Source organism: Aedes albopictus, chromosome 1 (assembly GCF_035046485.1).
Source record: "Aedes albopictus strain Foshan chromosome 1, AalbF5, whole genome shotgun sequence".
In the NCBI taxonomy this organism is placed as follows: Eukaryota; Metazoa; Arthropoda; class Insecta; order Diptera; family Culicidae; genus Aedes; species Aedes albopictus.
This window is the reverse complement of record NC_085136.1, coordinates 102,905,545-103,049,723: the sequence shown is the minus strand read 5'-3', so window position 1 is coordinate 103,049,723 and position 144,179 is coordinate 102,905,545. Positions and strand designations below refer to the sequence as shown.

The 144,179-nt window shown below is 42.1% G+C and overlaps 2 protein-coding genes and 3 long non-coding RNA genes across 9 annotated transcripts in view; 3 read left to right on the top strand and 2 right to left on the bottom strand.

Moving 5' to 3' along the window:
* Window positions 1-754, top strand: part of LOC109432684 (protein xmas) — a 4,842-nt gene extending 4,088 nt beyond the window's left edge. The window contains exon 3 of the mRNA XM_019709060.3: window positions 1-754. This exon is cut by the window's left edge and continues 3,480 nt beyond it. Within this exon, the coding sequence (XP_019564605.3) occupies window positions 1-668 (668 nt within the window). The 3' untranslated portion in view covers window positions 669-754.
* Window positions 755-30,186: 29,432 nt separating this feature from the next.
* Window positions 30,187-141,355, bottom strand: LOC109409444 (protein phosphatase Slingshot). Of its 5 annotated transcripts, XM_029855479.2 has the most exons (8): window positions 113,296-114,158; window positions 112,672-113,174; window positions 87,829-87,875; window positions 67,302-68,549; window positions 51,094-51,159; window positions 33,193-33,393; window positions 32,854-33,123; window positions 30,187-32,787 (listed from the first exon to the last, which is right to left on the bottom strand). In XM_029855479.2, the coding sequence occupies exons 2-8, from the start codon at window positions 112,672-112,674 to the stop codon at window positions 30,285-30,287; spliced, it is 4,338 nt and encodes a 1,445-aa protein (XP_029711339.2). In that variant the 5' UTR covers window positions 112,675-113,174; window positions 113,296-114,158; the 3' UTR covers window positions 30,187-30,284. The 5 variants fall into 5 exon arrangements, 4 of the variants coding, with proteins under 4 accessions (XP_029711339.2, XP_029711336.2, XP_029711338.2 ...); XM_029855476.2 differs by lacking the exons at window positions 112,672-113,174; window positions 113,296-114,158 and adding an exon at window positions 140,588-141,355; XM_029855478.2 differs by having other exon boundaries at window positions 112,672-114,158.
* LOC134285089 (uncharacterized) lies at window positions 38,245-49,130 on the top strand. Its single transcript, XR_009996135.1, has 2 exons — window positions 38,245-41,878; window positions 41,929-49,130. It is a non-coding gene; the product is annotated as an uncharacterized LOC134285089 (long non-coding RNA).
* Window positions 68,586-78,370, top strand: LOC134285090 (uncharacterized). Its single transcript, XR_009996136.1, has 2 exons — window positions 68,586-72,411; window positions 72,511-78,370. It is a non-coding gene; the product is annotated as an uncharacterized LOC134285090 (long non-coding RNA).
* Window positions 89,433-91,774, bottom strand: LOC134285088 (uncharacterized). Its single transcript, XR_009996134.1, has 2 exons — window positions 91,580-91,774; window positions 89,433-91,508 (listed from the first exon to the last, which is right to left on the bottom strand). It is a non-coding gene; the product is annotated as an uncharacterized LOC134285088 (long non-coding RNA).
* Window positions 141,356-144,179: the final 2,824 nt, after the last annotated feature.

Genomic DNA, 144,179 nt, shown 5'->3' with positions numbered 1-144,179 from the left:
CCTTCGAACCCACCAGTTCCAAATCCCTCCAAGACTTACAATCCCAGCTTCTACTCTTCATCCAGGCGTCGCTCCCGAAATCGAACGACAAATCCGCCCGTCGGCTGCTCGCACTTACCACCCAGGAAATCCTCCGCTCGCTACCCATCGGAACTCCTTTCGCACAAGCCATTCCAACCCTAAACTGGCTCCAACCCATTTCCATCCTATCCAACGAACTGCTCCGACTCCGCTGGAGCGAAGCCCTGACCCAACTGCCCTGCGAGATCATCTACCACAAGCAGGAATACGAGAGCTACACCCGCTCCCTCTGGTGGTTACCTCAGCTGAAAACCCTGAAACGACGACCTACCTCCAGCAACGATCTGACCCTCAACGACGACGCGGAACCGGACCACGCCGACATCGACTCGCTGGATGGTGGCGCCATCGCTGCCACCATTACCCCCAAAAAGATGCGCCTGAACTTCACCCTGGCCAAGGACGATCTGGACGAAATACTGGCCCGGGGACGGCGCTGTCTGGAACGGGCAGACGAGAAGCTGACCCTGTGCCGGGAGCGCACGCAGCAGAGCCGCGATTTGGCCAACAAATTGGACGGCAGGTTGTACGAGCAGGAGAAGACCTTCCGGGAGAACCGCTGGACGTGGGAGGCGAACTTCCGATAACGGTTCGCCGCGCTGTTCGATTAGTTCTTTAAGTTAGTTTTCGACGTTTGTAGGTTCAAATAAAGACGGTTTTTTGTCTCGATCAATGTTCTTCTGGGTGAATGCTTTTTTTGTTCCGAAATTCTAGTTTTCAGTTTTTCCCTGGGCTTGGATTATATCTTCCAGGAAGCTTTGATTTCAGGCATGTGGTCGATGTGCTTTGCAGTAATGATTGGAATAGCTGAATGTATAATCAATGGCAAACAATTCCGTAAAAATCAGATCATCAAATCATCTGATATAGTTATACTGATCATGATGCTGCATAGTATATCGAACATTTGTCGAAGTCATTTATGTGCCGGGAAAATATAATTCCAAGTTGGTGAGAATATTACAAACTGAGGGAGGGTAATAGGCCCAGTCAGACCCCTGAATGGGCAATGTGGGTTAGTGTATGGGAATGCCATTGAAGGTTTGTAATATTCTCCGAGGCTTTCGAAATCCAACAGGGCGCGTCCCCGGGTTGCGGATAGGGGGAAAAGGGAGATTTTTCGCATTTGTACTGTAATCAGCCAATGTGATATTATCTCCTATGGTGTTGTAGTACGAATGAATGATCTCATTCTATGGGAATTCGAACCTTGTTATGTATTGTTTATTAACTTCGATTTTCTAAGCTTGACAAGGTTTTGAAGACATGTGATGAGAGTATTGCCTAATAGGAAAGTCACATCAGCAAAGCTTTTACATATGCAAATGCTATCCATGGGGTCATGTCTAGCATTTAATATGTATGGCAATGACTGGTTCTCACCTAGCAGGGGTACTACAAGACCACGCGGACAATTCAATTAAAGGCCTGATTTAATTACATTCTGATTTAATTACATTAGTTCTTTTTCTGACGAAGAATTCTATGTCTCCCAACACGCCATGCGATGACCCTCCAAGCTACGAGGTGGCGCTCAACGGACCGGATTGCGGACAGTCGATCGCGACTATGCGTGAAGAAATCAGAGCTCTGAAGAAGAGTGAAACGTGGAAGCTAACCAGTCTTCCAAGCGAGCGGAAGGCAATCCGGAACAAATAGGTCTTTAGAACAAAACGATGACCTACACCATGTATTACACCATGCGTTACTTCCTGGCGCTGGCAGTAAAGCACGATCTCGATATAGAGCAGATGAAGGCTGTTGCTGCTTTTCTTCAAGGCGAGCTGGGGGACGAGGTCATCTACATGGAGTTTCCGCGAGGATTTGCTGGCATCTCCAAACAAGTCTGTCGTTTGCGGAAGGCAATGTACGGGATCAAACAGGCGAGCCGCGTGTGGAACAGTCAACTGGACAAGGCGTGAAGGAGTTCGGTCTGGAGCAACCCAAAGTTAAGGACAAACGTCTTGAAATCCCGCTTAAACAGTGCATCAGAACTTCAGATGCACAAATCTCAAGAAGCAAGCTTCAAACAACAGTGAAATTTGACACTTTTGGGCACTCTGACGTACAGGCCATCCACGTGTGTGCCGGATGCGATCACGTTCTCGTTTGGTTCCCATAGTTCTCGCCATTGATGTAAATAGGGAGGGTTTAGACCCCCCTAGAATCCGAATAGCCCCCCCCCCCCCCCCTAGGCATTTCACCTAGTGACGCCAATGGTTCTCGCGGACTTCGCATCGCTCCGCGTCGAAAAACAACGTCAGTCCCTTCTGGCTAATTTTGCATTGGGCGGTGATGTTTTGGTGTTTTGGTGACGATGTTTTCCAATGAAATTTGTTCTAAGAGTTACGTCTGTTTCTCTGTGGTACCATTCTTCACCACTTAACTCACACTCAGAAAAAAATCTATACTAAATAGTATACCGCATTTAGTTCACCACTGGACTGCGCACTGAGTATTCATAAGTGCGAAAACGTAAATAAAACTGCGCGATTGCATCAAATCAAATTGATGTCTTCAGCGCACTATTTCTTCGAAGTATGCTGAATAAGTGCTCTGAAGACACCTAACCGATTGGATGTAATCGCCCACTTTTATTTGCATTTTCGCACTCGTGAAAACTAGTGCGATAGTCCAGTTGTGAACTAAATGCGCTATATAAATCCTAAACTATTTTCATTTCGCCTGGTTGACCCTAGGCTGAGTTTATATGCAGGCTATACTGGCCAAGTATAACTTTGATAAATACAAATTCCAGTTTAAGTTGCATATATTAAAGATAGTTTAACCAGGATATATCAAGAATTTGTTTCAGTTGTTTTGTTTTTTTTTTTCATTAAAATAATACAAAAACATTAAGACTGAATTAAGAAGGCGCAATTTAATTCGGTTTGATTTATGAACAAACAATGAAATCTTCTTGGCAATCTTCCACCGGTGTCTCGCGCAAGGTTGATGTTTCGAGTGATTGCACATCTCCGACACAATATTCTGGCCACTCTCGTTAAGCTACTTGGCACCGACACCCGCGGCATTTGTTTCCATCGATGTTCGTTACCGTCCTGACCGTGACTGAATCGGTTCACGGTATCCCATGTGAGGATCCATCATCGCTACCACCGCAGTTGGACAATCCAACGCCGGAACGATATCCTCCATCGCGAATTCCTCCGTATCCACCACGGCGGTGAACTTGGCGATCACGATCGTACCCGAAGCTGCACCCAAACTGCTGCAGATCAAGTCTCACATTTTGAAGCTCCTGGTCAATGATTTGGATTCAGCAACCATGTCCTTCGTTGTGTATCCGGTGATCCTTAGGAATCTTCCTGGTGCTGCCCTACTGAACAAAGTGTACTCGAAAGCACCTCCTAGAAAACATTGAATTCCAGGTTGAATTCGGTAATAATTATGCGTTTCAACACTTACCTTTGCATCCGTGGGCTGCTTTTATATTTGAGGAATTATATTTATTTTGTGGTAGTATCGTGGCGCGAAAAATAGTTGTGCAGCGGAAATATGATTTTGGTGGGCCAACTGCAATGAAGTTTCCTGACATGGCTGAATTAAACGCTTAGAAAAATAATCTCAACTAAATCTGGCTAAGTATAAATTAATAATTTTCGCCAGTATATCTTTTAGACTGAAGTGTGTTTAAATGCAGTTTATGACAAAAAAGATTAACTTTTAAACAGTGAAAGATTGCAAAGAAGTGCACCCATCGCGAAAACTCTGCACAACGCTTTGCCACTGTTGTGAACGAGCATTCGTGTACCCCATGATCGGCTCGGCTCGTGTCTATCACAACGATGGATAGACGACGACGACGACGATGACGAACATACAGAACAGCAGAACGCCATCATCTGCAGCAGCAGCCAGATGCTGCCCGCGCGCGCTCTCCGCGGTGTTACTTTTAATATGTTGTAATTAATTGTAATGTTGTGTAAATTGTGTACATAGTCTGTAAATAAATGTGCATGTTTTTATTATCGTAATGTCCGGGTGTGAAGTGTTTTATTCGGCCACATAGTTACATTTCCCCGAACATGAAAGCCACACGTCCTGTGTAGGGTTTGCTTCTGTGGGTACGTAACTGCAAAATGCCCCCTCTTCGTGTAGTTGTGGCACGTGTCGTCCTTCTTCGTTGCCAGCCATGAGTCGTTCACTTTGAAGCCGATTCCAGCAAGATTGTGTGCCGTGAACATCAGCTCGTCGACGTACGATTCCACGCTGCCGTATTCGTTCAAACGAATTGAGGTTAACTTTCGTAGCAAGCCGATTTTCCTCTTCAGACCGTTGTCTTGGAAAGCATTCCGCAGATGTTCCCAAGCAAAGTCCTAGCACAGACCGTCCTAGGCTTCCTGGGCGTCCTGCACCAGGCTGTAACTCGTCGTCGCCAGGCTCAAGCAAATCGTGGCCGACGCTCGCAAACTAACCTCAGAGCGTCATTTTCACCACGAACGCCCTTTTTTAACATTCCTCCTGGCTATGGCCAGCCTCGGGCCCAAAACCTTTTGCAGAGTAAAAGAAAACGATCGGTTTGGTTCGTTGAATAGAGACTAATGAAACAATCTTTATTTGAATTCAACCGCCTACTATGACAGGCGCTGCTAGGATATGCAATGGTATCTTATACACTCAGAAAGAATAGAAATCTTTCACTTAATACGTACGTAATATACGTAATACACTTTAATACACACTTTAATACGTGCAACACGAAAAACCAAAACAAAAATATATTTTTAGCACCGTTTCGTTATCGACGGTACTAATGCCCCCCACATGAATGTTTTAACCATTTTTTTTGTTGCCGGGTCGGGAGTCGAACCAGAAGTGTTGAAGACCGCTAGATGAGTTCCATACGTGCTGGTGCCGTAGACCGTTTCTGCTACAGTGGTAACAAGAGATATTTCATTAACTAAAAGGAAACTGTTCTTCTGCAGAAAAGAGAAAAGGTCATCTCTAAAATGGTTTTGCTGAAGAAAGTCGTCGATCGGTGGTTCAAACGAGGATTAAGTTGGTCGGGAGTGGAACCAGAAGTGTTGAAGACCGCTATAGTTGACCGTGAAGTTGTTAGCTCTTCTTGATTTCATTTGTTTACCATTAGAGTCAAGCTTTTATAATTGTATTGTTAGAGCAACCTTTGCTAGTTTGTACATTGCATTTATACAGTTTCGACGGTGTTGAATTATTGAATTATCGTATATCACCTTTTAATGCACCCTAATGTAAAGAAAAAATGTAATGCATTAAAACATTGATAATGCCAATCTAAAGGATTATTGCATGATAAGTGTGGAATTACTGCATTTCGCATTGCAAAGGATGATATGCAGTCTAATTCGTGCAGAGATATAAGGCTTGTGGTTACTTGGGTACCCTCGATAGTACCTACGTACATTTTGCCTCGATAGTACGTACACCAAAATTTAGTTAACTTTTAATCTACAAAAATGAGTTCGAATCATTAGTAGACGTATAGCAGAGACTCCGATACTATGCATTTGTGTTATGCAGACTCCTATAACACGGATTTTCATTAATCAGTTTTAAAATAATGCGAAATGAAAGGCATGAACGAATACGTTTAATGTAATGATTGCAGTATTCTTTGCTTTACATAGATGTTTTCTGCCAGTCATAATATCTGGCATCATCATTCTGGCGTTACATCCCAACTGGGGAGGACTGCTTCTCAGCGTAATAAAATAAAAAAACACATGATGGTTCTATTTTGCGTGATAATAAAAAAACTAAATTTAACGGCGAAGAATGCTCTCCAAAACATAAATCAAACCCATCAAGTTACTTATCTAAACCATTGATTTCAGTTCACTTACTTGCTATTTTTTTTTCGTTTTCCAACAAATAACGTTTTTTTTTTTTTGCGATACGTATGAAATATTTGACAGTTTTCCATGAGTTTGGAAATTTAAACAACTTTGAGTACCGTAGGGCACTGCAAGCCGCGGTTGCTAAGGAAAATGTTCTTAGTTTTGGATGTTTCGTGGCTTTGTTGTTTATGATTCGGACTTAAAAAAAATCGTCAGCTTATCATGAGTGGTTGGATTGATTTCTAAAAGGGGGGTATGCGTGCGTGTGCTGTTTTATAACTTGATGGTGGCATGGTGGCTCACCTCATGAAGTTCCTTCTGGGATTCCACAAGAATACCATAAGGGACTCCCCTCGTGATTTGTCCACAAATTTGCTCCAGAGCTTTCTTCTGGGATTCCGTAAACTCTGAGATTCTTCCAGAAGTTTATTTAGGATTCCATCAGAAGTTCCCTCTGGGGTTTTCCAGGATTTTTTTCTGAGATTCCTTAAGAGGATCCGTCTGGAGTTCCGTCAAAAACTCTTTCCAGGATTGTTCCAGGAAGTTCCACGAGATTCTTCCAGAGATTCCTGGATTTCTGTAGAAATCAGTTCTGATTCCATCAGCATTACTCCTTCTAGGATTACCTTAGTAATTTTTCCTGTATCTCTTCCAGGTATTCTTTCCGTGGTTTCTCCACAAACTTTTTCTAGAATCCCTCTAGGATTTATGTGATTCTTCAGGGAGCTATAACTAAGTTGCTTTTTCCTGTGTTTATTCAAGGAAATCCTACAGGAACTACATGAGGAATTCCATAAACAAAATACTCCAAAAAGTTCATAATAAACTCCAGGAGGATTTCCATTACAAACAATTCCTGACGGAGCTCTTGGTAGAAACCAAAAAAAAGTCCCTAGATGATTTCTGCAAAGAGTTCTCGAAGATATCCCTGAATCAGTGTCTGAAAAAAATCCTAGAAGAAGCTCTAAGAGGAATCCCGGAAGAAGTTCTTGAAAAGTAATTCCCCAGAAGAAATTACCTGAGGAATCCCGGAAGGAATTTTCGAAAGAATCCTGGAAAAATCCCAGAAAGATTACCTGGTGAAATTATTGTAGGAATCTCAGAAAGAATACTTGAATCAGAAGAAGCTCCAGAAAAAAAAGGAAGAAGTTCCTGGAGGGATCTTGGAGAAGCATTTAGAGGAACACTGAATGAAGTTCTTGTCAGGGATCCTTGTAGGATTTCTGAAAGGGTTTCAGAAGGAATTCCTAAAGAATTCCCAGAAGATACTCCGAGAAGAATCTCGTATGAAATTCCAGGAATAAATCTTTACTGATTGTTGCAAGGATTTTTTGAAAAAATCTCGGTAAGAATTTCTGATACCATTTCCGAAAGAACTCCTAGAGAAATTCTGGGTGAAGTTGCTAGAATTTCCAGGAATACCATGTGGAAGCCCAAAAAGAAATCCAGAGACATCATTAAATAAACTATTCGGGAATCCCGAATGAAATTCCTGGAGGATTCCAGGAACTCCTTGAGAAATTCTGGAAGAAATCTCTTGAAGTCCGAAACGTGAACAAAAATGTCACAAAACGTCAAAAACTTTGAACAAATTCTTTAGCAACCGCGGTTTGCATTGCCATATAGGCTGTACCAATTCAATTGTTTCGCTTTCTCGCTCCCTAAAGATTTCTTCAAATTTCTTTCAGTTCCGAAATTCCTCTAGGTGTTGGTTCCGAGATTTCTCCAGGAATTCTTTCTGGGAATCCTTAGGGATTTTTTCAGGAGTTTCTCCTGCGATTCCTAATGAGATTCCAGGGTCTCTTTTTGAGATTTCTTAAGAGATTCCTTCCGAAACTTCACCAAGAATTTCTTCTGTAACTCTTTCGGGACTTTCAGGATTTTTTTTAGGAATTTCTTCCAGAATACTTCCAGGAATTTCGTTCCAAGATTTCTCCATGAATTCATTCCAAGATTCCTCCAGAAATTCATTCCGACATTCCTACAGGAATTCTTTCTAAGATTCATCAAGTAGTTTTTCCTTGAATATCTCCAAGAGTTCCGGGATACCTCTTGAAATCCCTTCTCGTAAAAAAATTAAACTCTTGGAGGAGTCCTAGAAGGAGCAACGTTCAGAAGATTTTGAAAATATCACGGCAATAAATGCTGCAGAAGAAAATACATCTAGAATGTTTTTTTTTAACAAGATATAACTGATCTAGATCGATTCAATTATATCTAGACCAGTTTGGATGGTTCTAAAAGATAACTCAAATAAAATCAATCTAAGTTCCCAGAGACGAGATGCCTCTACGAAGCATCCCCAGAGCACAAGAAGATTTTTCCAATAAAGATAGCATCCTAAACAAGCAAAATTACGTAATTAATAAACGGACCCTTAGGCCACATGTAATTTTTTGGCAATCCTGACGTTCTAGAAATAATATTCTTTGATTTAAAAATGAAATTTGAAATAAAAAATTGTGATTCGATAGTACGTACGTTTCGATAGTACGTACACTAAACGAAGCGATGGTGTACGTACTATCGAGGTATGCCTGTACTAGTATATATATACATAACATACACTTAATGCACGTACGTTAGCGTGGCTCAAAATACCACATGTCAAAAAGTTCGATGGGCCCCCTTCTCATTTCGTTCTATATGACGCCACGAGGCTCTGGTCAAATTTTCAGCTAAATCCGTTAACATTAGGGCGGTGCTAAACTCGTTGCAAAGGTTGTATGAGAGTTTATATGGGAAAACATCGTTTTTTGCATTTTTCTCATGAGGGGCACTATTTTCACTTAAAACACATAACCGATCATATAGAATTATAGGCTTGCATCTGCCGAAAAACTTTGTCGAAGAACGCAAAGTCATTAGAAGCTTGTAAGAAAAGATATTACCTGCAGACCATCTGGTGGTGCTTAACATTTAACACGTAAAGGAATAACAATAGCAATAAAATCTCATTGAATAGGCCCGTACTGTCTAGGCTATATCTTTTTTCGCAAGCGTCTGATCACGTTGTGGTCTTCGACAAAGTTTTTCGGCATATCCCAGGCTATATTTCAATAGGATCGATTACGTGTTTTAAGGAAAATTAGAACCCCTCAGCAGAAAACTGCAAAAAACGATGTTTTCCCATATATACTCCCATATAAACTTCAAACGAGTTTAGCACCGCCCTAATGTTAACGGATTTAGCTGAAAATTTGACCAGAGTATCGTGGCGTCATATAGAACGAAATGAGAAGGGGGCCCATCGAACTTTTTGACATGTGATTTTGCCATACAAGCTTGAGCCACCCTAACGTACGTACTATCGAGGGTACGTACTATCGAGGTACGCCTGTACCAGACACCATTCCAACTTGCAGATTTTCATCCTAGTCTTAGTCATTTCACGGTGCCCCCACAGACCGTTATTATAAAATAAAAATGTCCATCAAAACTAAGTTAAGGGATCGAATCCTGGTGCCATTCTGCACCTCTGGGCAAATTTTTAAAATAATCCCTAGGAGGAATCTCGAGAAATCTCGATTTGATGTTTTATACTAAGAGATTTCGAAGAAATTCAGATTGGACAATATCGCTTAAACACCTACACAAACTTTCCCTAAAGTGCTCAAAGTTGTTTCAAACCCGCATTTATTTAATGACGTTACTTCAATTATACATATTTACTACTCATCTAAATCAATTAACTGATTAAACTGACTTACCAAACATTTGACAGTGTACAAAAATCTGAAAAAAAAAGATGCAAAAAACGTTGCTTGTCATGTGTGCTTTTGATTACACTAGTTTCCAGCATTTTTGAACTCGGTAAGCTGATGATCGTTTTTGGTGTAGAATCATGCCCTGTGTTCGAAAACGCGTAGGAAAAAAAATACAGTAGAGCGGTATTTTTTTCGACTTTCTATACAAGGTTGATGATTTGAAATCGATTTTTGTTCTATTTTTAAGCAATGTCGCTCACTTCACACATCTCGTTCTCCGTAATCAGTGCTCCGATTGAGCTGAATTTTTTACTGTAACTCGCCTGCATATGATATGTCAAATAAACGTTGAGAAAGAATTTTTAAATTGTTTTTTTCTTATTGAAAAAAATACATTTCTTCATATATTTTTGGAAATTTTGCTAAAATTTAAGGAGATCGCCCCCAACACTCACCAATATCTTGAATTTCATTAATCTGACGCAAAATCTGCATTCAGATGATCGAATGGTATTATATTCAGCTTTTAATTTATGGAAAAAGATTTAAAATTGGTTGAACAAAACGCAAGATATTTGAATTTTATTAAATTTCATATTTTAAAAAGTTTTGACAACTCGATGTTGAGCTAACACTTAAAAACTGTTCTACTTTAAAGTTTTTGAACCATGGTTTCGAAATCAGCGCTAAATTATGCATCAAAAATCTTGGTCGTTGACAGAAGTTCACGACTTTCGTTTTATTTTGTAAACTAGTGTTACCTACGTTAGGGTTAGAAAAACTGGAGTAGTTCTTTGAAGGCAGTTTTCTTAAAATAATTAACGTTTTCAGTCACAATAGTCGAAAACAAATTTATACTTTTCTTCGATATTGCTTAGCATTTTGAACAGGGGCGTTCAGTGTTTAGCAATTGTATTGTTCCTTGCTGTAAATGTATCGCTCCTATATGCGGCAAGTATAACACATAATCGATCCGATGACCGTAAGGACGTGGCCAGCGCCGTTATTGACTTTCAAATGTCGAACTCTCAAATTATGCACATTGAGAATGGTTAGCTAATCCCAAGCCTTGCTTTCATTGGTTCTCTCTGCAACTCTGGTCAATCACGGAGTAGCAACTACGGTGTGTACGATTATCTTCGATTTGCTTTGCCTAGAATTTTGAACATTTTTTTGAATGAAAAGTGCTACATATTCTTGCACATGAACACTAGAAAATTACTGAGAAATATGTGTTAAATAAAGATCTAATAGTACACCAATTTTGGAAGAACAGGAAACTACGGCGTATATGTAATAACATGGGACACGGTTTATATGGGAAAATATAAAAAATGCAAAAACTCTAGTTCTTGTATACTTTTTGAGTTCCATTTTGGTCCCATATCAACTGTGCAAAATATCAGGTCGATCGGGAAAACTATTTTTTGCGCCCGTTATTCTTAGTTTTTCAGACGATTTTATGAGAAAATTTACTTCTTCAATGAAAAATCGCTTGGGGTCACCACTTGGTCCCCAAAAATAATTCGATGAATGATTTCTGTAGCAAACTTCACGATGAATTAGACCTCCGAAGACCGCAAAGCGATGCGAAGTTCATGGAAAAAAGTTATGAAGCCTTACGCGATCGATAAAATGACGAGATTTGATTATTTATTGTTATTCCTTACATGTTAAACAGCGTTTCCATGCTATTCGGTTTTCAGTCAATAACTTTTTCCACATATCTTAAATCCTTTTGTGGTCTTCGGAGGGTTGGTTCCTCGTAATATAGTAAACATGTTGTAGAATAAGGGAAAATTTTAATGTATTACACTGGGATGTGTAATATGTTCATAAAACAATAGGGAAAAATTGCTTTTTAATGCTTATGTTAAAACCGATGCTTGGCTTGGAAAAACATACTTATGTCAGTTTAATCAGTTAATTGATTTAGATGAGTAGTAAATATGTATAATTAAAGTAACGTTATTAAATAAATACGGGTTTGAAACAACTTTGAACACTTTAGGGAAAGTTTGTGTAGGTATTTAAGCGATATTGTCCAATCTGAACATGGATTTCTTCAAATTTTCTTAGTATAAAACATCAAATCGAGATTTCTCGAGATTCCTCCTAGGGATTATTTTAAAAATTTGCCCAGAGGTGCAGAATGGCACTAGGGTTCGATCCCTGAACTTAGTTTTGATGGACATTTTTATTGTATAATAACGGTCTGTGGGGGCACCGTGCATTTGGTTCTTGGGGTTTGTGCTCTCGAGGTTCGGGGCGTTGTTTCGTTGTATCTTCGCTTTAATACTAATATTCCTTGTTTGAATTAACTGACTGTTTTTTACAGGCGTTTAACTCATTCTATTTCATAGATTGCCAAATTTAAGAGTAATGGTTCAATAGGGTGTTAGCAATCAGAGTGGATTAGAACGAGTTGGCGTCTACAATACACCAACACTAACACACACACACACACCAATACTTACACGCACACATGCACCTACAACTAGCTGTAAAAGACCAGTGGGCGTGACAATGGTGCCTACCCAACAGTTGTAGGTGGGGTGTTTGGCTTAGCTACATGACTTGGTCCGGCAAGCCCATAAACATCAATTGGTAGACGTATTGCCCTGTATTGCCTAGTGAAAAGACAACGCAGATGGGCGAAAGCCAGGGGATGCGTTGATAATAGCAGAATAGAATAGCAGAATATCAAAATGATAGGGACTACTAGAACGTTTTATTCATGTCTCTGAACGATTTGAACAACATCATTGAAAAACAAAAACAGCATGATTTGCAGGATGTATCACCTTCTAAATGATATAGAAAATGTGCCGTGCGTTTGATTGTGTATTATGCTCGTATAAACCATTGTCAGTACATCACCGTTAAAAATGCGATGGCCTACTGAGGCATCTCAAAATGGTACCTAATGATAAAGTTTCTCGCTAGTAGGTACCTTTCTACACATATCAAAGAAAATGGATTTGTCAACGGAAACAAAAATTCAATAAATGACGCCACCATAATTCCTAAACACAATCAAGACAAAAACTTGTTGAGCATACGTGATTTTTTACTTTGTATGTGCTTTTGGGCAGTTCTTTTGATTTTTTTTTTATAAAATACCTAAAAATTCAAATTTCACCAAATAGTAAATTGTGAATAACTCTTAAACCGATAGAATAAACGCAACGCTGTCTTCGGCAAAGATTTTCCTCATAAAATTTCCTATCTTTTTATGGAAATTGTTTTAAATTAGCATTAGGTTCAGATACTTTTTATGATGGATAAAATGCTGTTACGTTTGTAAATAGTTGTGAACATTTTGTCAGTTAATTTTCTGTTCATTTGCCCCAAAATTTTAATGTGCATTCGTAGCGCTCCAAACATTTCAGGAGCGAACCAGCACAAAACACGCAAGCCGTCCCCTAACACGGACATCAAATTGTAGACGGTCTTGTGTTGTTGCCCAAATCAGGATGCCCCTTAGGATTAGAAATTCCTAGACCAAAACAAGCTATGAATGAAGCAAACAAAACACAATTCTAGGATGACTGATGGACTAAGAACAATAGGAAGCAATCAGTGAAGTACTAGATTGAAAGTAGTGAGCTGGATTTTTGTATGGTGAGATGATCAGTTCTCCGTTTCTGCAATGAAATGGTGCAAACAGCGTGGGTTATTTGATTCCTTGCCTAATTTGATGTTGTTTGAGCAAAATTTTGGGTAATTGTGTTGTTGAAGTTGCAAGAAATAAATAATACAACAACACAGTTACCCAAACTTTTGCTCAAACAGCATCAAATTAGGCAAGAAATAATATAACCCAAGCTGTTTGCACCATTTTATTGCAGAAACGGAGAACTGATCATCTCACCATACAAAAATCCAGCTCACTACTTTCAATCTAGTACTTCACTGATTGCTTCCTATTATGAAACCTCGTCATCCTGGGATGGGACTTGGTTATCTATTTAGATAACTGGGCACAATTTATGTTATGTGTTGCATGTTTATGGTTAGTGCATTTATAATGTTTCATTTTATTTTTCGTATCTAAGTTCCCAATGTGGGGCCTGATACGGAAAATAAAATTAACATTTGTAAGGCTCCAATGTATCCGTTACATTGGCGCCCAACTAAAAAACCCACGTTCATGTTATAGTTTATTGTTTCTTTGTTGATCCATCTGGTTTCGGTTAGGTAAACTTAGAGTAGGGGTAGGCGGGGCATAATGAGCAGCTTAAGCATTCTGCCATCAAATCCAGTAAATTAAGCGCAATCAATGTGTATTTTTTACGTATAATCCACATTTGAACCTTAACTGACAAAAACTAATCGTTGAAATTTTAAATAAAGCTATAAATGTTGCAAAATTTAATGTTTTAAAAAACGTATAAAATCGTGGATTGCGTTTTGGGGGTGGGGCATAATGAGCACCCTAGGTGGGGCAGGATGATCAATCCCTGTTTTGTACACAATCATTTGCTGATTGACAGCTCTTGTCAATGATAAAGCATACCGGCAACAACCAATGAGATTTTGAGGGGATTATGGGGTTTAATTTGTAGGGAACTGCGGGGTTCCATGGAATTTACTATTAAGGCATTTTTAAACGGTTAAAATATACAGATACTGATTTTTCAAGCTCATAAATTGAAAATTCATGACAAAACCTTACTACATGCATCGTAACGGAGAAAACCAAAAGTGAAATTCGTTTGTTTAAGATGTTAATCATTTTCATCATTTTTCCACCAGTTGCTCATTTTGCCCCACCCTATTATCAACTTTTTAAAGTATATTTTTTTAACAAAATAATTAAACGACTATTTTGAAAATGTTACAAATACATTTCATTGACCCAGGAAATATCAAGAAACTTGATAGATACCCACTAAATTCTTATTTTGATTCCAAAACCTTATTTTAGGTAAGCTGATTCTTATAACATTTCCCCAGTACATGACCACTTCACGCATTTTGACTATTTTTTCAAAGCAAACGTTCTTTTTTGACAAATGTTTCGTCATCAATTCATTGGATTTGAGATAATTAAGCTACAATCAAGCAATTTGTTTTGAGAATTTGGAAATTTGCAGTGAAAATACAGGGTGTTCATTACCTGCTCATTATGCCCCGCCTACCCCTAGATCAGATATGAGCGTCCGCAACAGTAAAGATAGATGAAGATTAAATGCTTGGTTGATGGCAGTTCTTTGACCGTTGGTTAATGGCGTTAGATCATACCCTTTGCCAGGATTCGCTGGCGTTATTAGTTTTAAGTTAGCCTGGTGGCAATTAGTTTTAAGTTAGCCTGGTGGCAATTAGTGTTAGCCTGGTGGCAATTAGTTTAAGATTAGCCTGGTGGCAATTTAACTCGCGGGGTTATCTGGTAAGCGTTTGGCTTACGTATTTTAGTTAGTATGGTGACACCAAATGAAATGATCATCGCTGCCATCAACCGACCACTTGAAAGAATGGTAAATAGGAAAGTTTAAGAATTTTTCAAGAATCGCGATTTCGATTCTTGAAAAATTCTTCCGCTGTTGCTGGTGTTGTGTTACGTTTGTAAATTAGTTGTGACGTATGTAAAGTAGTTTTAAGAATTTTCCATGAATTGGAGAATGCAATTCATAGAAAATTCTTCGATTGTTGCATGGAGTGTGTTACGTTTGTAAATAGTTGTGACCATTTTGTCAATTAATTTTCTGTTTTGTACTGTGATTTGTTCATTTGCCCCAAATTTGAATGTGCATTCGTAGCGCTCCAAACATTTCAGGAGCGAACCAGCACAAAACACGCAAGCCGTCCCCTAACACGGACATCAAATTGTAGACGGTCTTGTGTTGTTGCCCAAATCAGGATGCCCCTTAGGATTAGAAATTCCTAGACCAAAACAAGCTATGAATGCAGCAACAAATGCTGCGAACTAAAAGGCAAACTGCCAACTAAAATACAATTCCAGGATGACTGATGGACCCCAAACCAATAAATGAAACCTTGTCATCCTGCGATTGAACTACGTTATCTATTTAGATAACTGGGCACAATTAATGTTATGTGTTGCATGTTTGTGTTTTGTGCATTTGTAATGTTCCATTTTGCTTTTCGTATCCCACTAGTTTCAAAATGTGGGGCTCGATGCGGAAAATAAAAGGCGCATTTGTAGGGTTTTATTAGCACTTGTCTACATTGTGGTACCCATCGGGAGCACAATGCATTTGTAGTGTTCCGCAAAATATTTTTTTTGTTACATTGGCGCCCAACGTGGGGCGTTGTGCATTTATAACAATGCACAGTACATCAAAAAATGACAAATTTTTGTAAATTCAAAAAATCAGTATCAAAAAGTTACCTGCAAAACATGTCGTTAATTATTTTTCCCAAGAAGTTTGGATCCATATCAAGCTGTAAAAAATACAAAAATAGTAGGTATTGCCAATTTTTGTACGGTAAAAAATATTTGTATGAAATTTATTACGAAAAATGACCATTTTTCAAAAATCTCGCCGGGGCGACCTCTAAACGTCATTTCTGAAAGTTGCCGTCATACAAAAGTTTGTTTCTAACATCCTTAGCTATCATTTGCAGGGTGAGCCCCCAAGCTTTTCCACCATGTGCAATTTTGGGACAACCTAATGGTGAGATGATCAATTCTCCATTTCTGCAATGAAATGGTGCAAACAGCGTGGGTTATATGATTTCTTGCAGTGAATCAAAATTCATTCATCGCGCAACAATAACGACAATGTCGCAACCTGAATTTGTTGCGACATTCCACCCAATGCGACATAGGTTTGTCCCAATTTGAATAGAATAGGACAAAGATCGAGCACCACGAGTTAAGAGATTTTTAAGGCTTGTATTGTGATTTTCGAGCGACAACTTCCAGTCGGGAAACACAATAGAGGTAATAAACTATAGAGGGAGAATGTCGCTGGCGTCACCGCCGCAACATCTCTTGCTGGCGAAGATAGGGAGGGATATAAGTGTCAAAGCGAAAAAGTATGCAGTTTGACAGATAGATACCCGGGATGTTTGCGAACGAGAACAAAGGGAACAGCAGCGACATTCGTCCTCTATAGTTTATTAACTCTATTGTAAACACTGCTACGCTACTACCATCAAAAAGTTTCGATTTTAGGTTGGTAATAATTGATTATTCACGAGTTGAAAAGTACGCAACAAATTCAGGTTCCATTTTGTCTGCAACAAAAAAATTTGAGATCATGTCATTATCTGTTACCAGTTGGGATAAAGAGTAACCGCCGCGTCTTCTTTGTGGCTTGTTTTGTGCCTCTTTTGTCTGACAATAGGACAGATCGGTGTAGTACTAGATTTGTAGTAATGAGCTGAATTTTTGTATGGTGAGAAGTTCAATTCTCCGTTTCTGCAATGAAATGGTGCAAAAAGCGTAGGTATTATGATTCCTTGCCTAATTTGATACTGTTTGAGCAAAACTTTGGGCAACAGTGTTGTTGTTTTCTCCATTTCTTGCAACATAAACAACATAGTTATCCAAAGTTTTGTTCAAACAGCATCAAATAAGGCAAGGAATCATAATACCCACGCTTTTTGCACCACTTCATTGCAAAAACGGAGAATTGACCTTCTCACCATACTAAAATTCAGCTCATTACTACAAATCTAGTACTACACCGAACTTGCCCCATTCTCTTTACTGATTTCTTGCCTTATTTGATGCTGTTTGAGCAAAAGTTTGGGTTACTGTGTTGTTAAAGTAGCAAGAAATAAATAATACAACAACACAGTTATCCAAACTTTTGCTCAACCAGCATCAAATAAGGCAAGAAATCATATAACCCACGCTGTTTGCACCAATAGGAAGCAATCAGTGAAGTACTAGATTGAAAGTAGTGAGCTGGATTTTTGTATGGTGAGATGATCAGTTCTCCATTTCTGCAATGAAATGATGCAAACAACGTGGGTTATATGGTTTCTTGCCTAATTTGATGCTGTTTGAGCAAATGTTTGGGTAACTATGTTGTTGTATTATTTATTTCTTGCAACTTCAACAACACAGTTACTCAAACTTTTGCTCAAACATCAAAAATCCAGCTCACTACTTTCAATCTAGTACTTCACTGATTGCTTCCCATTCATTGCAGAAATGGAGAATTGATCATCTCACCATACAAAAATTCAGCTTACTACTTTCAATCTAGTACTTCACTGATTGCCTCCTATTGTCGCTCGTGCCTTCTGGTCTCCATGGTCCCACATTCGAACTCTTGCCCAACAGCTGCTCCAGGTCCAGCACCCAGTTCTGGTCGGTTCTCGGTCACGAACTGCCACAATTCTTTACGAGCTAGCAAAAACTCTACGTTTTGCTTCCATTCAGCCCCGGTGATGTCAGAAGCGCAATCGAGCTGCGACGTTGCTGGCGAACCGTTAATTTCAACGGACTACCGGTTATACGTGAGGTCAAGTTGCTTAACCAAGATACGCCTGGACTTGAAGACGTCTTTGTGCAAGACAGAGCCCTTCCTTAGATCGACTTAGGCCTGGGACACACTGGTGGTGTTCATACCATGGTACAAATTGCCAAGAAAATTATTCCAAGGCTATCTTGAATGAAGACAATTATCAGTATGAAACTCATTTCAAGATAATTGTACCATGGTACGAATACCACCAGTCTGTCCAAGGCCTTAGGGTCTGTTCCAATGGGGCACGTTCGGTGTAGTACTAGATTTGTAGTAATGAGCTGAATTTTAGTATGGTGAGAAGGTCAGTTCTCTGTTTCTGCAATGAAATGGTACAAAAAGCGTGGGTATTATGATTTCTTACCTAATTTGATGCTGTTTGAGCAAAACTTTGGATAACTATGTTGTTTATGTTGCAAGAAATGGAGAAAACAACAACATTGTTGCCCAAACGTTTGCTCAAACAGCATCAAATTAGGCAAGGAATCATAATACCCACGCTTTTTGCACAATTTAATTGCAGAAACAGAGAATTGACTTTCTCACCATACTAAAATTCAGCTCATTACTACAAATCTAGTACTTCACCGACCTGTCCTATAGGAAGCAATCAGTGAAGTACTAGATTGAAAGTAGTGAGCTGGATTTTTGTATGGTGAGATGATCAATTCTCCGTTTCTGCAATGAAATGGTGTAAACAGCGTAGGTTATATGATTTCTTGCCTAATTTAATGCTGTTTGAGCAAAACTTTGGGTAACTGTGTAGTTGAAGTTGCATGAAATAAATAATACAACAACACAGCTACCCAAAGTTTTACTCAAACAGCATCAAATTAAGCAAGAAATTATATAACCCACGCTGTTTACACCATTTCATTGCAGAAACGGAGAATTGATCATCTCACCATACAAAAATCCAGCTCACTACTTTCAATCTAGTACTTCACTGATTGCTTCCTATTGGCGAATTAAAATTAATTTTTACTTAAATTTGATAGTTCGACACTTAAACTTGACAGTACTCCTAAAGAAATAATTAACGAACTGTCAAGTTTAAGTGAAAATTAATTTTAATTCGCCAATGGGGCACGTTCGGTGTAGTACTAGATTTGTAGTAATGAGCTGAATTTTAGTATGGTGAGAAGGTCAGTTCTCCGTTTCTGCAGTGAAATGGTACAAAAAGCGTGGGTATTATGATTCCTTGCCTAATTTGATGCTGTTTGAGCAAAACTTTGGATAACTATGTTGTTTATGTTGCAAGAAATAAAGAAAACAACAACACTGTTGCCCAAAGTTTTGCTTAAACAGCATAAAATTAGGCAATGAATCATAATACCCACGCTTTTTGCACCATTTCATTGCAGAAACGGAGAATTAACCTTCTCACCATACTAAAATTCAGCTCATTACTACAAATCTAGTACTTCACCGATCTGTCCTATTGGAACAGACCCTTAGAACTGCGAGACGTTTCCAATCGCCGAAAGACCTTGTGTCCGCAAAACCAGTGCTAAACCGCTCTTCATAGAGGTAATGTTGACTTCTGTGGGATCTCTACGGGAGTTCTACGAGCTTCACAATTTTAGCAATGGTCCACTGCACGAATTTATGCTGGCCTGCTTACTCTCACACGAAATTTGACGTTTGAGCGGTGCCGACACCTCTCAAACGTCAAATTTTCTGTGCGAGTAAGCAGGCCAGAATAAATTCGTGCAGTGGATCATAGTTGATCGATTCCCCTGCTTCTGCTGTGTTAACTCGGATTGTCATGCTGATCCAGTTCCGACCCATGTTCAAAAACGAAAACGACATAAAATTACAATGCTTGAATGACATAAGTCAAGGGTTACTACTCAACAGCGACAGACATAGCAAAGGACCATCAGAGAAGTGAGAAATTTGCCACTCATACTTACCCACTCTTGATAGACCCATAGGATACTGCAAGATGACGTCACGAAGCCGTGTACTGAAAGTTCAGCGAACTTGTTTACATGGACTTAGTCTCTGGCGGAGATCCGGAAAAACTGTTTTTCAATCTTGTTTTCAATACAATTTCAGTAGAACGGTAATTAGACGATTGGTTTTGTACTAGTAGAGTTGAATATAATCGATATTTCCGTAATGGTTTCGGGACGGAAAACGTAAATTTAATTTTCGCCGCTCGTTAAAAATTCTAACACCTTCTAAACAAGCTCGCTGAACTGTCAGACAAAGTGAGGTTAGATCAGGTGCTTGCAGTACCCTATAGAGCTTGCTGACGTTTATTCACCTTTCTCTTTCAAGCATGCAGGTGGGATAGGATTTGTTTTCATCGGGAAGGATAGGTTTGTTTTCATAGGGAAACGTTTCCCTATGAAAACATTAAACAAAAAAATGCTATCTTCTGCTGCTGCTTGAGAGAGAAGGGTGATGAACGCCAGGTTGCCTTATAATGTGCAAGGATTTTCGAAGAAACGTCAAACCATAATAAACGGTTGCTTCGTACTGTTGTTGTATCACGATTGTAGCTCTTTTTATAGTCTTTAAATACAAATTCTTGCTTTATTTTGTTTCCTATAACTTGTGTGTATTACTCCTTCTCACAGTTGATGCCATGTTTCTCTCTTTTGCTTTGTTTATTTGTTTACACTAAAGCGCTCGCAATGTTATGATCCAGTACGCTTTTTTCTCGTATGTTTTCTGTCTGAGTCCTTTCTCAGTTTAAAAGCTTATAAAACCACATAAAATATTCGAACAATTATTTGAATATTGTGTTTACTGCTACTATGCATTTTTTTTGTTGTGTATGACTGCTATGCGCGATTACACATTTTCTTTCGTTAGCTTAGCCTTCGCAGAGTTTTGCAGCTGATCTGGGATTGCGCAGATTTTTGAGCTCTTATTTTACGCGTGGTGAGACGTGAAGCAGCGACAGCTTGATCTCGTTCAGTGAGAAAACTTGGTTCAAATGGACTCAATCTCGCCTACGAAGTGAGAACTTTTGATGCTAATGAAGTATTTCTCCAGTTAGCCTAGTGGTTAAGGCTAAGGATCGCCAATCCGGAGACGGCGGGTTCGATTCCCTCCGGTCGGGAAAATTTTCTCGACTCCCTGGGCATAGTGTATTATTGTACTCGCCTCACAATATACAAATTCATACAATGGCAGGCAAAGGAAGCCCTTCAATTATTGCAGACTACATCCCAAATTGGACTATCACACTTTTTATGGTACGCCTAAAAAGTGTGATAAAAGTGCACATTCGCCTCGGATCGTCTCGACGTCTTCGGGGCACTTATTCCTCCATTTACAAGGAATAAGTGCACCGAAGACCTCAATTCGATCCGACGTATCCCTGCGCTGTAATCACACTTTGAAGATGTGTGCACACTATTGTGTCAGTCCAATTTGGGGTGCAGTCAGCAATAATAACTGTGGAAATGCTCAAAGAACACTAAGTTGAAGCGAGGCAGGCCAAGTCCCAGTGGGGACGTAGAGCCAGAAAGAAGAAGAAGTAATTCTCCAACTCACTTCCGCGAGTGAGTCAATATATCTATCTCATTTCGCTGTGGTGCAAAGCCGAATTGTCTCATCTACCTTGAATTTAAATCACATAGTGAGGTGAGATAACTCGTCTCTTAGACCTTATATCATACCCAAGAGACTTATCTCACTGGAATTCGTTTCTCTCACTTGTTATGCCAAGTCAACCGGCTTCAGCTCACACCACTCGTAGAATAGGTGAACCCAGGTTTTAAAAGTTCTGCATTTTTCTGTTTTTTTTGTTTTCTCAATTTTAACGTAAAGCTGATAGCAGTTTTGCGCGCGCCCGGACAGACCAAATCAGACAAACAGAAACAAAAACCTATATGACTTATTCGCTACTACTAATAGGGAAAGCTGAAAATCACAAAAATGGCTTCATCATCGATCGAGGCGCTGGCTGCTTCTCACTACCTATGACCTTCTTCTTCTTCTTCTTAATGTTTCTTTTTTTGTTTGTACGTAAAAGCTAGGCGTAATCGATGAATATACGGGGTTTAGGAGGCAGGAGGCGGAGCGTCACGTCACGACAAACACAGCAGAGGTTGTTTTTCTAAGAGGAGACTTCATCCTCTTTATCACTTAAATTAGACAACACAAACAATGAAATGGAGGGGATTGAACTGGAGGTTAGCGGGGCTAAGAGTCTTCATCGTCGTGGGAATCGTTGGGTGGGTGGGTCGGATAGGGGACATAAATGGGGCTCTTAAAATCTATACACTGTATGTAATTGTTTATGTACACGAGGGGAAAACAAACTCAATGTAGGCAAGAGCACGTTGTTTGTGGGTTTTTCTACGTATTGAGCGAGATGCGACGGTTCGGACAAGTGACAAGTGAGTGCAATGGTATCGAAGTGTGCGATTGAAGTTTCCCATATTGCTTCACCGGACGGAGTTATCTCATTTGACTCATCTCGCAGAATAAACCCTTTGCTTCACAGCAAAGCTTACTCAACGAGTGAGATGCAGTGAGATAGCTACGTCCCGTTGAGTAAAGTGAGACAAACAGTGTTGGTAAACTCACACTCAAAGCACACTCATGAGCCGCTCCTGCGTAAGCAAACACGCGCGCGATTCTGAATCGTTTTCTCACGCGCGAGTTTTTCATGCAAAATCTCGCTCTCACGAGTCAAGCGCCAAAATCTCATTTGCTTGTGAAACGAATTCAAATCAATTTGAACGACATTCAATGTTGTTGTACGCTAGATATGCTTTTGTTCTATCATGCAATCCTAAAAACTTCGATGTAAATAATAACAACACCAAGAAATAAAGCAATGAGTGAAATCACGAGTTAACTCATGCATGATTTTTTCGGCGATGAGATTGGCGAGTCAAGAATCGCGCGTGAAACAACTCAACCATGATATTTGAGAATTTGAGTTTTTACCAACACTGGAGACAAATCAACCTCACTACGAGATTGTTGTGTTCCTTCTATGAGTGGAGTGACATGACCCAGCCCTACTCGCACATCGAGATGAGAAATCTCGACTCGAATGAAGTGACTGACCGGGTATGTCAAATGGAAGTTACTTCATTCGAATCGAGCTGGGTCATGTCACTCCGCTCGTAGAATGAGCTCCACATGTATCATATCATTTCATTCCACTCATAGAACAGTTTCTAGGGCTTGGCTCACGTACACATACACAGGAGCGCACACATCCTTAACAAGAATAGAGCGTGATTGCAGTTACACACAGGCAGACACACACGCACACGCGCAGGAAAAGAAGTAGTGCTGTTTGCAAAGCGTATTTTGTTTATTAGGGGATCCTTGTTTCTGTTTTATTTTGCTGTATTGGCTTTACCAATTAAGCTAGCGGAACATCTCACCTCCCGAGCCCCGACGTCCCGAATAGTTGAGGGTCACCAAATGGAGGAGATGTTGTAACATGAGAGTCTTTGAGTATGCATAAAATCAAAATGGACTTAATCAGTGAGCAAGTGAGCTGACAAAACACAGTGAGGAAACTCTAACAGGAATGAGATGAATCCCCGATGAGTTTTCTCACTTCGTACGAGATGGTTCTTCTCACTCCACACGTAGTGTTTGAATGTCGGCAGGTTTCGTGAACGCGGTCAATCTTCACCAGAGTTAGCAAAGCTCGTTTTACTTAGAGGGTGAAGTGAGGTAAGATACGTTACTCCAATGATCCCATTTGATTCTCATTCGAATAAAGCCCAGATTCAGAACATTTTCACGTCTTTACAAGTGAAACGAGATGAATCAGCTTCACACGTATTTTGGAGTGAGAAAGTAGTGAGGCGTTTAAACCAAATGAAGAATCTCCTCCTTCGAGTCGAGAATGTTCACTGAGAAAGTACACTCTATGTGAGACGATTGACGATACTCGATTATCACGGAAAGTGAGAGTTCTACACTTTAAGGTAAAATGAGCACAAAGGTATGCAATAAAAAATGCACTAATTATATGAGCAAGTGAGGTGACGAAACTCGCTCGTGTAGTATAACATCAGATTTGAATGAAGTGAGTTTCCGATTGATTAACCACTTATTTTATAAAAGATGAGATTTCTCACTTTGTGAGATGATCCATATCACTGGGCGCATAATGCTTAAATGTCTGCAGGTTTAATTAGAATTTCTGAATTGCAGTAGAATGAGAGAATCTCACTTACTGTGAGGTCGCTATTCACCGCTCATTTCATACGATTTGAATATAAATCATATGAAACGAGCAGTAAATGGAGCATGAGCAGTGAATGGCGACCTCACGGTACTTCACTCTCGGCAAAATGAGCCGAAAGACTCAATCGGATCTCATTCTAATAAAGAAATGAAACAAGATGAGACTGCAGAAAAAAAAAAAACGAATGGAGTGAGATGCAACAGTCAGACTTGTATATTGAAATGAGATAGCAAGGCGAAATTTAGCTTAACAGTGAGCTAGCAATACGCGGGTCATGAGTGAGAAAGTGCACTCCAGGTAAAATGAATGTCTGCATAAAGTTCTTCTATTAACACCCTCCGAGGTGATTGCTCACTTTTGAGTTTAGTCGACAACTAGTGTGACATGACGCAGCATAACTTGTTCTCAAGATTATTGCTCATGAACACTTGAACCGATGCTTGTCATTAATCTACTGGTAGTCAGTTGAGACATCTCGGTTAGGTGTGAAGTGAGAAAAGTGAATTTCTTTGATCCAAGACTTATTTCAGGAAGCGATTCACCTTAATCACGTCACGATTCTCACTTTGCTTCATGAGAACTCGATTGTCTCATTACATGCCACCGGGGGACTACTACGAAAGGCCGAATCACAAAAGGCCGAAAGCACGAAAGGCCGAAGGTAACAAAAGGCCGAAGCACGAAAGGCCGAAGGTAACGAAAGGTCGAATTACAAAAGTAGCCATTTTATTACTTAACCCTTTCCTTTCCATTACTTTTACCATATATATCTAAAACAAAAAATAAATAAAAGCAAATACATATTGTTCAATATAAATTCATTTTACTCAAATCTTTTTGGAAGTTTGAAATGTTGTCTACAAATGTGACATGTATAGTGATAATTATACATAACATGGCATAATAAGCTTATAACAGCAGCACATACCATACGCATTATTCCAAGCATACTATTGGAATTGTTGTTTTCCTTGGATTCGACTCGATGCAATTACGGTGCATCGAATATCGGATACTTCGGGGCGGCCTTCTGCCGCCTCAGTTCCTCAATCCTCCATTCGGATACGCCGCATGGTTCACATTCATGTGCATTTTACGTTGGCGTTGGGCTTTTTTTAACTATTCAATTTGAGGTTATAAAATATTAAAAAAAAACCCTTACACAGATAGAAAAAATCACCGTCTTCGGTAATGTTTTACCGAAATTTCAACCGTTAAGTTTGTTTTATAGGAAAAATCGGTAAAGATAGCAACTTTTACCGAAATTCGTTAGAGTTTGACAGATAAACGATAACATTTTACCGAAATTTGGTAATTTTTTACAGAATTTCGTTAAAAACCCATTACCGAACGCTCAGTGGTTGAGATTTCGGTAAAAATTACCGAACGCGATTAGCTGTGTACATTATTTTAATTAATAGAGTATTTCACTAAACGGAAACCGAGTTAATATGCGTCTTCCGTAATTCGGCCTTTTGCTACATTCGGCCTTTCGTTACCTTCGGCCTTTCGTGATTCGACCTTTTGTGCTTTCGACCTTTTGTGATAGTTATACTGGTTTCGGCCTTTTGTGATTCGGCCTTTCGTGGTTCGGCCTTTCGTGGTTCGGCCTTTCATGGCTCGGCCTTTTGTGTTTATCCCGCAACCGATTCGAATGATCGAGATCATCCTAAAAATTGGTTAAAAAGAGACGCGAGACGAGTGGATGAGACAAAATGAGAGATATTCTCACTGAAAGAAGCGTTACCATTTAAATCATACCGTGCCATGCCCTAATACCGTGTGCCTCCTAATACCGTGTATTTGACAAAAAACTCAAATATTTTACTAAGTGTATTATTTTTTTAACTGAGTAACTAGTTCAATCATTAGCATATTAAACCTTCTTAAGTTAGGCGTAATAAATTTGGCACATATTTACAAAAACAAGCAATTAAAAATATTTACAAAAGGTGAGTGCAAAGTACCAATACACGGTATTAGGGCATGGTTCTTTTTGCGTTCCAAATACCGTGTTTCGGCTAAAACTGCAAACTGAAAATATTATTGATACTTTTTACTTTATGGATCAATTGTACAAACCTCTTGGCAACGTTTAACGCACAGGTTCTTTGAAGTTTGAACTTAGTATGATTGATATAGTGATGATTCAAAGCACCACCGATGTATGCGGGTCACATACACGGTATTAGGCACAATGCTATGTTTTACCATTTTGATTTGAACAATGGCTTAAACATTTGGAATTCCATTAATTATATTTATTTTCCATAATACACACAATAGGCAATAAAATAGCGTTTAAAAAATCTAGAAACACGGATAATTATTTTTTACAGGGCTCTTTGAAGTGAAGAGCATCCTTAAGGTCACGGTATTAGGGCATGGCACGGTACCACGAGGACTCGACTCTCCTCATTGAGGTCGATTTTTCCGTGAGAAATTCATAACTGTGAATATTCGAGATAAATGTTCTGGAAATAGAATCGTAAATTGGTCATTTTTGTGACGGTCAGGCTTGGATTTTAAGATGTTTGAAGCAGAAGAGTGAGTCGAGGCATCTCGAAGTGAGAAACTTTAGCTCCAATGAACACTTCTGATTTCATGTATGAGACCGCAATTCTCTCATCTTACGTCACTGTTTGGGCGATAGAGCTCATTCTACGAGATGAGTAAATCATACGGGGACTTGACTCACCACATCGGGTCACATTATATCACATGCTATGTGCGAACGAGAGGTTTTAACTCACTCTCTTCATTTCAATCGCGTTGAGTTTTTTGCTCGATAAGTGTAAGGTGAGAAAGCTTAACTCAGATGAGGTGATTCTTCATTTGATTCAGGATTCAACGAATCTCACTTTGTTTTACGAGAACACAATTGCCTCATCGCACGAAATGAGAAATGCTGAATAGAATAGGATGAGTTGCCATGTGAACTACATGGGGACTCAACTCACTACATAGGGGTCACATTCTCTCACATGTTATGTGCGACAAACATAATTTCACCAGTGGCGATTCCCTAACCTCAAACCTACCTGTTCAACGAATGTAAATTCTTGAATTTTCATAACGAATTGGCTTGTTAATTTGTAGAAAATGACAAGAATAGTCGTTTCAGTCCATTTTAAATTTGATCTTGATTCTGTACTCTCCGCAAATGCAAATTTTAGGGTCGTTGAACAAAAAGTGAGGTTACGAGACGCCACTGAACTTCACTCAATCTGTTTCACAAATAAGCATAAATTTCAATCGAGATGAGTTTTTCGATAGAGTCACCGAGTTATCTCATCTCACTCAATAGGACAGATCGGTGAAGTACTAGATTTGAAGTAATGAGCTGAATTTTAGTATGGTGAGAAGGTCAGTTCTCTGTTTCTGCAATAAAATGGTACAAAAAGCGTGGGTATTATGATTCCTAGCCTAATTTGATGCTGTTTGAGCAAAACTTTGGGCAACAGTGTTGTTGTTTTCTCCATTTCTTGCAACATAAACAAAATAGTTATCCAAAGTTTTGCTCAAACAGCATCTAATTAGGCAAGGAATCATAATACCCACGCTTTTTGTACCATTTTATTGCAGAAACAGAGAACTGACCTTCTCACCATACTAAAATGGGGCACGTTCAGTGTAGTACTAGATTTGTAGTAATGAGCTGAATTTTAGTATGGTGAGAAGGTCAATTCTGCGTTTCTGCAATGAAATGGTCCAAAAAGCGTGGGCATTATGATTCCTTGCCTAATTTGGTGCTGTTTGAGCAAAACTTTGAATAACTATGTTGTTTATGTTGCAAGAAATGGAGAAAACAACAACACTGTTGTCCAAAGTTTTGCTCAAATAGCATCAAATTAGGCAAGGAAACATAATACCCACGCTTTTTGGACCATTTCATTGGAGAAACGCAGAATTGACCTTCTCACCATACTAAAATTCAGCTCATTACTACAAATCTAGTACTTCACCTATCTGTCCTATTCAGCTCATTACTACAAATCTAGTACTACAACGAACGTGCCCCATAGGACAGATCGGTGAAGTACTAGATTTGAAGTAATGAGCTGAATTTTAGTATGGTGAGAAGGTCAATTCTCCGTTTCTGCGATGAAATGGTGCAAAAAGCGTGGGGATTATGAATCCATGCCTAATTTGATGCTGTTTGAGCAAAACTTTAGGCAACAGTGTTGTTGTTTTCTCATTTTCTTGCAACATAAACAAAATAGTTATCCAAAGTTTTGCTCAAACAGCATCAAATTAGGCAAGGAATCATAATACCCACACTTTTTGTACCATTTCATAGCAGAAACAGAGAACTGACCTTCTCACCATACTAAAATTCAGCTCATTACTACAAATCTAGTACTACATCGAACGTGCCCCATTCATAAAGCAAACCTAAAGTTGTTCTCCGAAAACATAAAATCATGTTCTTGGAAACATGAACAGATGTCTGTCCTCAATGTAGATCGTAGAGAGTTGAGTCATCTCCGTTAGGTGTAAAATGAGAACACTTAACTCCGATGAGGTGAGCCCTCATTTGATTCAAGTAGCGCATTGCAATCGAGCCAACGATTCTCACTTCGTTTTACGAGAACACGATTGTCTCATAGAACGTCATCATAGAACTCATCGAGCTCATCGAGTTGATGAAGGTGAAACGTGAGACGTGAAACGAAATGAGAAATGCTGGGTAGAACAGAATGAGTTGTCATGTAAACCACACGGGGACTCGACTCACCAAATCGGAGCCACATTCTCTAAAGTGTTACGTGCAAACGACAAGTTTCAACTCACTTCGTTTCTCAAATATTTTTTTTTCACAATCGAGTTTTTTTCGACCGATAAATAACCGAGTTACCTCATCTCACTCAATTCGTGAAACAAACCTAAAGCTGTTCTTCGATAACATGAAATCGTGCTCTTGAAACATTGAACACAGATGTCTGTCACCAATCTACTAATAGTGAGTTGAGACATCCAGACTAGGTGTGAAGTGAGAAAACTTAAGCGCCGATGAGGTGATTCCTCACCTCACCTCATTCACTCACATCAATCGTTTTACGAGAAGTCGATTGTCTTATCCCACACAAATGATTTGAGTGATCGAGCTCATCCTACGTGTTGATCAAGGTGAGACGTGAGATGAGTGAATGACAAAATGACAAAATTTTAGCATTTAATGCTGAATTAAATAGGATGATTCTTAATGCAACTCAAACGAGGACCCAACTCACCTAATTGAGGTCATGGTTTCTCACATGTTATGTTCGACCGAGATATTCTTACTCACCTGTCACCAAGGATGGGAACACTCACTTGGAAAGAGTTACACTCACTTGCAGTTTTCCCAACACAGAAGCGTGCAATCAAGAAACGATGTATGGACGACTTTTACCTTGTGATTTCGTCTAAAACTTTGCCAAAAAGAGTAGGGGTCGCACATGAATCCCAAAGTCGTGACAGAGCTGTGAAAGCGACTCTCCACGAGGTGAGTGTAATTTACATTCACCTCGTGGAGAGTTGCCTTCGCAGCTCCCTCACGACTTTGCTATGCGTGTGCGGCCCCTACTCTATTCGGCAAAGTTTTAGACGAAATCACAAGGTAAAAGTCGTCCATACATCGTTTCTTCATTGCACGCTTCTGAGCTGAGAAAATAGCAAGTGAATGTAACTCGTTGCAAGTGAGTGTTCCCATCCCTGCCTGTCACCGAGCTACATATCTCATCTCATCTCACTCCACTCAACAACCCTAAACCCTGGTTCTCGTTTCGCTCATCCAAAAATGCAATTTCTCCCCGCAAATTCAGCTCATGCGATTAATACTGTGGTTTTGTGGCAAAGGATAGGGGACCGGGACCGTTGTTAAACCGTGGGGAGGAACGGGACGTGGGAATCTCACTTCCAAAAAGTCCACAAATTTGTCGTCATTCTCCTAATAGTGTTAGATATTAACGTCCGCTGTTTGGTGGTTACACAATCTAAAAACAAAAACAAAAAACCGATAGCCCTTGCTCGGACCGTTCGATTACATCGTGTTGTACGCCGTAGCTGCCGTCGTCGCGGAGGTCGCGTTGATCCGATGCTTGGTCAGGTTGATCTTGGCCAGCGGATGCGTCTTGCCGTGGTGTTGGATTACCTTCTTGTTGCCGCCGGTTCCACCCGATCCGGGACCCGCCATCGAACCGGTTCCGGATCCCACATTGCTACCACTTGGAGGAACGATGATGCCCCGAACGAAGGGTATGCCACCGCCGCCGAAGGGCGGCGGCCGACTAAAGTCCTCCTGCGCCGACCGGATCAGGTTGATCGAGTTGGTGATCGTCATCGGTCGGTTCGGGAGCTGTTTGTGCTTGAGCGGTTCAAAGACGGATCGGGGTCGCTGGCGGAGCACTACCTGCTCGGAACCGGTCATGGTGGAACTGCCGCTGTTGTGCCGATGGTGCGTATTGAACGAGGCCCGTAACCGGGGAGCTTCGTACCGATCGACCAGATCCCGGACGGTTATGTCCTCCTGCTGTTGCTGCTGGCTTTGGTTCAGCTTCCCGGGACCTTGGGACCCGTACTTGCTCAGTTCTGTGTGTATGGCAACCGGAGACGATGGCAGAGAGCGAACCTTTTTCGATTCCCGTTTGCTTCGATCGCCCACCTTGGCCTCGAAGCTCATCTTGAGGTTCTTTACGATCCCGCTGACGGCACTGATGGCAGCGTTCTCGTCATTCGGGGCAGTCTTTTTCTCATCCGGAACATTCTTCCGGAAGCTAAACCTCCGATGGTGTCCCTTTCCCGCGGGTTGTTCCTCTTCGGACTTTTTCCTTCCGAAGGAACACAAACAGTAGGAATCGGGGGCCGACGCGGACAGCCGAGTGTACGTCGTATTCGAAATCATGGCCGCAGTGGATCGATTCGAGGGTAGGACCTCCTCGCTGTTCGATCGCTGCTGGGATCCTCCTCTACTGCCGTCGTCCCCCTTCGGATGTTTGTGTCCGAACTTCTCGCTGCAAATGCGTTTTATCGACGAAGTTGACCGTTCTTCGATCTTCTGTTTCGTCCGTTTGACTGTTCCCGGGTGCCACGGGATTTCGTCCTTGTCGTACGGAAAGATTCCACTTTGACTGGTGTCCTCTTCCGCCGAACTGTTAGGAGTCGTCACCACAGGAACTTCAACCACCGTTTGTATGCTGCTGGTTGTGCTCGTATCGTACGAACCCCAACTGCTGTTTCGGGAAGGTGGCGCCGGCGCCATCCGAACTCCCGGTTGGATTGGTTGTTGACTGTCTCCGGTAGAACACCAGCTGGATTTGCGCGAAGTTGACGACAGCGTCCCACGGATCATGTCCGCTACTACGGCGGAATCCACACTGGACCAGGAACTCTGACGAGACACGTGCTGCACTGGTTGCTGTTGCTCCTGCTGCTGCGGCGGTGGTAAAACCGGACCAACCTGCTGGATGATTTGACTTTGACTGGTCCAGCAGACCACTGGTTCAGCCGGAACTACGGAACTAGTATCACAAATTTGAGCAATAGTCGTTACTGTCGTCAGCGTTGCCGTCAGTGAGCTCTTTTCCCCTGGATCCCATTGATGATCTCGTACGTCGTCATCCGTTCCGATGGACGACGGTGCCAGGCTTAATCCAGTAGCTGAGGCCACCGATGAGGACGAACCTTTCCTCTTGTGATTGCTACTAGTTTCTTTGGCTTTGGTCGACGATTCCAGCTCGCTGATGATGGATCGCACCGAGGAAGCTGATAACGCTGCTGATGGCACTTCTACTGCTGTCTTATCCGAATCCTCCACTGGTTGTTGGTCCGATTCCTGATCATCCTGCAGGTGCACGATCTGGTTCTGCGACACGCTATAATTCTGCCCGTTCCGACATGGTATTCGGATGGTTTTCGCTTCGTTAGACGGTGCCATGAGGTGTTCCAGGGAGTGACTCTGTTGCCGACTGGTTTCCAACAGCAAAGCAGCTTTCTCCGAATCTGGGGACCAACTTTTCGGTCGCTTCCCCAACCGTCTCAAAAACCTACCGCTCTTGCTCAGCGTGTTTGTGGCACTTCCTCTATTGAGTGCCTGGATGAGCGGAGTTGGTTCGCTACCCGGCAGCGTTCGCCCCTCCTTCCCACCGGTCTTCAGATTCGTTTCACTCTTGCTCCGCTGTAGTTTCTCCCGGTTCTTCATCGCATCCAGCATCCCTTGGTACGTCTCCAATTGCATGATAAAGTTTTTGTTCGGCTTGATGCAGTTCCGTTTTTCCTTCACGTGCCTGAGCGCTTTGTTGAAGTCCCAGTTGTTGGCCTTCATGGCGTACGCAATGACCACCGAAGCCGACCGGGAGATTCCCATCTTACAGTGTACCAGCACTTTCGAGCCCTCCATTTTGGCACGCGAGATGTACTTGAACGTGTTGTCCCAGTGCTTGAGTAGATCCGTCTTCTCATCGTCGTACACCCGCACGTTCAGGTAGTCGAACACTCCCGGGAAGAAGTTGTCGATCTCGCGCGTTACGTTCAGAATGTGCCGGACGCTGAGGAAGAAAGAAACGATTTGTTTTATTGTTATGATCGTGGATTTTGAACAATACTCAACTCACCCATTCCGTTGCAGTTCCTCCAGATTGCTGGCGTTCCACTCCGAGCCCAGGTACACGTGGTCGAAGATCTCCGTCGGGGCATCCATCTGGCCCAGGATGACCAGCATCTCCTCGTCAATGAACGATTTGTACTCGCCGAGGTCCATGTCCAGCTGCTCCTCGAGCCGGCCGCGGATGAACTTGGACGTCACCACGTCCAGATCGACCGTCATCATGATTCCTTTCAGCTTTGTGCGTATGACACGTTCCGTTTCTTCTCGTTCCGTTGGTCTGTGGAAGGACGGATGCGATCGGTAAGTTGTTACCTGCACACCTTGAACGAACTAGGTAGGTACTTACTTGTTTCTGATGGAATCCGGCGACGGTGGACGGCGGCTCTCGATCGAGTCCATCGCGTGCCACTCGTTCAGGCAGGACCGGTCCGAGTCGATGTGGCTTTCGTAGTAGGACACCCATTCGTGCGATGAGCCTCCCGCGACCGCGAAGAAGTTGTGCTCCCGTGCCTTGGATGACACTTTGTGCAGGGTTTGCAGAGCGGACCTGAAAGGACATTGTAGTGTTAGTCAGTGTAGGAACATGTATTAAGAGACTTATTGATTGAGTAAATCTTGCTGGTTTTACTCCGATTCGAGTACAGTCAACTTTCGTTCCACTATGGGCGATTTCCATACAAGCAGGCGGACGAAAATATTTTTATTTTTTTTTTCGTTTTCTGTTATCTATACTATCAAAATATTTCGTTAATTTGCTTTTTCATTATTTCGAGCTTAACTTTTTAAAAGGGCGTAGATATATATATATACACTGAGAAAAATTCTATAGTATCAGTAACCATCAGCACATGCTTAACTATATTATATATACTATGCCACAAAACAGTTATAATTTTCATTTTCATTTTCATTTTGCAGCATTTGGTGGGGCAATGAGAGCGCAAGTCAGTCCAAAGCCGATGATAAGGAGGGGTAATGGCTGAATAGTCTTTGCTGACCACATAAACGCCATGGGATAGGAAAAGGGTATTTTGGTGTGGGATTAGGGTGTTGGTACAGACTTGACAATATCAATGCTATTCAGATGCAAAATAAATTTTAAGGCTCAATAGTGAATCGCATACCTTCCAAAACCAAAAAACAATAATCCACAAAATACCAAGCAAGTCAAAGAAAGAAAATACGTCCGATTGTTTATTTTGTCAATTATAACAAACGGAAACTTCTACCCTCTCCGACTCGCCAGTCACCCCGGAAAAAAATGTCCCTTCAGTTCTGGAAAATATATTATCCCCAATTAAGCCTTTAATCGAATTGTCCGTGTGGTCTTGTAGTACCCCTGCTAGGTAAGAACCAGTCATTGCCATACATATTAAATGCTAGACATGACCCCATGGATAGCATTTGCATATGTAAAAGCTTTGCTGATGTGACTTTCCTATTAGGCAATTCTCTCATCACATGTTTGTCTTCAAAACCTTGTCAAGCTTAGAAAATTGGAGTTAATAAACAATACATTACAAGGTTCGAATTCCCATAGAATGAGATCATTCATTCGCACTACCACACCATAGGAGATAATACCACATTGGCTGACTACAGTACAAATGCGAAAAATCTCCCTTTTCCCCCTATCCGCAACCCGGGGACGCGCCCTGTTGGATTTCGAAAGCCTCGGAGAATATTACAAACCTTCAATGGCATTCCCATACACTAACCCACATTGCCCATTCAGGGGTCTGACTGGGCCTATTACCCTCCCTCAGTTTGTAATATTCTCACCAACTTGGAATTATATTTTCCCGGCACATAAATGACTTCGACAAATGTTCGATATACTATGCAGCATTATGATCAGTATAACAATATCAGATGACTTGAAGGTCTGATTTTTACAGAATTGTTTGCCATTGATTATACATTCAGCTATTCCAATCATTACTGCAAAGCACATCGACTACATGCCTGAAATCAAAGCTTCCTGGAAGATATAATCCAAGCCCAGGGACTATGCCACAAAACAGTTATAATAAGCACAAATTGTGCAGTGTTTATCAAATTTTAGTTGATATTATAGATTATTGCATTGCTAACTGGACTGCGACGGAGTGCGGAATCTCAAATAAAAGTGTGATATTGTATCAAATCGTTTCGGTGTGTTCACCGCACTTATTCATCATGAGCTAATGAATAAGGGTTGTGCTACTTTTCCCCGAATGCCGGTTCCCCGAATGTCGTTTCCCCGAACGCCGATTCCCCGAATGCCGTTTCCCCGAATGGCACTTTTCCCCGAATGACCCATTTCCCCGAATCACACCCTTCTTTATTTTACAGGCGATTCTTTCAAGTGATATTGCTTCTCAGACCTGCTGAAACACTTCTGAATGAAGAATGGTAATATGCCTCCTTATTTCCATTACTGCTCGTTCTTTTTAGAACGAAATTGACCCTAACGACATGTCAAATTGTGATCGGTTAACTTTTTGAGCAACCTAGTCAACAGGATCACGAACATTTTGTGGCAAGAGATCATTTCGAACATGAATGTTATTATATTTTTTTTCGGGGAAACGGGTCATTCGGGGAACTGGCTTTCGGGGAAACGTACCATTCGGGGAACTAGCATTCGGGGAAACGACATTCGGGGAACCGACATTCGGGGAAAAGTAGCACAATCTGCAGCGACATGACTTCGCGTCACCTTGCGCCCGCGGCCACTCTATTCAGATCAACAAGGTCGAATTGGTGGAAGTCTCCAAGACCCATCGTGCTCACATCAATCAGTTTCACGACTCGTAAGATCATTTTCCCACCGGTGTGCAGGAGCAGACAAGCGCTACCAGAAGCTGTTCTCGTTCCACCGACCGGACACCTACTAACAGTAAAGAGCCGTCGCCGATCACAGTGAATCTACATGACTGACTGACACAACCATCAGACAGGTTCTTGGATTGGTGCCACAGCTGAAGCTACTAGATTGGCAGATCTCCCAACCCTAGAATAAGAATATTCTGCACCTGCAACATGATCCTGCAGGGCAGGGATTGCAATGTAACATCCGGCAGCTCCCTCACATCCAGCCGAAAGGAACCAAATGACTTCATTCATCTACGGAGCGAAACCACACTCCCGGGAATCGGCCGTCGGCAATGTTGGTCACCACAACTCAGCGGAACATTCAAATGGTAAGTGCGACCGGTGCGACCGCATAGAGGTAATCACGTTCAAATGTATGCGTGCCTTTTTTGTAGATGTAGTTGTGAAACTGCGAGGAAAATATTTGCACTCTTGCGCCGGACGTTAGTTTTATCATTATTTACCCGTTTTACCCAATTCGATTGGGTAATATTTGCATATGCAATCTGGATAGCCTTTCAATCGGCGTGCACTTTTGTGTGAGGAAAAATATGCGCTAGTGTTCGTGTGTTGAAATATCACTTATATCTATAGGGCACTGCACTGTTTTGAATTTGTATGGGATTTTGACGTTTCTTGGCCTTGTTGTTTACAAAATTTCTGTTAGAGTGAAAGAATTAGGAGAGAAATTCATGCAGTGCCCTATAGTCAAAACCAAGGAGAATACATTTTACTAAGGTGGCGCAGATAAACATTGCAAACCACTGGTTGTCTCTTCCATTCTTCTGGTGTTCTTATGGAACTGAAATAGTGACGTCACTATTTTAGTTGCATAAGAACACCAGAAGAGTGGAAGAGACAACCAGTGGTTTGCAATGTTTATCTGCGCCACCTTAGTAAAATGTATTCTCCTTGAGTCAAAACCTGTCAAATTTTGACAGTCAAAACAATCACACATACACACATAGTAGGATTTGGCAGTCATGGCGTAAATTTATTTTCTTTATAAAGATAAGTGACATTTCAACCAGGGATGTGCAGTTTCAGGAGGGTCAATGTCGAATGACACTCGCTCTAACCATCACTTCTTACGACAAACGCAGTCCATCAAAACATAATCGATTCACGCAAAAGCCACTCAAGCCAACCCTCGTTCAATGCAGAGTCAACCACATCCAACAGCAGCGATCATCTCTTGTTTTCGAACCACACGATTAAACACCGAAGCGAGTTTTTGTTCTACGCTTTTCATTCTATTCATAGGGCGTGCTATGGTTGTGTTTGCTGCGCCATGCAATACTACTTAACAAATTGACCCTCATCCTGGCATTTTCAGACGAGAGTCACCCAGCAGTGAGTGACATAGCTCTGCGTCGGAACGACGGTTAAGAAGCGTTCGGCTACTCAAGAGATTTGCAGAGAAAGAGCGTGGCGGCGGCAGCCACCGTATCAATGCGTTCGTCTCGAATGTGTTCGATAGCAACATAGAGACGGTCGGCTGTAGCGTTGATGGAGGAAGAAGGGCAATGTTGATGTTGCGGCTTTTTTGTGTTATGATGGTGATAATGCACAAGACTGATTTCAACACACGAACACTAGCGCATATTTTTCCTCACACAAAAGTGCACGCCGATTGAAAGGCTATTCAGATTGCATATGCAAATATTACCCAATCGAATTGGGTAAAACGGGTAAATAATGATAAAACTAACGTCCGGCGCAAGAGTGCAAATATTTTCCTCGCAGTTTCACAACTACATCTACAAAAAAGGCACGCGTACATTTGAACGTGATTACCTCTATACCTAAAATACAATTCAATCTAATTTTTTTTATCAGGACCAGTAGATTAGCAGAAAACTCATCGGGAAACCTACTCGGCCGATAATATAAATCGAACCACCCCCTTGCTATGTGACGCCCAGACGGAGAACTCACCACAAAACGAGCAGATCGAACCAAAACGACGGCAACTGCCGCGGATCTAGTTAACCAAACAGATGTCCATGAAGGAATGGGAACGACGCACTGACCAACATGCACATAAGCAATAAGAACGAAGTTCCGGCCGCTTCTAAAGGAAATCCTGCAGGCAATGATGACGAGGCGATTAACATAAACAACGATGAAGGCGCGGATTACAGTGCAGACGAAGGTGACTCGCACCGATAAACCGAAGTCCGTGAAAAAAGCGGCCAATTCCAGCAACGGCGGCTCAAATGGCTCGAACCCACTTTTGCCCCAGCCGACGTCCCGACCACCTCCAATCAATCGAGACGCTTCTTCTGGACCGAATTCAGAGCTCCAACGGCTGTTCCACATTGGAAGCTCAAGAAGGAGGTCTGTAAGGTACACCGGGGCAAGTTGAAACGGGTGGGGCAAGATGAAACACGAAGTTTTGAAATAGATTTCAATACATTTTGGAAATTTTTCGTTCGTCAAAAGATTGTTTGAATCAAAAATATTGTGTTATGGCATTCAAGCTGTTTACCATCATTGGATAACATAATGTTAACCCGCTGTTTCATCTTGCCCCACCCGTTTCAACTTGCCCCGGTGTACCTTACTCGATTTGTGGAAATTGCATTCGAAGATATTGGCGGCATGGACAACATTTTGCGCGAGTTGTGCGAGCTGTTGCACCATGGCAAGCATCCTTTCACATGGTCCTCCCGGTTCTGGACAGACGTAGCTTGCTCATACCATCGCTGAGAAACTGATAACCGTTCTGGTAGAAATCCCTGCTACATACACTCAGGCAAATAAACCTAAGATTATCATAAGGTCTAACTTATGAAATGGCCTTTAAACAATTCATAACGGCTAGAACGATTTTCATAAGGTCGGTCTATAACGCAGAATCGACTCACAGTTTGGCTTTTATACACATTTAGCAACACGATATTCTCAAGCGTCGATAGCCGCGTGGGTTGGGCACGAGCTCAGTGATCTCGACGTTCATGTATCGATTCCAGTCTGCATCAGTTTGTGATTTTTCTGCCCTTTTCATACGTTTATCTTATGTAATTAGGTCATAATATGCATGTTCAATATTCATAAGGTATTCTTATGGTATCCATACTTTACAGTTATGGCTAAATTTCACAAGGTATTTTGAAGAATTTCGGTAGTTTACTTCGCTGAGTGTAGCTGGTAGCAAAAGTTTCCGGTGAATCTAAGAGAAGTATCCACGAGGTTTTCGAACAGGCAGAGGACCTTTCACCACAGACAAACAGACGTAACACTTGCGAAATTTCCATCGACCACGCTTTTAACGTTGAACTTTTCGTCATTGAAATCATCGTCATCATCAAACATTTGAAAGCAGTTTTTTCGTTCAAAACAAAAGTTTATGCTATGAAAATATATTCACTGTACTCCACATGAGGAATATAATGCAGTGAATATATTTTCATGATCCTTGTTTTGATGTGCAGCGAGAAAACTGCTTTTTATTTTCCGAAAAATGATGACGGATGCTTGAGCCTTAACGATCATTTTAAATTTTTATACTTTTCGCTTTCACAACCAGAGGCGCGCGCATTGTTTTTCTATGCGTTTGACGTTTCACACTAGCGCCTTCTGTTGACGATATTGCACAACGCAGTGATTCGTGCAACTTTTCCACCAGGGGATGGTAGTGTGAACTGGGCGATGGATTTCCATGAAAATCGTTCTAGGTGTTACGTCTGTTTGTCTGTGCTTTCACCATGCTAGAGTAATTGTTGATTGACGAAATCGATGCCATCTCGGTCAACCAAGTCAACAATGCTCAACAGGACATGGAACGGGACTACTACGAAAGGCCGAATCACAAAAGGCCGAAGGCACGAAAGGCCGAAGGTAACAAAAGGCCGAATTACGAAAGGCCGAAGGGAACGAAAGGCCGAAGGTAACAAAAGGCCGAAGGTAACGAAAAGCCGAATGTAACGAAAGGCCGAATGAAACGAAAGGCCGAATTACAAAAGTAGTCATTTTATTACTTAACCCTCTCCTTTTCATTGCTTTTCACAATTAAATCTATAACAAAAAAAAAACATTAAAGCAAATAAATGTCGTTCAACATCAATTAATTTTACTTAAATCTTTTTGGAAGTTGGAACTATTGTCTACAAATGAGACATGTATAGTGATATTACAGAACATGGCATAATATGCTTATAACGGCAGCACATAGTGATAGAAAGGGCAAATAGCTGGCCGAAAAACTACGTTTGCTATATATCGGGGAAACGCTTGCTGTCCGCACTCGCTAACGCTCGTCGGACCTAAAAAAAGATAACAACTTATGTTCGCATTATACGCAGCATACTATTGGAACTACTGTTTTGCTGGAATTCGAATCGATGCAATTACGGTGCATCAGTTATCGGATACTTCGGCGGCCTTCTGCCGCCTCAGTTCCTCAATCCTCCATACGGCTACGCCGCATGATTCACATTGATGTGCATTTTACGTTGGAATGGAACTACTAAAAATTTACAACTATTCAATTTGAGGTTATAAACTACTTAAACAACCCTTATATACATTCTTTCAATTGATAGAGCAATTAACTAAACGGAAACCGAGTTAATAGTTAATAGTCTTTCGTATTTCGGCCTTTCGTTACTTTCGGCCTTTTGTTACATTCGGCCTTTCGTTACCTTCGGCCTTTCTTTATATTCGGCCTTTCGTAATTCGGCCTTTTATGCTTTCGGCCTTTTGTGGTAGTTACACTGGTTTCGCCCTTTGGTGATTCGGCCTTTCGTGGTTCGGCCTTTCGAGTTTCGGCCTTTTGTGTTAATCCCCATGGAACGTCGCATTATGTATCAGTTGCTGACCAGAGCGGAACAATTTGCACAAGCTGAAGGGCAGCGACAGTGTGATAGTTATTGGAGACACAAACTGCCCGATCAGAAAGGCATAACAAAAATGTAACAAATTTATATCAACGGTTGATAAATATATTCAACGTCTGTTAGGTATATTTAGATATATTTGACAAAAAAGTATTTAAAAACCTGATTTAATTATATCAGAATTATAACAAGGTCAGTTATAATACAAATAAATTCATTTTGATCATCTTTATATGAGCATTATAACAAACTCAGCTATAATTTTGAAAATGCAGTTTATGTCAAATGAACATTTTACAGGTGATGTATGGTACACAATTACGCCGCTGTGTGGTGCTACTGTGCTTGTAAAATACAGTAGTTTTGACAAGTTTGAATATTGATACAGACCTTTAAGAAAATACTGAACTTTCTTAACCTTCACGTACTTGACCCCCGATTAAATTTATTTATTGGCATACTTGTAGATTGAGGGTTATCCCTTATTGAAAGTTCACAATCAATTTCTTGATTATCTCACGGTGTGTCTGGTGGAAGAAATTTATTACAAAAAAATAGGCATCGCTAATTTTAACGCTACGCGAAAGTTGACGCTACCAGCTTTCATTCAAGCCTAACATCGAAATATTCCATCGGGGGAACTTTTTCATACAAAAATTGGGTATGTTTGTTAAGTAGAAATAGGGATAAATTTGGAACCGTTCATTTTGTATGGGAAAAAACAGTATTCTGAAAAAGTTGTTCGGGATCCCTCGGTGGATTTTTTTGAGGGACCCTGCAAATGAAAGCTGAAAGCCTCTATTTTTGAATAGCAAAAAAATTGACGATGCCTATTTTTTTGTTATAAACTTTTCCCATACACACGCCGTGATCTAGGTTCAAATTCACTAACACAAATTGAAATTCAAACCTTAAATAAACTAATGCAGTATTGACATGTTTGAATCATCCATGATCCAAACCTTTAAGAAAGCTCAGATAGTCACACTTGTCTTGGATTCTCAGCCAGCTGCGTTCGAAACGCGCAGCATCAGATCGCGCCAGACCGCGCACGTATGGTTTGTACACGGTGTGCACCTTGGCTAAAACTGTTTTTGTAGCCGCCGGGTAGAAGCTGTCACGTATAATCAGACACCTTGTACAAATCAAACGGGCGCAAACGCGGCTGGTTAACCCCTTATAAGGCCAAGAAAACTAGAAGAGTTGTCAACGTATACTATTATGGAAATGATTATATACATGATTATGTGTACAAAACAATTTTTGTTTGAAAGAAACTCTCAAAAATCTAGGTGGCAATATAGTTGCCACTGCCCGTTCAACCCAAAAACACTGGTGGCAATATAGTTGCCACTGCCCGTTAACCCCAAAAACGAGCTTTTGAGGTGGCAATATAGTTGCCACTGCCCGTTTAGGCCACCAGCGCTGGTGGCAATATTCTTGCCACTGCCCGTTAAGGGTACTTTTCTTCTTTTGACTTCGACAAAAAACCGGGAAAGAGATTTTAGAGTGGATTAGGGTTTAACCCACAATATAAACTGCGTAGTTCAGCTCATGTCATCCCATAATTTGATTATTTCTTAAAATATTTACCAAATCTATAATTTTACAATAAGTTTGAGCTAATTTTCTTCACGCGGTGAAATTAAGCCATTTTTGAGACTACAAATGGCTCCCAAATTGTTGTAAAAGCTATGTTTAGTACCAAAAAATACCAGGCGTTGTTAATAGTCCCAATTTTGCGTAAACCAAAAAAAAGTTCTAAATAAATTGTTATACGCAGCACGCGAGCACGATTCGCGTCCTTGATCAAACGTTAGCTTTGATACGGAATGCCCGAGAGCGACCCTGGCCATCGCCTGGTACTCTCGGGACGTTTGGAAAACCTCGGCCTTCTTTTTGATCGGATGTGCTACTGCGTAGTGGGTCTGGGTACAGTCAACCGAGAACCATGGCACAAATGTCCCAAGTGGAGGATAACGTGCCTCTGGCGCCGGCCTTCTGATACACATCGGAGTGCACTCACTCTAAAGGCCTTCCAGCATGGACTCTTGTACCCGCGAATGGTTCTCGGCACTGCTTTCTGAGAACACAAACGTCACAAAAATGTAATTTGTCTAGCTTCTATTGAATACCTGATCTGATACCATTATGTGCTTAACGAGTGCTTGTATGTTATTTTTCTCAAATGGTCAAGTCGACGATACCACAGGCTACCGTTCGCTGCTCCACACATGTTGGCCGCCATGATACTGATTGAAAAAATAAAGCTAGTAGAAGTTACCCGGCATTGGACATTTTCCGGTTAGCTCACTGCTGAACTTCATCATAGTTTTCTTCTTCATGACGTCATGACGTTTTCGTTCGCTTTTGCCATACTTTTATCTGTGAAAGGAGATTTGCTGGCAGTAGAGGCACCAAAAACCACATCCTGCAGGGTAATGCTCGTACCTTCCTTGTTGGCGCCCTTTATCGTACGGCGATGCTACGAAGTTAACCCTTTAACGCTTATGGTGTCTGTAGAGCACCATCACTTTTTGGCGAATCCGACCTAAACCAGTTCACTTCAATATGTTATAAAAGCGTTTGGGAAGAGGTTATAAGCTTATTAGAGCACTTGTACACTCTAATTATTGGTTCAATCGTGAAACTATTGATAAACAATCAATAACTATTAATAAACAATTAAAAACTTTTTTTACGATTTCGATAAATTTAAGTGATCCCTAACAACTTTTGTTCGAGCACTTTTTGTTCATAGTATTTTTTAGCATTCAAAAGTTTGAAAGAAGTCGTGGGCGACAAGGGGTTAAGGATTGACCATCCTTAGCTGCGTTCACACCAAATTTTTTGAAACGCTTCCAGCACAAAAAAAAAATCAGCAAAAAAATTGCTGAATTTCAGCAAAATTTTCGCTGAATTTCAGCACAACGTTGCTGATCAACTGTCTAAATTGCTGAAAGATTCAGCAAGCTGAAAAATAATTGCTGATATTCAGTAAATTCGTATTGCTGAATGAAATCAGCACAAAAAAGTCAGCAAAGTTTGCTGCATACCAGCAAACAAAATTTGCAGTGTTGATGATTCAGCTTCGTGAAATCAACGTAACGCAGTTCTTTATATTGACAAGATGGTCCGTGGCACCAGAATCTTGCTTGAAAGGCATCGATCCCTCATCCTGCTCGACACCTTCCTATCTTGAATACCACTACTTTACCTCCAAATGCAGCATTTGCTTCAGATCGTCTTTCCGGCTTCAATGTCACGTGACAGTTCTTGGCGTTGTGCCTTTTCTTCTAAAAATGGTTGCGCTTACCAGTAAGTTTCGACTTCTGCTTCGAACCTTGAAATGTTCGGATCGGACAGCCGGTTGGTTTTCTAAAGTTCTTCAGCAAAGGCACTCTCAAACAACATCCATCTTCAGGTTTTCTTCTCCAAAGAAAAATAAGTTTAACGATACAACAATTCTAAGCTTATTTGATGTTGCTTCCATAAGAGCTTGATAACGAATGAACTCGCTGCTACGGAGCTACTGCTTTTATACCTTCCTTCACAAGAACCTTGACAAGAACTTGATGAAATCGGTGATTCCATGAACGTGCTGCTTGTTTTAGGACATACATACTTTTCTTCAAACGGCACGGCACACCTTATCCTCTTGTCCGCGAACCCTGGAGGCTGCATCATAAAAATCTCATCCTTAAGGTTGCCGTTGAGTATCATTCCCCGATTTGCTGCTACTGACATTAGGGTCCTGAACGTTGTCTGTCGAACTTCGAGGGCGAAAACTTCATCATAATCAGTTCCGTAGCGCTGATTGAATCCTTCGGCCACCGTGCTTTGTAGAACCATTTGCAACCGATTCGACTTTCCTGCGGGTAAATCAACTAGATCCGAAGTATTGTTTTCTTTCATCGCGTCTAGCTCTTCCATCGTCGCGTTCTGCCACTTGATTTTATTTGTGGAATCCAACGACTTTTTGAGATTCCTTGGTTCTCATTCTTCCAATTCGGCTGTTACACGCATACCATTTTGGGAGCTGTCCACGATTGGTCCTCATTGATCGACGCAAAGCATTTTCATTCTCGACATCATTCGGATCATTTTCGTGATTGCTTTCAGTTCCGCTCGGAATACTTCCGGCGTCATCCCAAATTTCAGCTTCATCAGAGTCATCATCATCATTCGTACAAACGACACCAGACTTGTCCGCACGATCGCTCATTAAAGGAACAACTACTTCACCATTTGTTTGCTGCGCTTCAAAATGGGTTCCACTTGCTGTTAATGATATGTGGCAATATGTTACATGCACTGTCTTCATTATAGGCATATGGAAAGCATCAAAACCATTATTTGGGGTATTGTTCGAGAGAAACAAAATCTTTTCGAAATTAGACCTCCTGAGATACCTGAGATATAAGAAAGCATTTAGACGTCAACGAATGTTTTTTTTTGCAATACGGTAAATCCAAAAGACTAAATATTGATTTGTTTTGAATCACAAGTATTTCTATGATGAAATGCACTCGTTCTCAACTATAATGACGCACACATCCAGGAAAGTATTTCTCCGGTCTCGTACGATTTCAACCAGGCGAACCACCCAGGCATAGCTGACTTTCTTGGTTCAATAGACTGGCTTGACGTTCTGGATTTGAACGGTGTGGAAAATGCTGCTCTAACACTTTCGCATATCATGGGACATGCAATTGAAAGATATGTACCAAAAATAAATCATTCCTCCTGTGGCCCACCTTGGCAAACTCAAGAGCTCCGCAGAATGAAGACTTCAAAACGTGCAGCCCTTAGACTGTATTCCAAACGCCGAACGCTGCTTCTCCGTGACCATTCCTTTAGGGTGAACAACGAACATAAGAATACTAGCTGTTCGCTCACGAAGCGAAGTTTCCAGTTTCTGCCGGTGATATGTTTTCCTCATATCGACGCCGACAACAGCGAGACCAAATTCCAGCATCATGCGAGCGAAGCGAGACGAGGACGCGAAGAACACGCTGCGACATGTTCGCATCTCAGCGTCTATCAGGGCACCGACCAATGCGAGCGAGGCTCGCGCTGATTGGTGGATGGTGTGTTTTGGGAATGCTGGGGTGGGATATATAAGTGATCGCATTTGCTCGAAGAGCAATCAGTCTTTGTAAAGTAGTGATCAAATAAACATCGTTAAAGTGAAACGACTCTTTTCCTTGGACAGCCGAACAATCAGCCTTTTACAAGGCTAACCACTTGAGAGTTATTCGAAATCGTCGAGCTATCGTCTGCAGCTTTGTTCCTGCGGCCCTCTTCAGTGGGAAGAGCCGGCCATCCCTCCGTCCAGTGTCCGTGATCGGACATTTTGGTCCAGTCGACCCGGATCCACGAGCGATCCGTTTTGGTGTTGCACCCGCAACGTACGCGTGTCGTCAATCTGACGATTGAGGCACCACCCCGCATACAGTCCGCTACCCAGTCGCCAATCTGACGATTGCGACAAACCCGTTCTGCTGAGACGATAGCTGGCGCAGTTATTCAGAGTTGGTTTTCCTCTGGCTGTCCAAGTGTTTACAGTGAGTACTCCGTGTACTAGTGAAACGAAGTAAATCGCGCGCGGGTGGAAGTTCAGTCCGATTCGTAAAAGCGAAAGTGAGTCGCGCGCGAGTGGTCGAAGTTTCGGCGTGAACGCCGACAGTGAGAGTGTGTTTCGCTGACGTGTCCGAACACGTTCAATTCCTGCGTGGTGCGAGAGGCGCATCACAGTTCCGGTTCAGGTGAACCAGTCATCGCGCGCGAGAGTTCCCAGATGCCAAGAGAGTGAAAGCACCTGAACGTGTCTGAACACGTTTCGTTCCGATGTGGAGAGGAGTGTAACATTGAATCTGTTGAGAGATCCGTATCCAGTGAATCAAAATCACAGTGCGAGATAGAGAATCCGAACCTGTCGTGGAACTGATGATTCCAACAAGAACATTTGCTGTGATCAGTTAAGTGAAATGCATTGTCAGTGCGGAAGTGAATTTTAGACATGGCCGAACAAGTTGAACTTTTGTTACAAATTAGTGAGATTGAAGTGAAGCTGACGTGCATCGAAGAGGCCCTCAGCAACATCTGTTTTGATTCAGAGAAAACTGAGGTGTTTATGCAATTCCTCAAGCATCAAGTGGAAGAATGTGGACATGAATATGAAGAAGTTGATTCCCTACTGATGCTTCACAGAGCAGAGCCAGAATATGCTGAGCTTTTCGTGGAGTGTGAGTTGTTGAAAGTCCAACATTCTGATGTAAGTATACTGATGGAGAAGTTGAGCGTGTCTGCTGCTGCATCTGGTAAGCCTGTATGTGAACAACTGCCAGCTGATGTGGAAACCCGATCTTTGACATCGTCGGTGAAGCAGCCCATTCCAGCTTCAGCAACGAAACTAAATTCATCGACATCGATTCTTGTACCGTTGGGTGATCAGCCGTTTAATCAACCATTAAAACCAGTGGAAGTGGTAATTTCTCCTGATGAAGCTGCAGTCTTTTTGGAAAAGTATTCCGCAATCGAGGAGCAATGTCAGCCTTACGAGAGGACCCTTATCGTAACCGGGAACAAAGATCCACACAAACTCGAACAAGTCATCCTACAGAAAGTGAAGATGCTCGATATAACTGCTTCTGCATTGATGATGATCCTGCTGAACGAATCGGATCAACCGCCGAAGCCTCCCGACCCTAATGTAAGGATATCTCATCTGACTGTGAAGCCGAGGAAGCCACCTGACGAGCTATCACTAAGCACTTTTATCGTTGAACGTCAACCGCAACATAAAGAACTTTATTCTTTGCCGGGGAGTATGTTCGCTCACGAAGCGAAGTTTCCAGTTTCTGCCGGTGATATGTTTTCCTCACATCGACGCCGACAACAGTGAGACCAAATTCCAGCATCATGCGAGCGAAGCGAGACGAGGACGCGAAGAACACGCTGCGACATGTTCGCATCTCAGCGTCTATCAGGGCACCGACCAATGCGAGCGAGGCTCGCGCTGATTGGTGGATGGTGTGTTTTGGGAATGCTGGGGTGGGATATATAAGTGATCGCATTTGCTCGAAGAGCAATCAGTCTTTGTAAAGTAGTGATCAAATAAACATCGTTAAAGTGAAACGACTCTTTTCCTTGGACAGCCGAACAATCAGCCTTTTACAAGGCTAACCACTTGAGAGTTATTCGAAGTCGTCGAGCTATCGTCTGCAGCTTTGTTCCTGCGGCCCTCTTCAGTGGGAAGAGCCGGCCATCCCTCCGTCCAGTGTCCGTGATCGGACACTAGCAGGCAACTGTTTTAGAAGATATCAGCTACACATCCAACGAAAACTGAAGTCGAAACCCAAAGCGTTCTGGCGATATGTGAATCAACAACGAAAGGAGTCCGGGTTGCCTTCCACAATGATGCTTGAAGGTCGAGTGGCCTCTAATAGAAACGATGTGTGTCGTCTTTTCGCCAGTAAATTTGCTAGTGTGTTCAGCGAGGAGGTTTTACCCGAAGAGCATGTAGCGCTGGCCGCTAGTAATGTTCCACTGAACGGTGATGTACTAATCACGATTGGTGTTGATGATATAACGATTGTGAGAGCAGCCAGACAATTGAAATCATCGACCAATCCAGGGCCCGACGGTGTTCCATCATCTTTCCTAAAAACGCATATTGACGAATTAGTCGACCCTATCCCGTTGGTGTTTTCTTTGTCCCTAACTAGCGGAATTTTACCGTCAATCTGGAAGAAGGCAATCGTGTTTCCCGTTCACAAAAAAGGCGATCGAAAGGATGTCAATAATTGCCGAGGAATATCATGTCTCTGCGCCATCTCGAAACTATTCGAGCTTATTGTTATGGACCCGCTGATGTCTCATTGCAAGCCGTACATCAGTGAAAATCAACATGGTTACATCTCGGGTAGATCCACTACCACCAATCTCTTGAACCTTACATCTCACATTACGGACAGCATGGCTGAACAAGCCCAAACAGATGTGGTCTATTCGGATTTGAGCGCTGCATTTGGCAAGATTAACCATGATGTGACGATCGCTAAACTCGAAAGACTTGGGATCGGCGGCCAGACACTACGCTGGCTCTACTCCTACCTGACAGAATGCGCTTACTGACGGTTGGACTTGATGGGCATATCTCGGAAACTTTCAAGGCTACTTCTGTAATACCGCAAGGAAGTCATCTGGGTCCCCTAATTTCCCTGCTGTATTTCGACGATGTCAACTACGTTATCAAAGGCCCACGATTAGCTTCGCAGACGATTTGAAAATGTTCCTGCGCATCCGTTCTATCTGTGATGTTGATTTGAATGCCTTCGCGAACTGGTGCAGTTTGAATCGTATGGTAGTTAACCCTGAAAAATGCACCGTTATTTCGTTCTCTCGGAGAAAACAGCCAATCCTGTTTAACTATCAGTTACACGGGACAGAACTTCAACGAGCTGACCATGTGAAAGACTTAGGTGTAATTCTGGACGTTCAGCTGACTTTCAAACACCATTTGTCGTATGTTATCGCGAAGGCTTCTAGGACTCTAGGATTCATCTTCCGTATTGCCAAGGACTTTACCGACGTCTACTGCCTTAAGTCACTCTATTGCTCGCTCGTTCGTTCGACTCTAGAATATTGTTCCGCTGTCCGGCTTCCATACTATCAGAACGGCATAGAAAAGATTGAATCGGTTCAGCGTCGCTTCATCCATTTTGCACTTCGCAGGCTTCCCTGGCGTGACCCTCACCGATTGCCGAGCTATCATAGTAGATTTCGATTGATACACCTCGAAACGCTACAAACACGCAGAGATGTTCATAGAGCGATGATAATCGCGGATTTGCTGCAAGGGAGAATAGATTGTCCTGCTATTCTTGCACTGATCGACATTAGTGCTCGCAGCAGAAGACTACGAGCTAATGCCATGTTACGATTGCCGCTCCGACGAACTCTTTTTGGACAAAACAGCGCAATAATTGACCTGCAACGTTGTTTTAACAGGGTAGCGTCAGGTTTTGACTTCCATCTTCCCAGGCAAACTATCCGTCGTAATTTTATCTAAGAACTCACCTCCAGGATAGTGAAATTAATTGTATTGTTGTTGTTTTGTTTTACGTATTATTTTTACTGTTATATGACCGAGCTTTGTTGTTATTTTTAAGTGAGAACCATCATTGGGACAATAAGTCTGTTGATGTAATAATAATAAATAAAATTCTGCTCTGAATACTAGACATATTTCTTCAGAGGTATGGCTGAAGTTTTCAGTGTTCCTAATAGACGAGAAGAACCAGCCGAGAGCTGAACATCTCGATAAAAAAATAAATAATAATAATAATCATGTCTTCAATAGTAAGAAATCAAAGGTTGTTTTTCTCAGAGATGGCGCCACCACATTAAAAGTAAAATCATTTTTCTTGTATGGACAAATCGCTGGCTTGCACTTGTTCCGCATCGCAGCGATTTGTACCCTGGGGCAAAAAGTTGCAAATTAGAAACAAAATCATTATGCCTACGCGTTTCTTCCGGATTCATTAGGCGCCGTCCACATATTACGTAACGCTCTAGGGGAAGGGGGGGAGTATGGCCAAGCGTTACGGTCCATACAAAAATTTTAGGATTTTCATACAAAAAAGCGTTACGGAGGGGGGAGGGGGGGGGGGGTCAAAAATCGTCGATTTTAGCGTTACGTAATAAATGGATGCTGCCTTACAGTAATAGAGAATTTATTACGCCACCATACAAATTGCAAGCTGTTTACTTCTTTTTTTCTGACTGGCATTTTCCACCCGTGCTGCGCATGATGTTTCCGAGTGGATAGGTGCAGGCGGCGCCGCTGTATATGTGAAAAACACGTGGAACACGAGCGCCATCTATGATTCCGTAGCGCAAACTTTTCTGCTTGTTTACACTGTTATCACGTTTACCACATTTATCAGAAAAGCGCCTCTACCGGCACTATAGCAAAAACGCAGCTGATTACTTCCTATTAAAGTTTGAGAATTTATTCAAAATTCGCTTCGAATTCGAAGTTCAACAGTTAGGTACTGATGAAAATTTTGAAACTTTCTAACGAATAATATACAACTACAAACGATTAATCTCCAAGTGGAATCTATTACATATGCAGTAATAATAACGCTACACGTGAAGAAAATCCATTTCCACTACGCAATCCGAGAGAGCATATTTATCCCGTTATTTTACAAGATTGGTGTGTTTGTTTTCCTTTCGTTTCAATAGCAAAGCCAAACAAACTCGGCCCTTTAACCAAAATAGATCCATGACCTTGCCTATATTTATAACATCCGCACTTGGCAAGTTTCGCTTTCACTACTTCGCGGGTTTACAAAACTACGCCGCACACCGCAGAGATCGAGGCACACCTAGCCGGCCGGACTGGACTGGAAGAGTGTTCTTTCGCGAAGCAAGTCCAGCAAGGAGAAAGTAAAACGCAGCGCGTGAAAGGAAATAAGAATATCACCAACCAACCCCCCCCCCCCCCCCAACCAAAGCGAGATACCTATGATACTCACCACATCGCTTGCACGGAGACTGGTTTGAAGATGTGCTGCTGGCCACACGAGCTGACACTGAATCCACTGTAGAAAAAGAAAGATACAAAAACAAAAAACCCCTCGTTAAACTTGCCATCACGACGAACGACTTGGAACGGAACGTTCCGCGCACAAGCGCGTGTGGGTAGACACACACACATACACACATACACGCAGTGCTTTGTTCACACCGTTATTTATCGAAATAATATTCCATCAAAACTTCAGATGCTGTCAGATTATTTGTATTGCTATTCTAAACTTACCTATTAGCATTATCATAAGCTAATAAAGCAAGTCGCACATGTTCATAGATCTTACAGTCCGGAAACATTGGATATATATGGGCACGGTTCTGTTAGTCCTACACTAAGGATACTGCACGTATGTTCAAGTGTAGAGTTAGCTATGAGTTAAAATACACAATTGGGTTTTTAAATTAAGAAAAATGTATAGATTTTTTGATTTTATACGAAAGAGCACCTATTTCTAAACCACTATGATTTTTTTCAGATTTTTAGAATATTATTTTGGTACCTAAAATCAATTTCGAAGAGATGTTTCGAAATCACCTTTCAACAGCTGGGCAACTGCTTGACAGCTCCGCCCAGTACAAAATGCGACGAGGGGTGATTCGACAAATCGTTCCCATACAAACTTCAAACTGATTTTTAAATAGGTTCCCGGGCACCAAAATTCATGAAAATTTGGATTTCGGCTCAGTTTTGCATGCAGATTCAGAATATGAAATTATCTCAACAACGCTAAAGAAGCCAATTATACAAATAAGCAAAGAACAAATAGGTCTTCAGTTCTTCGTTTTGAGAAGGAAGAAATCAGAAGCACCCTGCTGAACAGATGGGACGGTCTCCCTAAACCTTTTGGGGCCGGAGCGGTCATATCTAGCGTAACATTTGAAAAGGGCCTATCTGCAAAATGTAAACAAACCCGATTTTTCACTATTCCTATCAATATCTACTTAAGCTACCCCATAATACCTTAATCAATGCGAAAATAGCGATTTTACTCGTATTTTAAATAAATTTTAAAAGGGCCTATCTGAAATTGAATAATCTTTTAGGGCCTAACTGCATTCAAAAGGGCCTAACTTAGAATTAATTTCCAAATCAGATAGGCCCTTTTGTAAATTTGGGTTATCTATATCTATCTATATATATATAAAAATGCAGTGGCATACGTGGGACCGCGCATAACTTGCGAACGGATGGTCCAATTCGGGTCGTCTGAGTTTTGTTCTGTTAGTTTTCACCCAAGGAAGGTTTATGAGGCAAAAAACATGGAATAATTGAGAGTTTTTGGGGTTTTCATACATTGTAAACGGGGACTCGGACCTGGCTAGGGACTTGAAACGTCAAAAAACTCAGTATGCAAGACAAAGTTTGCCGGGTACAGCTAGTTTTACATATTTTCCAATAATTTCAGTACAGTGGTTTTTCGGTTTTATCACGATCAAAAAAAATTTTACCGTGATATAAACGAAACCGTGAATTTAATGAAACGAGAAAAAAATGTTAATTTTTAATTCAAAATCGTTCAGCTGCACAATATATGAGTCGTAGTTCACATTTTTTAACAGTTTTGGTGGACTGGGCAATGCTGTATTGGTTTTATATTGGTTTTGGAATGTTTTAGAACAAGTGTGATAAAAACGAAACGAAAATCGTGATAAAATCGAATAGAAAACCGTGAATTCGGGCGAGTAGTGATTAAAACGACTAGTGATAAAACCGAAACGCCACTGTAGTTCTTTAACTTTCCTTGCATTATCGATAAGAATAAACCCAAAATATTTCAAATTAGCTAAAATTAGGAAAAAAATAAAAGGGCCTAACTGAAAAATATTCCTAAAATCAGATAGGCCCTTTTGTAAATTTAGGTTATTTTTCATATTTTCCAACATTTTTTAGTAGTTCTTCAACTCTCCTTGTATTATCGATAAGAATAATTCCAAAATAATTCAAATTAGCTAAAATTGAGGAAAAAAATAAAAGGGCCTAACTGAAATTGCCGCTTATAAAAGGGCCTAACTGCTAGGGCCTAACTGAATTTTAGATTGTAAAAGGGCCTATCTGCCGTTTATGTTAAAAATCCATTATTTATGGGATTTTCGCTATAGTATCATGCAACTAATGCACAGAATCATGAAGCAGGCTTACATGCGTGTCAATGGATGGAATAAAACATCTAGAAAAGTCTTTCGTTTTAAAATAGGAGTAAACAATCTGAAGGGTAACCTTCTCATGCGATTTTCTCAATGTTTACGTTTTGCAGATAGGCCCTTTTCAAATGTTACGCTAGATATATCAATTTGTCCACCGTGTGCACTGTGTGCAACAGCATCTTCCCGCCGGCTGCAGCGCCTGTTTCCGACGCCCACAGACTTATTCTTCGGGAATCCTCCGTGTTTCCCGTCCACCGGATGGTCAATCGCTCTTGTATTCCGACCGCGCCAAGACGGTCGGTGAGCTTTTTCTCCACCAGCGTGACAGAAGCTCCTTCGTCCAGGAATGCCAACACCAAAACTGTTTTGCCTCCGCAGTGCAGCTGTACCGGAACGATCCGGAACAATACCGTGCAGTTTGTCCTTATGGGTGCACTCAGCCCGACCGTGTTTCCGACCGGGTGCATGAGCGAGATGTGGAACTCTATGCAGTCGCCGATGTTGCAGCGGATTTTGAACTTGCACTTCCCGCCGTGCTCGTTGAGGCAGACATGGCACAACTTCTCGCGGGTCACCTGCTTCAAGCGTTCAGCGTACCGTAACTCCTTGAAATCCGCGCAGTGCCGCAGACGATGGTCCATGAATTGACACATCTTGCACGGTTTCAGCATTCTCTTTTCGCTTGCTTTTTCGGTCGAACTGCTGGCTTCGCAGTGGCAGTATAGTCCAGCTTCATTCGAACTCTCCTCTTCGGATTGGGAATCTGATTCCGACGACGGCGGTGGATTAAACTCCACGTCAACGTTAGCTTCGCAGGCGTCTGCCACGATGTCCATCAGGAAATCCGTCAGCGTCCTCAAGGTTGTTTCCCCTCGACCTCGCCGGTAATGGACCCACTCACGCTTTTCCCGATCCGGCAGCTTGGCAACCAGCGACTTTATCAGCAGCAGGTTGACGAGGTGTTGCCGTAGATCCGCTGCCTCCAGACGGCCGCAGAGTTGCTCCACCGTTTTTTCCGAATGGAACAAAACTCCTCAGATTGTCCGGTCTCGGGGGTACCAGCCGGTTCACCTTGTCCAGTAGGCATTGAAGCAGTTGTTCCGGGCGGTCGGAGTGCCGGCGCAGCTTCTCGATGACCTGCGGAATGGTTTCGGGAAGTAGCAACTGCCCGGACACCAGCTCGAGAGCGTCGCCTTTCAGGGCTTCCTGTAGTCGCATCAAGTTCTCGTGGTTCATGTAGCCGCAGACATCGTTGGACACTTTGTAGGCCGCGTAGAACAATGGCCATTGCGCTGGTTTGCCGGAGAATTTTGGGAGTTTGTAAGTTAACCCCATCCTCGCGGCCAGCTGGGCCTTCGTCGGTCTGCCGCTTCCCCAGCCCGTTTTGGCTGACACTTCCCACTTTCTTGCTCGTCTTCCTCGGAGCGCTTTTTCTCGCCCTGGCTTCCATGGAAGAATCCGAACTCTGGGTTGACAGATCGGAATCGTCGGAGTTTTCGTCATCCTCGTCTTCTTCGTCGATTTTGCCGGAAGGACCCGCTCGCGAAACGTCCTTGACTACTTTCGACGCCGGCTTCGACTTTTGACCCGAAAGTTCCGCTAAATTCTCATCCATCGCTGCCATTTGCATCTCGAACGACGACTCCCGATACGCCTTCAGCCGCTGAATCTGCTCCTTCTTCTTTTAAAGGATCTCCGCTTGCCATGCCCTTTGTTCTTCTTCTTCTTCAGCGCGCATCTGCAGCTCCAACTCCGTCTTTCGCTGCTCGAACGCACGCTGCATCTCCCTTTCCTTCTTCCGCAGCTGCATCTCCACCTCCAGTTCCTCATACTGCCGCTTCTGCTTCCCTTTGCTTGCACGCTAGACGCAGCTAGACAAGAGTTGACGCTGCATTTGTCCGACTCGTTGCCGTGTTTCCGGGTGCGAGCCTGCTTCTTGGCGTCTTTCTGCTTCTGCAGATACTCCTGGGCAGGCCTTGCTTTGGCAGTACCATTTCTTCGACAGATTGTCCTCATCGATGTCCACGCAACATGTGTGGAACCATTTAGAGCAGCCGACCATCACCTCGTCGCTCGTAGACAGTCCACAAATTGCACACTGAGTGAGTTGCCGTCAGATCCATGACGGTTTGGTCGTGAGTGGACTCAGCGTCGGAAGTCATCTTTTGGCAGGTCCGAACTTCTCACATGACACTATCACTTCGCGAGTGTCACTTAATTTTTAAGAATATTCCCGAGAGGGAAACCGGTTTTTAAAGCAGCGATGCATAAACTGCAATTTATTAAAAACAATAATTAAACATTTTCGTACAAAAACTTATCTTACACTACTCACAATTAAGTGGTTTCCTCTGCCACGACTTCTTATCTGAGTTCTACAACTTAGTTGGACAATACTTGGGACCGTTACCCTAGTCGGTGTTCGCTGTATAAGAGCTATTTTGGGATCACAAATATGTGCAATTATTTATCTATTTCCCACATAATTTCTCTGTTTCCTTCTACCTACAATGTAATTCACTGGCACGGTACGTTTTCGGAAGATATCCTCGTTGCAGGACTCACCAGATACCGATGCTTGCGCGACTAGAGAGAGATGTCCAGTATAACTAAATTGCATCTAACAACTACATTTTCTTCTATTTGCAGATTTCAACTTACAGTTTTAATCTCAGCAATTTTCACTGCACTACCAGCTCTTACATGATTCAAATTAGTCTGTAATTGAATCTAACTCTAAATAAAATCAATCACATCAAAACTACTGACTTTAACTTTGATCAACTTTGATTCTTCTGCGATGGCGAAATTGCACTTCGTCTCTTACCCCACGTCTCCACTAGACAGAAATGTCTTGCCATTTTGCTGCCAGAAAGAGAAAACGTAACAGAAATGATCAACACCGCTGCTTTCCATGCAAACAGCGAGAGAACATTTCTGTCATGACACATCTGTCCAGAAAAATGGCAAGACATTTCTGTCTAGTGGACTGCCCCCACTCGCATAACAGTCCCATCTTTGCTGGGTTTCCTATTCATATGGGACTGTTTTGCGAGTGGGGGCAGTGGAGACGTCGGGTTATTTACCTTTTTCTGAATTCATCTAATCGCAGATTTCATCTCCCGTCACTCTACCACTACTACAGCACGAGAAACTGTCATGCTGCAGTTATGTTGTGGCTAGACGGGTTCATATTTTAGACTGATTCAAAAAAGGTTGCGGCGTCGCAACAGGTAGGTCCAGGAACTTTTCGTAATAGAAATTTCATTGACTTCCTTGGGCATAGAGTGCATTCGTGCCTGCCACACGATATACGCATGCAAAATGGTCATTGGACGATGGATGCATGATGGTACTAATGGAAATGATCATATTCTAATGTATAATTTTCTCATTGCAAAAAATGTCGTATACAACTCGTTGCAAAATGATAATTTCTACAGCACGAGTCGTACATTTATGCAACGAGGCTTGCCCTAAAGCTTTTTTTTCCGAAATTCCGGAATTCCGGATCTTTAAATACCTGATAGAATGCCGACTAAAATACATGAAAGAATTCTAATTTTTTTGAAGCAATTCCGGCTGAACCCAAGTAACATTTTTTGGTTAAATAGACTAGAGAAGTTTCTTGGTACCATCATAAACCCGAAATAAAAAAATTGGTTCTGAATGGGTTGTGTGGCTTTTCGGGCCCGTATGAAGTTGATCACCAATATTAACTTCTTTTCCCGATCAGCCTAGATGGCTGTGTAGTGTCGGTAGCGGTTAGTTCAACTGGCTAAGAATAGCACTACGGACCGCCTGTTCCAGTGGTAGGAGTCCACTTTTGTAAGGGGAATTTCTATCTAGGAAACCATGTGAATCCGGTGTTTGCTACTTTCAGTAAAAATGAAATGGCAAACTCACGTGTCATGCCTCGTGCATGTGTGCTTGTCAATAACGCAATCGTTGCTACATTCATCTCTGAACTAACTACTAGAGATGTATGTGCTATCACAATCGATGTATCTGTTGGAAACCTCAACAGGAAATACGTTTATTGTTCGGTTTATTTACCGCATGATGAACCATCTCCTACGGATGCTTTCAAGCAAGTCATTGCATACTGCACTTCAAAAGGCCTTCCGCTAATTGTTGGTAGTGATGCTAATGCTCACCATATAATCTGGGGCAGCATTAGCCATGACATCAATTCGAGAGGCTCCAGTTTGATGGAACAGTTAAGTAGTACAGATCTTGGATTACTTAACATAGGCAACCACCCAACCTTCATGGTATCTGGTAGAGAGGAAGTGTTAGACATAACGCTTTGCTCTAGCAGAATTAGTCACGAGCTGACCAATTGGCATGTGTCAGATGAAGAATCTTTATCTGACCATCGCTACATCTTGTTTGAACATGTGAATGTTACTTCGCCAACTTTGCGTTTCAGGAATCCCCGGTCAATCAACTGGGATCTCTTTACCGATTTGGTTGCAGCCAAATTTCATTAATACTCACCATCAATTGACACTCCAAGTGATTTAGATGATGCCGTTGATACTACAAACGGCCTTCATCATGGAAGCTTTTGAAGAAGCTTGCCCTCTGCGGTCTGTGAAGACCACAAGAGGAACCCCTTGGTGGAACTCTGATCTGGCGAAGCTCAGGAAACAATGTAGAAAGAGTTGGAACAGACGACGTTCGGCTGGATCGGAGGCTTTCAGGTCGGCTCGCAAGGCCTACCAGAAAGCTCTTTGGTCTGCTGAACGATCCGGCTGGAAAACCCTTTGTACAAATGTTTCCAGTCTGAGTGAAGCCAGTCGATTGAACAAAATCCTTGCAAAATCTAAGGATTTTCAAGTGAACGAACTTCGTTTGTCAAATGGTGATTTCACTTCCTCTGATGAGGAAGTTTTGGAATGTTTATTCCCCGGATGTGTGGATATTACATCTTCGGATGAACCTGATGTCTTTTCTTGTAGTTATGATTCTTTAGCTTCGGCTCGGAGTATCATAACTTTAGAATCGACTGAATGGGCACTTAATAGCTTTGCTTCTTTCAAATCTCCTGGGGCAGATGGGATTTATCCTATTTTGCTTCAGAAGGGATTTGATCATTTCAAACATGTTTTGAAACAACTACTTGTTTGCAGTTTTGCTATACAGGGTATATTCCCAAATCCTGGCGGGATATTACTGTGAAGTTTATTCCGAAAGTGGGTCGCGCGTCGTATGAAGAAGCAAAGAGCTTCAGACCTATCAGTTTGACCTCTTTTCTTCTGAAATGCTTAGAACGCCGCATAGTAGATCATCATATCCGTGATGTTCATCTGGCCAATGTGCCTCTTCATGTGAACCAACATGCTTACCAATCTGGAAAGTCCACTGTGACTCTTTTACACAAAGTTGTTTACGATATCGAGAAGGCATTCGCTCAAAAGCAATCCTGCTTGGGTGTTTTCTTAGATATCGAGGGTGCCTTTGACAACGTGCCTTTCGATGCCATATTGGAAGCCGCACGGGGTCATGGTATATCACCAATGATTTCCAATTGGATTCACCAAATGCTCAAAACCCGTCATCTCTTCTCGACATTGCGTCAAGCGGCGATTAGGAAATTGAGTGTTTGTGGATGCCCCCAAGGGGGAGTCTTGTCACCACTTTTGTGGAATCTCGTAGCAGATACGCTATTGAGGCAACTCAATAATAGCGGTTTTCCTACTTATGGTTTTGCCGACGACTACCTAACATTGTTAGTCGGTATGTGCATCAGCACCCTTTTCGACCTGATGCAAAACGCTCTTCAGGTAGTTGAGGGTTGGTGTCGCCAATATGGCCATTCGGTAAATCCGAGTAAAACATCGATTGTTCTTTTCACGGAAAAGCGAAACCGTAATGGTGTTCGACCTTTACGTCTCTTTGATTCTGAAATCAATGTGACTGAACAGGTAAAGTACGTTGGAGTCATTCTTGACACCTCATGTTGAGTTCAGAATCAAGAAAGCTTGTATGGCCTTCGGGCAATGCCGGCGAACCTTTGGTACAACTTGGAGTCTTAAACCCAAGTATATCAAATGGATTTACACAACTGTTGTTCGTCCAATATTGGTTTATGGATGTCTTGTGTGGTGGCAAAAGGGCGAAGTGAGAACGGTCCAATCAAAATTAGGCCATCTCCAAAGGATGTGCTTAATGGCGATATCTGGAGCGTTCTCTACAACTCCTACGGCAGCGCTCGAAGTGCTCTTTGACGTTGCCCCACTACACATTCATCTCAAACAAGAAGCACTTTCTTGCACTTACCGTCTATGGGTACTCGGTCTACTAGAGGAAACTCCTGTGAACCGCAGTTCAACACACACCTCGTTGTTTCCTCTTTTGGTAAATTGGGACAAAGTTGTCCTTGCTCCAAGTGATCTTACAATTGCTTGTAATTTTCCATATAGGACATTTACCACGAAATTTCCTTCCCGGGAAGAGTGGACATCTGGTTATCTGGAGAGAAGTATTTCAGACGGCATCGTATGTTACACTGATGGCTCCCTTCTCGAAGGTCGAGCTGGTGCTGGTGTTTATTCTCGTGAGCTAAGGCTGCATCAGTCTTACTCACTTGGTAGACACTGCACCGTTTTTCAGGCCGAAATCTTTGCTCTTATGTGCGGAGTGCAATCAGCACTTCAGCAGCACGTAATGGGAAAAGTAATATACTTCTGTTCAGATAGCCAGGCTGCTATTAAAGCACTTACTTCGGCCAACTCCAGGTCGAAGATAGTTATCGCTTGTCCAACTCAAATCGAGGAGCTGAATTCAGCAAACGCTGTTCACCTTCTATGGGTGCCTGGCCATTCTTCCATCGCTGGAAATGAATTGGCTGATGAGTTAGCTCGCACTGGAGCATCACATGACTTCATTGACCCTGAGCCAGCTATTCCGGTATCCAAGTGTTGGGTGAAGCTTCAGATTGACACCTGGGCTGCCACTCAGCACAAACAATACTGGAATAGTTTGGAGTCATGACGTCAAACAAAATTGTATTGTACTGAGCCATCTCTAGGGGTGGCAAAGTATCTTACAAATCTGTCAAAGCAGAATTGCAGCATGCTGGTCAAAGCATTGACTGGCCACTGCCGACTCAGTTATCACATGGCGAATATTCAGCAAGATGATTCATTTGCCTGTGATAGCTGTGAATCCGATTATGGAACTTCGTATCATTTAGTATGTAACTGTCCAGTTTTTGCGCAATTGCGTTTCCGAGTACTCGGAAAACACTTATTAAGTGAAACTGACTTCAGAAACCTGAATCTTCAGGACGTTTTGTTGTTCTTGATCCGCTGTGGTAAAGAGCTATAGGCTCCCTTTACGCTTTATGCGTTATCACAGTGCCCTTCTCAGGGCGCTGTTTGAACCCATTGTGGTACGCTTATGCGTTATTACAGTGTCCTTTTCAGGACGCTATGTGAACCCATTGTGGTACGCTTTTGCGAGCATGACGATCCTATTCCCTTACCTGTTCTTTCCCATGTCCTATCCTTTTTCCTTCCCTTCTCCGTCAGGTAAATGATGAATAGGCTCGTGTTCATGGCGATGGCACAAATTACCCAAATGGAGGAGAACGTGCCTCTGGAGCCGACCTACTGATACCTGATACAGAAAACTATTCGCCGCGAGTGGTTACGTGAACAAAACCCGCTGCGCGGCCTTCTAGCCAACATGGTACCCTGGTACCTGCTAATCAGAAATGGTCATATTTTTGCCATTTTGTCGCCGATTTTAGCAAACTTGGGCTAATTCGACTCAAAAACTCACCTTCTACTTAGAGGGGGAATCGGTCCAGTCATCGAGGATTGCGGAAAATCCGGATTTCGGTACAAAATCTTAATACCCGATGCCACAATGAATCAGGTGTTTCCCAGCCGTATTAGCCGCAACGCAACTGTCGAAAAACCCTCGCAACGAAGTGGACGAATGGAGGAGTGAGCACCATGGACGAATGGGAGTCGCATATGGCCTGCAAAAGTGATAAAATTACTTCCTCGTTCACTACTTCCATTCACTAGCTAGAGTGTTCTTCGCGAAGCATAAATAAAAAAACGAATGCTCACGAATAATGGATCGCGAAGATGTAAAAATGAATGCTCGCGAGGAAGATCCAACGCAACATTGTCAAAAACTCTTAATTTTTCCATGTTTTTGCCTCATAAACCTTCCGTGGATGAAAACTAACAGAACAAAACACAGACGACCCATCGGATCATCCGTTCGCAAGTTATGCGCGGTCCCATGTATGCCACTACCTACATTTTTATATATACAGGGTATTAGGTTCCTGAGTGCAAACTTTTTAAAGGGTGAATGCGTAATAATTTAAAATTCTTTCTTAGGCAAAGTAGTGGCCCCTGTTCTATTCTTCGATTCGTTCTTTGACATAAAACTTCTATCTCGTATCGTTTTCTTGCAATTTCGATTCAAACATCGCATTTCAGATCATAAATTTGCAACTATAATGGTAAACACTTTTTTGCGGACTGTGCCGCACATTTAAATCAAAATTGCAAGAAAACGATAAGAGCTAGAAGTTTGATGTCAAAGAACGAATTGCAGAGTAGAACAGGTGCCACTACTTTGCCTAAGAAATAATTTTAATCTATTACGCATGTTTCAAAGATAATTGACAAAAACAAATTAAAACATACTATCTTTAGTTATTTTGCTCTAGAAAACTTAGTTAGGTATTTAACTAAACCAATCGATTCAAAGATGACATTTGATAAAAAAACCGCGATAAGTTTGACCATTTCAAAGTTATAGCCAGTTAAGGCAATAATAATCAAAAACGTGGAATGTTCAATAACTACGTAACGGTTGAAATTTGACCATATGCGTAGAACAATTTTTTTCACCATGTATGGTCCTCTATCACCCTTTAAAAAGTTTGCACTCATGAATCTAACACCCTGTATATAGATTTTACATCAATCATTTTACATCATGATGTGGAGTAATTCGAGTAATATGCAATCAAACGAATCGATTTTAGGATCTTACAGTGTGACAGTGTGAGTAAAGTACTGTCCACGTACATAACGTTGTCCCGTAAGTCCCAAAAAAATGACCACGTGGTCATCGATGTTCGACGAACTCAAAACAAGCGGAATTAAATAAATAAGATGCAATAGGTTTTACAATACAATTGTAATCTCATTAGGTAAACCCAACTACCAACACACGTTTCAATAGTAGAACTATTGATAAACAATCAAACAGCTAATGATTTACAACTGTAAAACTTTTTCGTTGATTTCGAAAACTTTGGCCAAATTAGAATACCTAAGTCTTGTTCGAGTACTTTTTTTCGGAAACGCTTTCTTGACATAGAAATAGTCGTTCAAAAACGTGAGAAGGAAGGGTTAATCCTTTATGAAATTGCTTATGTTTGAAATGATGCTGAAGTTCTAGATTTATTCACAAATTCGATAATGAATTAGCGAAATTTCGAGAAAAGCAAGGTTGTACAGGATCTAAATCGATAATTTGAATTTAACTTGCTTATACAGATTATCGATAAGTTGTATGAAATTCAAATATGTTCACCAAATTTCTCTCAATAATTTTCCCGGTAATCATCTCAAATTCCCGGCTTTTTCCCGGTCGTTCTGAATTCCCGTCTTTTTCCCGGTTTTCCCGTTTTTCCCGGTTCGGTGGCCACCCTGACTGTTGCAAACTGACTCAGAAAGTTTCGGTGAAAATTAGAAAATTTTCAATTGGTCAGTCAGTCAGGATTTGCCTATGTAGTGTTATGGTCACACGGTTTGTATTTGTCTTCTTGTTTGGTTTTGTGGTATGGTTCAATATGTTTTTCTGCTTTCTAAGTCAGTTTTTTTATCGAATCATTCGAACCCCGTGCCGTATGTTAAAATATAGTCGGTACTGTGTCAAATTGTTTTCTTGATTTCGCTAATTGTTTTCAACTTCTCTGCGTTCATCTCTTGTGTCCTTAAATTGTCATCGGTCCAAGACCCACAGAAATATGTAACTGAACTCCTGATATGTTTCTGTTGGTGTCATAATACCATCTAAGAGATAAACAAAAATACACCAAGCTGGTCAGTTGATTTCAATAAAATTTAAAAATAATAAAGATTGCTTGTCAACTATTATGTGTTTTAATCCCCCTACATAAACTATGGAAAATATTCCAAATTCGTTCAATGGGGCACGTTCGGTGTAGTACTAGATTTGTAGTAATGAGCTGAATTTTAGTATGGTGAGAAGGTCAATTCTCTGTTTCTGCAATGAAATGGTGCGAAAAGCGTGGGTATTATGATTCCTTACCTAATTTGATGCTGTTTGAGCAAAACTTTGGATAACTATGTTGTTTATGTTGCAAGAAATGGAGAAAATAACAACACTGTTGCCCAAAGTTTTGCTCAAACAGCATTAAATTAGGCCAGGAATCATAATACCCACGCCTTTTGCACTATTTTATTGCAGAAACGGAGAATTTACCTTCTCACCATACTAAAATTCAGCTCATTACTACAAATCTAGTACTTCACCGATCTGTCCTATTGTCCTATCGGTCCAACCTAGATAAGCCATGTCATTTTTTCAAGCATAGCCTAGAAAGCTAGAAATGTCAACCTAGTCATACATAAGTAACGTTGTTCAGTTAATAAAAAGCAGTCAGTTTTTGTCCAAAATGTCACCTCGAACGCATTGACGTCAACAATGCGTTCAAGTGTTCGCACGTTAGCTTCGAATCTATCAGCACAATTAAGCGCTGCAAATCTCCATCCCACTATTAATTCGTCGGTTGATTTTAATTGCTTTATTTAAAGAAAATATGACCAACATAGTCAAAATTCGAACAAATCCTATAATACCTTTATTAGGATTTGCAACGATTATCAAAACCATCTCAAATCCAACCGACTTGGAACTATTGCTTGGGAATAGACTCTACTGAGCCCCGGCGGTTCCTCCGTGTTTATCGAGCATGTCTGATGCATATGATCAGCAATACTCCATCTGCAGCAGCCGGTTCGTGATGAACCGTTGAAGGCGCATTAAGGTGTTGAAAAGGAGATATGTTTCACTAAAGAACACTACATTACAATAATCAAAATGAAACTCCTTCACTTTAATACCGTCAACCCCTGCAAACTTGGACAGGGAACAATTTCTTTAAGAGTTCCTCCAGTGATTTTAGCAAAGGCTAATTCTTCATTCGCAGGAAAATTCTTCAAAAATATATCTAAGAATTTCCTCAGAAGTTGTTATAGATATTCCTTCAGAAGTACATCTCAAAATTATGTTTGCTTATTACCGTGAATTTTAAGGAGTTCCTTTGGGACTTTCTTAATGTGTTTCTTCAAAAATTCGATCAGATGTTTGGAAATTCCTTCAGATTTTTACACAAAATTCCTTCCCCTCCTTCTAAGGATGCTTTCAGAAAATACTGAAATTCACGTCTAGTGTCCTTTTTTGCGATAATGCATAGAAGGACTCCTGGGAGAATTCGCGAAAGAACTACAAGGAACGATTCCCGGAGGAATCCCGGGAAAAATTCTCAAAGGATTTTTTGCAAGAATTCCCAGAGAAACTTCTGGAAGAATTCCTGGAAAAAGTGTTGAGCATATTTTCAGAGGAAATTCCAGAAGGAGTCTAAGAGGAGCACCCAACACTCCCAAACTTCCGGCGGAACTGTTGGAAATTTTCTTGGAGAAGCTCCTGGAATTTAACACAAACGCCGGTGAAACTGAGGAATTGTTTTGGCGCTCTAAATGTTTCGAATTGTTCTACATTTGGACCAAAAGAATTGAGCATCTCCAAGAACGATCTAAATAACGGTTGACAATAATGTGAGTCGTTAAATACGAAGGTGCATCGTCTGTAAAGGTTTGGCTTATTATGAGCACCAGAAGGAACTACGGCGAAGATAAACATATAACTGAGTGCTTATAGGTGTCACGGTCGCCATGTAGTGGATTAAGTTATATCATCACTTGTTCAAAATAACTGACTCGTTCGAATGGGGTAATAGCTGGCTTTATTCAAGCGACCATAATGTAATGTAAATGCTCGCCGTCCCAGGTTGTTTTTTTTCGTCATGAGGGGTTTTTATTGGCCTTATTATCTCAAATTTGGCCGCAGAACTGAACTAAACTCAAGGCTATCCATGAAACGTTTCCTTTTAAACTAGATATGTAATGTTTTAAGGACATCTTCAGAAAACACCCTATGACGAAGATAACAAAGCTGCCGAACATATCGTAAGTTGCTCTATATTGAAATGTTGTTCTCATGTAAGTCCCATGGGAAGGTAGAAAAGATGCACAAAATATCGAGTTTCGCTGTTTCAATACTGTTCTGTAAAGTTATTTATGAGATTACGGCTACCCACTTATTGACTTATTGATGACAAATTTATCTACTATGCGTAGACATTGAGCACAGTGGCGTCGCGTAACCTCACTTTTTACCTGTGCACCGACCCTAAAACTTGCAATTGCAGGGGATTTATGATCAAAATCTAAATAGAAATGAGTGAAAGCAGTCATTTTCGTCATTTTCTAATTATTTTCATTTTCATTTTCATTTTGCAGCATTTGGTGGGGCAATGAGAGCGCAAGTCAGTCCAAAGCCGATGATAAGGAGGGGTAATGGCTGAATAGTCTTTGCTGACCACATAAACGCCATGGGATAGGAAAAGGGTATTTTGGTGTGGGATTAGGGTGTTGGTACAGACTTGACAATATCAATGCTATTCAGATGCAAAATAATTTTAAGGCTCAATAGTGAATCGCATACCTTCCAAAACCAAAAAACAATAATCCACAAAATACCACGCAAGTCAAAGAAAGAAAAAGCGCCCGATTGTTTATTTTGTCAATTATAACAAACGGAAACTTCTACCCTCTCCGACTCGCCAGTCACCCGGAAAAAAATGTTCCTTCAGTTCTGGAAAATATATTATCCCCAATTAAGCCTTTAATCGAATTGTCCGCGTGGTCTTGTAGTACCCCTACTAGGTAAGAACCAGTCATTGCCATACATATTAAATGCTAGACATGACCCCATGGATAGCATTTGCATATGTAAAAGCTTTGCTGATGTGACTTTCCTATTAGCCAATTCTCTCATCTCATGTTTGTCTTCAAAACCTTGTCAAATTGAAGTTCATAAAGAATACATTACAAGGTTCGAATTCCCATAGAATGAGATCATTCATTCGCACTACAACACCATAGGAGATAATATCACATTGGCTGATTACAGTACAAATGCGAAAAATCTCCCTTTTCCCCCTATCCGCAACCCGGGGACGCGCCCTGTTGGATTTCGAAAGCCTCGGAGAATATTACAAACCTTCAATGGCATTCCCATACACTAACCCACATTGCCCATTCAGGGGTCTGACTGGGCCTATTACCCTCCCTCAGTTTGTAATATTCTCACCAACTTGGAATTATATTTTCCCGACACATAAATGACTTCGACAAATGTTCGATATACTATGCAGCATCATGATCAGTATAACTATATCAGATGACTTGAAGATCTGATTTTTACAGAATTATTTGCCATTGATTATACATTCAGCTATTCCAATCATTACTGCAAAGCACATCGACCACATGCCTGAAATCAAAGCTTCCTGGAAGATATAATCCAAGCCCAGGGATTTTCGTCATTTTCTAATTATTACAAGCAAATTTGTTCAAATAATTCAAGCATTTATACTTGGTGCACAGGTAAAAAGTGAGGTTACGCGACGCCACTGATTGAGCAGCTAATAAAAGTCCGTTTTTGATAGTTCTAAGCCCCGTACTATCAAAATTCGATCTTTTTTGAGAAATGGTCTCGTTTTAAAAACATTTTTTAGAAACGCACCATTCAACGATGTATCGACAAGATGCTAATTCCTAAAACTTTAACTAACTGACAAACCTTTGAAGTTTTGATGGAATATTTGTCCGAGAACACAGAAGAAAAAATACGATACAATAACGATACTCACCCATCGCCGTCCAACCGAATCGTAGTGTCCGCCAGTACTCGCAACACCAGCCCGACGGTAGTTTTGTCATTGCAGTCGATCCCCAGCAAACAGGATTCTTCAACTTCGTTACAACCGCCATGATGATGCTGCTGATGATGGTGATGATGGCCACTGGCGCTGCTGCTACTCCGAGGAGTACTACTGCCACTGAAACCACTTCCACCGCTAGCCGAACTTCCCCCCAACAGTTTGCACATTCCCCCAACACCAGTTGAGGTGGTGGACCCTACACCGGTCACATTGATAAACCCACTGAGGCCCGGAGTGCTGGCCCTGTTCACACTACCCTCACTTCGACAGCTACCGGAACCAGATCCGGATCCCGGTCTTCCGACACTAGCTACACTACCGCTAAGGCTACTAACATTACTATTGTTATTATTAACACAATTACTACTGCTAGGTCTATCACTATCACATTTATCGACACTCTTATTATTGTTATTCACTGAAGCAGTTGAAGCTGAAGGACTTTTCGGCAAAACACTGAGAACGCAGTTATCCAAGCTAGATACAAATGTTCCCTCTTCGACGGCGGAACAACCGGTGGTCGTGGAAGGCGAAGCAGCCTTGTACAGAGAGGCGGAAGTAATTTGTTTGCTAATCGGGATTGCGACCGGGATCGGCGAGACCGACAGCGGAGTCGAACTGACCGAGGTCGCCGCCGTCGTGGAGCAGGAAAACGCCATCGGCGTCGACTGCTGTTGATTGAGCTGCTGCTGCGGCTGTCGGAGGATCATTCGTTTGGACCGGGGACGGGATACGACCACCAGGTACCGGGTGCGACCAGCGCGTAACGATTCGAGTTTGACGGCCATTTTAAGGGTTTCCTCCGGCCGTAGTAGGTAGAACATCGATTGCAGATGCTGTTGGATGTCACTTCCGGCGGACGAAGCGGAAGATGCGGTGCTGCCCGTTGACGAGGCGACCGATTCCCGTTCGTCCGCACTGTCGGAACGGGACCGTGATGGGTGGCGGTGACTGCTGTTGCTGCTGCTGCTGGCAGGATTGGGCTGTTCCGCCGGTTGGGCGATCACGCTTTCGGAGACCGACGGCGGAGGAGGAGTAGCTGTGGTGGTACTGATTGCGGGGATTTGCCGCTGCTGCTGATGGCTGGCAGGCGGGTCCTCGCCACTGGCGCGAAGACGCTCGTTTGAACCTAGCATCGGGGCAGCGTCGATTCCGGAGGGAAAGCATTCATTCAAGCTGGAATGGAAGGGAGAAAGAAATACAAGGATTAGTATACTAAACTAGAGGTTACAAAAAAAAAAACGTTTTGATGACTTTACATAAAGTGTACATATCAATCGATTGGGGTAACAACTTGGGTCCCCAACTTATTATAACTTTGAAGTAAATAATAACTGCAACTGCGAATGATCCTAGATAAATATTGGAAATATTCTGCTATTCTGCTATTCTGCTATTATCAACGCATCCCCTGGCTTTCGCCCATCTGCGTTGTCTTTTCACTAGGCAATACGTCTACCAATTGATGTTTATGGGCTTGCCGGACCAAGTCATGTAGCTAAGCCAAACACCCCACCTACAACTGTTGGGTAGGCACCATTGTCCCGCCCACTGGTCTTTTACAGCTAGTTGTAGGTGCATGTGTGCGTGTAAGTATTGGTGTATGTGTGTTAGTGTTGGTGTATTGTAGGCGCCAACTCGTTCTAATCCACTCTGATTGCAAACACCCTATTGAACCATTACCCTTAAATCTGGCAATCTATGAAATAGAATGAGTTAAGCGCCTGTACATAACAGTCAGTTAAATCAAACAAGGAATACTAGTATTAAAGCGAAGATACAACGAAGCAACGCCCCGGATCTCGAGAGCACAAACCCCAAGAACCAAATGACAGGCAGCGCCGACAAGTCAATCAACTGGCCACCACCAGTGATTAACCAATCGAGCAAACCCTCCAGCACAAACCGCCATCAGCTCTCCCGACCTGCGCCCAAAAAATCCGAGGCACAGCCCAGCCATAGCTTCATCTTAAAACCAAAATCTAGATTGCAGAGCACAATACTTCCTAAGTAACCGCGCAGCTCGGGCCGCAAATCCCACACAACACGTCACAAATAAGCCAAACACTACCCCGTTCGTACAACCGAAACCGATCTAGGGTAGAGAAGGGTCTCTTTCCACTCCAACCCGGACTCAACTGCACCCACAGGGTAGCGCACCCCACACACACTGCACTCATGCATCCATCACGACCCGAGCCGCATGGTCACCTGGGTTGCTTCTATCTGCATGACCTCACCCAACCCGTAACGCAGAGTTTAAATCCCTCTCTTGCATTACAAAGCAGTCCCTCCTCCCAAAGATTGTGCGTGGAATAAATGAGATTCTAAAGCTGAAGAAATCGTCACCAACACAACCGTCAACAATGAGCACGCAATGGTGTCGGCAGAATCAATGACGACCCCCTCAGTCCCAAACCCAATTATCCTACACTACCCAAGTAACCACAATGCTGAGCCGTAGGAGCCGTACGCACTGCACGTACGAAGTACATACAGACCTACCCGCACCGCCTAAACAAACCACCTAGGCCGAACACAAGCGAAAAGCGGCACCACCACTGCTGAACCACGACTATACCAGTAAGTAGGTATAATCGCAATTAAGCAATCGTAGATCCATTCCCCGCTCCTACTCAGCCCTAACGATCCATAGCAATGCTTGTCAATATATGCACCCCACACACGCAACCCCCACAACCCAACAGTATGGTCACTTGAGTATCCCTGGGATTTTGATTACATGATGGTCAGGGATCACAGCCATCAAAACGTTCCACACTTTACCAGGGCTTGCGACCTGTAACCATCATGATTTCCGCTATGAGAAACCATGATGGCTAGCGGTGTTAGATAAATATTGGAAATATTACTTGCAAACATACTATCCTCCATTTTCTTCTTTATGGTTCTACGTCCCTACTGGGACTTGGCCTGCCTCACTTCAACTTGGAGTTCTTTGAGCACTTCCACATTTATCAATTGACGGGCTTTCTTTGCTTGCCAGTGCATGAATTTGTATATTATGAGGCGAGTACAATGATACACTATGCCCAGGGAGTCGATAAACTTTTCCCGCCTGGAACGGGAATCGAACCCGCCGTCTCTGGATTGGCGATCCATAGCCATAACCACTAGGCTAACTGGAGATCCCAAACATACTATCCTGTTAATTTTAAATTCATTGAAAAATTAGTGAGCTTCGGCAGATAGTGTTAGAACATGGTTTTCCGGCGAAACAAATTTGGCTGGCACGCGCAACGTCAGATGTATCAAGCCCAATTGTTCGGAACGCTTCGAAGTGTTAGTATAATCGCCTACACTGATCACCGCTTGATGGTCGGACTTTCGGTTCTTATCCCTAAAAGGGATACCTTCATGGCCTCAGTTTCGTCACCTCGCTGAGTGTGTTCCATCAAAGACGAGCTCTGAAAGGCACCTGGGTTCCAATGGACCCCAGGTATCCCTTTTAGGGTTAACAACCACCACCTCAGTTTTGTGGTGAGCCAATTCCAGTTTCCTGCAGCTGCTCCATTTCTCTACAACTGCGATCGAGTGGGCTGCTGTAGATTCTAATTTTCGATCGATTCACCGTAGCCCTTATTGTGCTACTTTTCCCCGAATGTCAGTTCCCCAAATGTCGTTTCCCCGAATGGCTCGTTTCCGGCAAAGTCAGTTTCCCGAATGACCCGTTTCACCGAGAAGAATTCGAATGGATCTCTTGTCAACACATGTTCGTGATCCTGGGGACTAAGTTGTTCAAAAAGTTAACCGATCATAATATGACAAGTCGTTAGAGTCAATTTGGTTCTAGAAAGAACGAGCAGCAATGGAAAGAAGGATTCATATTGCCCTCCTTCATTTAGCAGTGTTGAAGTAGGTCTAAGGAGCAATAGAACTTTAAAGAACCTCTAACATAATAAAGAAGGGTGTGATTCGGGGAAAAGGGTCATTCGGGGATAAGTTCCATTCAGGGTAACAGCATTCGGGGAATCGGCGTTCGGGAGAAATGACATTAGGAACCGACATTCGGAAAAAAGTAGCACAACCTTCGTAAATTACTTCTCGATTCTAGAAGTAACATCCAGGCATCTTGTACAAATACCCGGGTATCCCCAGACGCAGGAAGGCATCGGCAGTAGTCGCATAATAGGTGCTATTGAAGGCATTTCTTACATCCAGAGTCACTACTGCAAAGTAGCGAATTCCACTCCTCTAACGCTAGAGCGCTTTCTCAGCGGACTTTGTAACCGTCAAGATAGCGTCTAGGGTTGACTCCTCTTTCCGGAAGCCGAACTGGTTGCTCGAGAGACCATTCACACCCCCGGTGTGCCTCAACAGCCTGTTGAGGATGTTCTTCTTGAGCACCTTCCCCGCCATGCCGATCAAGCACATAGGTCTATATTCCGACGGGTCTCCGGGTAGTTTCCCCGCCAATAGTCCCAAGGTCTGCCGTTTTCAAATCGCTAGGCAAAATCCCTCGTCCAGGCATTTCTGCATAGCAGATTTGAACATCCTGGGAGCCTCTGCAATAGCTATACTTTTAATGACAGGTTTTGAACTCCGTCCAAACCTGGTGCCTTACATACGCTAAAGGATTTTGCAATCCCCGCCGGTGACTTTCCTCTCATGGCCAGCCCCAGTTCACAGCGGTCCTACAAAGGGAAGCCAAGGACTAGGACTATGACGCGGACTGGTCTCCTCGATGATCCTCGCTAACATCTCTGGAGAATGCTCGTTTGGAGCCATTGGATTCGCATTGGCACTCTGACAGAGACCCTCAAAAAAGACCATTTTGCTTGCCATCACCTCGGTCTTCAGCGCGACGTTGGTAGCGGCCAATCCACCAGTACGCTGGTAATGTCCTATTCGTAGGGTGGGCTTGTCTAGGCATGGTAATTGTTGTTGTAATCGATACTATAGCGAACCGCCAGGTGATCGATCACCATGAGTGTTCAAACTACTTCTTAGATCAGGACTACAAAAAGTATGTAACATCGATGATCGACTCCGCTCCGTTTCCCAGCTCCCGTTACCGGTGGGTACTCTATAGTGGGTCCGCTATGATGACGATATCCGTCCCTCATTCCACGACTGCCTGCCACAGTAGTTGCAGGACTACGTGACTGTGGCTCAGGTTCAGCTGTGTTACCTGCACTGTGATTTGGCAGTTGTGGTTCTTCTGAAGGCCAGGCACCTTGGGTCTCCCGTTAGCTTGCTGTTCGCGGATTTTTCGGAACAAATCACTAGGGAATATTCCTGCAACCTTGTGCCTTACGGCCTCTACCTGCACATAGCCTACACAGTATGCTTCTGCCTTGTGACTTGTGTCCTGGTTCCAGACAACTGAAGCAAGCCTCCGGTGGCTCGTGTTGACATACTGACAAGCCCACCTTGAGCTTCCCCACTTTAACTGACTTGTTAGTGTCTGCCACAGGTAGCTGCACAAAGGTTATCCTCAGAGTCACCTCCGCTGTAAGAGCCCTCACCTCAACGACCTCGCCAAGGATCTCTTCGATAGACCTTTGTAGACGGCGTACTTGCGTTCCTTGTGACGCTTGAGCTCAAGGATCATTTCACCTCATCGCCTTGCTTCAAGACTTCTGAATACTTACAGTGCACTGTTCAGTCTTGATGATGAGCGCTTCGTCCTGCTCACGCTTGGCACCTATCCTCCTATGTCTCCTAGGTTTGGTGTCCCTACGCTCCTGCACATCAAGCGGGGATCCTCCCCCTGATCCGCCCTAACTTGTGGTTGCTGAAGGCCTAACAATGATCGCAACCGAACCTCCTGTTCCCTTCAATCTGGGACGGGCCGGCCTTTTGATGCCTTTTTTGTCGGCTTTAAGTACTACAAACCTTCTTCGGAGTTAACAGCCGCCTAGCCTTGCGGGTACCACCTAGTAGCTGTGCATCTGACGGCTGCCTCACCTACTTACTTACTCTTAGTCCTGAGCACCCATGGTGGTGCAGAGGGCCGAATTGAAAGATCTCCCTCCATCCTAGGCGATTACCAGCCATCCCTTAGACCAGGTCAAATTTATTAGCATTAGCATTAAGCGAGTCGCACAAATCCGTAGATGGTACAGTCCTAGACCGCTGTTTTGAGAGTTGATTGCCTCCTTCTCGTCCGAACCAAAACACAATGATTTGGGACTAATCACTGACTCTTAGACAAGACTGACGCAATCCTCCAATGGTTGAGAACTTTCCTGGCCACGACTGCTAAGGGATGGGAAAAGATAATTAGTTTTGGACACCTATGAAAGATGTAGGCAGCTCTACGATCTCTCAGGCCTAGGTGGACGGGAATTTGGGTATTGTTAGTGGAAGGGTAAACTCCATACGTTTGGTCAACGTTCAGGTATGTTGAAAATGTTTTTCATAAGTTGGCAATAAAATCTAAGGTTATTATTTTGAAAATATAATCTACAATCAAACAACAATCTTACACAAAATTTTCTTTGAATCTTGTAGTAATAGTTACCAAATATGGTATCGTCGATTCACAAAAAAATCACTATTAACCAAGCACACCAAAAAAAAATAGATGCTGACTTAATTACGGATTCCCAAAAACATTTGTCCAAAAATTTCTAAGAATTTCAACTTGTTTCGGAAAACACATCAACAAGTTTAACAAACTAAGAATTTTATATTTTAAAATGTTTGAACAAGTGCACCGCGTAGCAATTTATTTCTAAAAAGTGTACCGCAAGACAGAACGTGTGAAAACCCCTGTCTCAGAGTAATCCCTGAAAAATTACCAACCTCCGCAAATTTCTGGAAGAATAACTGGATAAATCTTAAGAGAAATTCCTGGATTTTTAAAAAATATCAATAAACAAAAAATGCAAGAAGTGCATCCCGTTTCATTCTAAATGACATTATTTAAAGCCTCAGTAGGAAATTTCGGTTCCTACATCTTGCTGTAGAAACAAGACGAATGATTCAGTTTGTTTTGATCAAGTCATTAGCGAAATAGAGAAATCGATCAAGTCAGTTAGGCCCTCGATCAATCAATTCTGACTATATACATGCCAATAAATGCTCCTCCGTGATTGACCTGAACTGGTAACAATTGCACTGAGGTTCAACTGAATAAGGGACTGGGACTTATTCTCAAAGTGCAATTGTAGCAGCTCATGCATTTTCGATCAATAACGGCGCCGGCCCAGTCCTTATAGTCAGCTGGGAAGGGAAAGGAATGTTAGAGTGTTGCTGCTAAAGACCGCGAGCACCTCTGCGTCCCCACAACCCGCACGAACTGGGGTATATGTTAGGCGGAAAGGATGGGAGATCTGGGAGTCACCGTTGGGTCGGTGATGCGATCCATGGATAGGGGATTATTTATAGTGTTCGTTAGGTGATAGATTGTGTGGTGAATATGAAGGTCAAGCGGCACAGTTCCCTTTGGTTGCATAGCTTGCAGGCGCTATATACACTGTGCTGTGGAAGTTGGAAGGAAGGGAAACGACTTTTTTAAATTTGTTTCTGGTTCTAGCGATGGCTATGAACATATCTATAAACATGAGTTGTATATGTAGAGAAGGGTGAGAGAGAAAGCAGATTGAAGGATACAAAGTAGGAGGAAAGGGACGAGCCAGGGATTGAATCCATGACCTTTTGCATACGAATCAGAAGCTGTAGCCACTAGACCACCAAGCCCGTTAATCGATCAAGCCATTTCAAGTCAGTTAGGCCCTTATGAAAAACCATTGTCGAAATAAAACCATGAAACACTCTCAGATGGGTAGATATGTAAGTGTTAACCGAATGACAATGATATCAAACAAAACATTATTTAGTCATGCCTCCTTCAAGTCATATAACATCGATAACAAAATGACAAATAGACAACCGTAAGATATCAGAAGAAAGCTCAAACGCTGTTTGCAACTGTCGTCCATAAATCCGATGAATAATTTTATTTACTTTTCGGCTATCTACCCGTACTTGGGAGTTCAACTAATACTGCTTTCTTTGACGGGTAGGTCGTTATTCTGAAGTATCGGTTCAAGGAAAACACAGCTCTATATTGGCACTGTCGTCACGCAGACTGACTTGGTTTGAACGTTACTGACTAGACGTAAACGGGACCGAACGATCGACACTGTCGAAATGGGATGGTCAAGCTATTAGACCTAGACGCGTGTACGGCGCAGACGGGTTGGGCGACCATTACGCTATTGACATTGAAACTTGCGCATCATCAAGGGGCATGTACGCAAAAATCGAAGACGGGAGGAAATCAAGTCAATGCGAATGTATAAAATTATAAGAGTAAATTAAAGATTTTATAAATGAACTAATAAAGCCTTCAATACATAGTCCCTGAAAAAAATATACATGAATTTATACATCCAAATAGTAACGTCGTAATAGGTGCATGACCCCTAGACACTTGTTTCTCACTTTTCACCGCCATCATCACCGCCACCGCAGTCGTTTAGTCTAAGCAGATTTTGCGTTTTAAGCCACTTTTTTGCTCTCCTCCACCGAGCACCGTTATAAATTTCGCTAGAAACATAAACTGTGAACTTTCTTGGCTTGTGGCACAGCGGCGAAACAAAAAAAAACAAACTCAATGACGATAACACCCATGACTAGCTTTAGCTGCGTTGCGTGGTGTGCGGTCGGTCACTTGAACCTGATCTTGGAGAGACACCGGGCGGCGGATCATTGGACCGACCGCCGAGAGTGATTCGTGTCGTTAGAGACGAGTGTCCTCGGTAAATGTCGTTTCGGGTGTTTACTTTGCCTGCACGCGAAGCGGTTTTTATGAGGACAGATGTGGCGAGCCGTTAAAGATTTTCTAATAAATTTAATTAAAATGCTTATTTCGAAGGTTGTTGACCGGTTCTATAACATTTACCCGAAAACCGTTTACCCGAAACACATTTACCCGAATGACATTTACCCGAATGCGACAAATACCCGAACGCGACATTTACCCGAATGCGACATTTACCCGAATGCGACAATCGCCCGAATACGACATTTACCCGAATGCGACACTTACCCGAAAAATGCAAAAAAAAACCGTGGACTTGATCCCCATATGATTTGTCAATAATAAATATGTAATAGCCCAGTGTTATACAGCCAACTTTCGTTAGACCTTATTATCATCAGGCCAAGTGATCATCAAGCACTTTGGTGCAGGACTAACTGGGGGTCAAAATTCAATTTTAATTTGAGGATTGTTTTTTTTTAACGTCTCCACATTACAAGCCCGAACGCCAACCCGAAATCATTCAGGAGGTCGCCCGAAAAGTGTTCACTGTGGACAATTTATTAGAAGTTGATAAAATTTCATCAGTTAGAAAAGGGTAATCCTTGAGAAATCTTTAGCAACGTTGTGATTCATGAAAGGTTTACTTAGAGGGTAGAATTAGTATAAGTTAAAATTCTCTAATAAAAAGAAATAAATAAATAAGGGTTTACGAAAACGTAAGAAGCAAATGCAATGCATTTAAGAAAACTGCGACGAAGGGAGAGGTTGCTGATTCAAACAATTTGCCTAATATTCAGGGTGCATATCCGATGGCCGAAGACGTATGTACTTGTCTATTCAAATGTGGATCCTGAAGAGCTCAGTATGCTTACCTAACCGGCCTTTTTTGAAACTATTGTGTTCTCCTCAAATATGCTTAAACATTTGCTATTGGCGCTAATTCCGAAACATATTTTAATAAATAATTCTCCCTTCTCCCCAATAATAAAATGGCTGTTCTTTGGAACTATAAAATGCTGTAACAATATAGTTATTGAAGTTTTTATTTGAGAATTCTTTTTATTTCAAGCTATGACTGTTCTTTCGAAGTTAAGTTAAGTATTTTAATCTGAAATGTTTCCTTCTTTTAAATGTTGAATGTTCTTTCAAATAGACAATCTTGTTTTTGTTATAATTTATTTGGTATTGATATCTTGCCACAAACCTTGTCAAATGGCTAGCTTTCTGATAAGTAAGAATTCCCGAAAAGACATCGAGCCATTCGGCCAAAAATCATTCATGCCGGAAGTCATGAGGATGAATGATAAATTGTCACCAAGAAGTTTTTTTAGCACAACTAAACGTTCGAATGTAATGTCTTTTTCATTACCAAGCTATTACAGTTTAACAACACAGGCTGCTTTGAGCTACATACATTTATATACTCGGTCAAAATTTAGCAGCCATACTGTAAGTATTCTCCACTTCTTCTAATATTTGCCTTCTTTTTAAAATAGGATGTTCTTTTGAATTAGCAGAGTCCAAATGTGTACTGTCTGAGTTGGTCGACCAAACTGGAAATAGAGGCTATTTTTCGAGTTGCAATATTATATATTTTATGTGAAGACGAACTTCTAACTCCTTGAAAAATTTGCCCTTCTTTAAATAATAAGCTGTTCTTTCAAGTAAAGATTTACACAATTGACTGGTGGCCAAATTAGCAACTTGATCAGATATTTTCCTTTTTAAGAATAGACTGTTCTTTCGAGGCCTGCTAATCGATCGATTATCTTTTTTTTCGGCCTAAAGACCACTCGGTTAGTATGCTGGGCTTACTATTACAGGGTAGTGACCCATTTGGGGTACTGGCTTTTGGGATAAAGGCCTATTCGGGGTTATGGGTTTCGGGCCGTGGTATCAGGGGTAATTTGCTAGAGTTTCTTTTACAGAAATAGTGTTAACCTCACTAAGTTGTTTGGTAGCCAAACTATTCCTATCCTTCGAAGATTTTTCCTTCTTCTCTTCAGAGGCTGTTCTTTCGAGTTGTACTGCTGCATATTTTATTGACGTTCGAACTACAGGGGATACTCAAAATAACTGGGACAGGTAAAATTTTCACTTTTCAAAAAATGTTCAACTCGCTGTAACTTTTCGAAAAGGGCATCAAATATTCTCAAATTTTTACTGTAAGTTCATCAACTAGTTGTGTATCTGTGGTCAAAATTTGGAAAAGATCGGGCTATTCTACACGAAGTTATAAAGGTTCTAGAAAAAGGTATAATTATTCGATAGCCAACTTTGAGCTGTTATATCTCCGGATTCAATGAACCGAATGCAATGAAATTTTGTTCATTTATGACTTATATAATAAACTTTGAAAAACAGTTGACTTAATTTGAAATTATTATTAAGAAAAAAAGTTATAGCGATTTCATTTATTCTATGTTTTTTTAGTAAATTTATCTATTTTTCATATGGATCCCATTACTTTTTCAATTTAATGCCGGCTATTTGGTTGCTTTAATTTGAAACATAAATATATTCAAGTCAATTAGAGGGAATTTAAAGGAACTATAATTACTATCTCGAATTTTGAAACGATGACGAAGTTTTGGATAAATTGGTGTTATATTAGAAAAATTATCTAATCGTTATAATTTTCTTTCGTGTAAAGAATTTTAAGTTTAGTCAAATGTTTTTAATAGCTCATTATATAAGTCGTAAATAATCAAAATTTCATTGCATTCGGTTCATTGAATCCGGAGATATAACAGCTCAAAGTTGGCTATCGAATAATTATACCTTTTTCTAGAACCTTTATAACTTCGTGTAGAATAGCTCGATCTTTTCTAAATTTTGACCACTGATACACAACTAGTTGATGAACTTACAGTAAAAATTTGAGAATATTTGATGCCCTTTTCGAAAAGTTACAGCGAGTTGAATATTTATTGAAAAGTGAAAATTTTACCTGTCCCAGTTATTTTGAGTATCCCCTGTATTTACTGTATATGAGTTCTTTTCTTCTTTCGATCATAGGATGTTCTTCTAAATTACACTTTTACAGGATTGAGTGATGGATTCCAAGTCTACAGTTTACAGCTAAGAATTTTCCCTTCTTTTAATAACAGGATGTTCTGTATCGTGAACAAATTGCAAACTTTTTTATCAAAGTTTTTTCCTAATAATATGTTGATTTGCCGAGGACTGTTCTATAATCGATTCGATCTAATGACCATTTGGCCTACAAATAGAGTTTTTCTCTTCTTTAGATCATAAACTTTTCTTTGACTATCGAAAGAACAGCCTATGATTCAAAGAAGGGTAAATCTCTAGAGGGAATGCCAACAGCAAACACAAAAATATCATGCTGCAGTGATTAGTTTATTCAGGTGTCTGTCCTGTGAATTCCTATCGCGGATTATTTCAGAGAAAATTTAATAAAATGAGTTTTTGAGGAATTCGATGTATTTTTTGCATTAAACAAAACAAATGAACTTTACTCACATTTTATCCAGAATTTATCCAGAGTATTAAACTATTCGGGTAAATGTCGCATTCGGGTAGGTGTCGTATTCGGGTAAATGTCGCATTCGAGTAAATGTCGCGTTCGGGTATTTGGCATTCGGGTATATGTTACATTCGGGTAAATGGTTTTCGGGTTAATGTCATTCGGGTAAATGGTTTTCGGGTAAATGTTATAGAATCTGTTGACCATTGACCGTTGAGGGCCCCTGTTATTACTGTCACTCAGTAAAAGAAGTTGATCTTCTTAGTACGAATATGTGTTAGGATGAGACAAAATTGATATTGTTACTCTAACCTACTTTTTGAATTCCAATTTGGTTTCATATCAACTGTGCAAAATTTCAGCTTGTTTGGAATTTCCGTGCCAATTGATTTTCATACGTCCCACAATGTTCGTGTCTTTGTATACTTGGTACAACTTTATTTTCTTGTTTCCTGACGAGAATTGTCCGCAGCTCTTTGCATTCAAAAACTCCGTCAGTTCCTTTAACGTCTACGCCTCGTGACCGTAGAAGGCAACTGGAAAAATCAGCGTTTTATAAAGAGCAAATTTCGTTTGCGTTGGCAAGTTAGGGGCCGTCCATATACCACGTGGACAGAAAATTCATGGTTTTTAACCCCCTCCCCCCTCCCCGTGGACAAGCGTGGACTTTTCATTGACCCCTACCCCCCTCCCCCATTGTCCACGTGGACATCAGAAAAAAAGTTTTTTTTTAATATTACTAAATTAAATGAAAAAAGTGACTTTGAAAATTTTTTTCCTTCGTAAACCATGTCTTAAATATAATTGAAAACTTTATAAAATACAAATATTCAATAGCTTTACATAGAATACAAATAAGTTGCACAAACTAGGTATTAAATTCAGGCTAATGTTTGTGAGACTGTGGGTTCGATTCTTGCTCCAGTTGGTGAAAAATTTTCGTCAAACGGAAATTCTTCATTGGGTGTTTTTCGTGTAATGTCTATCGCCTAATGTTAGTGATTGTTCAATGTTTAGTCTGTACAGCCTCTGGTTCAAGACGGTGTTTTTTAGAATGTTTGTTCAATCTATGATCGTCTGATTGTTTTGTTGAGATAAGGTAATTTTAAATCTTAGATTTTTGTTGAGATAAGATTATATTTCTTAGATTCTTATAAAAAAAACAAGATTTACAGCAACTAAATTGTATTGGTGAGGTTAAGACTTTAATATCCATTAGAAACATCTTAAATTTTAAAGGAACCTACAAAAAAATGTTTTTGAGATAAGCCCTACATGTATTTTGAAACTTTGAAGTAGTTTAAAAATTTGATATGAAACTTAGAAAAATTCATACAGAACTTCAATGAAAATTTTCTGACTGAAACACCAACATTTACATGGTCTACACTCCATTTTAAATCTCCAGAATATTCCGCGGTGAGAAAACTAAGTAATTATAGATTCTGATAATTTAAAACAAATTAGTCTGTGAATCAATACCATGATTGTTTTTTCTTGAAAAAGTAACGTAGAACTAAAAAACAATGTATAATAAAATAAAATGTACATATGAAAGAACTATTGAAGAGAATCTCATCAATAATGCGACATAATTTGTTTCGTTTGTAGATTCTTGTTCACTAATTAATATGTCAATGTTGTCCACGTGGACATTTGACGAACCCCTACCCCCCTCTCCGTGGACAAGCGTGGACTTTTCGCTAACCCCCTCCCCCCTCCAAGCTGTCCACGTGGTATATGGACGGCCCCTTACGGGTTCTAAGCTGGTTACGCAATCCGTAAAAGGCTCTATTCGCAGGTGCAATACGCCTTTTCACTTCACGGGAAAAGTCATTATCGCATGTCACAAGTGTTCCAAGATAAACAGATTCTTTAACAACTTCAAACACGTTCCCATCAATCACTACTTCACTGCCCCCATTCGCACAAAAGTCCCATGTGAATAGGAAACCCAGCAAACATGGAACTGTTATGCGAATAGGGGTAGTTCAGCACTAATACCACTAGACCCGTCTCTGTCTCTGCCCGCTGTCGTGTAATTAGTTTTACCGGAAAACCATGTTCTGACATTATCTTCCAAAGCTCACGCTGCTGACATCCATGAACAGATGGTGAGTCTGCAAGTATTATTACCGAAATTTATCTAAGATCATCCGCGGGTTTAACATTTGATCCGTCGTTAAGGTGAATATATGACGAAGCCACACCTAGAATTTTCAAGAGCACAAATCTGAAGAACCGAATGTCGGTGTGCGCTGAAAAGTTGATCGATTGGTCACCACCAGCGGGTAACCAATCGATCAACTTTTCAGCGCAAACCGACTTTCGGTTTTTCAGATTTGTGCTCTTGAAAATTTTAGGTGTGGCTTCGTCATATATTCACCTTAATCGGCAATCCCTCTGTAATTGGGTTCTTTAGGGGTATCTGGATTATTTCATAATCAGATTCCTCGCCCCAAAATTAGTCTAAATCCAAAATTTCATAATTTTTGGAGTCCGGGAACTATTTTTAAAATGCATTTAAAGTTTGTATGGGGAAAATTTTTTGTTCGGGTCGAACTGTCATTTTATCGATTGAACTGTCATTCTATCCACGAAAATTAAAACTGTTTTGTTAATTTGACCATCAAAATAAAGGTATTGGAATCCAATAAAATCACGTAATACTCAGAAAAATGAGCTCTTTCGATTAGCCTATAGAAAATAGCAATATTTTATTCATTAAACAACCCAATTGACACACTCTGCGACCTTTCTCGTAGATTGGGCATAGACACCATCCAACCAGCTGGTAGGCATTTCTTCATTTTCCTAAATCTTTACAAAATTCTGATGGATTGATTGAGGTAGCTACTCGCTTCCGTGCTTAAAAAGTTCAACCGGGATCTCGTCCTTTCCAGCAGCCTTGCTGTTTTTCAACTCCTTAGGGACCTTATTAACCTCATCCAGTGTTAGTGGTTCCATTGCTTGACCGTCATCCATTATGAGAATCCTGTTCCTGAGTGCTCCTTCACTTCTACCATTCAACAATTCTTCGAAGTGCTTCTTCCACCAGGCTGCCACCATTGTTTTGATTGTCAGCAAATTTCCTTCCCGGTCATTGCACATGGCGGACACTGGTGCTGTCTTGACAGTTGCATAAAACCTCCGCATACCGTTCCTATCCATACTTACACTCTCTTCGTGCTGCCGTTTTTTTTACTGCGGTGGATTCGTTTCTCTGCTGTTTGTTTTCCGTTCCAATGACAGGTCGAAAGAAACATTCTCTGCCGATCTGCGCATTTGCATCTCCGATTACTAATTTGACATCTTGTTTTGGGCACTTTCCGTAGGTCTTATCAAGTCTCTCATAGAACTCATCTTTCATGTCATCGGGTTTATCGTTCGTTGGCGCATAGATGCTGATCAGGCTGTAGTTGAAGAATTTGCCCTTCATCCTCAAAACACAGATTCGGTCGCTTATCGTCTTCCACCGAATAACTCGCTTCATCTGCTTCCGCCAACTCCACATTATGCCTTATCATTATGCCGCTGCTGTAGTGGAAGTGGTACTTGAATGTAGTGTTGGCGATAGAATCCGCCGCTTGGAATTCGCGTTCTCCAGTTTTGGGCCAGCGTTTCTCCACATTAACCCCGATATTCTGCAGTTCGCAAGCCAGGAGCACAACGCGAGCGGGTTCATTGAAAGTTCTCACGTTCCAAGATCCATTTCCAATCGTTGTCCTTAATTCGTTGCCGGGTCTGTTGCCGTTGAATCAATCTGTTTGCTCTACTATTGTTTGAAGGTTTTCATAAGGCTGATGCTATATAGCATTTCATACTCAGCCGCTGGATTCCAGAACAGACGCTGTTAAGGGATGAAATATCCACATTCATGGATACACAATTATGGGAAGCAGCTTTCAGGGCCTATATAGCCGAGGCGGTAAACGCACGGGTATTCAGCATGACCATGCTGAGGGTGACGGGTTCGATTCCCGGTCGGTCCAGGATCTTTTCGTAAAGGAAATTTCCTTGACTTCCTTGGGCATAGAGTATCTTCGTGCCTGCCACACGATATACGCATGCAAAATGGTCATTGGCAGAGGAAGCTCTCAGTTAATAACTGTGGAAGTGCTCATAGAACACTAAGCTGAGAAGCAGGCTTTGTCCCAGTGAGGACGTTACGCCAAGAAGAGAGAGAAGAGAGAGAGCTTTCATTGCAGCAGCTCCAATGTTGAAATTCAATTTATTGTTCATATATTTCATAAATCTATTATAAAATACCCTTTACATTTAGGTATCCCTACTGGTGCTGCCTTCTCTCTCTCCAAATAACAAACAGCTGTGCGCTGTTGCATCATGCCAGTGCTGCCAGTTTCACAGAAGACTGTTTCTACCACTGTTTCGACATGGAATGGACTGTAGGATTCCAATGGGGCACGTTCGGTGTAGTACTAGATTTGTAGTAATGAGCTGAAATTTAGTATGGTGAGAAGGTCAATTCTCCGTTTCTGCAATGAAATGGTGCAAAAAGCGTGGGTATTATGATTCCTTGCCTAATTTGATGCTGTTTGAGCAAAAGTTTGGGCAACAATGTTGTTGTTTTCTCCATTTCTTGCAACACAAACAACATAGTTATCCAAAGTTTTGCTCAAACAGCATCAATTTAGGTAAGGAATCATAATACCCACGCTTTTTGTACCATTTCATCGCAGAAACAGAGAACTGACCTTCTCACCATACGAAAATTCAGCTCATTACTACAAATCTAGTACTACACCGAACGTGCCCCATTGATTTTGACCTTGGACTGCGGATTTTCCGGAAATAAAACTCACATGCGACTTCGGAAAAGCGATACTAAAACGTTTTATTGCGTTGATGACGAACTACAAACTAAATAATTATTTTCTTTCTAGCCAAAGTCTACACTCCATACAAATTTCGAAAATTTTGCATGAACAAAAGTCTATGAGGGGGGTCTGAGATGACAAAGAATGAGTCTACGTAGTTTATGGACAGCGCCCAATATGTTCAAACAATAACATCATATGCGACGACAATGGAGCACGTTCGGTATAGTACTAGATGTGTAATCGGAGACGAACCAGCCTCGGGTTGAAAGTCTCGATAATAAAGATAAAAAAAAAAAAAAAGATGTGTAATGAGCTGAATTTTCGTATGGTGAGAAGGTCAATAGAACACGTTCGGTGTAGTACTATAATGGGGCACGTTCGGTGTAGTACTAGATTTGTAGTAATGAGCTGAATTTTTGTATGGTGAGAAGCTCAAATCTCCGTTTCTGCAAAGAAATGGTGCAAAAAGCGTGGGTATTATAATTCCTTGCCTAATTTGATGCTGTTTGAGCAAAACTTTGGATAACTATGTTGTTTATGTTGCAAGAAATGGAGAAAACAACAACACTGTTGCCCAAAGTTTTGCTCAAACAGCATAAAATTAGGCAAGGAATCATAATATCCACGCTTTTTGTACCATTTCATTGCAGAAACGGAGAATTGACCATCTCACCATACTAAAATTCAGCTCATTACTACAAATCTAGTACTTCACCGATCTGTCCTATTGTAATAATGAGCTGAATTTTTGTATGGTGAGAAGATAAATTATCCGTTTCTGCAATGAAATTGTGCAAAAAGCGTGGGTACTATAATTTTTTGCCTAATTTGATGCTGTTTGAGCAAAACTTTGGGTAACTGTATTGTTTATGTGGCAAAAAATGGATAAAACAAAAATATGATTACCCAAAATTTTGCACAAACAGCATCAAATTAGGCAAGGAATCACAATACCCACGCTTTTTGAACTATTTCATTGCAGAAACGGAGAATTGACCTGCTCACCATACAAAAATTCAGCTCATTACTACAAATCTAGTACTTCACCGATCTGTCCTATTGTTCCTCCACCGTACATTTATGCCATAGTAACCTAAAACAGTACTTTATACGATGTACTACGTTTATCCTTATGCAATTCCTGGTTGTCTGGGTCGCTCAAAAACCCTCAGAAACATCCTGAAATGTCTTAAAACGTCTTGCAATCCCTCCGAAAGCCACTTGAAAGTTCTTTGAATGCCCCCAAAAACCCTTTAATATTCTTAGAAACCAATTGTACTATCTCGGGATGATATGAAATGCATTTAAACCTGTCTAAACCCTAGCGAAACTCTCTTGGAAGCCCTCTAAAACCCCCGGAAACATCTTGAGCCGACTTGAAATACATTGAAAGATCCCTAAAACAAACCTGCTACTTCTTCGAAAGCTTCTTTAAACCCCCGGAAACCACTTTCAATCACTCCTTTCCATGAAATGAATCTAGACCAACATATGAAAAGAGCGAATCAAGCATTGCACATCTTAGCTTCTCATGTCCCTCCTCGGCGTCTTTCATTTTATTTATGCAAACTAATCCCGTTATCAGATAGAGGAAACTCTGCTTTACCTACATTTATTACATTTATAATGGGGCACGTTCGGTGTAGTACTAGATTTGTAGTAATGAGCTGAATTTTTGTATGGTGAGAAGGTCAATTATCCGTTTCTGTAATGAAATGGTGCAAAAAGCGTGGGTATTATGATTCCTTGCCTAATTTGATGATGTTTGAGCAAAACTTTGGATAACTATGTTGTTTATGTTTCAAGAAATGGAGAAAACAACAACACTGTTGCCCAAAGTTTTGCTCAAACAGCATCAAATTAGGCAAGAAATCATAATACCCACGCTTTTTGCACCATTTCATTACAAAAACGGAGAATTGACCTTCTCACCATACAAAAATTCAGCTCATTACTACAAATCTAGTACTTCATCGATCTGTCCTATAGGACATATCAATGAAGTACTAGATTTGTAGTAAGGAGCTGAATTTTAGTATGGTGAGAAGCTCAATTCTACGTTTCTGCAATAAAATGGTGCAAAAAGCGTGGGTATTATGATTCCTTGCCTAATTTGATACTGTTTGAGCAAAACTTTGGGCTGCAGTGTTGTTGTTTTCTCCATTTCTTGCGAAATAAACAACATAGTTATCCAAAGTTTTTCTCAAATAGCATAAAATTAGGCAAGGAATCATAATACCCACGCTTTTTGCACCATTTCATTGCAGAAACAAAGAATTGTCCTTCTCACCATACAAAAATTCAGCTCATTACTACAAATCTAGTACTACACCGAACGTGCCCTATTGAAAATACGTCTAGGAGGAATGGAAGAGGCACAAATTTGCAACGATGTGTATATCGGAAGACAAGTAAATTTCCATTGCGAAACGTTTCTGGACCAACCGGAAATCGAACCCATCATCCTCAGTATGGTCATTAAACTGGGTCAACAAGGTCGATTTTTTTTAAACAAAGCTTTTTCGATTCCTTTATTCCTTGCCGATTTTTGTAAAAAAAATATATCAATTTCAATAGACCGTAGACTTCGGCCTGACACCTCCCTTCTTCCCTAAAAGTCTACGTAATTCACGTACGGAGCCAGAAACCGCTTTGAAAACCCCCTTGAACCCTATTCAAAGTCTTCTGATACTCCCATGAAACTTAAAAATAGAAATCTAGTAAATTTGTAACACATAATTAAATAAAATCGACTACCGGAGTGAACTGTTCTACAGGAAGGTTAGGAAAGGTTTCAAGTGCTTCAGAAGAATGATTTCATGGCATGAGAGTTTAACGAAAGTTCTCGCAAATCCGCTGTGAAACCCTCTTGATACGTCTTCGAATCCGCCTCCTTGAATCCCCTGAAATATCTCTGGAACGCCCCAGAAATCTCTTTGAATCCTCCTTAAAACGCCCCTAAAACCATCTGAAACTCCTTGGAGCCTTCATAAAACCATGAAATGTCCCTGATCTCCGAAGCCTCCAAAAACCCAACTAAAGTCCCATGGTGACCTCCTGCAACCCTAAAACCCTCGAACACCTCAGTCTTCCCCATGATTCCCTATTATCCCCCCTTAAAACTTCCATAATCGCTTTTTTTCTTCTCCTTTACTTAGATCTCCTTGGGACTTTCTTCTGTTCTTCCCATTAAACGCCACGAAAGTCGGTAATGTCTCCAACACAAGGGTGAACCATTGAAGAATTACTTTTTGTTTTTTTTTGTGTTTTTCGTTAAGTTACCCTGTATATTAGAAAACTACTACCTAAATCGAAAGTTCCCCCAAAAGTTAACATTGAAACAACTTCCTTCCTATACCAATGTAGATTAATGAAGAACAGACTCACCTTTTGTTTTCTTTAGCATTTTCTTCGTCTTCCGCGCTATTTGTATCCTGTAGAGAGAAAAAGCGAAAAAAGAGAAACAATTAATAAATTAAGCTTCCTCAAGAACAGCGCCCCATCCCATTAACGACCATCATCACCTTCACCCAATGAGTGTTGCGGGAACGACAGACACAGGAAACTTGAGAAAACGACATTGTAGCTTTTTATTTTGCTGTCACATTTGGGGAAACAGAAAATTTCAAGCGGAAAATAAAATAACACATAAATATCCAACCGCGACGGACCGCGAATCCAACTAAGCCGGGCGCAATCATTTTAGCAAGCGAGCAAACCATCAGCCAACCCGCCATTCGAATGCGTGAAGGACGGCCATCTATCCAATCCATCCACCAACGGTAGACAGGCGAATGATCGTTGCACAGTGGGGTAGTGGGAATAAGTCAAACATTGTAAGATTGTAATATTCGAATGCATAGAACAGATACTCTAAAACTTTTAAGGTAAACGCATTGCATTAGCTAGTTATTGACGACGAAGTAAGAAGCTTCCCAATGAGTATAGTAAAAACAAACATCTAATTAAGCTTATTTTAAAAATAAATAAGTTTGAATTTAATATTTTGTTTCAAATCAACTAAATTTACGTTAATGTTATTTTTCATCAATTCAAACTTGTGTACCAATCAAATTATGGCTTCACTGACCTGTTTCGAAAATGAGATTTAGGTATTAGGATGACACTAATATAATTTTCTTCCACTTTCTATTGTTAATACTAGTACTCATGAAAACATGTTCGATTCGTAAGATAAGAACAGTTTTTTTTGTGAAATCTCGTCCCATAAATGAACGAAAAGGCCCTCCTTCAAGAATAGGCTTCTCAGCCATTTTTATAAATAGGGTAATTTTTTCCAGAATTTCGTTATCCTGAACCACTGTTCATCGTTCTTGATGGTACAACACGGCGTCAAGATCGCTTTGGTTTCTCTACGCTCTGCAGAGGTGTCGTTCGGAAAATAAACACATTCGTGAAAGGGCAACAAACACCGAGTAAACCCCTTGAGGCGCTTGTTTTCCCCAGAATGTGACGGCAACGACAATACTTGATTTGAGATCTTCTGTAGGTAGTGTGTAAAACAGTTGGGACATTATACTACACGGTACCTACTACAGGGAACATCGTACGAACGCGGAAGCTGTGCAATGTAGGTCGCGTCGATCGACGATCAACAACGACTACAACAGCAGATAAAAACAGAATCGGGGGGAAGGATCGAAGATCGTGTGTCATTCAAGCACGCGAGCGCGCGTTCGAGTAACACGATGACCCCAGCGAGAAGCAGGCATCTTAGACAAAAGAGGTAACCCGTGAAAGACGTTACCATTTTTTTCAATAATTATATAATAATAATAATATATAATAATTAAATAATTATTGTTGATCATAGAAGTTCCTTCAAGGGAGCTTTTTCGTATTTGTTTCACCAAACTGAGAAGCATGCTCTGTTTCAGATTGGCTTGAAATTTAGTTAGAAATGTAGAAAACACCGTTGACTTGAGTGGAAAACAAGAATTTACCAAGGCAACTTATTATTTGGCGACGTAGTTATTATGCCTCTCAAGAAAAATCAGAATATGGCGATTATCTGCCTCTGGCTTCTGATATCAGCGCGACAGTCACTAATCATAACAGCGTCACCAGATTTAAAAGTATCTAATTCCACTATATGGGGTTTGACAGCAAGAACATCCATTCCACTGAGCTACTCTTGCCGTTCGTCACAAATACATTCAAAAAGATCTGTCACTTCGCGAAACCCACGTGCTTTTGTTTTTGGCGGGAACACTTTTTCTTTTGTTTTGCCTTGCGACTGTCATGCGGCGGTATGCCTTGCGAGCGTACGACCGCCGCAGGACTCTAATAAAAGATAAGCGCGACAATAATGGCTTACGACATAAAGATCACCCATTAACAAAAGTACGTTTCAATTTATGCGCGGAGCGAGGAGAGAATTACAAAAAGTTCACGCTTTTACAAAAACATCACGATTTTCATACAAAAATCTTTTAGGATGTAAAGTGATATCGAGAAATTGTGAACATTGTCTGACGTAATTAATGGACGACCCATTGATGGTAAAAGAGAAGAAAGCACTGTGCCAAAATTGTATTCGATTAGTCACATGAACGCAATCAAATTTTCGAACAATGAATCACGTTGAGCTGGCATTGTTATGTCTACGAACTGGTGTTTGTTTGACGTTGATATTGGTTTCTTGCGGTATCGTCACTTTAACCCTTCAGGGCGATGCTACATGTAAAATAAAAATTAAATACGTTTAAAAATACATAGTTCAAAGGCACGTAGAATCATAAAATTCTGAGTTCAAATTCATTTTTGGATTGAGGAGATTCTGATAAATTGAAATGCACTTGTCCGTTGAAATTTCTTGAAAAATTCCCAGAGGAACGTCTATTAGTACTCCAGGAGGAATTTCTTGAGGAATTCTTAATAGAATTCCTAAACAAAATTCAAATGGAACTTCTTGAGCAATTCCCTATGGGACTCCTTAGATAAACCTCCAGGACTTGCGGAGGAACTTCTAGGGGAATTTCCAGACAAATAAGCTTGAGCATGAACTTGAGATTGATTTACCGCCTGTGGATGCTACTCCAGTAGCGCGAGACCAGCTACACTCACGTAAGGAATCAATGGGATATATGCCGGGTACTAGCAGGCATCTTCAGTGTGTGAGCGTTGGTGATCTTCTATTTTTTAGGCGACAATGGCCCCTGCCCCGTCAGGTTGCAGGTAAATGTGGGGAAGGGGAAGGAAGTGATGATTGCAATCGTTTGAATCTACAGCAGACCGAATATACCTCTGCGTCAGCACAAATTCATGCGGATGTCGGAGTGTTGGTGGGCAGAGGGTTCACACAATGGTGCGTAGATGCCAGGCGAGGTGATAGGCTTGTGTGATAATTATTATGAAGTTAATGCCGCACAGTTCGCTTGACTGCGTAGGTGTTATATGAAAGATTAACACTGTGCAGTGACGGATGGAAGGAAAGAAAACAGGATTTGAACCGTTTCTGGGTCTAGCGATGGCTATGAACATTAGAGTGGGTCAACGTTGTATGGATAAAATTTAAAATTTAAATTTAAAATGAATTCTTTTGTCTAAAATCATGTAACTAGTGACGTTGAAGATAGCCTAGGATTTGCCGAAGACCGCAAAGTGATCCGACGCTTGTGAAAAAAGTTATTCGTTTGGCAAATTAGCATTAGCATTAGCATTAAGCAAGTCGCACAAATTCGTAGGTGGTACAGCCCTGGATCGCTGTTATGAGGGTTGCATCTTTCCTGTCCGTTATCAAAGCACAAAGATTTGGGACTAATCTCTGACTCTTAGACAAGATTGACGCAATCCTCCAACGGTCCAGTGCTGTCCTGGCCACGTCCTTGCGACAGCTGAGGGATGGGAAAGGAAGATTAGTTGGACACCTATGAAAGTACATAGAGACCTCTACATTCTTTCAGGCCTAGGCATCACGGGAATTTGGATGTTAGTGGAAGGGTAAAGTTCAAAGGAAACGTTTGGTCAACGTTCAGGTGCACGCAATATTTTTGGTTGATGCCTGGTTCCTTTCCTAATTCCTTGTTGGGTGTTCGATTCCAAATCTGAAATAAAAGTAAAATTATAGATTTTTAAATGGTGATAGGCTCACAACAGTTACATAATTACAAATTACCTGAATCCTCCTGAAAGAAATGGTTTATTAACAATGAAAAACATAACATGTAAAAGAAAAAAAAAGTAGAGCAAATCGTGATCTTGGAATTTTTCTGCATTTGAATTAACAAAGCTAAAAAATACAAGATCAAAATTTGTTATGGTAGATCTTACGCCGTAACGCACCATTATAAGGTGATCTACCCACGTTACGGGAAAAAGTTATTCGTTTGGCAAATTAGGCCAAAAATTGAGATTTTATTATTGATGTTATTCTTTTAAATACATGTTAAATGTTAAGCACCACTGGGCAATCTGTACGTTATAACTTTTTTCACAAGTGTCGGATCACTTTGCGGTCTTTGGCAAAATTTTTCGGCATATCCTAGCCCTAGGCTATACTTCAGCGTCATTAGCTAGATCGTTTTAGACCAAAAAAATCAATATAGGAGAAAATACAAAAAAGCACGTTATCCCATACTAAATTCCATACAAATTTCAATTGCAATGCGGAATACGGGGACGCAAACAATCGCTCCCAAATTTTGCACAGTTGTTTTGAACGCCAAAAGGAATCGAAAAAGCTTTGTTCCAAAAAATCGACTTTGTTGACCCAGTCTAATGAACATATCATACATGAGTTGTATATGTAGAGAGGAGAAAGAAAGCATATAGAAAGTTACAAAGTAGGAGGAAAGGAACTGGAGCCCAGGAGATTCTGCATACAAATCAGAAGCGATAGCCATTAGAGACTAGACCACCAAGCCCGTTTCTAGAGGAATTTCTGGACAAATAAATGTTGTTAAACTATGCATGTAGTACTGCCATAAAAAATGTTATTACTGACGCATGCCGACTCATAACTCTACCCATTGGGGCGAATAAGCTAAGGAGAAAATGGGACGGGGAGACTACAACAAGGAGAAGATGGAAGGGATTGTGAGGTGATTCATGGCCAGGTTTATTTTTGAAAACTCTGGATAATTTGGGTTGTGTTGGCTAGAAAAGTCTATCTAGGTTTTCCACACACCTTACAAATTACGGAAAAAAAATCTCAGGATCTTCCAGATTTTGGTAAAAGACGCACTCAGAACGAAGTGTCCTGCGGAACACGAACCTCTGCAGGCAACGAGAAGCATACCATAGGCTCCGCAACACGCAATACGGGGCCTTTCCAGGCTGTTGAAAGCCTCCGTGTACAACCAAAGACCCACGTCGAACCCACGTGCTTAAACGAAACGCCAACCATGGCCCAGCCAAGCTGCGGGAACCGACGTGCGGGATCCATCCCGGCCGTGGGAAGTCCAACGGCTCGCTGACTTTCACGTGTCCACATAAGATCCATTCCAGACCCAGGTGTCCAGCGAAATACCATCCAGACTACGAGCGTCCACACGTCTACTCAAGCCGTCCGCACCAAGTCGTCCAGATTAGCTCCAAACGCGACCCATCCAGGCCACGGTTCCTAATGCATTTCTGACCCAGTCAGTCAACGAACTGTCATCCGAAAGCCATTCAGGTCGCGGGACCAGCACGTGTCTAACCAATGCCTGTTTCCAGTCCAAGCTGTCGGCTACGACCCATCCAGGCCGCGTACAGTGCTCAGGGTAAACTTTACCTCACTTCGGACCAAAGCAAACCTTCTAACCAATCACCACTCGGCCCATCCAGGCCGGGAACAGTCGATAAATCTAGTCTAGATCCAGTCGAAAGATATTTCCTATTGTCCCTAGGGTAGGGATAGCATGGCACGCAGAAACTGCGCCCATTTACGCTCATCTTCCACTGAACTACTCAGTTTCATTTACCTTGCAAAAGAGAAAGAGAAAAAAACGCACAATAAATTGTACATAATTCGACAATGATTTTTCATTAGGGCCTAACTGACTTGATCGATTTCTCTTCATCGACTCTCTCTTTCGCTAATAACTTGCTCAAAATAAACAAAATCATTATTCTTCTTGTTTCTATAGCAAGATGCAGTCGTCTGCTTCTTATTTCAACCAAAAAATCTATGGAAAACTCAATACACGTTCTGTAATAACACAAAGAGAGGATCGATGAAGAGAAATCGACAATGTCAGTTAGGCCCTTATGAAAAATCTGTGTCGAATTGCTCTCACGCAGAGCTTTTGTGCGGGTGACTAGAGTGCTGCGTGAGAGCAGTGAGAGCCCGCAAGTCATAATGCCAGTGCGCAATTTCTACGCGCACAAAGGGGTCAGTGTTGTTTGGGCATTTGGTGAATCAAAATCATGCCAGTGAATCCGTAACCCGGTAAGGGGTATCAAATCCTGTGATATCAGAGACAAGCAGACGTAACACTGATAAAATATCCATCCCATATATCTCAGGGTCCTGATTACTTACAGTGTTGGTGTCCTTGGTAATATTCTTAAGCTGATCAAGGACTTGCAGTTTATGGATAGTTTGATTCGAAATTCCACCAACAGGCGCACTAGTGAGCTTAAAAATTTTATTTTTCATATATATCAGGATCCTGATTACTTAGAGAGATTGTTTCTTCGGAAAAGCTGTGTGGTAAGTCTAGTGCTTCTAGTTTGTTTATCATTTGATGCAAAATTTCGTTACTATGAAGCACTAATTACAAATTTGCAGAAGCTTGTAAATGTTTGAAATGTTTAAAAATAAGTTCAACATGGTTCAACAAGCTGTAACTTATTTCCCTTTGGACTTATTTTGGTCAAGTCAAATAGTAATCAAAGACCAATATATTAGTTACACATGTACAAAATTGTGTATAATTTGATTCACTTAACCCTAAGTATAGTAGTTTAATGAACAGCAGGGAAGTTTAAAGCATTTTACTAGAAATGTTCCAATTTCGTGAAGAGTTAACTAATCAAGGCCAAATTTCTACCTGTTGTAGCTATCTGATTGAGGAAATAGCGGTCGAAATTTGAAAATTTTTGATGCTCTTTATGAAAAGTTACAGCTTGTGAATTTTTTTTTAGCTAATTATTAATGTGTATACTTTTAAAAATTTGCAACTAGCGCCGCCTAGCTGCAGAAACTCGAACCAAATGGTAATTATTCTAAAAACCCTTGATCTACCAAACAATATTGCCAAAGACACCATCTTTCTAAAAAATCAGGTTGCTGAGATATGTGAAATTTGAAATTTGTTTGCTCTCTGGCGCCGCCTAGCGGTGAGATCACGAATCATACGGCCCACAGCACTTGAACAGAGCGGTGATAGAAGCTTTACTGGTTCTACATAATGCCAGTTCCTTCATTGAAATCCTTATTTGTCAGACGTACACGGGCGGGACCCCGTCCAGGAGTTGGTGTCTACTACCATAGAGGGCTTCGTGGTCGCCAAAGTAAACGGGGTCTTCTTCTGTAGCTGTTATGCGTTCCCGCGATGGTTGATCGAGCAGTTCACGCAGATGCTGGACTGTATGACGACCGTGCTAACAGGGGGAAGGCCGGTGGTAATGGCAGATGAGTTTAATGAAAGAGTCACTGGTCATACTAGATGCCAACTTGATTAATGTCGATACCAAGAGTACCTTTAGTCAAAACGGTGCGGAGTCGATTATTGAGGTTACTTTTTGTAGTCCTGACCTAACAAGTAGTGCGAACTGGAGAGAAGACGATGACTACACTCACGCTACAGTATCGACTACAACAACAGCAGGCAGCGGGTAGAGGAACAGGCGGCTAGGCCAAAGCCAAGGCATTCACAGGTGGAAGACATCATACTTCGACGAAGGTGTATTTAGGGAAGCGCTCCGCCGTGAACGTAACCTACTTGATTTAATCAGTGACGAGCTGGTTGTGATGCTCTCGCGTGCATGCGATGCGACCAGAAATGGGAGGCCACCGCACCGGCTTACTGGTGGAGCGATTGTTGACCTGCAGCCGCGTCTGCCTACGGGCTAGGCGGCGGAGCGGATGCAGCGAACACAAACTGAGGATGAGCGAAACAAACGGCCGGCGGGTGGTGTTCGCCGCTGCTAAAGTCACGCTGGAGGTCGAGATAAGGGCAAGCAAAAAGGTCTGCTTTGAGGGTCTCTGTCGAAGTGCCGCGTCATGATCCTAGTCCTTAGCTTCCTTTCGTAGGACAGCCGAGGACTGGGGCTGGCGATGAGAAGGGAGTCACTGATGTGGAACTTGCGGAGATAGCAAAGTCTCTTAGCATAGGTAAGGCCCCAGGTCAGGACGGAGTTCCGAACCTAGCCTTTATAGTAGCAACTGCAGAGGCTCCCGATATATTCAGATGATATCCGGAAACCTGTACAAGATTCTCAGAAGATACTTCCAGAATCGAGTACTAGTTTACGACACGGAGGTGGGTCGGAAGTGCTTTCAGATAACCTCAGAAGTCCCGCAAGGTTCCATCCTTGGTCCGGTGTTATGGAATGTCATGTACGACGAGGTATTGAGGTTGAAGTTCCCGGTGAGAGTGGTCATCGTCGGCTTCGCTAACGACATTACGCTTGAAGTCTACGGTGAATCGATCGAAGGAGTGGAATTGACTGCTGCCCACTCGATCGCCTTTGTGGAGGAGTGCATGAGTTCCAGTAAACCGGAATTGGTTCACCACAAAACTGAGGTGGCAATTGTGAACAACCGAATGTCGGTACAGCAAGCGATCAGTGATCAGTGTAGGTGATTGCAGTATCACTTCGAAGTAGGGATTGGCGGCATGCACCGTGCGGTGCGAAAAAAGCGTGTGCTTCACACAATCGCAAGTGCTCGTCTCCAGTTTTGCCGAGAGACAAGAGACGTATGAGTGAGAGCTTTCATAATTGTGCGAGAGACAATCGCAGCACTAGCTCTACGGCGCAGGGAGTAATGCACGGTGCTTGGGACTGCGCTTGTCTCCAAACAGAAAAAATCAATTAATAAATTAATTGAAGAGTTTGTGTTTTCGGCAAAGTTGTTAAGCTTGTCAAGGGTTGACAAGTGATGGGTCATTTGATTCGAAATTTTTCCAATCGTGCGTAGTATCAAGCCAAGTGCCAAGCACGGAGACAAGCACCGAGAGAGTGCATACGACAGAGCGTGAGAGCTCCAGCGCGCGGCAAAGTAAGCGAGCAACACACAACCGATTGCGCGTACTCGTCTCCTTCTAGTTTGTTGTGCTGTCTCGTAGCAGAGTGTGCGGCACGCAAAGAGTTTTGAGTCGCACCCTATCCCTGCTTCGAAGCGGTCTGTCAAACACTTGAACAGAAGGTCCAACCAAGCAGTTATCCAGTTCAATTACTACTTTATATTCTCAAGATATTCACCTCAAAAGAAGAGGTCTTATTTGAGGACGCTTGTAGTCCATATAAAACGGACTAATTAGCGCCATTTTGCAGAAAAAGCTCAAAATAATTTGCATATCAAATAGTCCTTGATGTATAAAATACTTTTGCCGAAGACACAAACTTACAATGCATTCAGAATCACGAGATATTCTAGCTAAATATAACTGGTGTAAATTGTCTTTACAACTTTCAATCCATAATTCATTACACAGTAGCGCCACCTACTGGGTAAATCCTGATTCAATTTGTTTGTCACAAGTTGGCTCTTGATCTATAGAGCAATTTTTTCGAAGACAGCATTGCTCCAGGAAGTCCCGATCAGAATATACAGGGGATAGACAAAATGATCGGGACAGGCAAAATTTTCACTTTTCAAAAAATGTTCAACTACCTGTAACTTTTCGTAGAGTGCATCAAATATTCTCAATTTTTTACTGTAAGTTCATCAACTAGTTGTGTATCAGTGGTGAGAATTTGGGAAAGATCGGGCCATTCTCCACGAAGTTATAACAATTCTTGGAAAAGGTAAAATTATCCGATAGCCAAATTTGAGCTGTTATATCTCCGGATTCAATGAAACGAATGCAATGAAATTTTGACCATTTATGATTTATATGTGAAGTGAAGCCAGGCGAATCGGATTAGTCATTAATGTGTCGAAGACAAAGTACATGATGGCAAAGGACTCCAGGGAGGAATCACCGCGCCCGCCACCCCGAATTCATATCGACGGTGATGAAATCGAGGCGGTTGAAGAATTCGTGTACTTGGGCTCACTGGTGACCGCCGACAACGACACCAGCAGAGAAATTCAGAGGCGCATTGTGGCAGGAAATCGTGCTTACTTTGGACTCCGCAGAACTCTACGATCGAATAAAGTTCGCCGTAACACGAAGTTAATCATCTACAAAACGCTGATTAGACCGGTCGTCCTCTATGGGCACGAAACATGGACCCTACGTGCAGAGGACCAACGCGCCCTTGGAGTTTTCGAACGGAAGATGTTGCGTACCATCTACGGCGGAGTGCAGATGGAAGACGGGACTTGGAGAAGGCGAATGAACCACGAGCTGCATCAGCTGCTAAGAGAACCAACCATCGTCCATACCGCGAAAATCGGGAGGCTACGGTGGGCGGGTCACGTCATCAGAATGTCGGATAGCAACCCGACTAAAATGGTTCTCGAGAGTCATCCGACCGGTACAAGAAGACGTGGAGCGCAGCGAGCTAGGTCGACCAAGTGGAGGACGATCTGCGGACCCTACGCCGAGTGCGGAACTGGAGACAAACAGCCATGGACCGAGTGGAATGGAGGCGGCTACTATGTACAGCAGAGGCCACCCCGGCCTTAGCCTGACCGGTAAGTACGGTAAGTAAGGATATGCAATATCCGGAACCATTCCGAGAATATTCCGGATTGTGTTGGGGTTAGGGGATTGCCAAATGGCTAGAAGTGATTGTTTCGTTTGTTATTGTGTTTGAACTGTCGATTTGCGGAGAAATTTTTGTTGCGAACAGTAAAACACAACTGCGATAACCAGATTTGAATAAGTTGACCCATCCGGATTCCCATTACAGGTTCCGCGGGGCCTCATTGAGAACACTCATGGTTGTCGACTTAAACATGCCGTGCGAGGTTGATATGTCCTTTATGATTTTGAATGACTGAGTCAGAAACGATAGGCTTAAGTCTGTATCAACTAATATGGTCACCCCGGAACATCTAGCACAGGTTCCAGGGGAGTGTCATCGGGGAAAGACGGTGTCCGCGTCTTTAAACATGCCGTGCGATATATCAATCTTCATGATTTGAGAATGGGGCAAAAAATACTGAAGCATGTAATGACTGATATGGCCGCTCCGGAACACCTGGAACAGGCTCCGCGAGGGCCTCTCAAACACAATAACACACGAAACACTCCCTCACCCCTTGACCCCAATACAATCCGGAATATCTCCTTAATGGTTCCGGATATTACATGACCACTTGAGTGTAATAAACTTTTACCAACTTATGATCGATTGAGGACGACTTCAAAAAAACGGATGAAAATTGATGACAAAATGCCAGCATTTTGAAAATGAGATGTCGGGGGTCGGGTATGTAAAAAGATTGGAGACCTTAGAAGTGTTCATGGCATGTTAAACATATTCCAACAACAAAACTGGTATTACTGAATGATGAATCAACAAATTAATCATTAAATGATTTTACATACTGAATAACAAACACTAAATCCAGCTCAGACAACAATGACCAATCGTTTACCCATTTTAATTCAGCTTAAAACCAAACTGGTAACAAACCCCGGATGCAAGAAGGGCCGTCTGTGCGATTCGCGCCGGTGCTAATGTCAATTGTCTTACGACTAACGCCACTACACTACCCAGTTGCATGAGGGCGATGGGCCCCCATCATCAGAGACGTCCAATTTGCATCACTTTTATTAGAATCGAGTAATTTTTGGCCGCGCGCCGACTTCTTGTTTCGCACATATGCAAACGTTTGTCGTTTCGTGTCGCTGTAAGTAGCGGCGCGGCAGCGATGTCAAAAAACGCCGAAATGCATTGCCAAAACAGGTGATGGATGAGCTCAACCGCGTGCGCAGCGCTATTTCAAACTCGCATCGCAATGGTTCATATGTTTATTCTTGTCTAGCTAAGCGACAGCTCGACAAATAAAACTGACGAAGGCAAAATCGAACCCAATTCGGATGTCCGACCGTGTCCGTCCAACCAACAAACAAGACCCTCGGAACGGCGGAATTTCTCTACTTATGATTCGACGGTCTCAAGGAACCCACTCACCGAAACGGAGAATGGCAGGCTGACTAGCAAGCAAGAAAAAAAAAAATGCTGAACTGCAATTTACGGCTTATGAATTCGGCCGCAAGAAGGTGAAGGTATTTGAGGGGGTTAGAAGCAAAGGGGTGTAAGTGACAAAAATCCACTTTCGAGTAAATGAGGTTTAAAGTTTTTGACCAATTTTGCATCCCATACAAAATGTATGAAGTAACAAAATCAACCCAATTTTCTCTGATCTATTGTAATTTTTCTAATCATCGTAGAAACAATCTTAAAAAAGTTCCTGAAAGCTTGGAATCTGAAGAATTTTATGATATGCTCAACTCAAAATTGACAAAATGTTCACTTACACCCCTTTGATTCTGGGCCCCTCATTTATTCTTCGATCACGACGACGACCAAGACGGTGATGAAAACCAGGAGGAGGCTTTGATGAGACATGAAACTCCGTAGTAGTAGGTACCCTTGAGTGGTCACTTTCGAGGGCACTCGGCCAGAGCCATCTGTTGTAGGCCACGCCACCACCACCGCACCGTATATGTTGCGGTGCGGTAGCCAATAAAAATGCCACAACAATAGCAACGATCAAAAACGGCATCTCCCAGGCAATAAATAGCCAAACAAAAAGAGATAAAAACGAAGAGCATAACTACTGAACTGAACTGACTGATACAATGCAGAGAAAAACAATGATACTCGCGCAAGTAGGTAATGCGCGGAGAGGAAGGAAAATAAAAACTGAAGCAATAAACACAACAACAACAACAGTAACAGAAGATCATCGGGCGGCCCGCTATGGTATAGTAGGGGCAGCGAAAAAGGCTTTCGAGACATCCAAATTAGGAAACAATCAATCCGTACGCATGCTGCGCTGCGAGACAGAATGGCACGTTTACTCTCACTCACTCATAACCAGTTTTTTTAAATCTACCGACACACATACGCCGTGGTGAAGGCAATGATTGAGTTCCGAGACCGAGACTTCAGACTAATAACATCGAGTGAATGGGCAGATACTTAACGGATTACCATTGCATCTACTCAACACAAACTAGCTTAGTGCACAGCTCCGACAAAAAATCGTGTTTTGTTTTACTAAAATACAGTGGGTTTTTTATGCTGATTGGGTTCTTTAAGACTCCATGTGAAAGGTTTATTCAGTTCATTGAACAAACAATGCATCATGCATACTTGAAAACTTTGGTTCAGTTGCTCATATCAAAGTCCCAAGTTTTGTACACTAAGCACAAAGAATAAAACAAAGCAACACCAAACTCGCAATGGAGCGAGCGAAAACACGTGGAGCCAAAACAGCAGCTTGTCAGCACTGTTCGGCATACGAGAAGGACGTGAAACGTTTACACGGTAATATAGAATTTACACATGTTTGTGTACGACTGGGCTCCACGACTCTCTAGAAGTTTTTTTCTTTGATTCTCAGAACAGAAATCCAGCAAAAATGCAATCCCGGAAGGAACTATAGAATGAAAAACAGAAGGAACTCCGAAGGGAAATTTCTTGCAAAGCTGCTATAGGAGTTCCTTAAGAATTTTTCGGAAGAATTCCTCAACGAACTCCGAAAGAAACTTAATAAGGAACTACTATAGTAATTCCATAAGGATTTCCATATAAAACTCCAGGAGAAATTACTTAAGGACAAACGTCTTGAAATCCCGATTCAGCATTGCATCGAAACTTCAGACGCACAAATCTCAAGAAGCAAGCTTCAAACAACAATGTATTTCATTATTCTGTTCTTGCTCACTTGTAATTAGCTTAAAATAAAAAGCTCAGGTACACTGGTTTTGTTTACGAAGAGATTTGTGCCCTTGAAATTGTGAGTAGGTGCCAAAGTCGGCCATTGTGGCGGCCATTTTGGGACTCTAACAAGTCTATCCTTAAAATACTCTTGAAAGAATTCCCTAATTAACTCGTGAAAGATTTCCAATACATAGGAACATCTGGGAGAATTCCAGAATGAGCTGCCGAATAAATAGGATCTTCAAGAGGAGTTCAAGAAGACAATTCTGGAGAATAGCTTCTAGAAGATGAAGTTCTTGAAGAAATCCCGGAAGCAGATTCTGAAGAAATCCCGGAAGCAGATTCTGAAAGAATCCCGGAAGGAGTTTCTGAAGGAAGTCCGAAAGGATTGTAACAAATAAAAAGTCTTTCAGAGCACTAAAATGCATCGTTTCTTACGTTGAACGAGACATTACGGACAACTAAAAGCAGAACCCTACAAATGGGAGCTAGAGCTGATGGCACAAATGTTCCAAATGGAGGATAACGTGCCTCTGGAGCCGGCCTTCTGACCCTACAAATGGGAACTAGATACGAAAAACAAAATGGAACATTACAAATGCACAAAACACAAACATGCCCAGTTATCTAAATATATAACGCAGTCCAATCTTAGGATGACGAGGTTTCATTATTGTTCTTGGTCCATCAGTCAATTCTGTAATCGTATTTCTTCTGCCGGATTGCCTTTTTATTCGCAGCGTTGGTTGCTTACATTGCTTGAATTTGGTCTAGGAATTTCTAATTCTAATGGGGGCTCTGATTTGGGCAACAATGCAAGACCGTCTATTGTTTGATGTCCGTGTTAGGGGACGGCTTGCATATTTTTCACTGCACGAACTGACTGGAGCGCTACAAATGCTACAAACGTTCAGGGACAGATTACAGTATAACATACAGAATAAACTGACAAAATGTTCATAACAATTTACAAACACAGGATGCCTGTGGCAATTCCGAAATAAACTTCTGAAGGATTCCCAAAAGAAGTTCTTGGAGGAATCCAGGAAGCAGTTTCCAGAGGAATCCCGAAAGGATTTCCTAATGGAATCCCGAGAGAAATTCCTAAAGCCACCTTTCTCAAACTATGAGTCGCGACCCACCAGTCCAGTAACAAATACACACGCCGGTAAAGAAGTGTGCGAGAGGAATCCTAGAGGAATCCAATAAACAGTTCACGTTATGTCCAAAGGAAAGTTTTATGTAAAACGAATGTACCTCAAATTTTATTCTCAGAATCATAGGTTTGGACCTCTAGTTTCAGAATCTGTGCGGATTAAAATATTCCATCTTGGGTTTTTTGATATTTTTGATTTTTTCTCATTTTCCCATACAATTTTCAAAAAAAGTCATTTTAGGGTCAAATTCATCCCATATAAAAATGTATGGAAAAAAACCCAAGATGGATGATTTTAAATCGCACATATTCTGAATCTAGAGGTCCAAAAATACGGTTCTAGGGGAAAAACTTTGAGGTACATCCACTTTTTATAATACTTCCCCTTGGACATAGCGTGCAGTTCCTGAAGAAATGCTGGAAGCAGTTCCTGAAAGAATCCCGAGAAAAAAAATCTGGAGGAATGCCGAAAGGAGTTCTAGTCTAGTCTAGTCTAGTCTACGCATACACAGCCATTCATTGAAAGAATCCTGGAAAATTATAGGATCGACTACTCTTACAATTTTCTTGTCATTATTAATGGTTGCAGTGCATCAGAGATGCATTACAAGCATTAAAGCGGCCAGGCCTACTGTGCAGCGTTGTTATTGTTATTGAAATCAGAAAACGGAGACATCTCGTTCCAACCGTTCCTTGAAAAGTGATAATAATGTACCGCATCGTTGGGAGTGACTATGTTAAGAATGTTAATGTCACTCCATGTCCTTTGGAATCCTGGAATGGGACAACGGTATTTACCCCGTATGCCCTGGCTCTCAAGCCTAGGCTTAAGCGCCTTTACCCGCTCTCTGAAACGAGATAAAAAGTTATGGTACCCAACCCTCCCCAAATAAACATTTACCTCTAATACTAGAATGTTACTGATATGGGTATAAATACAAAAAAAAAATAAGAAAGATCTCACCATATTGATTCTTAATGGAGCCCTGAGCACTGTCCTTTTATCACGGACAATCGGTGGGTTTATCCTCGGCAATAGGACAAATCGGCGAAGTACTAGATTTGTAGTAATGAGCTGAATTTAAGTATGGTGAGAAGGTTAAATCTCCGTTTCTGCAATGAAATGGTGCAAAAAGCGTGGGTATTATGGTTCCTTGCCTAATTTGATGCTGTTTGAGCAAAACTTTGGGCAACAGTGCTGTTGTTTTCTCCATTTCTTGCAATATAAACAACATAGTTATCCAAAGTTTTGCTCAAACAGCATCAAATTAGGCAAGGAATCATAATACCCACGCTTTTTGCACCCTTTCGTTGCAGAAACGAAGAATTGACCTTCTCACCATACTAAAATTCAGCTCATTACTACAAATCTAGTACTACACCGAACGTGCCCCATACGGCAAGATTTTTTCAAGCTGCTTCAGATAGAATCAGCATCAGTAACACACTTTAGCAATTGCACCTTGTTCAAACTCATTCAAAACACTTTTATGGGTGACAGATTCCTCTCATCAACCAAAAATTATCACTTTGAAGTCCCCATGCTTTCAAACATTCATCATTATTCAGTTTATAGCAGTGAAGAGAATTGTCAGACAAAAGAGGCACAAAACAAGCAACAAAGAAGGTGCGACGATTAGTCTTTATCCCTACTGGTGACAGATAATGATATGATCTCGAAATATTTTGTTGCAGACAAAACGGAAGCTGAATTTGTTGCGTACTTTTCAACTCGTGAATAATCAATTATTATTAAACCAAAGTCGAAACTGTTTGATGATAGAGCTTCACCAGAGTTGCAGTGTTTACCGACTCGAAGTTACCGTTCGAAAATCGCAATGCAAGGCTTAAAAATCTCTAAACTCGTGGTGTACGATATTAATCCCATTATTTTCAAGTTGGGACAAACTTATGTCGCATGGGTTGTTTTGTCGCAACAAATACAGGTCATTATTGTTGCGCGATGGTTGAATTTTGATTCACTGGTTTATTGATCAATCCAAATTCCTGTGTGGTAGTGGTTTGTGTTCAGATTTCCCGTGTTAATCTATCTGTAAGAACTTTGTAAACATCTTTTGTTCTCACGTATATGGATAGGCTTGCAGTAGGTTTCGTGAGACTTTTTTTGGACAACTCAATAGGGATCCGGTGAAATCAACACAAATTGCGATTGGCCCATCTAACCACAAAATAATACTCGGAGCAGGACCACTTTCGTACGCGGAAAAAAACATTAGCTTGGCATCAAACCGTAACACCGCAAAGAAAAAAAATCACTTCATACCACTGCCGCATAAACTCTCCAAATCTACCTGGCAGAATCACTTCTTGGAGTAACAATTTTCTTCTCTGCCGGATGGCGTAGCACCACCAGAAATTTTGCTCTCTGACCGGCCGAATCAATAATCGGAGGAATGCCGAAAGGAGTTCATGAAGAAATTCGGGAAGTAGTTCCTAGAGAAATCACAAACAAGTTGTTGAAGGAATCCTGGAAGAAGATCTCGGTCGACATGCCTCCCAGCAGGAGTTCTTGAAGAAATCCTAGATGTAATTCCTGAAAGAATCCCGAAGGAGTTCCTGGACAAATTTCGGAAAAACTTCTTAAATGTATACCGGAAGAAGTTCATGGAGGAATCCTAAAAGGATTTCCTAAATGATTTCCAGCGTATTTTTCGGGATTTCGTTTAGAGATTTTCAGAGCTTCTCCGAAATTTCCCTCATATTTCTTCTCGAGATTACTCCTAGATTTTTTTGCGAGATTGAGATAAACTAGTTTGTCTTGGGACTGCTTCAAAAGTTCCTCCAGGGATTCCTGCAACAGTTCTTCCCGGAGGTTCTCACCAAGGTTGTTAATCGATAAATTTTCGTTATCGCCGATAAAGTTAACGTATGTTATCGTTTATCGTCTATAACGATAACGTCTTCAGACGGAATCGTCATCGGCGATACAGTTAACTGTTGAAATTATCGACTCGATAACGTCTCTGGAAAATTTTCTTCGCGATCTGAGCCGTTGTTGATGCCGTCACTAGGGTAACTAGATTTATCGTAAAATTATCGAAGGTACGTTGATCTTCGCGTTGATTCATCGTTTGGTTATCGTTATCGAGAGATTATCGAACAACCTTTATCGTTATCGAGTTTGCGTTGAGTTAACTGTCGATAATTTATCGGTTAACAACCTTGGTTCTCACGATATTTCACCAGCTTTCATTTCTGTTATCCTTAATCTTGTTACAAGATAGATACGTAGATTTTTTCAAGATCCCAAGATCCGAGATTTCGGAATCAACTATTGAGAAACCTTAAAAGGAACACCCAGAATCTCGGGACAATTTTTGATATGGGTTCCGGAAAGTTTTCTGGGAAGTTACCGGGAAAATCTTTAAACAAAATCTCAGGAGTATGTCATTATCTGTTACCAGCTGGGATAAAGAGTAATTGCCGCGCCTTCTTTGTTGCTTGTGTTGTGCCCCTTATGTCCGAAAACTCTCCTCTCTGACTGCATCATCTATTCTACAACACAATATGGGAAACCGACATTTCCGACCGACTTAGGCCGATATATGGCGTCTTAGATTATCTCCACCAGAGCGTAGTAAGTTGGTGAGTAGTAAACCGGGTGTCTTTCAAATCCCACTCGTTTTTGCACCGCGCGTTCATATCGTCGTAGGTAAAACACTACCTTATCCCTCCACCGGTGGTTGGTAGTTGTACTTCATATCGTAAACAGAACACACAGAGAAGCAAATAAAAGTCAACATCGTTCAAACTATTGTCCTCTGTACACGGTGTTCAATAAGTTCGGGTACACAATAAAACTGAATTTGTTTCCCATCTGTAATTCAGCTTTGCAAAGTGAATGTATTAATTGAAAGCTCATATAATACTGATCAATTACAGTATATGTTTTGAAATAAACTGTCTTTTATCCTTTTGTAATAATTGCAAATGTGTCTCAAGTTCCTTTCGGCCGGCACGCACGTCTTGCATTGGTATTTCGTACACACTAAGATTCTGATTTTCCAGCTCAGTAAAATTTTCGCTGAGTTCTGTAATTTTTTCATCTTTTTACTGAGTTTTCAACAGCAGATTTTACTCGGTACACTCGGTAATCAATATTTACCGTTCATCAGTAACGATATTTGTCGTTCATCTGTAATTTTTGACAGTTCATTTGCAGAACTCGTTAAATCATTTACAGAGTATTCAGCAAAAGGAATAACCGAGCGCACCGAGTTAAATCTGCTGTTGTGAACTCAGTAAAAAGATGGGGAAAATACCGAGCTTATCTTAGTGTGTACAGTTTTTATTGAGTAATGGTGTTAATTTAATCAAATAAGGTTTGTGTCCTCAGCATTAGTGGTAGCAACTATGACCATACGAAATAATCTATAAGATTCAGATTGGGTGAAGTACGGAGTCATTATATCTTGATCATTAAAATGGCTAAAATTGTCGTTGTATCTTTTTTTATTGATTTTTGTTTTGTAAAAAAGCAAGGCTGCGTTTTATCACAGTTTAACCCATAATTTTCTTTTCCAAAACTTGATTATATCCCTATTGTGGCAAATTTTGTCAAAAATTGGCTTTATATAATGTATTTATGTAGGGAATCGCGCTACTTGGGCGGTGGCTTCTATATTCGTCTGTTTTCCACTATAACTCAGTCAAATTTGAATCAATTGACACAACTTTTGGAATGTGGTGAGATAGGCATAGTATCTTCCCGTGTACAACATTTCAAGTCATTTGGTTCAAAATTGACTGAGTTATAGTAGAAAACAGACGAATATAGAAGCCACCGCCCAAGTGGCGCGATACCCTACTTTAGCTTCGATCGTCAAATTATATTAGGAGCTAGCAATAAAGAATAAATGTTTGCTGGTTTAAATAGCAACAGGTTGAATAAGGCAGTATGGGCAAAACACCAGACTGGACTGGTCAAAACTGATGCTTCTACCCTACCTATAGAAATCCCCGAAGAAACTGCTGGAGGAATCCCTGAGTGTACTCCAAGAGGAGATCTCGAAGGAACCACTGGGAAAATTTCTTAAGAATCTTCTACAAAAATCCAAGAAAAATGCTCTTGGAGAAACTCCTGAAAGAATCTGGAGGAATCACTCCTAGAGTAATCACAAAATAAAGGGATTTCAGATGGAATCGCTGAATGAAAAACCCCTAAAGGAAGTTTTGAATGATGATTACTACCGTCTTACTCCGCTGGTTCGACGCGTTTCAATACGACACTTTTTAATTCGTACCCCGCTTATTCGACATATGTCGAATTAAAAAGTGTTCAAATGTCACAATGATGTACACTGTAAATGCAAAACAGTATGAGTTGCGCTTATACTCCCACCCGCAGCAGCTCCTCTTGCAGCCACTAATTTCAGAAGTTCTGACTTGGTGTTATTCGACACCCAAACCCGCCTGGAGACCAACCGGAATGAAATGAGGAAGGCAACAATTGTAAAAAGAACGAGCTTTTCATCCGCACCCCCGCAATATCTATGAAAATTATGTTTCATAACAAATCCGGAAATCAAAACAAAAACAAAAATAGAGTTGCCAAATTTCAATTAGCAAGGTGGTGTAGGGTGACCAGTTTGTCGAATTAAAAGTTTACCCCGGTTATTCGACTACAGTCGGTGTCGAATTAGCGAGGTAATACGGTATTATTATCCTTATTCACGAAAGAGATTTTCAGCCATAGACTGGTTCATATCGGACACTCCTGAAAGAATTCCTTAAGGAATCCGGGAAAGAGTTCCAGGAAAAATCTCTAAAGCAATTACAGGAGAAATTGCTCCAGGCATTTCAGGAGAATTCCAGAAAAAATCCTTGAAGGTTTCCTACGAAAATCACTGAAATAACATCTAGTTAAAAAAATCCTTGAATAAACCCCAGCAGAAATATCTGACGGATGTTCTAGAGGTATCACTGAACGAATTCCAGAATGAATTCGTGAAGAAGTTTTTGAAGAATTTAAAGAAGAAATTCCTGGAGGAATAACCGAAGAAATCCCTTAAGGAACACTGGAGTAATCTCTAAAGAATATCTGAAGGCGTTACTGGAGGAATTCCTGAAAGAGTCCTTGAAGAAGTTTCTGGAAAAATCACCAACAATTCAAGGAGCAATTTCTCATAGAATACTAGAAAAAATCCCTGGAGAAACATCTAGAGGAATCCTTAAATGAACTCCAAGAGGAACCTATGACGTATTTTCTATAGGGTTTCCTTTAAAAAATCCATAAAGATTTGTTACGGGTATAAATATTTGTTACAAAGACAGAATAATTGTTTAATGTGTTAAAAGTTTATTATTTGTGCGTTCTTTGTGATGTATGTTTTATTTTACCTTGTACATATTCCCATAATTTTAATGCACATTTATAGGGTTCTGGAAAAAAAGAGGCCATTGAGATGCAATCCTACTTTGATTGCCAACTTTCAGGCCATTTCTGGCAGCGGTCAAGTACTAGAGATGTAAACCTTTCCCTGCCAAGGACTTCAAGTTGTTGATCTCAAGTATCGAACCTCGAAACGGGATGCCCGATTAGGATTAGTTTTCCAAGACAAAACCAATCTATGAACACATCAACAACCACTGTGAACTAAAAGGCATACTGCCAACTAAAATACAATTCCAGGATGACTGATGGACCCAAACCAATGCATGAAACCTTGTCATCCTATGATCGGAAGATGTTATCCATCTGGATAACAGAGCAAATTTATGTTATGTGTCGTGTTATGTCAATGTGTGATGTTTTTTGTTTGTGCATTTATAAGGTTCTATGTGTCCGTAATATGTTGATCCTTTGTAATAATTAATTTTCTTTTATTTTTGTAACAGATTTCATGCACAAATTCTTGGATCTGGAGAAATCAATGAAGAACTTCCTAGAAAAACCACTGAAAAAGCTCCCGACGAGATCCGTGAACGAGTTCCTGGAGGAATCCCTGAAGGAATTACATGAGAAATCCTTGAAGGCTTTCCCGGAGGAGTCTCAACATTTTTTAGAGAAATCCCAGAAGAGGTTTCTTATGGAATCTCAGAAGAGTTCCTGAAGGAATTCCTTGAGAAAATTTTGGAAGAGTTTCTGAAGAAATTCCTGAAGGGATTTCTGAAGAAAAATCCCCGAAGCAGTTCCTCCTTCGAGTTTGAAGGAGCTTCTGAAGATTTTTTTCCAGCAATTTCAGGAGAAATCCCAGAAAAAAATCCAGGAGGAATCTGCAAAGAATCTTCGAAAGAATTCCCGAAAAAATCGCTGGTAAATTCCGCAAGAATATCCAGAAAAAATCCCTAAGAAACTCCAGGCGAAATCCTTCAAGAAATACCAGGAGCAATTTCCAAAGGACTTCCTTATAAAATCCCTGAAGGAGTTCTTGCAGAAATCCACGTGGGAGTTCATGGAAAAATTTCTGAAGAAGTTCTTGAATGCATTCTTGAAGAGATTTGAGAAGAAATCCCTGCAGCAATTTCAGGAGAAATTTACGCAAGGAATTCCTGCAGAAATCCATGAAAGAGTTCCTGGAGAATTCTCTTAAGGAATCCCTGTATAAATTTACGAAGAAATCCTTGTGGAGTTCCTGGAGAAATCTCTCCAATGATTCAAGGAGAAATCCCTCAAAGATTTTCAAGAAAGTCCCTTCTGTAGAGTTTTCTGGAGGAATTTAAGAAGAAATTCAGAAACCTCTAAAGAAATCCCGAAGAATTCCCCGAGAAATTACTGAAGGTATCCTGGAGAAATCCATGAAGAAGTTTCTGAACAAATCCCTCAAGGAATTCCAAGAAAATCCCATAAAGAAATCTAGAAGAAACTCTTGAAGGAACCTCTATGAAATCCCTGGAGCAATCCCTGAAGAAATCTCTGAAAAAGTTCCTGGAGGAATCCCTTAAAGAATTCCAATAATATCCAACAAGGAATTCCTGGAGAAACGCACTTGAAGAAATTTTTGAAGGAATCCCAGGAGTGTCTGGAGGAACCCCTGAAGGAATTCATGGAAGAAGTCATCAAGGAATTCCAAGAGAAATCTCTCAAGCAACTTCAAACGAAATACCTCAAAGAATTCCAAGAGAAATCTGCAGAAATGTGCATTTTAACTCCCAGATTCATCCGCTTCCACCTGGAATTCTCAACGTATTATACTGCCCCTATTCGCATAACAGTCCCATGTTTGCTGGGCTTCCTATTCACATGGGACTGTTGTGCGATTGGGGGTAGTATAGGAATCGTCAGCTTGCCGTTAATATCTGCTTGATCTAGTAGGAACCCTCTTGTTTCTCTAGAACGGCTATCCAGATAACTTCTGGACTTTCTTTGGTATTTTCGAAAAATCATCCGAAGGATCATTGAAATTTCTCACGGAACCCAAGCTGAAACCTTTAGTCTTACGCGAAAAAGATTTGCTTTACCAGTGTTCTGCACAACACACATGTAGTGGAAACTCATGTTCGAAAGAAGTAAGCACTACATGAACATTTTAAAACTTTGTCTATTGTTTAGTTACACGACCCCTTACTCAAACATCCTACAGCGTCGGCACTCGGCAGCCCTTCGTCATTGAATCTCATTGAGCTTTCGTGTGTCTCCGAGTGCAGTTTTCTACATACCAGTAGTGTCTCGGCGGCACTTGATAATGGTTTCCACCTCAGTCCACTTATTGCAAGACTCCGGTGTCCATAGGTGTGATATTTGTCAAATTATAATTGCTTCTCAATTACAGTGAGTGCGTTGCAATTAACGAATCAGCAATTAACAACATTGCAGTTGCAATTGTACACATCCAATAAACGTTCTTCAGGGAGAACATCATGTTTGATTTGCGCCGAGATTTGCTTAGTAGTAACTCTTTGATCTTCAAATCTCTCCAATTAATGAAGGTTGGAAACCTTAACTATTGCATCGCTCATACAAATAACGTATTTGAAATACCGTTGTGCGAGGTGTCATTGGGCCACTATTCCGCACATTTAGAATAAGACGGGAATGCATAGATACTTGGCATCCACCGTCAAATTCTCAGACTTATGTGGAATCCGTTGGATCGATGGACCAATTTTACTCTCTAGGCCCAATGTCATCCCGAACGACGGTAGATATGCTGTTGTACATATTTTTCATCCAACTATTAGATTTTATGTGCCACTTACTTCTTCTTCTTGGTTTAACGTCCCCACTGGGACATAGCATGCATCTCAGCTCAGTCTGTTCTATGATCAAGTCCACCACAGTTTTCAAATGCGAGCTTCCTCTGCCATTGAACATTTTGCATGTCTACATCGTGTGGCAGGTACAAAGTTACACTAATGATGCCCAAGTCAAGGTAATGTCCTTTACTGGACCGACCGGGAATCGAACCCGTCACCCCTAGCATGGTCATGCCGGATACCCACGCCTTTACAGCTGTGGGTCCTCAGGTGCCATCTAGTCTAGATCAAGTAAGATTGATTTGTACCAAAAAGTATGCGCGTTTTTCATGAAGGTGACCAATTTCTGTAAACACGACCCCGCTCAAACGTCATATTAGTGACTCGTACAATCCATTCTTCCGATGATTGAAATGCAAGTTGTAAATTTGCCCAGTCTCCTCTCCATTTCGCTCAAAAGTCAAACGAGTGAACACGTGCTTTGGCCCATAGTAAGGTCTTTGAAGTGAACGTTTAGCAGTCCCTCAGGATTACATTTGAATCGTTGAAGTTGATCGAACTTGATGATTTAGAGGAGTTAAAACTCGTAACAAACATAAATTACACCTTCAAGCAGATACGAAACAAGATGTTACTGTACATTATCAACTTGTGTAACATTTGTTGTCATTTCAACCGGGTCAGTAACTTTACGGTTTTAATCTGAACACTCCTCGTTCGCTGCACATTTTTCCCTGATTATCACTTCACTGCCCTGTGCGCTGTCGTGTTGTGTTGTTGATTGATAATGATGTTGACGACCGATGCGTCGTCGTCGCCGACGTCTTTGTATTGGTACATTCACTCCCGATTGCATCGATTGCGAACCATTACCGAGCATGAGCAAAGGCCAGCAGCAGCTGTTTCCATTCATCTCCGAAAGGGAAAAAAATCTGATGTGTGGAAATTTTACTCACCATTTGCGTGCTCACTGCTCACTGTGCACCACCGATCTTTTATCACACGCACACAAACACACACCAGCTGGAACACCACGAAATCCCTTTGTTGCTTTGATCACACGCACACCGTCAAAGGGTGACTGGCCGAGTCGAGTCTCTTGCATCAGGATGACGACGACCATGGAGAATGACAACAACGGGGACGGGATTGAACGGAATGGACATTGCACTGCACCTTATTTCTTCCCCCGTTCGAATGGCTCACTCCTAGTGACTGGTGCCACCTCCATTCGGGGAAACCAGACACACCAGGCTGATGAACTTTCTTTTTCCTTGGGGAGGAACACTATTAATCATCACCACGGCCACGGCCTACTACCAATGACGAATGGGACAAAACCCGAACACAACACTCACTGATGTAGGTATATCGCTGATGGTCACTGTTTTCCACACTCTAAGTAGGCGCCATGATCAATTTTTCTGTTCCGACGTTTTCCTTCTACCAACTTCCAAGGCTGAAAATTATCTCGGATTCGCTTCACTTCTGGTTACCATTACCAGCTAATGAATCGAAATCAACTGGGGGTTCTTCCGCAAACAACCTGAAAATTCGACGCACAAATCGCGAACACTCACCACAACTGGCCACTGCACCGTGAATCCGATTGAACAATATCAAAGAATCTAGCTTTTCGTCGTTTTGTCGAGCTGTGTCTGGCGAAGCAGCAAAAAGAGAAACTTATCCTTGGAAGATCTTCATCTCACTGACAGACTGGCAGACTGACTGGTTGCTTCTGTTGCACCGAAGACTGGCTCCTCTAGGCACTAGTATTCTTTTTCGCGTTTTTCTTTTGGCGACGACTTCGCGACGAGGAACAATCTGCTTGCTGCTAGAGGTGAACACTACAATCGACTACAACGCGACCGACGACGGACGAGAGCCATCCAACAGAAGAAGCGAGAAAAATCTGCTTGCCTCGGTGCTGCTGCTGCTAGATACTATTGCGAAAACAGCACCAAATTCAGCCATGAGAAGAGCCAAGCTACGAACACGGCGGACAGACCAGCTAGTGCACGCACACTCGCACATGGGTGGCGCATTCGAGATAATGTGCGTCTGTATGTGTGTGTCATGACAACGGCAAAACACTCGCGTAATTTGTGAAAAGGCCCATGGTTGAAAAATAGTAACATAGAACGGGCTCACCAAAAAAAAATGCGAAAATAGTTGCAACGGAAAGTTAACAATACAGTAATACGAAACGAAACCAACAATCTCAGCGAAGAAGACGGAATTACGATTGGAAGCTCGATACGTGGAACAGCCTGTCCTCCAACTTCATCGGGAGCACCCGCATACTTGCCGATCTACTAAAGGACTGCGGGTTCGGCATCGTAGCGCTGCAAGAGGTTTGTTCAACTTTGTTGCGAACGTTTAAAGGTAATCATACGATCTACCAGAGCTGTGGCAACACACGCGAGCTTGGAACACCTTTCATCCTGATGGGTGATATGCAGAGGTGCGTTGTTGGTTAGTGGTCGATCGACGAAGCAAGAGGGCACTGCACTGTTTTGATTTTGTATGGGATTTTGACGTTTCGTGGCCTTGTTGTTTACAAAATTTCTGTAAGAGTGAAAGAGAAGGAGAGAATTTCGTGCAGTGCCCTATATACATCTTGAGGATGAAGGACAGATGCTTCAACATGAGCAAAACAAACGTGCACAGCCCTCACTCAGGAAGCACTGATGATGACAAAGACGCCTACTACGCGCAACTGGAACGCGAATAAGATCGCTGCCGAAACAACGACATTAAGATCATCATACCTAAGGGACCTAAATACTCAGGTAGGCCAGGCGGAGTAATTGAGACAGACGATTGTAAAGTTTGGAGCCCAACAGTGGATGAACGGTAACAGATCTAGGAGTACGTGCACAGGACAAAAGATTTCCAGCCCCTGACCTTCAAGAGATTGAAGAGGTTAGCCGGTTGAAAAACAACATATCCGCTGGAGCAGATCAACTACCAAGCGAGTTACTAAAACACGGTGGAGAAGCACTGGTGAGAGCCCTACACTGGGTCATTACCAAGATTTGGGAGGAGGAAGTATTACCGGAGGAGTGGATAGAAGGTATCGTGTGTCCCATCTACAAAAAGGGCAATAAGTTGGATTGCGGGAACTATCGCGCGATCACACTACTGAGCGCCGCCTACAAGGTACTCTCTCAAATTTTATGCCACCGTCTATCACCGATTGCAAGAGAGTTCGTGGGGCAATATCAGGCTGGATTCATGGGTGAACGCGCTACAACGGACCAGATGCTCGCCATCCGCCAGATGTTGCAGAAATGCCGCGAATAAAACGTGCCCACACATCACTTGTTCAACGATTTCAAATCGGCGTATGATACAATCGATCGAGAACAGCTATGGCAGATTACGGATTCCTGGATAAACTGATACGATTAATCAAGGCGACGATGGATCGAGTGATGTGCGTAGTTCGAGTATCAGGGACACTCTCGAGTCCCTTCGAATCTCGCAGAGGGTTACGGCAATTTGATGGTCTTCGTGATTGCTTTTCAACATTGCGTTAGAAGGTGTAATAAGGAGAGCGAGGATAAACACGAGTGGGACGATTTTCACGAACTTCGTTCAGTTGCTTGGTTTCGCTGATGATATTGATATTATAGCTCGTTAGTTTGAGACGATGGCGGAAACGTACATCCGACTAAAGAGTGAAGCCAGGCGAATCGGATTAGTCATTAATGTGTCGAAGACAAAGTACATGATGGCAAAGGGCTTCAGGGAGGAATCACCACGCCCGCCACCCCGAATTTATATCGACGGTGATGAAATCGAGGCGGTTGAAGAATTCGTGTACTTGGGCCCACTGGTGACCACCGACAACGACAGCCACAGAGAAATTCATAGGCGCATTCTGGCAGGAAATCGAGCTTACTTTGGACTTCGCAGAACTCTTCGATCGAACAAAGTTCGCCGTCACACGAAGTTAACTATCTACAAAACGCTGATTAAACCGGTAGTCCTCTATGGGCACGAAAATGGACTCTATGTGCAGAGGATCAACGCGCCCTTGAAGTTTTCGAACGGAAGATGGACGGCAGATGGAAGACGGGACTTGGAGAAGGCGAATGAACCACGAACTGCATCAGCTGCTGAGAGAACCAACCATCGTCCACACCGCGAAAATCGGGAGGCTACGGTGGGCGGATCACGTCATCAGAATGTCGGATAGCAACCCGACTAAAATGGTTCTCGAGACCGGTACAAGACCGGTACAAGAAGACGTGGTGCGCAGCAAGCTAGGTGAGTCGACCAAGTTGAGGACGATCTGCGGACCCTACGCAGAGTGCGGAACTGCAGACAAACAGCCATGGACCGAGTGGAATGGAGACGGCAACTATGTACAGCAGAGGCCACCCTGGCCTTAGTCTGATCGATAAGGTAAGTAAGTGGATGAACGAAATGACCTACAACTCACCGATCATTCATAGCACCTTTATCCAACACATCGTTCCTACTCGATAAACCTGGAGATCACCACAGCAAACGGAATCGCAAATCTAACACGTTTTGGTTGTTGATGAACGGCATTTCTGCAACATTATCGACGTCAGGATCTATCGTGGCGTAACATTGACTCTGATCACCACCGGATTCAGTCAAACCACGCCCAAAAACTCTTCGTCACTAACAATGTACGGTACTGACGACCGCCACGGTACGATGTAGAGCGACTTTGACTCCAAGCAACCGGATGGCGCCTCAGCATACACACATGATCTAGAGGCAACGATGCTGGACGAGGGCGAGTTCGATGTGAAGGCGGCTGGAGTACAGTAAAAGCAGCGATAAACAACCAAACCGAATACCCCGTCGGATACGCGGAAAGGAGTCGACGAAATGATTGGTTCAACGAATGCAGAATGATTTTGGAGGGCAGGACAGCAGTGCGGCATTGGACATGGCAGAACGTTGAACGTTTTAAGTTGGAAGGGGGACACCAGAACCTCCTCTTCTGTGAGAAACGCCACCTGGAAGAAGCGGAGTGCGAGGAAGTGGAACAGTTGTACTACTTCTCAGGTAACACAGAAGTTCTACCAGAAGCTCAACACATTCTGTTCCCGATCGTCGGAACAAACACAGTTCTTCTAGCTGCAGGCTTAGCAGCTACAAAACTGTAATCTAATTTAGTCGGTGGTCAGTAAACAGATACTAAGTTACTTCTTACATTTTCGGTATTTTTGAGTCTCTTCCAGGTGTGTCAGTAACTGGGAAAAGGTGTGGATCGAATAATCTCAACTGACTGCAATAATTATGCACTGTGCGGTGCTGACTGTGTGCGGAAACTGCTGTTATTTTTCACTGATTGAAACTATCGAAATATTCCACTAAATTCACTGAGCAAAATGCTGCCTATATGTGCACTAGCAAAATCTGAATGGATCTGTTTTTCTCTGTTCCGTCAGTTGCTATCCGATCTGTCAGTCCGCTCGGCAACAGCCGCTCAGTTGCGAGAAACCGGACGGTGGTTTCACCATAGTTTCGCGCTCAACAGTGTTGTCCGTAACATCCCCCGCCCCGTGAATCACTTCCGTTTCCGGAGCGACTTTATCCGGCTTCTTGTCGTTACTCGAAACATCCAAAACTGTTAGCTGAACTGTTGGCCTGGCAAAGACTCCTCGGGCTGTCTGCACCACTGCACGTCGAACTTGACCTGATTTGTCCGGAAAGTCTTCCAGAATCCGTCCTCTTTCCCAACTTTTCCGTGTCTGCTTATCTATTATCACAGCTAGGTCCCCAAGTTCCAACGGTTTATGCCGCTTGAACTGTACAGCAGCAAGAAGCGGTTCGGAGTGAGCGTTTCTTGATCTGCTGCTTCTAAGGTAACGTAGGTCAGTGGACGACTGTTAACAATTCCCTCTGCTTCCAGCATTATGGTTTCGAACACCTCGTAACTCGGATGATGCGGACTGTCAGATATTGCTGCCATTGTTACTTTTACAGACTTCACCATTCGCTCCCACGGACCTCCCATATGCGGGGCTGCAGAAACGTTGAAGTGCCACTGCGTACGGGCGTTGGTGAACGTAGCCGCATAATCCTCGTTGATGGCCTTGGTTCTCTTTTGTCAACTGACGACTGGCTCCCACAAAGATGGTACCGTTATCCGAGATTACTTAGTTAACAGACTGTGTGCTAGCTCCAGACGAACAGCTCAAACTATGAGACGCGTAAACAAACTATCCAAAGCTTCACAATACTGCGACCGACTTTCACTTCGAAGTGGCCTACGCCGACGTACGTAGATGGACGAATGAAGGGATTCAGACGAATCTTCGGAAGCGGTCCCATCATCGGTGGAACTGGAGCTGCTTTCCTGATTTTACAGTACTGACAGCTACGACAACACACGCTCCGTACTACTGTTCGCATCCTCGGAATGTAGAACCGTTGTCTCAGCTCGTTGCGTACCGTCTCGGCGTTAGCGTGAAGGAACCGCTGGTGAAAGCCAAGCACAACGAAGTATGTGATCCGATGACTTCTCGGCAACACGACTATGAAAGCGATGGAGCTCGTTCGATTCTGCCGCCAACTCGTAGAACTCCTTTCTCGTTCAGGAATGGAGACAACGCACGAATAGGACTGCAAATGGGATTAGTCTCTAAAATACTTCTTAGAGGAACTGGTGGAACAACTTTGAAAGCATTTGTAAGAGAATTTATTGAAGGAATTTCTCTAGAGATTATTGCAAAAACTCCTGAAGGAATTCTTGAAGGAACTCTTCCGAGAAATTCCTGCATGAACTCCTAGTGAAATTTTCCAATGATCTTCTAAAATGAACTACTGGTAGAATATATTGAGGCATGCCTGTAGGAAGTTCGGGAAGAATATCCTCCAAAAGAGCTTCTGTTATTCCTTGAGATTTCTCCAAGCATGTTCTTGAGATTCCTCATGGTAATCGTTTGATATACTTTAAGGTTCTCCTAGAATTTTCCAAGGGAAATCTCTCCAGGAGCTCGTCCGAAAAAATCGTCCAGCAATTTCTTTGGGCATCCATTTGTGGATTCATTGTTGAGATCCTTCGCAGATTTCTCCAAAAAATGTTCTGGAGTTCCTCTCTAGGTAATCTCGTACGATTGGTTACCTCAGTTTTGTTTGTCCACACCCCTGCGATTTGTCCAAGTGGTCCTTCGAAGTTTTCTTCAGAAGTTTCTTCTAGCATTAAACCGCGGTTAATTCTCATTAAATTTCTCCTGGCCTTTCCAGTTCCATCAGGCATTCAATTAGAATTCTTCAAGATATTAATTCTGGTTTTTACTCTACATTCCTCTAGAACTTTCTTCTGAAGATGATTCTACTAAAAACCATCCAGTCCTTTCTCTATAAGTGACATAGTATGTGTCAGTCGAGCTTCAATATCAACATTCTAAAAACAATACACGCACACTTGTTGCTCGTAGGCCGCGAGAGTGCGGGAAATTGGCATCTAAACAAGCCGAAGGAGAGATAAAGTTGTGGACCCGGTTAGGGTGGTACTTCGAATCCAGTTTGACTTTCTATTCCGCAGAATTTTAACTTGTTGTGTGGGTTAGTTGGTTCTCTGGATTCTCTGAAGGAACTCCTAGAGGAATTTTCGAAGTAGCTCCAAAAGAAATTCCTTACAGAACACAGGGTTTTTAAATAATTTCTTGAATTTCTTGAATAAAAAGCTAATTCTTTTCACCGAACGCAGGATTGTTTGAACTATCCTGAGGATACTACTAGAGAAGTCTCTTACAGGAGTTCGTGGAAAATTGTGGAAGAATTTTCTCGTGAAATTTATAGAGCATTTTTTTTCGAGAGATTATAGTAAAAACTTGTGGGGCCAATTCTTGAATAAACTCGAAGTGAAATGTTTCAAGGGACTGCTAGAGAAATTCCGGAAGGAACTTCTGGAGGCATATCTGTAAGGGACTTCGGGAAGAATATCTGACGAAGACTCATTCCAGCGTAACGCGATCCCACGAGGAACTGACCTCTATGAACAAATTACGCTTGCTTTCTAGTAATACCTTCGTGACCATGTATGTACTTTGTGATGCTTTATTTGTTTTAAGGTGTACTGATACAAATACAGTTAAGAGTTTCTTTAGATTTTATTTTTCTCAAATAAATTGCAAGAAATTTCATTAGGAATAATTCAAAGAATACCTTAACCCTTTCAGGACGGTTGGGCCATTTCCAACTCGCTGACGCGTTCTACAGCGGCGAGGTTTGTGAAAAAAGTCGTCCCGAAAGGGTTAAAATGGATGCAAAAGTTTCTCCTAGGATTCTTCAGAGTTCTTCCGAACATTACACCAACAATTCCTCTGGGGATTGTTCCAGGAATTACTACTAGAATCAAGGGGAATGTCTACCTTGTCTACCCGGAAAATCCGCATGTATCTGTTCCAAACCGTCGAAAATATTTTTGGCCACCTGCTTGTGTGGAGCCGCCCCATATTTGAGCTCCATGTCTGGCAAACCAAACGACTGACTTAGGGTGATCAGTGTTGCCATAACAGCATCAATGTTTGATTTCTCTGGAGAATCTCTAGATTGTTGCAGAAACTCCTGAAGAAACTCCCCGACGATTTCTTGCATGAACTCCTAGGGAAATTACCCAATGGTTTTCTAAAGAATTTCCAGAAGGAACTGCTGGAGAAATATCTACAGGAACGTTTGGAGGCATGCCTGCAGTAACTTAGGGAAGAATAGCCTCCAGAAGCTCTTTCAGGTTTCCTCGAGTTTCCTCCAAGTATGTTCCTGAGATTCCTCATGGTAATCTTTTGGTACACATACGTGAAAGTTCTTCTAGTATTTCCGAAGAGAAATCCCTTCAGGGGTCGTTCATTAATGACGTAGTATTTTAAGGGGAGGGGAAGTCTCTGATTATGCTTCTAGGGTTAGGAGGGCATCAAAAACCGTCCAAAAGCTACGTAATTTATGGACGGCTCTTAAAAGTTCGTCCGAAATATCCTCCAGCAGTTTCTTTGGGAATCTATATGTGGATTCTTATTCACGATCCTCAGATTACTCTAAAAATGTTATGGAATTTTTCTAGGTAATCACGTACGATGCCTGCCGTGGTTACCTTGATTATACTTGGATACCTAAAAAAGTTCTGACCCCTGCGATTTCTCCAAGTAGTTCTTGGAGGTTTATTTTCAGAAGTTTCTTTTGGGGATTACTGCAGATACCCCTTTTAGAATTCCTTTTGGACTGGTGTGATAGAAATTGATTAGCTCGGTAAAACTGGCAACACTGCTTTGTGGAATCAGAATAAGAGATCAGAAGGTGTTTTATTAGTTGTGACAGCGGAGCTTCTTTTGTAGATAGAGGAAATCGTACACTAAAATGTTTTTTTTTATAACATGAAATAGTTATAATAATTGAAAATAAATACTATTACAGCATTGAAGCTGCTTAGAGGAAGCTGCTATCAGTAGGTGTCGATTTATTTCTACCGAGATTCTGCGAGAGCTCTATCAGGCATTAGGATTCTTTAAGAAATTCATTCTGGATTTTACCCAAGAACTTCCAGAACTTCCTTCTGGGAGTTTCCTGTTGTAACCTTCCTGAAGTTTCTTCTGCGAATCTCTACGAAGTATTTCTGGAAATCTTCCTAGATGTTTTTCTAGGAAACCTCTAGGAATACCTCGAAAAGTTGCTGGAGAAATTCTTAGATCAAATTCCTGAAACAATCCTCATAAAAAAATCTCGAAAGCAACTTCTGCAGGAACCCCCTAGCCCTTTCCTTCCCACGACTTTTAACGACTATATATATGCCAAAGAAGCGTTTCAAAAAATAGTGCTTAACCATTATGTGGCCGGCAGGGTACCCGAATACCCAGCACCCATTTAAAATACAAGTGTAGAAAAAAGCAAAAAGTTTGCCGGCCACATAACGGTTAAACAAAAGTTATTGAAATTTGACTAACTTTTTCGAAATCGATCAAAAAAATTTTGGTTGTAGATCAATAGGGTTTTGATTATTGATACACAAAGTTCAACTATTGAAACAAGTAGTTAGTACACGGAAAAAAATCCATTCCCCTAATCATGAATAAAAAATCATGTTCTTATGATGTCTGCCAACTCATAATATCATAATTTAAATTCATAATATAGCAATAATTACACGTCTTGCTGTTTCAGTGGTTTATTACATTCTAAGCCAGTCTAATGTCAAACCTAATCTGTATCCTAAGTCAATGCCTACTATAGCCTACTACATCTCGGGCATCCTGACATTATCGATGTCCTCATCGATATCATTTTCTTCAGATATGTGATCACTCATCCATTTCCTCATATTTTGAGGAGAACAAACCGAATTAAACGGAATATTTGCAATTTGAAATCCATCAATATCAGTTACGACGTACCTATCATTTGGCAAAACTTTATGAATTTTGTACGGTCCTTTATACTTTGGGGCCAATTTATGTTTTTCATCAGTTTTCAATACTATGAAATCACCTTCAGTATAGACCGTGCACTTAATTCTTTTCCGGTCGGTATTTCTTTTATTGTATACTTGGTTTTTAAAATTTTGATTACGAGCATTTTCGCGAGCATCCGAAATGTTAATTGGTTCAGACAATGTTTGTTTATTGGCAACAAAATTTGCAATATTATGATTCTCACTATCCAAGTTGTTCTGTTGAACTCCAAACAATAATACACTAGGGAAATTACCAATTGACCTATTATAGGTATTATTAAACACAAACTCGACTTTTGGTAACAACTGATTCCATTTTTTCGATGATTCGTGACACAATTTTGCAAGCATGGGAGTTAAAGTCTTATTTACCCGCTCAACTTGGCCATTTGCCTCAGGAGTATAAGCTGCTGTTTTTACATGTTCAATGTGATTGATGTTCATAAAATCATTAAATTTTTTCGATGTAAAACATTTGCCTCTATCCGTTATAATTCTATTCGGTTTACTGTAAAAGTTCATAAAATTTGTTAAATGAACAATAGTTTCATCTGAGCTAACGGTTTTTGTAGGGAATAACTTTGTAAATTTTGTAAATGCATCTATGATTACCAAAACATATTTTGCTCTGTTTGAAGATTGTAACTGAATTGGTCCATAATAGTCTAAATGAATAGTATTGAAAGGTTTATCACCTTTATCAATAATTTTGACAAATCCTTCTTTCCTTTCAGACGGACTATAAAAAATACAAGTTAAACAATTGCTAATATAACTTTTAACTAATTTCTTCATTCTACTAAACCAAAATTGTTTTTTAATCTCATGTATAGTTTTTTCTATTCCAATATGACCACAGTTGTCATGATTTAACTTGATTACATTATCGATCATAAGTTTTGGAACAACCAATAGTCGTTTGATGCCATCTTTTTTAAAAAGCACTCCATTCATAAGTTCAAATTCTGGGAATGAAGATCTTTCTAACAATTGTTTTATTTTAACTATTTTCTGATCTTGTTCTTGTGCTATTATTATGTTTTGTTCTATATCGTTTTCATTAAGAACATTTATAGTGTTGTCTTCGCTATTTTCTTCTATTGAACCAATTCGTTGAATTTCGTCATCAACTGATTGATATTTTTCAATTGGATTTTGACGACTAAGAGCATCAACATGTTGCATTTTTGAGCCATCTTTATATTGTAAATCAAAATTATAGTTTTCTAGAAACATTACCCATCTACAAATTTTTGGGTTAACATCTTTTTTTGATAAAGTTTGCACCAAAGCATTACAATCCGTAAAAATTTTAAAGTGAATTCCTGACAAATAAATGTGAAATCTTTTGATGGCATAAACTACTGCCAGTGTCTCAAGCTCAAAACTATGTAATTTTGATTCAAGTTCATCTGTTTTTCTGCTAAAATATGAAACTGGATGAAAATTATTATCATTTTGTTTTTGTAGTAGAATGGCTCCAAATCCAAGAGAACTTGCGTCACAGTGAAGTTGTGTTTCAGCGTGTGGATCATAAATTGCAAGAATTGGTGAAGAAATCAATCTGTTTTTCAACGTATTAAACGCTTCTAATGCTACATCATCAAATACAAATTTTGTGTCTTTCCTCAAAAGGTTATACAAAGGTCTCGCTATAGTTGCAAAGTTTTTGACAAATTTTCTGAAATAGCTAGTGAGGCCTAAAAATCTCTGAACTTCTTTACTATTTTTAGGAACAGGAAAATTTGAAATATTTTCAATATGGCTATTATTAAGCTTTTTGCCAAATTTATTTATTGTGTAACCTAAGTATTCTATTTCGTCAAACAAAAAATGACATTTACTTACATTTATTTCCAATAAATTATCATTTAAAATTTGAAAAACTTTTGCCAACGTTTCAAAATGTTCATCAAAATTTTTACTTGCAATTAAAATGTCATCAATATAAACAATAATTTTACCATCATCAATTAATTCTTTAAAAATTTTGTTTATAAATCGTTGAAATACTGCAGGAGCATTGCATAATCCAAATGGCACACGCAGATATTCATATTGGCCTTTTGGTGTTACAAACGATGTATATTTAGTGGATTCCTCAGCTATTCTTATTTGATGAAATCCGGATTTCAGATCAATAATTGAAAAAACAGTTTTACCTCTCAAAGAATCAATTAAATCATCTATAATAGGCAATGGGTAATTATCTCTAACGGTATTTTTATTCAATTTTCTATAATCAACGCATAGTCTGAAATCATTATCCTTTTTGGGAATTAATACAATTGGACTCGCATAAGGTGAATTGCTTTCTTTAATGATTCCTTCTTTCAAAAGCTCTTCGATTTTTTCATCAACTTTATTTTTCTGAGCAAAGGATAATCTTCTAGGTTTAAAATGGAAATATTCTTCTTTTTTAAGACTTATGGTCATTTCATAGTTTGTAACTGGTTTTGAAGGTTTTTTATTAAAGTAATAATAAGTTTTGAAATATTCTAAAAATTTTGCCTTTTGGTCATCAGTTACTTTTCCAATATTCTTAATCAAAGTTTTATACGTATCTGAACTGATGTTACATATGTGATTTCTATTTACCTTTATCATTGATGGATTTTCAATCTGCAAATACCTTTTATCATCCTCATACATTCGGATTCCATTTTGAATAATCGTTCGAACATCTGGACGCATGATCACATCTCGTCCGATTATGCCATCGACGAGTCCCATAAACTTATCCGCGATTACATGGAATTCAACTCTGAAACGAATATTTTGGATAATTATTTCAGTTCTAAAAATGCCTAATATTTTAAGTCTATTTCCACTAATACTCCGGTAATATTTACTGTTATTAAATTTAGAAATTTTGAATTTTTCAACCAAACCCCGGCGTATTAGTGAAATTGGACTTCCAGTATCGAATAAAGCTTTAAGTCTACTGTTATGATCAGCTAACTGAAAATCTACAATGCCATGTCGTCCATCTCCTAGTGCTAAGTCATTTTCTGCAACAGCATTCACTCGTTTTGATGCAGCAATTCCATTACCAGGATTTCTCTGATATCGTTCCGGTTGTCCAAAATTTTCACGCGTCTTCCAGCAACAAGCAGCAACATGTCCAAACTGATTACAGGTGTAGCACTTGACTGAATTTCTCAATGGGGCTTGATATCTTGAATCATTTCCAATCATGCGAAAAGCTTGAACTATTTCTGTAACGGTTTTGAAGTTTGACATTCTGGCTTGATTTTTAAGAACGGGATCCAAAATGCCTTCCACAATGTAGTCTACTAATTCTTGATCCGGCATCTTCAATTTTTGGGCAAGAACTTTCTTAGCTTGACAGTAATCGGCAAAGGTTTCAAATAGTCCAGACCATGTTTTCTTCTCCAAGCGCTTCCTAATCTCAAACGTATTGATTGGGCGGTCGAAAAACACCTTCAAACTTCTAATTATTTCAGCATAATCCTTCGTCATAAAATCCGCTTGAGAGTGTAACCACGATAGAGCATTAGCTTTCAGATTACGAATGACAACCAGCTTCATAATGAAATCATCGATATTCAAAGCTTGTTTCGTGTTTTCAAGTATAGCAACAAAATGGTTGACATCTTCTTCAGCACTTCCAGAATACGACGGCAGCATCAGTGAAATTTCTTCTGGTTTGAAATGAACTGGTGGACCAACAGGACTTGCGTTGATCCCTGAGATTTCTCCTTGAGCCGACAAATTTCCACGATTATTGTTACACACATCACAAATATTGTCTCCGCCACCGTTTCCAATGCAATTCGACACTGATCCGGCAGTCGGTTGGACAGCGGCAGCTGCAGCATTCATTGCGCTTGACACGACGATACCTGCAGCAAATTGTCCGCCTTCTTCAAGTGAACTTCTCCTCATTTCAAAATGCATATCATCCTCCACTCTCCTGGATAGCGAATCGACAGAATTAACAGCACTGCCAGCAGCATTTGAGTAACTTGGGTAGACGGTTTCGGCAGAATTTTCGAGATATCCCTGATTCTCCATTTCTCCAATACTCGGTGTAGCATTTTTCTCCAGTTCAGCGGAAGTTTTTTGGCTTCGAAGGAACATGATGTTATCCCACTTCTGAATTATAGCAATAATTACACGTCTTGCTGTTTCAGTGGTTTATTACATTCTAAGCCAGTCTAATGTCAAACCTAATCTGTATCCTAAGTCAATGCCTACTATAGCCTACTACACATAATATCATGAATGAGTTGACCAGAAATATGAATAGAAACAAGCATTTTCATAAATTATATTCATGGTCGCTTCCTAGCGTTACACTTATCTGCCATATGCAATTATATAAATCGCGCGGTCGTTCAGCACAGACATGTGGAAAAAGTTGAACCTGCTATTTTTGCAAAGTTTTTTTTTGGTTAGAGTAATAAATGTGCATATATGAGGAAATGGAACATCGAAACAGTGTGCCCGTAAGATTCGGCAGGTTGTTGGGAGTCGATTGACTAAAAAGTAAACGCGCAAAAAGTAAACAGTGCCCAGTTCGCGTTTTCGTTGTGCCATCCGTCGTAGTTCCGAGTTTATGTACGGAGGGTGAAGCAAAGTGAGAATCGCGCGTTAATTTTCGGTAATTCTCTCTATTTTTCCGGTTTATCCATCGTTCGACGAGTTCGGAGACTCTGCAAGTGATGTGAACTAGTGAACAATTGATGTGGTTTGGAGGGCATTCTTAGCCTGTTGGATGTAGATGCCAAAGACAAAAATAATAAACCAGCTAAATATGATTATCCGGTGAGTTCGATCATTGTTGTTCTCTTTTATATTTGAACATTACATATCTTCACTAACTAGAGGCCAACTAAAAAGTGCTGCTTGCTCATAGAAAAAAAGGATGATGGATAGGTCCCAAAATCATAGAAATGGGCTCTGATATCACGTATTTTATTTTCTTATGATTTTAGCTTGCATCGTTTTATTAATCTAATTAAAAGCATTTGGGACCGACGACGACGGAATCATAAAAGTAATTCTTAATTCCATGAATTCTATGCATGGTTCCATCTCCCTCAACCATGATTTTATGAATTTGACTGAGAAACATTGAGGTCCGACGACGACGGAATCATAAAAGTAATTCTTAATTCCATGAATTCTATGCATGGTTCCATCTCCCTTAACCATGATTTTATGAATTTGACTGAGAAACATTGAGGTCCGACGACGACGGAATCATAAAAGTAATTCTTAATTCCATGAATTCTATGCATGGCTCCATCTCCCTCAACCATGATTTTATGAATTTGACTGAGAAGCATATAGGTCCGACGACGACGGAATCATAAAAGTAATTCTTAATTCCATGAATTCTATGCATGGTTCCATCTCCCTCAACCATGATTTTATAAATTTGACTGAGAAACATTGAGGTCCGACGACGACGGAATCATAAAAGTAATTCTTAATTCCATGAATTCTATGCATGGTTCCATCTCCCTCAACCATGATTTTATGAATTTGACTGAGAAACATTGAGGTCCGACGACGACGGAATCATAAAAGTAATTCTTAATTCCATGAATTCTATGCATGGTTCCATTTCCCTCAACCATGATTTTATGAATTTGCCTGAGAAACATTGAGGTCCGACGACGACGGAATCATAAAAGTAATTCTTAATTCCATGAATTCTATGCATGGTTCCATCTCCCTCAACCATGATTTTATGAATTTGACTGAGAAGCATATAGGTCCGACGACGACGGAATCATAAAAGTATTTTTTGATTCCATGAATTCTATGCATGGTTCTACCTCACCAAACCATAATTTTATGAATCTGGTGGTAAAGCATCAGGATCTGCATCCAGGTTTATGAAAATTATTCTTGGCTTCATGAATGCTACTCATGATCCCAGCTTATTTAATCATAGCTTCATGATTATATTTTCCATTTTTGGTCGTCGAAAGCCAAAACAATAACGGGTGCATAGCGTTATGGTGAAATCAATCATAAGATCATAAAATTTAATCATGGTGTATATTTATAACATAAAATCATAAAAATATCGGGAAACTATGAGTCATATTCATGGTCTTGGGAATGGATTTTTTTCCGTGTAGGTGAGGTTACAATCATGTTCTGAAAATTATTGCATCATGTTTATCCAATTCCGTTTGTCCCGAGTTTGTCGAAAATCGATGGTGCTCTAGAGCAACCATGGGAAGTAGAGGGTAGAGGAACTTCTGTAGATATTACTGAATCCCCAGCAGACATTCCTGAAAGTATCCCCAGATAGAATTCCTACAGGAGTCTCCAGAAGGCTTCTCAAAAGGAATTTCAGAATGTGTCACTAGATATCTGGGAATCCCCAGATAGAATTGCTGGAGGAACACCAGAGATGCTGCCCAGCAGAAACATGCTAAGAAATTGCATGTGGAACGCAGGAATATCTGAAGGAACTTCTAGAAAGTATCCTGAGGATACCACTAGAGAAGTCCCAAAAAAATATCTCTTACAGGAACTCCTGAAAAATTTTGTAAGGATTTCCTCGAGAAATTTATTTTATAGCAAAAATTTGTGGAGCCATTCTTGAATGATATCGAAGTGACATGTTCCAAGGGACTTCTAGAGAAATTTTAGAAGGAACTTTTAATTCAGCAGGAATTCCAGTAGAAACTCCTGCAAGCATATCTAAGATTAACTATCCATTCCAGCGTAACACGACAGCACGAGGTACCATCCTTCATGAACACATTACGCTAGCTTTCTAGTAGTATCTCCGTGACCATGTTGTTGAAGGTTCAACGGGTTTTATATCAAGCTTATCAGATGTACTTCCTGATGCTTTATTTGTTCTAAAGTCATCTGATTTAAATTCAGTGAATAGGGTATGTGTGCCATCAGTAATCTCACGCTCCCATATTCATCCTATCCGAAAACAAGCGATTACGGCACCGATTGATTTCGTTCTTTTTGTTTTCATAGGTGCTCATTTCTAACAAAAAATACAAAAATAAGAAACAAAACAAACAGCGCTTCAATCCTTTGTTTTTCGTAGGATGAAAATGGGAGCCACATGCTTAATAAGGGAACCAATACCCTATAACATGTTCTTCGAAACACGACAACATGGCAGCAATCTACTTTTTTAAGTTAAAATAGAGTTCGAGTGTCTTCTACAGATTTCTAGACGTGACTGGTTTACGTCCTGGAGATCCCTGGTATGGTTTTATCCCGAGGACATGCCGGAGGATTCCTTCAAAATGCCCTCCCGATAATTATTCCTGGACTGCAAAACAAAACATCCAGAAGTTTCTCCTGGGGATTCCAATAAAGAATTTGTTTAGATTTGTTTGATTCTGAAATTCCTACATAATAAGAAATTTCTGTGAGAATAATTAATCTTTCAGGACACGCACCCTTTGATCTTCAAACAGCATCGCGTTCGCGTTGTACACGACGAGCAAGGTTTTTTGGCAGTGCTGTACTTTTTACAACGGCACGCGTCCTGAAGGGTTACAAATGACTGCCAAAGTTTCGCCTAGGATTCTCCAGAGTTCTTCCGAGCATTACACCAAAATTTACTTTGGGGGTTACTCCAGGAATTACACAGTAAATTTTTCGATCGGTAACAAACATTCTTCCAGTGATTTTTTCGAAAGCTCTTTGACGATTTCTCCAATAATTCCTCAATGGATTTTGCCGGGAATATCTCTAATCGATGTTTTCTCCAGAGATGCCTTTAGACATATCCACAAGTATCATTCTGCTGTATTCCTTTGAAGGTTCTTTCAAAATTTTCGTCAGATTCCTCCAATAATTTAAAAAATATTTAAAAATCCATCTAATAATTTCTCACGGAATTCCTACGAGAACATCTTTCTCATACAACCTCTTTAAAGTTTATGCAGGGATTTCCCAAACTCCTTAGAAGATTGGTCCAGGAATGTCTGCGAAGATTCCTGCGAAACTACCTCCCAGGATTCCTCAAGGGGTTTCTTCAAGCACTCCTCCAACAATTCGTCCAAAAACTCATTTCGGGAGTTTCTCGGAGGCTTCCTCGAGTTAAAAAATTCTTCAGAATCTCCGGAGGAACTCCTGGATGAATCTCCGGAGGAACTTCTGGAGGAATCTCCGGAGGAACTTCCGGAGGAATCTCCGGAGGAACTTCTGGAGGAATCTCCGGAGGAACTTGTGTAGGAATCTCCGGAGGAATTTCTGGGTGAATCTCCGCAGGAACTTCTGGAGGAATCTCCGCAGGAACTTCTTGAGGAATCTCCGGAGGAACTTCTGGGAGGAATCTCCGGAGGAACTTCTGGGAGGAATCTCCGGAGGAACTTCTGGGAGGAATCTCCGGAGGAACTTCTGGGAGGAATCTCCGGAGGAACTTCTGGGAGGAATCTCCGGAGGAACTTCTGGGAGGAATCTCCGGAGGAACTTCTGGGAGGAATCTCCGGAGGAACTTCTGGGAGGAATCTCCGGAGGAACTTCTGGGAGGAATCTCCGGAGGAACTTCTGGGAGGAATCTCCGGAGGAACTTCTGGGAGGAATCTCCGGAGGAACTTCTGGGAGGAATCTCCGGAGGAACTTCTGGGAGGAATCTCCGGAGGAACTTCTGGGAGGAATCTCCGGAGGAACTTCTGGAGGAATCTCCGGAGGAACTTGTGTAGGAATCTCCGGAGGAACTTCTGGAGGAATCTCCGGAGGAACTTCTGGAGGAATCTCCGGAGGAACTTGTGTAGGAATCTCCGGAGGAATTTCTGGGTGAATCTCCGCAGGAACTTCTGGAGGAATCTCCGCAGGAACTTCTTGAGGAATCTCCGGAGGAACTTCTGGGAGGAATCTCCTGAGGAACTTCTGGGAGGAATCTCCGGAGGAACTTCTGGGAGGAATCTCCGGAGGAACTTCTGGGAGGAATCTCCGGAGGAACTTCTGGGAGGAATCTCCGGAGGAACTTCTGGGAGGAATCTCCGGAGGAACTTCTGGGAGGAATCTCCGGAGGAACTTCTGGGAGGAATCTCCGGAGGAACTTCTGGGAGGAATCTCCGGAGGAACTTCTGGGAGGAATCTCCGGAGGAACTTCTGGGAGGAATCTCCGGAGGAACTTCTGGGAGGAATCTCCGGAGGAACTTCTGGGAGGAATCTCCGGAGGAACTTCTGGGAGGAATCTCCGGAGGAACTTCTGGGAGGAATCTCCGGAGGAACTTCTGGGAGGAATCTCCGGAGGAACTTCTGGGAGGAATCTCCGGAGGAACTTCTGGGAGGAATCTCCGGAGGAACTTCTGGGAGGAATCTCCGGAGGAACTTCTGGGAGGAATCTCCGGAGGAACTTCTGGGAGGAATCTCCGGAGGAACTTCTGGGAGGAATCTCCGGAGGAACTTCTGGGAGGAATCTCCGGAGGAACTTCTGGGAGGAATCTCCGGAGGAACTTCTGGGAGGAATCTCCGGAGGAACTTCTGGAGGAATCTCCGGAGGAACTTCTGGAGGAATCTCCGGAGGAACTTCTGGGAGGAATCTCCGGAGGAACTTCTGGGAGGAATCTCCGGAGGAACTTCTGGGAGGAATCTCCGGAGGAACTTCTGGGAGGAATCTCCGGAGGAACTTCTGGGAGGAATCTCCGGAGGAACTTCTGGGAGGAATCTCCGGAGGAACTTCTGGGAGGAATCTCCGGAGGAACTTGTGGGAGGAATCTCCGGAGGAACTTCTGGGAGGAATCTCCGGAGGAACTTCTGGAGGAATCTCCGGATGAACTTCTGGGAGGAATCTCCGGAGGAACTTCTGGGAGGAATCTCCGGAGGAACTTCTGGGAGGAATCTCCGGAGGAACTTCTGGGAGGAATCTCCGGAGGAACTTCTGGGAGGAATCTCCGGAGGAACTTCTGGAGGAATCTACGGAGGAACTTCTGGAGGAATCTCCGGAGGAACTTCTGGAGGAATCTCCGGAGGAACTTCTGGAGGAATCTCCGAAGGAACTTCTGGAGGAATCTCCGGAGGAACTTCTGGAGGAATCTCCGGAGGAACTTCTGGAGGAATCTCCGGAGGAACTTCTGGAGGAATCTTCGGAGGAACCTCCGGAGGAACTTCTGGAGGAATCTTTGGAGGAATTTCTGGAGGAATCTCCGGAGGAACTTCTGGAGGAATCTCCGGAGGAACTTCTGGAGGAATCTCCGGAGGAACTTCTGGAGGAATCTCCGGAGGAACTTCTGGAGGAATCTCCGGAGGAACTTCTGGAGGAATCTCCGGGGGAACTTCTGGAGGAATCTCCGGAGGAACTTCTGGTTGAATTTTCGGAAGAATTCCTAGAGTAATCCTACACGGATAAATCAAACTACCTAATTTTTGGGTCGGTTTTACTCAAAGCTGAGTATATCGAATAAACTAGTTACCCAAAATTAGGTTGTTTTCCCTCTTTCCCCCACCGATGTTGTCAAAAACAAACAGAGATGCGTCTACCCAATGGGGGTCCTTGAGCCCAATAAGCCAATTTTGAGTAAATGTAGGTATACTCAAATTTGGGTTGAATGAGGGGGGGTCTTGGGTTGAATTTACCTACTCTTAAGTATATTTTTTTTTTTGATGGAGGTAAAGGCAATTTACCTAGTGTGAGTTTAATCGATTTACTCAAATTTGGCTTATTGGGCGGAACTATGGGATTGCGTCAAAAGAACTCAATTTTGGGCAGTTTGGCGGTTCCGTGTAGAAACAACATGAGGGATCCACAAAAAACATAAACATTTGCAGGAACTTTTAAGAGTATCTTAAGGAGTTCCTAGTAGAATCTGTTACATATTTTTTTGGAGGAGTTCCTGATGGAATCTCTGCTAGATTCCTTGAAGGAATTACAGGAAAAATCCTCGAAGAAATTAGAAGGAAATGCTTGTAGGAACTACTTAAGGAATCCTCGGAGGAATTATTGGAAGAACCATCGGTGTAATACCTTAAGATATATCTGGAGATATTGTTTAAGATGCTCTTTGAGTAGCTTTAGAACTAAATTTTAAAAATATTCTTGCAGGGATTTCCCAAACTCCTTAGAAGATTGGTCCAGGAATGTCTGCGAAGATTCCTGCGAAACTACCTCCCAGGATTCCTCAAGGGGTTTCTTCAAGCACTCCTCCAACAATTCGTCCAAAAACTCATTTCGGGAGTTTCTCGGAGGCTTCCTCGAGTTAAAAAATTCTTCAGTATTTTCTCAAGGAATTTCTCTTACATCTTCTTCCAAGGATTTATCAAGAAAAAGCTTTTATAAACTCCTCTGGAAATCCCTGCAAGAATATTTTTAAAATTTAGTTCTAAAGCTACTCAAAGAGCATCTTAAACAATATCTCCAGATATATCTTAAGGTATTACACCGATGGTTCTTCCAATAATTCCTCCGAGGATTCCTTAAGTAGTTCCTACAAGCATTTCCTTCTAATTTCTTCGAGGATTTTTCCTGTAATTCCTTCAAGGAATCTAGCAGAGATTCCATCAGGAACTCCTCCAAAAAAATATGTAACAGATTCTACTAGGAACTCCTTAAGATACTCTTAAAAGTTCCTGCAAATGTTTATGTTTTTTGTGGATCCCTCATGTTGTTTCTACACGGAACCGCCAAACTGCCCAAAATTGAGTTCTTTTGACGCAATCCCATAGTTCCGCCCAATAAGCCAAATTTGAGTAAATCGATTAAACTCACACTAGGTAAATTGCCTTTACCTCCATCAAAAAAAAAAATATACTTAAGAGTAGGTAAATTCAACCCAAGACCCCCCCTCATTCAACCCAAATTTGAGTATACCTACATTTACTCAAAATTGGCTTATTGGGCTCAAGGACCCCCATTGGGTAGACGCATCTCTGTTTGTTTTTGACAACATCGGTGGGGGAAAGAGGGAAAACAACCTAATTTTGGGTAACTAGTTTATTCGATATACTCAGCTTTGAGTAAAACCGACCCAAAAATTAGGTAGTTTGATTTATCCGTGTAGGATTACTCTAGGAATTCTTCCGAAAATTCAACCAGAAGTTCCTCCGGAGATTCCTCCAGAAGTTCCCCCGGAGATTCCTCCAGAAGTTCCTCCGGAGATTCCTCCAGAAGTTCCTCCGGAGATTCCTCCAGAAGTTCCTCCGGAGATTCCTCCAGAAGTTCCTCCGGAGATTCCTCCAGAAGTTCCTCCGGAGATTCCTCCAGAAATTCCTCCAAAGATTCCTCCAGAAGTTCCTCCGGAGGTTCCTCCGAAGATTCCTCCAGAAGTTCCTCCGGAGATTCCTCCAGAAGTTCCTCCGGAGATTCCTCCAGAAGTTCCTCCGGAGATTCCTCCAGAAGTTCCTTCGGAGATTCCTCCAGAAGTTCCTCCGGAGATTCCTCCAGAAGTTCCTCCGGAGATTCCTCCAGAAGTTCCTCCGTAGATTCCTCCAGAAGTTCCTCCGGAGATTCCTCCCAGAAGTTCCTCCGGAGATTCCTCCCAGAAGTTCCTCCGGAGATTCCTCCCAGAAGTTCCTCCGGAGATTCCTCCCAGAAGTTCCTCCGGAGATTCCTCCCAGAAGTTCATCCGGAGATTCCTCCAGAAGTTCCTCCGGAGATTCCTCCCAGAAGTTCCTCCGGAGATTCCTCCCACAAGTTCCTCCGGAGATTCCTCCCAGAAGTTCCTCCGGAGATTCCTCCCAGAAGTTCCTCCGGAGATTCCTCCCAGAAGTTCCTCCGGAGATTCCTCCCAGAAGTTCCTCCGGAGATTCCTCCCAGAAGTTCCTCCGGAGATTCCTCCCAGAAGTTCCTCCGGAGATTCCTCCCAGAAGTTCCTCCGGAGATTCCTCCAGAAGTTCCTCCGGAGATTCCTCCAGAAGTTCCTCCGGAGATTCCTCCCAGAAGTTCCTCCGGAGATTCCTCCCAGAAGTTCCTCCGGAGATTCCTCCCAGAAGTTCCTCCGGAGATTCCTCCCAGAAGTTCCTCCGGAGATTCCTCCCAGAAGTTCCTCCGGAGATTCCTCCCAGAAGTTCCTCCGGAGATTCCTCCCAGAAGTTCCTCCGGAGATTCCTCCCAGAAGTTCCTCCGGAGATTCCTCCCAGAAGTTCCTCCGGAGATTCCTCCCAGAAGTTCCTCCGGAGATTCCTCCCAGAAGTTCCTCCGGAGATTCCTCCCAGAAGTTCCTCCGGAGATTCCTCCCAGAAGTTCCTCCGGAGATTCCTCCCAGAAGTTCCTCCGGAGATTCCTCCCAGAAGTTCCTCCGGAGATTCCTCCCAGAAGTTCCTCCGGAGATTCCTCCCAGAAGTTCCTCCGGAGATTCCTCCCAGAAGTTCCTCCGGAGATTCCTCCCAGAAGTTCCTCCGGAGATTCCTCCCAGAAGTTCCTCCGGAGATTCCTCCCAGAAGTTCCTCCGGAGATTCCTCCCAGAAGTTCCTCCGGAGATTCCTCCCAGAAGTTCCTCCGGAGATTCCTCCCAGAAGTTCCTCAGGAGATTCCTCCCAGAAGTTCCTCCGGAGATTCCTCAAGAAGTTCCTGCGGAGATTCCTCCAGAAGTTCCTGCGGAGATTCACCCAGAAATTCCTCCGGAGATTCCTACACAAGTTCCTCCGGAGATTCCTCCAGAAGTTCCTCCGGAGATTCCTCCAGAAGTTCCTCCGGAGATTCCTACACAAGTTCCTCCGGAGATTCCTCCAGAAGTTCCTCCGGAGATTCCTCCCAGAAGTTCCTCCGGAGATTCCTCCCAGAAGTTCCTCCGGAGATTCCTCCCAGAAGTTCCTCCGGAGATTCCTCCCAGAAGTTCCTCCGGAGATTCCTCCCAGAAGTTCCTCCGGAGATTCCTCCCAGAAGTTCCTCCGGAGATTCCTCCCAGAAGTTCCTCCGGAGATTCCTCCCAGAAGTTCCTCCGGAGATTCCTCCCAGAAGTTCCTCCGGAGATTCCTCCCAGAAGTTCCTCCGGAGATTCCTCCCAGAAGTTCCTCCGGAGATTCCTCCCAGAAGTTCCTCCGGAGATTCCTCCCAGAAGTTCCTCCGGAGATTCCTCCCAGAAGTTCCTCCGGAGATTCCTCCCAGAAGTTCCTCCGGAGATTCCTCAAGAAGTTCCTGCGGAGATTCCTCCAGAAGTTCCTGCGGAGATTCACCCAGAAATTCCTCCGGAGATTCCTACACAAGTTCCTCCGGAGATTCCTCCAGAAGTTCCTCCGGAGATTCCTCCGGAAGTTCCTCCGGAGATTCCTCCAGAAGTTCCTCCGGAGATTCATCCAGGAGTTCCTCCGGAGATTCCTCCAGAAGTTCCTCCGGAGATTCCTCCGGAGATTCCTCCAGAAGTTCCTCCGGAGATTCCTCCAGAAGTTCCTCCGGAGATTCCTCCAGAAGTTCCTCCGGAGATTCCTCCAGAAGTTCCTCCGGAGATTCCTCCAGAAGTTCCTCCGGAGATTCCTCCAGAAGTTCCTCCGGAGATTCCTCCAGAAGTTCCTCCGGAGATTCCTCCAGAAGTTCCTCCGGAGATTCCTCCAGAAGTTCCTCCGGAGATTCCTCCAAAGATTCCTCCAGAAGTTCCTCCGGAGGTTCCTCCGAAGATTCCTCCAGAAGTTCCTCCGGAGATTCCTCCAGAAGTTCCTCCGGAGATTCCTCCAGAAGTTCCTCCGGAGATTCCTCCAGAAGTTCCTCCGGAGATTCCTCCAGAAGTTCCTCCGGAGATTCCTCCAGAAGTTCCTCCGGAGATTCCTCCAGAAGTTCCTCCGGAGATTCCTCCAGAAGTTCCTCCGGAGATTCCTCCAGAAGTTCCTCCGGAGATTCCTCCAGAAGTTCCTCCGGAGATTCCTCCAGAAGTTCCTCCGGAGATTCCTCCAGAAGTTCCTCCGGAGATTCCTCCAGAAGTTCCTCCGGAGATTCCTCCAGAAGTTCCTTCGGAGATTCCTCCAGAAGTTCCTCCGGAGATTCCTCCAGAAGTTCCTCCGGAGATTCCTCCAGAAGTTCCTCCGGAGATTCCTCCAGAAGTTCCTCCGGAGATTCCTCCCAGAAGTTCCTCCGGAGATTCCTCCCAGAAGTTCCTCCGGAGATTCCTCCCAGAAGTTCCTCCGGAGATTCCTCCCAGAAGTTCCTCCGGAGATTCCTCCAGAAGTTCCTCCGGAGATTCCTCCCAGAAGTTCCTCCGGAGATTCCTCCCAGAAGTTCCTCCGGAGATTCCTCCCAGAAGTTCCTCCGGAGATTCCTCCCAGAAGTTCCTCCGGAGATTCCTCCCAGAAGTTCCTCCGGAGATTCCTCCCAGAAGTTCCTCCGGAGATTCCTCCCAGAAGTTCCTCCGGAGATTCCTCCCAGAAGTTCCTCCGGAGATTCCTCCCAGAAGTTCCTCCGGAGATTCCTCCCAGAAGTTCCTCCGGAGATTCCTCCCAGAAGTTCCTCCGGAGATTCCTCCAGAAGTTCCTCCGGAGATTCCTCCCAGAAGTTCCTCCGGAGATTCCTCCCAGAAGTTCCTCCGGAGATTCCTCCCAGAAGTTCCTCCGGAGATTCCTCCCAGAAGTTCCTCCGGAGATTCCTCCCAGAAGTTCCTCCGGAGATTCCTCCCAGAAGTTCCTCCGGAGATTCCTCCCAGAAGTTCCTCCGGAGATTCCTCCCAGAAGTTCCTCCGGAGATTCCTCCCAGAAGTTCCTCCGGAGATTCCTCCCAGAAGTTCCTCCGGAGATTCCTCCCAGAAGTTCCTCCGGAGATTCCTCCCAGAAGTTCCTCCGGAGATTCCTCCCAGAAGTTCCTCCGGAGATTCCTCCCAGAAGTTCCTCCGGAGATTCCTCCCAGAAGTTCCTCCGGAGATTCCTCCCAGAAGTTCCTCCGGAGATTCCTCCCAGAAGTTCCTCCGGAGATTCCTCCCAGAAGTTCCTCCGGAGATTCCTCCCAGAAGTTCCTCCGGAGATTCCTCCCAGAAGTTCCTCCGGAGATTCCTCCCAGAAGTTCCTCCGGAGATTCCTCCCAGAAGTTCCTCCGGAGATTCCTCCCAGAAGTTCCTCCGGAGATTCCTCCCAGAAGTTCCTCCGGAGATTCCTCCCAGAAGTTCCTCCGGAGATTCCTCAAGAAGTTCCTGCGGAGATTCCTCCAGAAGTTCCTGCGGAGATTCACCCAGAAATTCCTCCGGAGATTCCTACACAAGTTCCTCCGGAGATTCCTCCAGAAGTTCCTCCGGAGATTCCTCCAGAAGTTCCTCCGGAGATTCCTACACAAGTTCCTCCGGAGATTCCTCCAGAAGTTCCTCCGGAGATTCCTCCCAGAAGTTCCTCCGGAGATTCCTCCCAGAAGTTCCTCCGGAGATTCCTCCCAGAAGTTCCTCCGGAGATTCCTCCCAGAAGTTCCTCCGGAGATTCCTCCCAGAAGTTCCTCCGGAGATTCCTCCCAGAAGTTCCTCCGGAGATTCCTCCCAGAAGTTCCTCCGGAGATTCCTCCCAGAAGTTCCTCCGGAGATTCCTCCCAGAAGTTCCTCCGGAGATTCCTCCCAGAAGTTCCTCCGGAGATTCCTCCCAGAAGTTCCTCCGGAGATTCCTCCCAGAAGTTCCTCCGGAGATTCCTCCCAGAAGTTCCTCCGGAGATTCCTCAAGAAGTTCCTGCGGAGATTCCTCCAGAAGTTCCTGCGGAGATTCACCCAGAAATTCCTCCGGAGATTCCTACACAAGTTCCTCCGGAGATTCCTCCAGAAGTTCCTCCGGAGATTCCTCCAGAAGTTCCTCCGGAGATTCCTCCAGAAGTTCCTCCGGAGATTCATCCAGGAGTTCCTCCGGAGATTCCTCCAGAAGTTCCTCCGGAGATTCCTCCAGAAGTTCCTCCGGAGATTCCTCCAGAAGTTCCTCCGGAGATTCCTCCAGAAGTTCCTCCGGAGATTCCTCCAGAAGTTCCTCCGGAGATTCCTCCAGAAGTTCCTCCGGAGATTCCTCCAGAAGTTCCTCCGGAGATTCCTCCAGAAGTTCCTCCGGAGATTCCTCCAGAAGTTCCTCCGGAGATTCCTCCAGAAGTTCCTCCGGAGATTCCTCCAGAAGTTCCTCCGGAGATTCCTCCAGAAGTTCCTCCGGAGATTCCTCCCAGAAGTTCCTCCGGAGATTCCTCAAGAAGTTCCTGCGCAGATTCCTCCAGAAGTTCCTGCGGAGATTCACCCAGAAATTCCTCCGGAGATTCCTCCAGAAGTTCCTCCGGAGATTCCTCCAGAAGTTCCTCCGGAGATTCCTCCAGAAGTTCCTCCGGAGATTCATCCAGGAGTTCCTCCGGAGATTCCTCCAGAAGTTCCTCCGGAGATTCCTCCGGAGATTCCTCCAGAAGTTCCTCCGGAGATTCCTCCAGAAGTTCCTCCGGAGATTCCTCCAGAAGTTCCTCCGGAGATTCCTCCAGAAGTTCCTCCGGAGATTCCTCCAGAAGTTCCTCCGGAGATTCCTCCAGAAGTTCCTCCGGAGATTCCTCCAGAAGTTCCTCCGGAGATTCCTCCAGAAGTTCCTCCGGAGATTCCTCCAGAAGTTCCTCCGGAGATTCCTCCAGAAGTTCCTCCGGAGATTCCTCCAGAAGTTCCTCCGGAGATTCCTCCAGAAGTTCCTCCGGAGATTCCTCCAGAAGTTCCTCCGGAGATTCCTCCAGAAGTTCCTCAGGAGATTCCTCCAGAAGTTCCTCCGGAGATTCCTCCAGAAGTTCCTCCGGAGATTCCTCCAGAAGTTCCTCCGGAGATTCCTCCAGAAGTTCCTCCGGAGATTCCTCCGGGAGTTCCTCCTGAGATTCCTCCGGAGATTCCTCCAGAAGTTCCTCCAGAAGTTCTTCCGGAGATTCCTCCAGAAGTTCCTCCGGAGATTCCTCCAGAAGTTCCTCCGGAGATTCCTCCAGAGATTCCTCCAGAAGTTCCTCCGGAGATTCCTCCAGAAGTTCCTCCGGAGATTCCTCCAGAAGTTCCTCCGGAGATTCCTCCAGAAGTTCCTCCGGAGATTCCTCCAGAAGTTCCTCCGGAGATTCCTCCAGAAGTTCCTCCGGAGATTCCTCCAGAAGTTCCTCCGGACATTCCTCCAGAAGTTCCTCCGGAGATTCCTCCAGAAGTTCCTCCGGAGATTCCTCCAGAAGTTCCTCCGGAGATTCCTCCAGAAGTTCCTCCGGAGATTCCTCCAGAAGTTCCATTCATTATATCATATGTTTTCAATGGCAAAATGATAAAAGGACATCCCATGTTACTATTATCCGGATTCTAACCGGAATGCCATAATTTGGCATCTTATTTAGACTTTCCCAAATGTTACGCTAGAGTGAAAAGAACCCACACCGATCGGAAAGGCGAAAAGTGAGCGAGATTTCGTCCGAAAGAAAAAAAAAATGCCGTTTACGGCAGTCCCTCCCCAAAAATGGTAAACAGGCCCCAAAAAAGTCTGCGATGACCATCATCATCACGGATCGGATCATCGATCAATGCAAATCCATGCCTGTCGTCTGCTTGCATGCATCCCATAATAAACCCTCATAAAGGTTGCGCAGTCCTACATACCGAGTTGGAACTGTGGGAGGATCCAGCGAGGCTTGGCGATCGTTGGACGGTCACCAGGGCCATCGGTGCAGCCGCGGCCAGTTTTATCTTCCAGAGACTGCTGCTGCTGCTGATGTTACTGCTCTTTGCTCTTTCTAGCTGCTTGACCACTAATCAGTCAGAAACTTCTTCACCGCCCCTTTCTGGTCACCCTCCGGAGGCAACACTTCCAAACACTCCACCACAGAAACTCGTTCGGGAAAATTTTCACAATCGAAAAACTTCTTTCTTCACCACCATATCTCTGCGGGGCTGAACACCACACTTTTGCTGCTGCCGCAGCTCACTTCCACACTCACTCACTACACTGAGCTGCTAGCTCTAGCTGCCAGACGCGTTCCACACACGTAACTTTCAAAAAAATAAGCAAAAAAGTTTTTTCTTCGTCCAACCAAGTGTGACACACGATGCACGACTTTTTCTTTCTTTTTTGTACCGTTCAGAACGGATCTGATCCCAAAATCCTGATGGCCAAAATGAGAAAATTAGCTGCCTCGCTCGGGCTGAATGTGGCTTTTTGCCTTCTTTTGCACAAACTACCTATACTGTATAGTTTTGTCAGGGTTCACTATTCTTCACTTCAACTTCACCACCATCAGAGAGAAGAAAAAAAAATGCGACCGACCAAAAACTGAGAAGGTGACGAAGACGCGAAAAATTGCTGCACCTCTCGCGGATTGCTGCCACCATCACACACACTCTGCACGCTACTGACTGACTGACTGAACTGAACCGAACCGACTGACGGACGGGCGCAACGAAAACGCAAGCCTCACCTTTTCTCACCTCTCAGTTCAGCAGGAAGGTGAGTTGCTCGATCTCACGATTCACGCAATCTTTTTCCGATGAGTTATGTATAGGGGATATCGGGTGAGAAAAGACATTAAGATATTAAAAAAATACATATTAAATTTTAAAATATTGTTTTTTTGCCTTTCTCGTACACTAAGTGTATTGGAAAGGCTATATGTTTACTCCAAAAATGGCTTTGGAAGGCCCGGAGGGTCAAATCACATACACTCAGCGAAAAAAACTAGCGAAATTCATCGAAATACCTTATGAAAATTTGCTATAACTAATTCTTATGGATGACATAAGAATACCTTATGAAAATTGATCGTGCTTGCTATGACAAATTTCATAAGATAGACTTATGAAAAGAACAAAAAAATCTTAAAATGTAAATGATGCAGACTGCCCAAGTAACCACAAGCATTATATCATTGCACGAATTAGACTGAATATCAACATCTGCAATGCGAAATGCAGTAATTCCACACTTCTCATGCAATAATCCTTTAGATTGGCATTATCAATGTAATGATGCATTGCATTTTTCTTTACATTAGGGTTCATTAAAAGGTGATATAAGATAATTCAATAATTCAACACTGCAAAAACTGAATAAATGCAATGCACAAACTAGCAAAGTTTGCTCTAACAATACAATTATAAAAGCTTGAATCTAATGGTAAACAAATCAAATCAAGAAGATTCAACAACTTTACGGTCAACTCCATCAGTATTCAACATTTCTGGTTCGACTCCCGACCAACTTAATCCCCATTTGAGCCACCGATCGACGACAGCAAAACCATTTTGTAGATGAGCTTTTCTCTTTTCTGTAGGCTGCTATCACATGCCATTAATGATGGAAATCACAATTAGCATATGAGCAGTGTGCGAAGGGTGTTTTAATTTTCTTACTGATTGAATATCTTTTAAAATGCATTATGTATTTATCAGTAATTTATCAGAATGTGATAAATTTCTGTATTCTATTACATATGACATAGTCGTTTTGGCTTCTACTGCAATGATGTCTCAATCAATCAAAGATCAGTTTCCTTTTAGTTAATGAAAAATCTGTTGTTATCACTGCAGCAGGAACGGTCCAAGGCGCCAGCGCGATGGAACTCATCTAGCGGTCTTCAACACTTGTGGTTCGACTCGCGACCCGGCGACAAAAAAATAATGGTTAAAACAGTCATGTGGGGGGGGGCATCATACCGTCGATAACGAAACGGTGCTAAAAATAGATTTTTGTTTTGGTTTTTCGTGTTGCACGTATTAAGCATTTTTTTTTTTTTTTCCTTCTAAACCATAGGGGGATAATCTGCTCAACAGACACCCTAACAGAAGGTTAGGGTAGTGTAGGTCTGACAGGCCGTCTTCTACAACAAAAGTAAAATCCAGGACTACTCTCTCCTCGTACCCACTAAACCATTCCTATGGTCGCCAAACCCTACGTCTCTCCGGAACCACCAAGAAGGTATTGCTTCAGAGAGGGGCTAGTGCACATCGCACCCACAAGGTTAGCTGCGTAGCCTGCAGCAACGAACATCGATGACTCGCTTTGGAGAGTCCATCACGGTAGCATGCTGGCGCTTAGCCAGTTTCCCGAGTGGTCCTCGCCACTCCCTTTGTCCTCGGAAGGCGGGCAGAGTCAACCCCGCCCGCGCCCTACTGCTGAGCGGACATCAAGAACTGATGCCCATATGCAACCCGATCTGACCTGCCCGCAAAGGAAGGGTATCACTACCCTTCAGGCCCTATCAGATGCATCCGTAGGTTGCTGACGGCAGGGTCTCCACCTGCCCCGACCCTTGCCGGGGACCCCTTTCCAACCGCGGGCTTGGATCCAACCCAGTAGACCGACGCCACGACAGCACCGCTACCGGGACTTCCTCTCCGCGGCCACTTAATCGTTGTAAGGGTCGATCTCGACCGCAGGGCACCGGTATGACCTACGAAGCCGACTCCGAACCCCTGGACCACCTCTTGTACTGCATCTGGACTAGCCATTCTCCGAGTCCACGCGCCACCTCCTCTGTAGCTCCCAGACGATGTGGGTAATAGCCGTTGAAACGGCGTTCCAGCCAAACTCATCCCTACACATCCTCTGGACCAAGTTGTCCGGAGTTGTGTCCTCCCCGCATGTGGCAAGCATGCGGTCACGCATTGTGCGAAAACGCGGGCACACGAACAAAACGTGTTCCGCCGTTTCCTCTAAACCATTGCACACTGGGCATTCGGGAGAATCCGCATGCCCGAAACGGTGTAGATACTGTCGGAAGCAACCATGACCTGTAAGGACCTGTATCAGGTGGAATGAAACTTCCCCATGGCGCCTATTAATCCAACTATCTACCCTCGGTATCAACCTATAGGTCCACCTTCCTTTGGTGGAACTGTCCCACGCGCGCTGCCATTTGACCATAGAGGCCATCCTGACAGTCCTGCGTATGCCTCTTGTGCCGCGCATTTCGAAGCACTCCATGTCCTCACTGATAAGAATGCTGATAGGCACCATACCAGTAATGACGCAGAGAGCGTCGTGTGACACGGTACGGTACGCGCTCGCAACCCTCAGGCACATAAGCCTGTAAGTACTTTCCAGCTTCCGTCGGTAGCATTTAGTACTTAGCGCGGTGCCCCACGCCGGGCCGCCATACCTAAGTATGGATGTAGCAACACTAGCCAGAAGCTTGCGCTTACTGGCGTACACCGCAGAGCTATTGGACATCATCCGGGACAGTGCCGCAATAGCTGT

Bases quoted from the DNA above. Each gene is read 5' to 3' on its own strand.
- LOC109409444 (XM_029855476.2), bottom strand. From the start codon at position 140,650: ATGGCCCTGGTGACCGTCCAACGATCGCCAAGCCTCGCTGGATCCTCC. The intron at 51,160-67,301 runs GTGAGTATCGTT...CTTTTTCTACAG, and splicing joins ATTCGGTTGGACGGCGATGG to TGGATTCAGTGTCAGCTCGT. The intron at 33,124-33,192 runs GTAAGTACCTAC...GTCCTTCCACAG, and splicing joins CCGGATTCCATCAGAAACAA to ACCAACGGAACGAGAAGAAA.